The sequence below is a fragment of the Crinia signifera genome, chromosome 6 (assembly GCF_055691185.1).
Source record: "Crinia signifera chromosome 6, ASM5569118v1, whole genome shotgun sequence".
Taxonomy (NCBI): domain Eukaryota; kingdom Metazoa; phylum Chordata; class Amphibia; order Anura; family Myobatrachidae; genus Crinia; species Crinia signifera.
In genome coordinates, this window is record NC_139222.1 from 257,920,930 (window position 1) to 258,051,634 (window position 130,705).

Consider the following 130,705-nt stretch of genomic DNA (forward strand, 5'->3'; position numbering starts at 1 on the left):
AGCGATCTAGTGAGATTGCTTAGAAAATGCCCTGAAATTGCACCGTGTGTAGGCCCCATATGACATTGAAAGCACTGGTGAATCTGAAAATATGGTAATGGTTGGTCCCAGATTCAACTACTCCCGTAGGCGGGACTCTTGTGCGAAGGTGCATGGCAAAAAGTGGGTGTGGCCTGGCATCACAAAAAAGGGGCGTGGTATTACACACAACGTAATTCTCATTAAACATTTTACCAAACTTCGTAATTCCCATTACACATAAAGCTATACGCCATAATGCCAATTACACATAATGCCACACACCGTAATGCCAATTGCACATTGTGTTACACACTGTGATGCCTGTTACAAATTGTGCTACACACCATGATGACCCATACACATTGTGCTACACACCATGATGCCCGTTACACATTATGCCATATACCGTGATGCCCATAACACATTATACCTCACACCGTGATGCCCATCAGACATTATACCACACACCATGATGCCCATTACATATTTTATACATCAGTGCTGCTTACCTACAAGCTCATTGTGAGGGGGTTCTTGCTGGATGCCAGGATCTTCAAACTCGACGCCAAGGGGGCTTCATGCTTGTTGTCAAGGCTGAATACATGCTCATTGCCAAGGGGGAGATAAATACTAATTTCCAAGGGGGAGTTTAATGCTCAATGCCAAGGGGGAGTGAGTTGCTCATTGCCAAGGGGAGGGTCTCATTCCACTTTGTCAAGGTGGACTGAGACCGGCAGCCGCCGGCCACACACAATTTAAAGCAATGACATACAGCTGTATAGTCAAAGCAGGTCCGCCGCTATTTTCAACTCCTCCGCTTGACCACAAACTAATAGGAGCTTGCGGTCCAGCAGCCAATCAGGAGCCACCAATCCTGATTAGCTGCTGGACTGCAAGCTTCTATTGGCTCGCAGTCCAGTGGGAGAGTTAAAAATAGCGGCGGACCCTTTGAGTATACAGCCGGGCAGCGCACAACTCTCTCTGCCCGGCTGTCATTGCTTTAAATTGCTTAAAGGTCGGGACAGCCCTTAGATTCGCGTATGATTGAAAGTAGTAAAAGGATTTTAATTTTAAGTTTGAAATATTTTATGGTTCAGCATAAACTAAAATACTAGCTAACTTTACGGTGCTTTGCCTGAAAACATGGCTCCTCCTGCCTAAAGTCCTCCAAAGTTTAACCTTAACAACAAATACTTTGTTTAGCTATGTGGAAATCCACTGCACATCCAAACACTGAGAGATAACCAAACATTGCTCAAATATTTGTTCTGCTGTGTTCAATGTCCATATTGTGTACTGATACACAATACAGTGAGTGGGTGTGTGGTGATAATATAACATGCAGTAATGATACAACAGCTCACAATCACAATCTGCCCTGTAGTCCTGAGACATGGGGTCCTACACCTTGTTTGTAGGTCTCATCCTACTGCAGATCTCATGGATGCTGGAAGCAAAACTGTGAGTAATATTTATATATATATATATTAGACCACTAGATTGTAAGCTACTCAGAGCAGGGCCCTCTTCCCTTTTTGTTGTCAAAGCTCTTCTCTTCACATTTCGCAGCTCTCCCAAAACTCAGCGACCATCTTTGTCCACCAGCCCCTAGTACTACGTTGATCATGTCCTCAATACTTACAGCTAAGCTGTAGAGCATGGTTCCTCAAACTGCGTCCCTCCAGATGTTGTAAAACTACAATTCACAGGATGCCTTGCCACAGTTTTAACACTCCCTTATAGGAAAACAGTGGCAAGGCATGCTGGGATTTGTAGTTTCACCACATCTGGAGGGCCGCAGTTTGAGGACCCATGCTGTAGAGTGTATTGCATTGTGGCGCTCTACTACATGTACTCTATTTTTGTTATTTATTTACTGTAATGTTAACTTTTATCTCCATGTACTGTTCCATTGTATCCCCATTGTACGGCGCTGCAATACACTTGTGGCGCCTTATAAAAATAATAATAATACATGTACTGTACATCTGGGTGGATGCTCAAATACAGTATGTATATATTTAGCTGAAAAATATCTTTATTATAAAACTATTATATTTTATTGTAGAAACTATTTATAATTATTATAAGTTATATTTGCTGCTTTTACATAACGAATAATAATTATTAGACTGTATTAGTAAAGGTGCTCAATCCAATTAGCTGCAAGTTGTGAGTTGTTTCATGAAACTCACGGAATTCACCAATCCTATTAAAAATGTCTATTTGTAGTAATTGCACCAGGGGCCAAATGTAATAGGGTGTGAGAATCATGAAGTGAGAGATTTTGGAAGAGTGTTCCTATTTTTTTAAAAGCGGCAATCATTTACACCAAAAAAACAGGTTGATTTTGGCAGGTAAATGATTGCTGCTTTAAAACTTTGGTCAAATTCTCCCAAAACCTCTCACTTTTTTGATTTTCACACCCTATACATTTTTGCCCCAGGGGTTGCGAAATGTCTACAATACTGTATGCGATGTGCCTGAAATACATGCTTTCATTAAATGTGGGGTGCATAATCTAGAATAAAAGTACATTTTTGGGGCAATTTGAGGCCATTTATTTATTTTTCCACAAAATGATATTTACTGGCTTGATTAAAACTTCCATATGCCTACGTAGTCATAATTAGATTGAGATTGGGCTGAGATAGGCAGAAAGCTGAGATACTGTAGGCAGAAAGCTGCTTTCCTGTAGGAAGCCACTCCTTGCCTTAATGATGCTGTATAGTTTAAGTTGAAGAAAATAGGAAATGGAAGAATGCAAGAATTGTCATGCTGTAGTATTCAAATACTGTCTACTATTACAAAAAAAAAATGCTATTCTGATAATCAGAGAAATCAGTTTACGGGCCAGATGTAATAGGGTGAGATATCAGAAGGTGAGAGATTTTGAGATTTTACCCAGATTTTAAAATCAGGCAAATTTAATGCAAGTTGACCTTATGTCATTCTAACTAGCACGCGTTAACGTTTTGTTGTCGACCTATTGACTGTCTACCTAGACATTGTCTGTGAGCTAATCCACACACCTCCTCCTTTCCCCCAAATCGACACCTATCACTGTCACACGTTACTTGCTGACATTCTCTATTAAAGGAGTGTCCCTGGCTGAACTATGTAGAATTGTCCCACACTTATCAGAAGGCTACTGTAACCCCAATGCCGATAAACTCACATTCTAAACATCATTGAATATTTATTATACTAGATGACGCTTCCCTTCACTGTTGAGCCCCATTATATTTTATAAAGCTATAATTGTATACTGGAATTTAATAAAACCAAACCAACATTCTAGAAGGAGTCTTCAGTGGCAATATACAGATATGTCGTCACACACCATTACTGTAGTCGTGCCGTACAGCCCCATTTGGCATATCTCCCAACTTTTTGATGAAATGGGGGGTGGCCACATATTTGGTAGAAGTGTGATTTTTTTTTTTATTCATATCATGCTGGGAGGAAGCCAAGACTTTCAGCAGCCACTGAGCTGCCCTCTACCTCTCCCAACGCTGACTGGGAACCACGTACTTTCATTGCTGCTGTGCAGAACATCAGTGCCAGAATGTCCCCCAACCAGTGGGGGATTTTTCCTTTGAGCTGAAGGACTGGCCTCCAAGTAAAATCCATCAATTTGTTCAGCCTTAGTGAAGCCAGAGCGCACTCCATGGGACTGTCCTGGCTTCACAGGGACTGGCAGTGACTTCCTCTTGGAAGCCACTTGCTGTAAAGGCAGTCCCAGTCCAGGCTGAGATAGGCAGAAAGCTGCTTTCCTGTAGGAAGCCACTCCTTGCCTTATTGTGCAGATCTACCTAGCTTCTATGGGCTGCAACCAATACAGTCCATAGAAGCTTGGGGTATGTGCATGAGCAGTACTGTTGCCAATAATCGACATGCGTTTGGCTCAGTACCATACTTACCGACTTTTTAAAACTCCTCTCCAGGAGAAGCCCGGAGAGGAGTGAACTGGAAGTGGGAAGAGGCTACATTTTGGGGGTGGGGCAAGGCCGACATTACCAAGCTCCGCCCCCATGACTGGCCACCGTATCAATTTGCGGGTCCGTGGATGGTGGGATGGGCTAAAATGCTGTAAAATGACACAAATCGCGTAATTTTAGCCACACCCCTTCCCGCGGACCTGCGAAATTCTGAGTTTTATATCGCAGGGAAGGGGGGAGCCGGGGCTATAGCGAAAATGCAGGAGACTTTTCCACCTTCCCGGGGGGGTCGGGAGAGGAACCCGATTTACGGGACCCTCCTGGCCATTCCGGGAGGGTAGGCAATTATGTTTACTGCCCGTCAACTGCATTGTAGAGGTACCAGGGCCCTTGGCGGGGCAGGCCTTTGAGCATTGAAACCCCGCCTCCTAAGGTCATGTAGGAGCCACTGCCCCCAATATCCTGCCCCCTTCATCCCTACCCTCTCCCCCACAAGGTAGTTCACCAGCAGAACCCAGTGTTATTTTCTTTATTTTATTTTTTTTACACAAACTATCAACCCAGCATCTACTGCCCAGGGGTTGCGAGGATAGCCCCGGGCTTCAGCCCTGGACAGGAGAAACCTGGGGGGGATGAAACCCCTTTATTGGGACACCAGCCAGGGCTGACCAGGGTGATAAGGATTTGGCCGGGGGACCTTGTATAAAAAGTGTCTGATTCAGCACCTCTCTCCCAGCACAGCACCCTCACCCAGCAGCACAGACCCCAGCAACAGCCAGCTGGTGACATGTGCTTGCACAGTAGACTTTAGCACAGTCCTTGGGGTCTACGGCATCATAGAGAGAAGGGATCCCATACAGAGTCTCCAAATGGGCCACCTTCTCTGTTAATCCACCCCTGTTTGACATAATAACTTCAAGATCACCACATGATATAAAATATCTTACAGTACTCACCTGAGACATTGGGAGAATAACTAAAAAAAATAGTTATATGTTTTGAGACTTTACAGGCAGTATTTTTTATTTTGATTATTCCAGGCTTTCAGGTTGCTATTGTTCTTGCTAATTTTTTATCATAATAATCATTTAGTTCCTAATCTATTATACCGCCACATACCATTTGTGTAACCTACTGTCTGTATGTATCATCCTCAGGCATTACGCTGTCATCTTCCCCTCGGAGTTTCGCTCCCAACATCCAGAACATGTCTGTTTACACCTGGAGGGAGCTCAGGGAGAGAGCAGGGTGCAGCTGTCCCTAAAGCTGGGTGACCAGAACACAACGCTCATAGACAGGAACTTCCAGCAGGACTCCGTATTCAGTTGTGTTCCACTCAAGGTAAATTCTGAATAAAGAAGTGAATGGACCACTGAGGCTGACTGATTCCTTTTTAACTCTATAAAATATAAAAAAATTATAAGTATTTATCATTTTTGCAACATATGGTGCAGGATATATGGCTGCACCATTTTGCTGGATTGCCCTATTAATTTATGATTACTGCCAAATTGATGAGTAGGGGCTTCAGCACCATGGGTAACAACTTCTGACTCTAGCATCTCTTTCACACTGTATGGCACGTCTTCACACTCCAGCAGTATGCCAACAGGATTGTAGCGATCTGAGGACCTAGCTCATGTTTGTATGCAACCCGCTTTTGGATTCTTGCAAGATCTGTGCGCTATATAAATCCCAGTGAACAACCCCATCTTCATTCCCGCAGTTGATTTCAGACAGCACGGACATAGCCGTGTCCAGGCATACTTGGCGTCTACATTTTTCGTAGGAAAGTGCGTTCAAATGTGAACGAGTTCCTGAGGCCTTAGGTTTGTATCTTCTTACAATCATGGGCGACAGTGCAAATTGTTACATTGCACACAATAGGGTATATTCAATTGATGCCGGATCCATTCAGACATTCTTTTGCCGGAATTGATCCGGCATCCATCACTCAATGCAGCGACCAAATCTGACTTCGGATTTGGCCGCTGATTGATGCTCATCCGGCCGGCGCGGGGACCAGGTGAGCACAGCGGCAGCAGGCGGAGGGAGGCTGGACAGGGCCGGGTAAGCTGCACTCGGCGGCAGGACAAGTGAGTGCGGCAAGCCAGGTATGGGCAGCGGCGGGAGATGGCCAGAGGGTACGGGAGCTGGCGGGAGCGTACGGGCAGCGGCGGACAGGAGGACATATATCGATATATCATATCGGATTGAGATTGCCGGAAACCGGAAGGTTAATTGAATCCACTGAACAGCAATAGATTAATTATATGTCTGTTAAAAACAATTGAGTAAAGCAGGATTTATTCAGGTACTACTTAATAAGCGAAGAAGAAATGAATTGCTGCCTGTTTTTTCAGTTATCTATATTTGACATTACAGAATATTTTATATATGTTATAAAATACAAAAAACAAGGAAACTCCCAAAGTTATTAGATACATTTTATAGTCATGGTACTGTATGTTTCAGACAGTTCAGGTTCTGGCAAATTCATAGCAAACCCACTTGATTCATTGTTATAGGTTCCTCATCCATCTAAAAGTGCGGACCAGGTCGGAACACTGACAGTCTCCATTGAAAATGCAAAAGAGGTCATTTCCAAAAGTACTAAAGTTCTTGTGAAGAAGGAAAGAACCAGTACACTGGTCCAGACAGACAAACCTGTGTACAAACCAGGACAAACAGGTGGGTCTGCAATTGGAGAAGGGAACAACAGTTTACTAATTCAAACTTTTTTAATGTTTTGTTTTTTAAATAAAAATAGAATGAAAGTCAAATGAGAAGTGTAGATCTCTTAATTTAGTAACGGCAACTTACAGTAATGCTGTGTACACACGGTACAAATTGACATTCGATTTTGACTATATAGTGAAAATTAAATTGGGTTTGCATAGACATTGAATGGAGATAGAACATGTTTTTAAGCTTTCTATCCTGATTCAATGCTGATGGGCGCTTCCGTTCAGCTGACATCGAAAAGCCAAATAGACAGTGCAGCAATGACTGTATAGTGAAGATTGAACGTAGATAGTATGAATTGTATGTAAATAGCACATGAGTTAGCAAAGATTGCATAGCAATCAAATCTTCTAGAGCATACACACGGTGAGATAGGCACTATTTTTCTATTCAATTTTGCTTATAGAAGCAAAATCGAAAAGAAAATCGATTGTTTTTTTTTACATTAGATCCAGATTCAATCCCAATGTGCACTCCTGTGTAGTGTAAATTGAATAGAAAAATAGTCTTGGCAGCCATGACTATATAGTGCAAATCTAATGTAGATAATGCAAATCTAATGTGTTCGCTGCAACATTCGATTCGATGTCCATCTCCTGCCTGAAGCCAGTGTTGATCTGAAAGCAAATCGAGTGCACATCGAATGGAAAATCGAATAGAAAATAGTGGAAATCACTCTCCTAAATAAACTATCCCAGTTATGTCCTCATGCTTTTGTTTTCAATGTTTTGTGTGGGAATACATTGGGAAACTATCTTTTTATATACACATTTGATATTATTAAACAGATGCATAACACGAATATGGAAGACCCTATATACAGTAATATGGGAATTGATTTTGCATGAAACGAATGTTGGCTAAACTTTGTAACAAAAGTAATTCTACATTATGGATATTAACAAGTTCATTTAAATCATCTTCATTTTAGCTGATGGAGGGTAATTTAAAATACAACATTAAAGTCCATCTTTACATGCACTGGTTGATTGAATAAATATTGGTACTTACTTTCTAACCTTTACGAACCTTCATAGTTTCAGAATGATACATTTACTCTGTGTGTATATTTTTGCAGTGAAATTCAGAATTCTTTCTCTCAATGAGGATCTGCAGCCAGAGCATAGACAGGTACAGTAAGCGTGGACAAAAAAAAAAAAAAAAGATTCATGTCATTATATTGAAAATCCACATATGAAAAAATACACACACATGTACTGAAAAGATAAAGAAGATGCAAAGCTTAGGAATCAATATAACATACTGTATACATGAATATACATGGTCAAACAGCAGGAATAAAAGGACGCAGATGAACTTTGAGTGCCAAGTGAATTTGTCAAAGTAGGTGTGAAAATTGCCAAATCAACATTTTTATTCATCATAATGACCTGTAATGTTAACCTTATATAGGGAATACAATCTTTTACACGCAACATTTTTTAATTGAATTTATAAAACAAATGTGAGCGATGCTGGCAATTTAGAGCTTACTTTGTACATCGCTCAGATGATGTTGGCACTCAAAGGGTTAAACATAGAAAAGAGGATACACTTAACGCACATTGTGGCCTTGATTCTGACCAGTTCACTATGCTGCGTGTATTCCTAGGCTAGCGAACAATTAAGCGCCACCCTGCCAAATTCCCCACCCCCGCACCACCACCGAATACCCTCACTAGCATGCGAGGGCATGTGTACTCGAATACATCCCCTTGCATGCAGCCAAAGAGGAGAGAAATCATTCGATGGTCGCAGACCAACAAATTATTTTTCTCCCCTTTGGTAATAAAAGTCAGTCTAAACAGCATAACAACGATAAGGAAAGGACGGGTAGGGATATTGTCTGCACACTCTAAGTGGGTCGCTAATGTTATTTGGACCCGTATTGCCCGCTATTTAAATATCACTGGCGGGGGTGCCACTCACGGTAACTGGATGTACAGAAAAACTGTGGTAGCACAAGAAGTTGTGCAAGAAAGGATGTTACACTGTGTGAGTGCACACTATAAGACAATTTCTATTTTCGTTCAATGTATTGAAATGATGTATTTAATAAAATTTACTTTTTAATAAACTTTTCTTTAAAAAAATTCCCCTATGTCTTGATTCCTTTTAATTTTTATGGAAACAAAAGAGGATTGATTCTTTATAGGTGAAATAAAGAGTTTAAAATCATATACATATAGACATGGTGCTCATACAAGGAAATAAGAGAGTGTAAAGGATAAAGTGTTAAAAAGATGTCAGAGCCCGTTGTCTGCTGCGTTGTATTTGATTATTTTTAAGGTGTCTGTTAGGTCTGTTGTGTACATACACTATTGCCTAAATTGGCTTACAGACCAAATTTCCACCTTTAGGTATACTTTATACAGGGATAAGTGCTAGTTAGCAATTTTCAGTTTTTTAATATTCAATTTTCAATAGTTGGCATCCAACTTAGCATTATCCTCTTTTTGAGGAGAGGTGTGTTTTGGATTCTAATTTCAGTTTTTAGCTCTGCCAGAGCTTGAGATTATGTTGCCCCTGTTGGTAATTTTTAGGGGGGGAGATTGCGTGAATTAATAATTTCTGTGTGTGGTTCTTGTTAGCATAGGTCACTCTAAGAATTCCTTTGTGTTTATTTCAAAGGTTTCTTATTAATAGTGACTTGCACTTCCCCGTCCGGGTGGGTGCTGGTGTCAGCCTTTGTTTGGGTACTTAGGTTGCAAGTTTTATATATGACAACCTATATTGTTGGATATTTTCCCTTCTTTATTTTTGGGATTATTTCTCCTTTAAGCATCAATCTGCACTTTCCTGTCTGGATATATGGAGAGTTGTACTTCCTTGTTTAAATAGGCAGGGATTCGTATTTCCCTGTCTAAACAGGTGCGGACACCAATCTTCTATGTGTACACATTGGTTTATACCTTCATCATATTTTGAAAGTATGTTTATTTTCAGTGCTTCAAATAGCTTTTATTGCAAGCTTATTTCTATGTGGTTCGTATATTTGAACTTGTGCAGCTGGGTGTATTTACCCTGTTGATTTTATTTCCCCAGCAAGGGTTAATATTCCAGTGATTTTATTCCCCCAGCAAGGGTTAGGAGAGGCGCTTTCACTATTCCCTTTGTATTCCCCAGCAAGGGTTAGTATTCCCCCTTTGGGTAAGCACTGTCGCTGATTCCCTATATATACACACAGATTCAATTTTTACTCAGTAACATACTGGTTCATATGTGCTTTCACTGGTAGAGTCTTCCAGCTTAAGTCAATATTAACACTGTTTTTCCTTCACACACACTTTAAAGTATTCTCCCAATTTACATTGTATGCATTTATATCATTTTTAGTAGCTGAAGGACAGGTTCTGGTAGCTCTGTGGTTCATATATTTGAACTTGTGCAGCTGGGTATATTTGCCCTGTCAATTTTATTTCCCCAGCAAGGGTTAATATTTCAGTGATTTTTCCAGCAAAAGTTGGGAAAAGCGCTTTCCCTGTTCCCTTTGTATTCCCCAGCAAGGGTTAATGTTCCCCCTTTGGGTAAGCGCTGTCACTGATTCCCTGTATATACACACAGATTCAATTTTTACTCAGTAACACACTAATATGTGCTTTCACTGATAGAGTCTCCCAGCTTAAGTCAATATTAACACTGTTTCCCTTCACACACACTTGAAAGTATTCTCCTGATTTACATTGTATACATTTGTATCATTTTTAGCAGCTAGAGGACGGGCTCTGATAGCTCGACGCGCGTTTCACCTAATGAGGCTTTTTCAAGACCAGGGTCTTGAAAAAGCCTCATTAGGTGAAACGCGCGTCGAGCTATCAGAGCCCGTCCTCTAGCTGCTAAAAATGATACAAATGTATACAATGTAAATCAGGAGAATACTTTCAAGTGTGTGTGAAGGGAAACAGTGTTAATATTGACTTAAGCTGGGAGACTCTATCAGTGAAAGCACATATTAGTGTGTTACTGAGTAAAAATTGAATCTGTGTGTATATACAGGGAATCAGTGACAGCGCTTACCCAAAGGGGGAACATTAACCCTTGCTGGGGAATACAAAGGGAACAGGGAAAGCGCTTTTCCCAACTTTTGCTGGAAAAATCACTGAAATATTAACCCTTGCTGGGGAAATAAAATTGACAGGGCAAATATACCCAGCTGCACAAGTTCAAATATATGAACCACAGAGCTACCAGAACCTGTCCTTCAGCTACTAAAAATGATATAAATGCATACAATGTAAATTGGGAGAATACTTTAAAGTGTGTGTGAAGGAAAAACAGTGTTAATATTGACTTAAGCTGGAAGACTCTACCAGTGAAAGCACATATGAACCAGTATGTTACTGAGTAAAAATTGAATCTGTGTGTATATATAGGGAATCAGCGACAGTGCTTACCCAAAGGGGGAATACTAACCCTTGCTGGGGAATACAAAGGGAATAGTGAAAGCGCCTCTCCTAACCCTTGCTGGGGGAATAAAATCACTGGAATATTAACCCTTGCTGGGGAAATAAAATCAACAGGGTAAATACACCCAGCTGCACAAGTTCAAATATACGAACCACATAGAAATAAGCTTGCAATAAAAGCTATTTGAAGCACTGAAAATAAACATACTTTCAAAATATGATGAAGGTATAAACCAATGTGTACACATAGAAGATTGGTGTCCGCACCTGTTTAGACAGGGAAATACGAATCCCTGCCTATTTAAACAAGGAAGTACAACTCTCCATATATCCAGACAGGAAAGTGCAGATTGATGCTTAAAGGAGAAATAATCCCAAAAATAAAGAAGGGAAAATATCCAACAATATAGGTTGTCATATATAAAACTTGCAACCTAAGTACCCAAACAAAGGCTGACACCAGCACCCACCCGGACGGGGAAGTGCAAGTCACTATTAATAAGAAACCTTTGAAATAAACACAAAGGAATTCTTAGAGTGACCTATGCTAACAAGAACCACACACAGAAATTATTAATTCACGCAATCTCCCCCCCTAAAAATTACCAACAGGGGCAACATAATCTCAAGCTCTGGCAGAGCTAAAAACTGAAATTAGAATCCAAAACACACCTCTCCTCAAAAAGAGGATAATGCTAAGTTGGATGCCAACTATTGAAAATTGAATATTAAAAACTGAAAATTGCTAACTAGCACTTATCCCTGTATAAAGTATACCTAAAGGTGGAAATTTGGTCTGTAAGCCAATTTAGGCAATAGTGTATGTACACAACAGACCTAACAGACACCTTAAAAATAATCAAATACAACGCAGCAGACAACGGGCTCTGACATCTTTTTAACACTTTATCCTTTACACTCTCTTATTTCCTTGTATGAGCACCATGTCTATATGTATATGATTTTAAACTCTTTATTTCACCTATAAAGAATCAATCCTCTTTTGTTTCCATAAAAATTAAAAGGAATCAAGACATAGGGGAATTTTTTTAAAGAAAAGTTTATTAAAAAGTAAATTTTATTAAATACATCATTTCAATACATTGAACGAAAATAGAAATTGTCTTATAGTGTGCACTCACACAGTGTAACATCCTTTCTTGCACAACTTCTTGTGCTACCACAGTTTTTCTAAACAGCATAACAGTAATGTCAGAAGGAATTGTGAGATCTAGTGTGCACAAAACTTTCATTTCCCCCTTAGAGATGAGGAGCAGCTTTTTATTATATAGGATAATGTTCCCATATAATATTCCTTTTTTGTTCTTAAACATCTAACAACTTATGAATGTATTTTACATTATTTATCATCACTTATGCAGAAACACAAAGTTGTTTTGAACAGTGAAACACGTGTTGGCATAATGTCCTTCAGAATGTCTGATCGCTAAATATGAATTACTGCTAACTTAATATTGTGTGCTGCTGATAATAATATCTCTGTACCCAAATATTGGGGAGCGTTAGATACAGAGTTTAGATGGCAGAAGATTTATTCATCCTGCTGCACTAGTGATCTGTGTTGCATTGCAGTACACCGCATTGGATCAAAGCTCCGCGACCCCCTGCATTTTTCAGCCATGACAAGGAAATTTGGAATAAGTGTATATATATATGTGTTGATTGTGTTGATAACATTTGACACATCACAAATAATAATATTTTAGCATTTGAGTAAAAGAAGAATGAAATAGCACCATATGTCCCAACATATTTGGTGCTTAAAATGGGCATGGGCTTATTGAAAGGGGTGGGGCTTCACAGGAATGATGCTCACGTGAGATGTTCTATTTTTGTCACTATGGGGGCATGGTCAGCACTCTGCTGGCATGCCCCCATCCCCTATGTCTCCCATAGTAAACAGAGCATTTATTCACCACTGCTCTGCTTACCATAGGGACTCCCAACTGCCGTCACTCCACCCCCGTGGGACACTGCTGCCTGTGGGAGGGACAGTGTGATGGTCCCAAATACTGACAATGACCATGGAGTAAACGTATATATACTACAGGCTAACATTGCCAGTCACACAAAGCACATTTTCAGTACTGTAATTTAATTATATGGGTTTATTTATAAATGGATTTTTTTTTTCTTTTTCAGTTTCCAGTTGTTGAGCTGCAGGTAAAAACTTTATTACTAATTACTAATTAAAAATAGAAAGAACAAATTTCGGTACTTGTTTCCTAGCACGGCGCCCGTCGGGTCCCATCGCATACCATAACTTAAGGTATGCGATGGGAACCGATCAGACCCAATTGTCCCAATTTTCGGGCTTAAAAGACATTCCTGTACAATTTTAAAATCGGTCGCATCGCATGCCATTACAATGGCATGCGATGCATTGCGACGAGACCTACCCAATTTTTGCATTGGACCCAATGTTAAATGGTCCCTCAGACCCGATTTTACATTGGACCCAATGTTAAATGCCCCCCAGACCCGATTTTAAATTGTATATCCACACTGATCGTTAATTATTATGTTATGTTATATTATTATTAAATGCCCCCCCAATGGTAACGCAATGCCACGATCAACGTAAACCCGAAGCGTGGTGAGCACAGCAAGCCCGGGAGGGGCGGCGGTACGCGTCCTCCGACCTTTTCATACCCCCACTATATTTTATATAGTGTGACGAGCACAGCGAGCCACCAAGCCCGAAGCGTGGCGAGCAGACGTGTAATATGAAGTAATGCGCGTCCCCTTGAGGGGCTCGCTGCGCTCGCCATGCTTCGCTCGGCACACTATAAAACATCAGCTCCATGCCGACATGGATAGTGGGGGTATGAAAAGGTCGGAGGACGCGTACCGCCGACCCTCGCGGGATCACTGCGCTCGCCACGCTTTGGGTTGGCGTTGATCGTGGCGTGACATTAACAATGGGGGGCATTTGACATAGTAATTACCCATCAGGGTGGGTATACAATTAAAAATCGGGTCTGAGGGGGGGCATTTAACATTGTAATCAGCCATCAGGGTGGCTGTACAATACAAATTTAGGTAGAATCGGTCGCACCGACCCGATGCCATACAAATGACATCGGTGGCGCCGTGCTAGGAAACAAGTACCAAAACTTCATGAAATCTGCAATGTAATATGCTGTATATATGAGGAAAGGAACTCAGTGTAGTGACAATTGTCCCAGAGGCTGTTCCTTAAATGCAGTGTCAGACTGTGGGGAAGGCAGGCTCACTAAGGGAATGCAGTGATAGGAAGCCATGTTTAGGGGTGTGTCTGGTCTCCAGAGGGGGTGTGGCCAACCGTTATATGGCTTGTTTTACCATTATAGAGGGCATGATTTGGACCACTTTATAAATACAAATAGTAAGTACTGACAGTACGAGTATTACAATGTACCAGACTAATACCAGCAATGTACTACAGGGAATACACCATAGTCCTGTGCAATATGTTGTGTTATACATGTGATGTATAATTCAAGTGCACAATGTAATACTAGGCCCATATTAGAGGAGGCCCCAGTTATTGAGGACCTCTGGGGATTTCCCATGTGGACCGCCAGTGGGCTGGCCCAGCCCTACATAAAGGAAGCTTTGCTTCCAATGTAATCTCCTAATTATACAGTGTTCAGAGAGCCAGGTTATTACCCAGTGGGACACTTGGAGGGATACTGGTTTTTGGCCCCTTTCTGTTACACTGAAATGAGTGTAGTACAGTACTTTGTGCTCAATACATTGTTAGGTATTATCCATTTGGGCATTCACAAAATGATGTAAGATGCTAACAAACATGACTTCCCCCACAGAACAAGGAATGGGGTACCCAATATTATGAGGAAATGTATACTGTGTCTAAGATGAGATGAATGTATTATGGCTTTCTTATAGGATCCAAGCAAGAACCGGATTGGTCAGTGGCTGAATGTGAGTCTCCGTCAGGGGATTGCAGAGCTCTCCCTTCCTCTCTCCTCCGAGCCCCAGCTGGGGGATTATTCTATTCGGGTGGATAACATAGTCCATACATTCAGTGTGGAGGAATATGGTAAGGAACCTTTCTATGCTGCAATATGTAGAATGGGTTCCTGAGTCACCTTTGACTTCTTTCCAATTTATCACTACAGTGCTTCCAAAATTTGAGGCCACCCTTCAGTTCCCTAAGTATGTTATGTTCAACAGTGACCACGTCTCGGTTCAGTTATGTGGAAGGTGAGTGGGTCATTTAAGTCAATTTATGTAACAACATTGCAGATGGAATGTAAGACAATTATGTCATATTTTCATCATACGTTTAATAGCCCTTATTCTGATCGGTGCGGCCGGAGCCGATTATGCGGCCAGAACCGTGCGTGCGAAACCCCGCCTTCCATACGGATCGCCAACTCCGTCCGTACGCGGTAAGAAGCTGTCCGAACGGACCGCACGTGTATTTTTCACGGAATACGCCTCCTCCATCTAAGGGAACCTCCCCCATCATTCGTTGGTCGCAGACCATCGAATGCAGGACCGAGTGCTCCACCAGCACCCGCAACCTCAGACCACACGGACATTTTTCCGTGCAAAAGCAGAGATCTGGGCGGGCAGCTGACATCCGGCGTTGTCATATGTCCGCCCCCTTCACGTGCGTCACGGCCGCATTACCATACGTACGCCCAGCGTTTTCATGGGAACTCCCATGAAACGCGGGGCGTATGCATATGGTAATGAGCCCAAATAGCCCTTCACGCCCCTCTCCACCCCCTGTTCGGAGTGTTCACATATCATGCGGAATTTGGCCATACGCCCCGCTCGCACATGCACAGAGACGCCTCTGCACATGCGCAGACACAAAACATCGGCGGACCGAACACACGCGGATATATCCGCACCGATCAGAATAAGGGCCAATATGTGTAGTGCGAATAAAGTTTTTTTGTTTTGATTTTTCGGCATTTTTTTTTTTTACATAAACTCTAGTTACGGATTTGACCAGTTGTGTGGTGATTGTTGGCACATTTTTCTAGTGCATAATGTAGTTTGTACTTCCTGAACATCATTTGATTTTCTGGGTTGGGATCATTTGGTCGACATGCATTCGGTCAACCACTTAAGGTCACCATTGCTTTAGGTTGACAGAGTCATTAGGTCGACACAAGCATTAGGTAGACAGTCAAAAGGTTGACATGGGTTTTGCAAGGTTTTTTTGTCCCGAATGTCGACACAGCCGACATGGGCACCGTATCAGGGCACTGCGTTCCCTCGCATTGGCTTGCTGAGCTCACCATGCTTCGGGCAGGGTGCCTCTATTCTATTCTCCCTCCATGCTCTAGTGGATGGTAGGTCATGAAATTCCGCCTGTCGGCACATGTTGGCAACAAGTGAAAACCCCATGGCGACCTTCCTCAAGTCGACCTAATCCTTGTGTCGACCTAATGAGGGAAAATGGCTCTAACTTTTCAGTAGTGAAAGGTGCCATTGGCTGAGAATAAAGTGGTGTACACAGAGACAGAGGGGGTGCAGATGCACTATGCGATCATTACAATATAATCTATCATAAGAGGTTGTTGGTATATCATTGGCCAGTGATATTGCCCAGCCCACCAATCGTCCAGGTCACCTCTTGTCGAGCAGGTCCCTAACACTATGGGGTCACCACCTGGGGCGCAGTTAACCCTGAAACATGATCCAGCCAAGGACCCCCCAGGGCATCACAATAGAGAATAGTGATAGTAAAGTGAAGAAATTATAAGTATGAAGATCCCTACTATGTGTTCAGAGGTAGAGAGTGTGTGAAAAAATGTGCATACGTAAATAATAAACAAACATTATATAAAGAGTGACTGTGTATTTAAGAAGTGATCCCCTGAGACATTCCAGCCAGAACAGCCCGGGGGCCTCATGCCCAGATGCCAACCCCACAGTTTCTGACACCTAGAGGGTTATTCTAGTTCACTCGAAAAGGCACAATCACTCTCTTATGGACAAAACCATGTGCACTGCAGGTGGGACTGATGTAACGTGCAGAGAGAGTTAGATTTGGGTGGGGTTTGTACTTCAAACTGATATCTATATTGCAGTGTAAAAATAAAGCAGCCAGTATTTATCCTGCACAGAAACAATAAAACCATACCTCCCAACATGACCCTCTCCAGGAGAGACAAAATGCTCTGTTCAGGGACTTCCTTCTGAATGTATGACTGCCATCACCTGTTTTGAGCAGCTTAATGTATAAGAAAGGTGTTTTACCACAGGTGATGGCAATCATAAATTAAGAGGAAAGTCCAGGCACAGAGCATTGTGTCCCTCCGGGTTGGGATCATTTGGTCTACGGCATGATGGTCGACACCATTAGGTTGACATGGGAAAAGGTTGACATGGGAAAAGGTCTACATGGTTATAGGTCGAAATGTCATTAGTTCGACAGGTCGTTAGTTCCACAGGTCATTAGTTCGACAATGTCTAGGTCGACATTCAAAATGTCGACACTGGGTTTTTCACAGTTTTTTACCTGAATGTCAACACAGTCGACATGGACACAGTTTAAAGTGCGCCGCATCCCCTCGCATCATCATTTACGGTGCCTTGTTACACTTGGCACACTATTTTATTCTCCCACCATGCCCTAGTGTCTGGTAGGGCATGAAATACTGCCTGTCGGCACATGTTGGCTCAAAAAACTGTGAAAACCCCATGTCGACCTTTTGACTGTCGACATAGACCCATGTCAACCTTTTGCCATGTCAACCTAATAGTATCAACCTAATGACTGTCAACCATCATGCTGAAAACCCCATGTCGACCTTTTGACTGTCGACCTAGACACTGTCGAACTAATGACTTGTCGAACTAACGAACTGTCGAACTAACAACCTTTCAACCTTGAACCATGTCAACCTTGAACCATGTCGACCTAGACCCATGTCGACCTTTTGCCATGTCAACCTAATAGTATCAACCAAATGACTGTCAACCATCATGCTGTAGACCAAAAAGTCGGGCGCCTGAGGAGATGCAGGAAGTGGGGGGTCAAGGGGCAGGAGGGCTGGAGGCGGGAAGCAGCATGAAGAGCGGAGGGGAGAGAAGCGTGGAGTGAGCAGAGCTGAGCCAGAGATGCGTGCCGGGAGTGACAGCCGGGCATCAGAAGCGCAGCTCAGGAGTGACTTGCATGGGCGCTGGGAGGAGTGCGCCACACCTGCTGAGACCGGAGCGGGGGTCACGACTCCCGAGGCGGCAAGTGTGGTGGAAGTGCCAGGATGGGCCAAGAGTGACGCTGATGGACAGGGCAGCTGGGGGCAGGAAGAGACCGCAGTAGTAGTAGTAGTACGTTTATTTATAAGGCGCCGCAAAGTGTCCGCAGCTTTAGTTTAGAGTTTAGAGCGGCAGCACCACCGCTGGAACAGCAGACGGCCGGGACCAGAGAAGGAGGGATGCCGGGACTGGAGCAGTGAGACCCCTCAGTGAGTCCCTGATAACACCCCCAAGTCTGTGGCACTGAGTGGCCCCCACTATAGCCCCTCCTTGGGAGAGCACCCCACTGCCCAGACCCCACACCTCAGTAAGAAGCAAAGGCACGTAAAGGCTATTCATCTGAAGATTAACCCCTAGAAGGAGCGAGAGAGGGTTAGAAAAGGGATTGGGACCAATTAATCCCTCTGCTGCCATCTGCCTGAATAGCAGTAAGGACAGGAGGGAATCCCTTGTTGAATTGATGGACAAGCAGCACCCTTTATAGTTGAGCCATTGAGATCTGGGGCTTCTCATACAGCCAAGGAACTCTCAAGGAGGCACTTAACTGAGTTTAACAGCATATATAACCCGGTGGATTACAAATACCTATTTGGGGCAAGGAACTGACTGTTAAAGGCGCTTTAGTCACTCCTACAATTCTGAGGGATGGTTGAACTCTCATGCCAAAGACTCTGTTTTATACCCAATAGAAGGGACACTTTGGGCAAGGACTACAGTGATATCACTCCATAACAAGTGCACTAGAAAAATATGGTACTCTTTACTTAGAAGGGCGCCCACGATTTTGATCGTGGGCATCGTTAGTAAAAAATCTCGGGCATCTCGGGCATTGAATGCACTAAAAAATCGGGTGCGATCAACCGACGAGATGCCCGAGATTTCCCATAGGAAACAATGTTAAATGTCTCAATTGACCCAATTTTCCTGTTCAATGCCTCAATTGACCCGATTTTTCCATAGGAAACAATGTTAAATGGGCCACAGAGGCCAAATAGGCACCCTGAAGTGTATAATGGCCACCCGAATTGTTAACGCCACCCCACGATCAACGTCAACCCGATGCGTGGCGAGCGCAGCAAGCCCGCGAGGGGCGGCGGTACGCGTCCTACGAGCTTTTCATACCCCCACTATCCACGTCGGCGTGGAGTTGAGAATAGAAAGTGTGGCGAGCGCAGCGAGCCACCGAGCCCGAAGCGTGGCGAGCGCAGCGAGCCCCGCGAGGGTACGCGGACAGCTGTGAAGCCCGCGAGGGGACGCGGATACCTGTGAAGGTATCCGCGTCCCCTCGCGGGGCGCGCTGCGCTCGCCACGCTTCGGGCTCGGTGGCTCGCTGCGCTCGCCACACTTTCTATTCTCAACTCCACGCCGACGTGGATAGTGGGGGTATGAAAAGGTCGTAGGACGCGTACCGCCGCCCCTCGCGGGCTCGCTGCGCTCGCCACGCTTCGGGTTGACGTTGATCGTGGGGTGGCATTAACAATTCGGGTGGCCATTATTCACTTCAGGGTGCCTATTTGGCCTCTGTGGCCCATTTAACATTGTTTCCTATGGAAAAATTGGGTCAATTGAGGCATTGAACAGGAAAATCGGGTCAATTGAGACATTTAACATTGTTCCCTATGGGAAATCTCGGGCATCTCGTCTGTCGCACCTGATTTTTTAGTGCATTCAATGCCCGAGATGGCCGAGATGGGCGCCCTTCTAAGTAAAGAGTACCAAAAATATTAATTATTGCGCAATAATACCTAATATTATCTGTTTATCGTTACCTATGCAATAACCAGTCCTGTTTATCTTTATCTATGCACTAGTAATTATATGTGTTGTTTGATTTATGCAAATGTGATACTCAGGTTATGTTCCATTGAATGTGAAGTTTAGACTGTCTTATAGTATCAACGGACAGAAGCGAGTTATACAGATTAGCATGTAGCGTTTTGGTTAGAACCGTAGAATGTAGCGATTCCCTGGAGTTGTAGTTAGTCAGAGCACGTGGTAAATGATTTACTGTCATTAAGTAATATGTACTGATATTAGAAGCAACAGGTTGTCCAGGTTGGTGCAAATAAAGTGTTAACCCTTTTTGAACCACACTGAATCTCCTGCCTCCAATCCTCTATAACAGTGGTTCCCAACCCTGGTCCTCAAGTACCCCCAGCAGTGCACGTTTTCGAGGTGACCCAGCATGTGCACTCATTATTCAGACACATTTTAAAAGATCCACAGGTGGAGCTAATTATGTTACTTGTGATTCTGTGTGGAGACCTGGAAAACGTGCACTGTTGGGGGTACTTGAGGACCAGGGTTGGGAACCAGTGCTCTATGACATAGAAGAAGCAGCACCATCCAAGCGGCACCACCGGTAAGAGAACACAACCAACCTACACCTGTGGTTATCACAACCGTATTCCTGAATTTCTATACTAATGTACATCTAGTACTGCTAGAAAAGTAGATAATGTGCGGAGAAGAATAATGCAGGACTATTCCCATAGATTCCTGCATTATAATAACACTTGCTCCTAATCATGTAGGAAATCGTTATTTGGATCTTTGTCTATATTTGTTAATATAAATCAATCTGTGATGCTCCTACAGTATAACCTTCTTCTATATATAATCCATAGTTTGTGTAATCAGCATGCTATTAGTAGAATAGGGTTTGAGTATAATATCTTTATTATTCATGTGATGCCAGGATTTTATTTTGTATTTTCCAGTTTTTCGGCCAATGTACTGTGTCTCCGTCTGTAAGGAGCGTATTCAATTAGCTGCTGCGCTGACTACAGCCTCAAGCTACTTATATAGAGCCGTTGTGGTAATTAGCTGCAGGGTATACCCTGAGGCTACTTGCATATGCCCCTGATTCCACTAACAGATAGTTTACAAGTGATATACTGTACTGTTTACTCATCACATCTCTCTTAGGTACACATATGGGAAGCCAGTCCAAGGGAATTACACTGCTACCGTGTGCCGAAAACCTGGTTATTTTCGGTGGAATCTTGATCTTACAAAACAAGAAGAAATTTGTGTTCATTTCAGTGGAAAGGTGAGATCATAAGAAAGTTAATTTACAATATGCTGATTAGGATCAATGAAAGTTTAAGTGAGATCAAAGGCAGTTACCTATGTGAGAATCTGCCTTGTACAGAGTATTGCGGTTTCTTCCAAATACCCATTTTTCTTTATTACATTATTGTCATTTTTAGCCTTTAGCCTCCTCCATTGGCTGTTTAGTTTGTCTGTACAGCTCAGGGCACTGGACCTAGAGTTTTACTCCTCCCACTTTTCTCCACCTTTCTTATCTCATTATTTCCCTGACACCCTCTCGCTCTCTTGAATCTTTTACTCCGTCTTTTTCCAGGAAACCCTGTCTCTCTCCCCCTTATCCACTTCCTCTCTCTCTTTCTATCCCCAATAGCCTCTCCGTTACTCCCCCTCACCCTCCTGCCCGTTTAAGGGGCTTTGTATTGACAATAGCAGGGTGGGATCCCTATCAAGATTTTGCTATAGAGCCCACAAAATTCTATTTATGCTCCTGAGCAGATGAAGTATCATCTGAAACATCTGGAACTCAGGAGAATCCCCAGCAACCACGAGCTGACAGCAACTGATCACAAGAGCAGTTTAAATAGCCCACCAAACAAGAGTTGGTCCTTTATTGGACTCAGCTGACCAGGAGTCCAAAGCAGGGATTGGTCGGCAGCAGAAGGAAGAGAAACATGAGTTACTACACAGGGGGACACCAACCCTAGTGATGCCATTGGTTCCCACCGCTCTCAATCAAGCGCATTTTCCTTTATATCAGAAACATTCTTCTGATGTGTACACTACTCTGTCATTACCACAATTGGTACACACATTGGGCCGATTCAGACCGTCTCGCTATTGTCTACACTACTCTGTCATTACCACAATTGGTACACACATTGGGCCGATTCAGACCATCTCGCTAGGCTGCATATATTTGCTTCCTACCAAGCAAGTAAATGCCTCCCCATCAAATGCACCCCCCCCCCCCCCCCCTCGCCACCCAATTCCCAGCACTACGACAGGAGTGGATGTGTACACTTACACCTCTGCTTGGAAAAATCAATTGATGGTGAGTGATCATCGAATGAAAGTTACAGAAAAAAACATACAAAGAAGCAGCGCTGGAGCTACAATGAATAAAACTCTCTGAGTTTGAATATTTACTTTATATAAAATATATTAATAATAACATTACATAAACATACATATATCAATATAAAAATGGCAGTAGTATAAAGGAATGGAAGGCAATTTCCAATTGCTTTCTGGTCCAATCCTGGAGTGGTAGGCAAACAGATGACGCGTTTCACCACTGGCTGTGTCTTTTTTAGGGGGGAAAAAGGATTGGACCAAGAAGCTATTGGAAATTGCCTTCCATTCCTTTATACTACTTCCATTTTTGGGGACCACTAAATTGGACTTTGATATCTTGGGGAATTGTCTATTGGACTTCCATCACCACCCACCAGGCAGATTTCTCCAGGGGAGCTACAAACCACAGCCACCTGTTTGAGTTCACTGCCTTCCTGGGCAAATCTATACAGGACCCACTTTGGCCCCCCAACAAATCACCCATTTGGATACCTCCAGGTGAATTTCAATATTCAAAAGCCACCTGTGAGAGGACAACTACATCTATACCCTTGACCCTGCCTCCCAATATCCTCCAGCGGTCATTAGAAGCCCAATACCACCAGAGAGGACCTGGGCTCCATTTACAAACTCCTGCATAGCAACTCTACAGACTCCTCCAGCAGCACTGCATTGGCATACCGTGTAAATAGAGGGGACCTGTGAGTCTTGTTCCCCTGTACCATCTAAAAAAGTGACAACAGCAACAATAGCATGTGAACTTACCTGTTGAAATAGGATACATCCATATAGAGCCTTATGATACCCTAGGCTATACCATCCATCCTGCGAGAGAGATATTTATTTTATCATTTTTATATTGATATATGTACAGTATGTATGTTTATGTGATGTTATTATTAATATATTTTATATAAAGTAAATATTTAAACTCAGAGTTTTATTTATTGTAGTTCTAGCGCTGCTTCTTTGGGCATTATTCAATGCCTCAGATTCGTCGTATTTTACAGTGAATTTGGCAATTCGCCGGGGTAACAGCGAATTTTCTGTCAGAAAAAACAATTCGCCCTATTCAATGGAGCCAATTCACTGCAAATAAACAGCGAATATCTGTCGATTCACCGTGTGCAATTCGCCGGTGGTTTTCAATGGGGTTTTTAGTCGAATTCGCCAAAATTCAATGCTCAGATGGAAAATGGCTTTCTCCATTGATTTTCGCCATGATTCTCCGTTTTACATTCGTCATCTTTTTTAGGTGAACTGGAATGTGATCTTTTAAAATAAAGGGTTTTTTATTTTTTTTTAGGGTGTCAAAAAATATGATTTTTTTTTCAGTGAAGGGGCAAGCTATTTTTATTTCTGTGTTTGCTGCACATGCAGGGGGCCGGGAGCCGCTCATTAATATTCATATATTCACTGCACTCTGGTCCCGATCATTACATATGGATCGAGACCAGTGAGTGCAGCGGCTCCTATCCCAGTCCCCTGCCTGCCAGCTCTAGAGGGGTTCTTCCTGTGTCCCTGCCAACCCTCCTTCACCCCCACAGTGTCTGGCGCAGGCAAGGAGGCTTCCATCTCCCTCCCTGCAGCTGTCCCCCAGCTCCCTGCGGTATTCGCCAAGGGGGGGGGGTTAAAATTCGCCACCAGGGGCATAGAGCCCCTCAGGTGTTGAATAGGGTGGCCGGGCGGCTGCCGGGCGAATCTCCCTGAAGGGAGAATTGCTGCGAAAGTGCAGCGAATCCTACACAGGATTCACTGCCAGCCACGATCCCGGCCATTGAATACTGGCCTTTGTTTGTTTTTTTCTGTACCTTTCATAGGGAGTGACTACCCCTATTCCCCAGCAGCAGCTTTGGGAAGACAACTCATATCCAGGCGCCCTTCATATTCTCTATTAGAATACATCCAATCGAATGAAAGTAAGCCTGGATTTACTTTTAATCTGCCCGGTCTTCTGCGAATTGGGGGCAAGCGCTGATGTCATGTGATATCATCCACTCTCCCCCAGCAGGCAGGGGCACACCTGTATTCGCACCGTTTTTGTGTGCACACCCACAAAACACTGTGTGGGCCTGACGGAATGCCCCCTGCCTGTCAATCAGGCAGCGAGCACCCCAGTGTGCGAAAAATTTGCCAAAGGCAAGTGCATGCAGAAATGCACATGCACAAAGTAAAGACTTCAGACCCATGCGAATGCACACGGCACTGCGAATGGACCGGAATAAGGTCCTAATACCCCTGCATTCGTATCATGCTGTGTGACTAAAACTGTAAACATTGGTCCTAATTACGGTTTCCTAGCAAATTATTGAATATCACTATTCAGCGATGTTTGGCAATCTAAGGACTGGCATGGGGTGGTGATGCAGCATTGCAGTGGCACAGTCCGGACAATGCAGGCGTGTCTGGACCATTTGTAGGGAGGGCCGCTGCGGCTTCATGTGACGATAAAAAATGACAGCCCATGGACTGGCTATGTAGCTAACTCTGCAGCCAGGGGGCTACCCGTCTATGTGATTGCACTGCAGAGAATGACCCGGCATGGGGGGCAGCCTTGCCCTGTTCTGACAAAACTATAACCCATACTGAATGAGGCCCGTTGTCACAGATATTTATGGTACAGAATTTTGCAGTGGAATAAAAACACAAAACTTACAGCATATTAAAAGTTGGACATTTGTTGTTTAATAAATTAATCCTGAATTTGTTCATCTCTCCCTCTCAGCTGGATGGGTCGGGATGTCACATCTTAGATGTTAAATCTGAGACTTTAAAATTGAATGACTCCAGGCTTGAAACAACCATAAGGGGAACAGCCTCCATTTTTGAAGAGGGAACAGGTAACATAGTTTGAACTAGATGGATGCAAGTCTTTATTCAGCCTCACCTACTATGTAACTATGTAACTATGTAAGTTCATTATAAGAAATAAAAGAAATCTGTCCTGTGACACTTGCCCATGAATGTAGTACTGTATGCAGGGGAGACAACAGTTCGGCTGGGCCCCAGTAAAAATAAAGGTGGGACGGGCAGTGCCTCAAGGAGGGGGTGCAGCCATGCCCCCATAAAAAAAATATAGCGAGAGATAGAGAGATGACAGGCTGCCACTGCAGCTGTCTCTCTCCCCAGCTCAGCACACAGCAATAAGGAGCATATGCTGATCTGGGGAGAGAGGCTGTGCTGCGGCAGCCGCCTGTAATCTCTCACCCACTGCCCGGCTCCCTGCAATGCAGGAGGGTGGAGATGAGCCCCTCCAGCAGACCCAGGCCCAGGTAAAAAGCGGTGCTATTATAATGCCCCATCCACCGCAGCTTTACCTATGTTCGCTGCAGTGGTCCCGGCTCCCCTGGCTTCATTCTGATGCTATTTCGACGGGCTATCATAAAATGTCCGCCCCCATATAGCAAACTGTTCTATGAAACTGTCTGCTGTATGGGGGCAGCCATTTTGTGATGGTCCATGTTTAGCATCAGAATGTAGCCAGGAGGGGAGCCGGGACCAGCGCAACGAATACAGGTAAATATGCGGGGGATGTGGGGGGGCACGGGCGGCGGGGTGGTGGAGGGGGGGCGTGCTTTATTATCGGCGGGTGGGCACCCAAATTATAGTTACGCCGCTGGTTAAAAACGCTGTTCTAGTGCTCATTATAGAAGAAGTAGAATCTGATTGGTTGCTATGGGCAACATTCCATCGTCAATAGAATTCCCATCTTTACCCTCTCGTCATAGAACTCCTCTGTACTATACCTGGCAGTACGTAGAAGGATATTATTGCATACTGTACATATTTACTTAAGCAAGTTATGGAGGCCTAGCATCACACTTTAAGTACGTTACTGCCTCGCGGAGGTCATGGGTTTGGTTTCCATCATGGCCCTAACTGTGGGGTATGTATATTCTCCCCATGCTTGCATGGGTTTCCTCCAGGTACTCCCGTTCCCTCACACAGTCCAAAAATATACTGGTAGTTTAAATTGGCTCCAAATAAAATCAACCCTAAATTGAATGTGTGCACGTGTGCACGTGTGTGTGTGTCTGTGTGCGCACATGTGGTAGTGAACATAGATTGTAAGCTCCACTGGGGTAGAGTTTGATGTAAATGGCCAAATAGTCTCTGTAAAACATAAATGACTGGTATTAAATAAATAATACACTACAATGCAAGTTCTCATTTATCATAGCATGCCTAGAACTCAGTATTATGATCATTGTTCTACCCTAATACAAATTATGCGCTGACTCTAACATATCATTACTCCTATTGTAGGAATTGAGTTATCAACAACCAGTCAAACAATTATATCAACTGTCATCAACAAGGTGTCGTTTGTTGATGCTGATAGTACCTACAAGAAAGGGATCCCATACAAAGGACAGGTGAGTACTATTCTTGTGCAGTGCAGAGGGGTTTGTGCTGTTCAGACTGCAGAGGGGTTTGTGTGCTGGTTTATATATAGCAATATAGCAATATTATATATATAATTAAATATACTTAATTATATTGTAATTGTGCTGGTCGTGTGTTAGGCAGGCTGTCAGTCAGTGTAGCGGGGTACAGTACTACACAGGCAGGCTGTCAGTCAGCTTCATTTTTTTTTATTGTGGTGTGTGGTCATTGTGGTGTGCTGCACTGCAATCCAATACACCATATACTACTGTCAGAAGCAGAACAGGTTCAGTGTGTGATTGTTCTGCCTGCCACGGTCCATGCAGTGTTATCCAAGGCCCAGCCATTAAAAAAAAATACAGTAAAAAAATAAATTTTGCTGTTCTTTATTTTTTGCTGTATACTGCACCCCAATAGTATACACCACAAGTTCCGTGTGTCATTGTTCTGCGTCCACACAGCATACAACAAGCTAAAAAAAATCAATTTTTCTCTTCTTTAATCATTGTTTGTGTGTACTGTACCCATAGTATACTGTCAGAATGTGCGTTTGTTCGGCCTTCACGCAGCTGTTAGCTGCGCATTAAAAACAAATTAAATTAATTAAAGTAAAAAAATCCGGTACTTGTGAGTTATCCGGGCGTCCGATTTTTAAATCGGGTCGGATCGGGACATCACATCGCATGCGACCATCGGATGCGATGCGATGCGATGCGATGACCCGATTTTTCCATAGGAATCAATGTTAAAATGGACTGAGTCCATTTTAACATGGAATTCAATGGGAAAAAGGGGTCCTTTTCATACCCCTACTATCCAAGTGGGCATGGAGTTGGATATAAACCTGTGGCGAGCGTAGCGAGCCACCGAGCCCGAAGCGTGGCGAGCGTAGCGAGCCCCGCGAGGGGACACGGAATACCGTCCCCTCGCGGGGCTCGCTTCGCTCGCCACGCTTCGGGCTCGGTGGCTCGCTACGCTCGCCACAGGTTTATATCCAACTCCATGCCCACTTGGATAGTAGGGGTATGAAAAGGACCCCTTTTTCCCATTGAATTCCATGTTAAAATGGACTCAGTCCATTTTAACATTGATTCCTATGGAAAAATCGGGTCATCGCATCCGATGGTCGCATGCGATGCGATGCGATGCGATGCAATATCGCATCGCATCGCATCTGATTGTATGCCTTAACTTAAGGCATACAATCAAAAAATCGGACGCCCAGATAACTCACAAGTACCAAAAATCCTAATCAATTTTTCTCTTCTTTATTTATTCTTTATGTGTACTGCACCCATAGTTTACTGTCAGAAGGTGGGTGTGTGATTGTTCGGCCTCCACACAGCGTTATACAAGCTGCGCATTAAAAACAAATTAAATCAATTGAAGTAAAAAAATCCTAATCAATTTTTCTCTTCTTTATTCATTCTTTGTGTGTACTGCACCCAAATACACCATACTGATACTGTCAGAAGTTCTGTGTGTTAATAACCAGCCAATTTGCTGCAGACCTTGGCCTAATTTGAATGAAAACAACATTGTGAGCTGTAAAGTTGTCAAAATTGTCTGCAAAGGGCTGGAAATTAATGTTATCGAGGTCAATACTACTTTAGGGTTAAAAAATGCAAAAATTACACAATTTGGGCGTGTTTGATCATTTTTCAATAAAATCCAAATCCAAAGACTTCCACCGCTGTTTGACAAAGCCAAATCCAAATCCCGGCGAAGAATCCAAATCCAAATCTTCGGCCCCGGTGCTCATCTCTAATATATATCCACATACATCTTGGCTATTTTTCTCAATTGGTCATGACATGCAAAACACGGATTAACTGTTTCTCCAAATGAGTCCAAGGGGTGCCAAATTGTGCCATACATGGCACAATAAAACCAAGAAGTATGTGGACACATCTATATATACATGTATATGCAGCAACAACATAAAACACACACATATATTATACTGTATATACAGATGACCAACAGTGAGCAGGCCAGTGGTCAGAATACCAAGGCTGGCATCCCGAAGGAGGTAATCTGGACAGGGGTCATGTAGGTATATTTACCCTCACACTGCCACCTCCTCCAAACCCTTACCCTTCCTTCCAGCAGCCTAACCCACCTCTCCAACAGCCTCACCCTAAGGCCCCTTTCACACGCTCCAACTCCTGCCGGGCGGCGAAACGCTGCACGACCCATGGGTACACAGAAGTTAATAATGGACATGATTGTGTCCATTCACACGGGCGGCCACGGCCCGGCCGCCCGGTTGCAGCCAGATGTCACCACTGAAAGGGACGGCTGGTGGGCTGTGGCCATCCCCACCATTCTAAACTTCTGTGTGCTTCTTGGGGGGTTTCGCCGCCTGGCAGGAGTCGGAGTATGTGAAAGGGGCCTTTCACCCCCCGCAGCCGAACATTATGCCCCCTTCTAAGTGCCTAACCCTAACCCCCCTCCCCATAGTCCCCCTAAATCCCCCCACTACTGCCTAAACCCCTCCCCCTTTCCCAGGTGCATGCTCAAGCTACCTGCATACTTTCCCCAGCAGGCAGGAGTATGACGCTGGCATCCTAATTTATTTCGGTAGTCGGGATGGTGTCATGGATGTATTGAACACCATATACATGGACACACGCACACACAGACACAACCGCTTACAAATCCTGCGTTTGCCCCTGAGATTGCTGGTATCATGGAGTCTCCTGCAGAATGCAGGTGGGGAGGTAACTATGACTATAATGAATATATACAGTATACAGTATGCATTATCTGTGCTCTCATGTGGTTCTCATCATTTCTCATACTGTGTTATTTCAGATTAAAGTGGTGGATGCCGTTGACAGCCCTAGAGGAGGTGTTACAGTCTATCTACAGAGTCGGGATGGTACAATAAACCAGACCTTGCTGACAGATGAGAATGGTCAGGTCTCCTTTACACTGAACACTGCCAATTGGGAAAGTAGTGTAACTTTGACGGTAGGAACAGAAGATATATATGTGTGCAGGTCGCCAAAGTACCCCCCCCCCCCCCCCAGCACCAAAAAAAAAAAAAAAACCTTATACTTCACAGTACAACACTCAAAATAGATTAGTTTGTCAAGTTGCTTTGTACATTACATTGGGCCTGATTCAGAGTTCATGTGCATAAATCGATATCTGGTGATTTTCTCACATGTGCGCATGTGCGAGCTCTAAAACTGTGATTACAGGCATTTGCATTTTCAGAGCCAGTGCCCCTCCCCACTGGACGGACCATTTGGGGTGCAGAGACCAAGAATTTTGTGGGAGTGGTCCAGACAATGCAGGTGTTGCTGGATTGCTGGTGGGGAGGGTTCGTGGGGACCTCTAGCATCTGTCCCAGCTCATTATATTTTTTTAGGCGCTGGGGGTGCAGCGGAGTATAGTCGGTGGAGAGGAACCGCTCTCTGGCTTGGCGCCACCCCGCCGTACTTACTGGCTCTGTATAGACAAAATGCCTGAAACAGAAATGTTGTGTATACACATTATGCCCACAGAAGTATTGCTCTTGATATACTGTATAACGTCCACAGTAATAGCAGAACTTTGACATAATGCCCCCAGTAGTACCAGCTGGTAAACAGGTGTTTACTTGTTCCCTAGGCTGCAAACATATGCAGCCTAGCAAACAGGTCTGAATCAGGCACATAATGCACATACACATACTCACACTTAATCACTGTCCTTCCACCTGTCTGCCAAAGTAGTCTGGCTGGCCGGATCTCCTCCTCTTCTCTCTTAGGCAGTAACCCTGCACTCCAATAGCCCCACCCCCATTTACCCATAGGTAGCTCCCATAGGCGAATCTAGGGGGTGGTCCGGGGGTGCACAGGACCACCCATTAGCCCATTTTATAGCTGAGGGATGGGGCTTTCCAACGAGCCCAGCCCCGTGTCTCTAGCCCCCTGGGAACCGGAGATACTGCCAGGCAAAGCTGGAACGTTTTCCCTATAGGATAACATGGGACCCACTAATTCTGACCCCCACCCAGTTCAACGGCTGCCATTTCCCCCTTCGGCATCACTGAAGCTTGAGGTTGATCTCAGTCAAACCCACTGGGCCTTCAATCTGATACCAGGCTGGATCCATATGGTTCCAGGGATTATGAGGTTAAACGTTTTTTTTTTTTATTTCTTAAATGTAATTTCATGACTGTTTATGTTCTTTGAGGGCAGATTTCTCTGGAACCAAACAGCCCAGTTTCACGGGACCAAAATCATTCGAAGCCACCTCAAAAGTTCTTCAATATGATACTGGTCTCATGTAAATGGGTCAGTTGGTTCCGAAGATATAGCTGGTTGGTTAAAGGGGGGTAGGGAGAGGGGAGTGGTTGCCTCTCCCCCTCACACCAGAAAATGCAGGTACTAGGCTTGTGTATAAGGTGTCAGCCTGGGAATGTCCCTGCATGATCCTGGGACCATATTCCCGGGTAAATCCCTGCATTTTCTGTTGTGAAAGGGGTATTATTTCAAACAGCCGTGACCTGCAGTGCTCTGAATACAGCTGGGCAGTCCCCTGCTCTCTGCCCAGCTGTCAATGACTGTCACCCCTGCAGCTTCCGCTCCAATTCTTCTCCCCGTTTTCACCTCAGCCCGCCCCCCCTTTAATCATGTGGTGCCGGCGCCCGGCGTGCTCCCCCGACGTCACGCACAGCAACAGCACACACAATATTTCAAATGTCCACTCGGCTAGAGGGGACACCAGGAGGGGAGTGGGAGCGTGCTCTGCACTGCGCTCTTTTCCTCCCCCCCAACAGAAGCAGCTGCACCGCTCTCCATCTCTCCCTGCAGCAGCAGCGAAGGCTCATATAAAAATTTACAGTAAGTGGCACTCTTGGGGGCATTGCTTAAGGGATGCTACAAGTGGTGGTATGTGGGGGCATTATGCATAAAGTGTGGCTTAATGTGTAAGGGGCTGTGTAAGGGACATTATGTGTGCAGCATCCTGTGTAAGGGACATTATGTGTGCAGCATCATGTGTAATGGGTACTATGGTGCGCGGCATCATGTGTAATGGGTACTATGGTGGGCGGCATCATGTGTAAAGGGTACTATGGTGTGCGGTATCATGTGTAATGGGTACTATGGTGTGCGGCATCATGTGTAATGGGTACTATGATGCCATCAAGCAAGAACCCCCTAGCAATGAGCACGTAGGTAAGCAGCACTTATGTGGCAAATATGTAATTGGCATTACAGTTTGTTATATAGTATGTAATGGGCATCATGATGTGTGGCACAATGTGTAATGGGCATTATGGTGTGTGGCCTTATGTGTAATTGGCATTACGGCGTGTGGCTTTATGTGTAATGGGTATTACGGAGTTTGCTAAAATGTGTAATGGGCATTACTGTGTATGGTCTAAAGTGTAACACCACACCCCTTTTTATGATACCACGCCTCTTTCCCATGAGGCCACGCCCCCTTTTTGCAGCGCGGCTACGCCGCGCAAAGGTCCCCCTACTATTATGTCTAGATCTGGGACCACCCATTACCATAATTCTAGATTCGCCTATGGTAGCTCCACCCACACTTATGCACATTAGCCCCGCCTCTTTAGTGTTATGTTTCCTGCTATCACAGGTCCTGCTACTGTCTGTCAGGTAGGTGTGACAGGCACAGCAGCAGCCGGGAACAACAGGACAGCAGCAGAGGATGTAGAGCAGGGACAGCGCCTCTCCTACCCAGCGTCACCCTACACTACATCCTTTGCTGAGCGGGTTGCGCCAGCCCTGCTTACAATCCAAATTATATTTCAATTTGAACACACCCCACCCACATCTAACTCTCTGCACATGTTACATTTGCCCCATTTGCAGTGCAGCATGGTTTTGTCCATCTGCTAAATTTGGCACCCGATGGTGCCAAAGAACACAGTTTGAGAACCATTTTTCCTTGTTTTATAAGAGGTATAGAAAAAATAAGCATTTAGATGACCTGATTTATAGTAGTCTTTAGTTATATGATTGTATTTGATTTTATTACTTACCAACTTATTAATATGTTTAGCTTTTGTTTCAATCTCACTTATTTACAAATGTGTCTTTATTCCAAAGGCAAGTACAAGCCCAGAGCCTCGAAGATATGTATCCAACTTCTATACTGGTGATTACGGTTGGGCGAATTTGTTTCTCGCACCCTTCTACTCTCGCAATAAGAACTTCTTGAAACTGCACTCTCTGGATAGAGTTCTCCCATGTGAGGGGCAGCAAGAGGTCCAGGCGGAATATATCATTAAACACACAGAGCTGCAGGAGGCCAAGCACTTAGATCTACATTACCTGGTAAGTGATTTGTTGCAATCAATCTGTAATAAAATACAAATAAAGAGATAAAGTGGGTGGAGATAATGTACCAACCAATCAGCTCTTCATTGCCAATTTGGAAACACACTGTGGGGCAGATTCGAACTGATTGGCTGGTGATAAAATCCAGACACTTTGTCACATCACCAAGCTTAATAAATCTACCCCTCAGCCTGTAGCATGGCAATTACTATAGGAGCTGATTGGCAGGTACTCTACTTTATCACTCCAAGGCTTAGTGCATCTCCCTTTATGGGCCTGATTCTGTGCTGGAGAGCAGATCCTGATCAGGATACAGAGGCACAGGACAGGTCTGTGAGAGAGAGCAGATCCTGATCAGGATACAGAGGCACAGGACAGGTCTGTGAGAGAGAGAGCAGATCCTGATCAAGATACAGAGGCACAGGACAGGTCTGTGAGAGAGAGAGCAGATCCTGATCAGGATACAGAGACACAGGACAGGTCTGTGAGAGAGAGCAGATCCTGATCAGGTATGTGAGAGAGCAGATCCTGATCAGGATACAGAGGCACAGGACAGGTCTGTGAGAGAGCAGATCCTGATCAGGATACAGAGGCACAGGACAGGTCTGTGAGAGAGCAGATCCTGACTAGGACACATAGGCACAGGACAGGTCTATGAGAGAGCAGATCCTGATCAGGATACAGAGACACAGGACAGGTCTGTGAGAGAGCGGGCCCTGATCAGGATACAGAGGCACAGGACAGGTCTGTGAGAGAGCAGATCCTGATCAGGATACAGAGGCACAGGACAGGTCTGTGAGAGAGCAGATCCTGACTAGGACACATAGGCACAGGACAGGTCTATGAGAGAGCAGATCCTGATCAGGATACAGAGACACAGGACAGGTCTGTGAGAGAGCGGGCCCTGATCAGGATACAGAGGCACAGGACAGGTCTGTGAGAGAGCAGATCCTGACTAGGACACATAGGCACAGGACAGGTCTATGAGAGAGCAGATCCTGATCAGGATACAGAGGCACAGGACAGGTCTGTGAGAGAGCAGATCCTGACTAGGACACATAGGCACAGGACAGGTCTATGGCCCTTATTCTGGTTGGTGCGGTCGAGCCGCATATGCGGCTCCGACCGCACCAGACGTATCCCCGCCCACACTACGGATCGCCACGGCCGTCCGTACACGGACGGCTGGCGATCCGCACGAAAATGGTGGAGGCGTACGCCTCCACCATGGTGGGAGCTGCCCCCTGCATTCGATGGTCGACGACCATCGAAGGCAGGGCCGCACGCCGCGGCAGCTCCCGCAAGCTGAGACCACACGGACAATCGTCCGTGTGGTAGCTTGTATGGGGGCTGAAAGCTGACATCCGGCGACGTCAGCTTTCCGCCCCCATGAGTGGCGTCATGCCCTCATTACCATGCGTACGCCCCGCGTTTGCATGGGAACGCCCATGAAACGCGGGGCGTACACATAGGGAAATGAGGGGATGAAGCCCCTCACGCCCCTATACGCCCCCTTTGCGGCGTCTAAATTTTTAACACGGAGAATTCCCCTGCACATGCGCAGAGTGACCTCTGCGCATGTGCAGAGAGAAAACATCGGCGGTACGGCCGCATGCGGGCCGTACCGCTTCAATCTGAATAAGGGCCTATGAGAGAGCAGATCCTGATCAGGATACAGAGGCACAGGACAGGTCTGTGAGAGAGCGGGTCCTGATTAGGATACAGAGGCACAGGACAGGTCTGTGAGAGAGCAGATCCTGATCAGGATACTGAGGCACAGGACAGGTCTGTGCAAGAGCAGATCCTGATTAGTTTATATAGGCACAGGACAGGTCTGTGAGAGAGCGGATCCTCATAAATATATACATTGGCACAGGACAGGTCTGTGAGAGAATCACCCATACCAACATACAGTATACACTGTCAACCTATCATCCAGATCCATTGCCAAGACGGCAAGAATCCCTCAGCAAGCCCAAACAGAGACGTCAGTATTAACAGGAATAAATAAATGGGAAGACTCCTAAAAGGCAAAGGGCCAAATGTACTAAGCTTGAAAAGAGATAAAATAGAGAGTGGTAAACCACCAGCCAATCAGCTCCTACCTGCCATTTGACAGGCTGTGTTTCAAAAATGACAGGAAGGAGCCGATTGGTTGTTGGTTTATCACTCTCCATTTTATCACTTTTCAGGGCTTACAGTAGTAGATCTCGCCCTATACATTAGTGACAGCAAGTCAGTGGATATTCATTATCATTTATCTCAGACTTTTCAGCTGCTCTGCAATACAGCTAAGTTAAACAAAACCCAAGGTGTAAGACCTAATGAGTGCACCTACATGTTTGGCCAAACAATACAACACCACCTGATATGTACATGTTATATATAAATAATCTATACCCTAGGTCAGGGCTCGACAATACCCGGGGGCCAGGTCGCCATGGCGACCAGATTCTGCTTCCTGGCGACCAGATTTTCCAGGAAGCAGAACCCCCAGGCAGAGTGGTGGCTTGATAGCAGCGGGCAGCGCAGTTCACAACACTCCCGGCTGTCAGGAGATGGACAGGGAGAGGCAGGGAGCTGGCAGCAGCGTCTCTGTAAGCAGCGGGTCCCCGTGGCTAGCTATCAGCACTTACAGCAGCCTTGGGTGCCCGCTTCAGACACGTAAAAAGATGACGCCGCAGTGGGTTATGTTCAATATAACAGCCAGCCCGGCAGAGCGGTGCAGAACTCTCCCGGCTGCCACTGCATCAGATCAGGTCCGCGGCGTGCCTATTACAAGAGCTAATCGAGAGCCGTGCTTGAGCTTTGAAATAGGCGCGCTGCTGAACTGCTCTGATACAGCGGCAGCCGGGAGAGTTCTGCACCGCTCTGCCGGGCTGGCTGTTATATTGAACATAACCCACTGCGGCGCCATCTTTTTAAGTGTATGAAACGGGCACCCAAGGCTGCTGTAAGTGCTGATATAATAGCAAGCCACGTGGACCCACTGCGTACAGAGATGCTGCTGCCAGCTCCCTGTCCATCTGCCGTGTTTTATCGGGCTGCCACTATGCTGGCTGTTGTATTGCACATTATAACCCACCACGGGGACCCGCTGCTTACGCAGAGGCACCAGAGAACAGAGGCACCAGAGAACAGAGGCACCAGAGAACAGAGGCTCCCCCCCCCCGTAATTTTTTTTTCTCAGTCTGCCCCTGCCTGGCATCAAGCCACAAACCCATAGCAATGAGCATGTAGGTAAGTAGCACTGTGGCATAATATGCCATGGGCATTATGGCGTGTGGTAATATGTAATGGGCATTACGGTGTTTGGTTTACCATGTAATGGGCATTACGGTGTGTGCGGTATATGTAATGGGCATTATTGTGTGTGGTACAGTATGCAAAAGGTTTTTCAGTGTGTGGCATAATGTGTAATGGGCATTGTGGCGTGTGGGTATGTGTAATGGATATATGACATGTGTAATAGGCATAATGGTGTTACTTTTTGGCGCACACTGTCACTTTTTTTTCTGGCTCCTACATTTTCATCCTGGCTCCTAGATTTTTTAAAAATTTGTCAAGCCCTGCCCTAGGTACTGTTGTATGTATTATGCACAGTGTGTATTCTAACGTAAGGATGTATAGGGAAGAGCTGTGAATTGATGAGCTGCCTCACAGAAAAGGTACTGGACTTGTAGTGATATTGGCATAGTCACAGAAGCAGTACTGGACTTGTAGCAGTATTGGCATAGTCACAGAAGCAGTACTGGACTTGTAGCTGTATTGGCATTGTTACAGTAGCAGTACTGAATTGGCATAGTCACAGAAGCAGTACTGTACTTGTAGCAGTATTGGTATAGTCACAGGAGCAGTACTGAACTTTTAGTGGTATTAGTATAGTCACAGAAGCAGTACTGGACTTGTAGCGGTATTTCCATAGTTACAGAAGCAGTACTGTATTTGTTGCAGTATTTGCATAGTCACAGAAGTAGTACTGAACTTGTAGCAGTATTTGCCTAGTTACAGAAGCAGTACTGAACTTGTATTGGCATAGTCACAAAGCAGTACTGAACTTTGTAGCAGTATTGGCATAGTCACAGAAGCAGTACTATATTAGCATAGTCACAGAAGCAGTACTGTACTTGTAGCAGTATTGGCATAGTCATAGAAGCAGTACTGAACTTTTAGTGGTATTTCCATAGTTACAGAAGCAGTACTGTATTTGTTGCAGTATTTGCATAGTCACAGAAGTAGTACTGAACTTGTAGCAGTATTTGCCTAGTTACAGAAGCAGTACTGAACTTGTATTGGCATAGTCACAAAGCAGTACTGAACTTTGTAGCAGTATTGGCATAGTCACAGAAGCAGTACTATATTAGCATAGTCACAGAAGCAGTACTGTACTTGTAGCAGTATTGGCATAGTCATAGAAGCAGTACTGAACTTTTAGTGGTATTTCCATAGTTACAGAAGCAGTTCTGAATTGTAGCAGTATTTTCATATTTACAGAAGCAGTACTGAACTTGTAGCAGTATTTTCATATTTACAGAAGCAGTACTGAACTTGTAGCAGTATTTTCATATTTACAGAAGCAGTACTGAACTTGTAGCAGTATTTTCATATTTACAGAAGCAGTACTGAACTTGTAGCAGTATTTTCATATTTACAGAAACAGTACTGAACTTGTAGCAGTATTTTCATATTTACAGAAACAGTACTGAACTTGTAGCAGTATTTGCCTCGTTACAGAATCAGTACTGGACTTGTAGCAGTATTTGTATAGTTACAGAAGCAGTACTGGACTTGTAGCAATATTTGCATAATTACAGAGGCAGTACTGGACTTGTAGCAGTATTTGCTTAGTCAAAGTGAATGGTAACAGAGTCTCACTTTTCCAATAGGTCGCTTCAGAAGGATCCATACAAGACTCTGGTTCTTTACAAATCATCACAGAAAATGGAAGTGAGGGTAAGACTAACTGTTTTTTATCGGACCAGGAGATGTTTTGATATTTTTATAATTAACACAGGGCCGGGGCAAGGCACCGGAGCGCCCCAGGCGAGTGGGGGCACCCCGGTGCCCGGGGGTGGGGGCGGGGGTACCTGTTGCGCCATCTGGGGAGTGGGCAGGGGGGTCCATGCTGGAGTCTGACAAGAGCCTGCAGTGGTGTCCTTGCCGCGCGGGTACCTGCGGCGCTGTTTATAAAGCTGGCGGCAACGGGGGTTCCCTGCAGTGAATAAGAAATAACTAGCGCTATGCAGTGGCGCGGGAAGCGCTTCTGTTTTGAAAACACTGGCCGCACGCTGATTGGCTGAATCTCAGCCAATCAGCGTGCGGACAGTGTTTTCAAACCCGGCAGCGCTTCCTGCGCCACCGCATAGCCCGACGGATAGCGCTAGTTATTTCTTATTCACTGCAGGGACCCCCCACTGCTGCCAGCTTGATACACAGCGCCGCAGGTACCCGCCCGGCAAGAACACCACTGCAGGCTCCTGTCAGAAGCCAGCATGTACCCCCCCGCCCGCTCCCCAGATGGCGCAACAGGTACCCCCTTTGCACGGGGGGCGAGAGGCGAACTGCCGCCCTCCAGTGGCCGGCGCCCTAGGCAAATGCCTAGACCTGCCTAGTGGTGGCGCCGGCCCTGAATTAACACTGAGCATGGCGTCTAATCTGATCTTTATCTGAAATTACACTGCTTTCAGCACTAGTCATGTAACCTTTGGTCAATGGCAAAAGTACATGCAGACCGGTGGCTCACTGGAAAGTTGAAAAGTCCTGAGGTAGCTTTTTACTAATGTTCTCTCTTTTGTTCTATGTATTTCACAGACCTTCATGGTAAGGTCACTTTGACTCTCTCTCTGAGTGCCGGAATATCACCAAAACTTCATGCACTTGTCTACATTTTCCTACCCAATGGAGAGATACTGGCAGACTCAGCAACATTTAACCTGTTACGTTGTTTCAAGAATAAAGTGGGTAAACCAACAACTCTCTCACACTCTCTCTCTCTGCATTGTACATGTGTCCTGCCTTTTTCTGTAGAGAGTCACAGTTGTGATTTCAGGGACCTAATGGAGAAGTGCATAGAACGTGTATTGTGTATGATGGGCAGTTGAAAGCACTGGCCCCGAAAGGGGGGCGGGTACTTTTTACCCAGGCCAGGGTCTGATGGAGGGGTCCAGGACACTCTCCCCCTTCCTTGTTGCAAGCAGCCAGGCAGTGGGAGAGAGAGTACAGGCTTCTGCAGCACAGTCTCTCTCCCCAGCTCAGCACATGCTGCTCAGTGCTGTTTGCTGAGCTGGAGAAAGAGCAGCAGCCTGTTGTCTCTCCCTGCAGTGGTGTGCCCATTCAAACATTTTTTTCTGTCAAAGGAGCAAGGCCCTTTGCCAAGATGGGGATGTGTGAGCGTCTCACATGCTCGCATGTCCCTTACCACGAATGGGGTGCACGAGCGTCTCACGCGCACATGCATCCCATTCTCTGCACATTTTGGCGAACGGCACCCCGACCAGCTAGATAAGCATGACTCATCTGTTAATTGAACTATCAGTAAAAAAAAGTTGTCACAATCTTAGTCACCCAAAAGAAAAATTCTGTATTTTTCCAATATTCTGTATTTCAGATATGGAAGACTCAACCTGTAGTAGAAATATAGACTGCGGATATCATGTTCATGTTGTATTTTCCTAGTGCTGTATTTTTGTATCTAGATTGCTTACAAAATGTAACAATTCCCAAACCCTCATACCATTTGTGTCACTATGATGGGAAATTTAGCATTTTCAGTAATTAGCGATGTGCAACATTAAAACGCTGGGTGTTCCCATGGGTATTGCCAAGTGACGTGGGCGCCGGGGGCGGGAAGCTGACAGAATGCCCACGCACATCTAAGGTTACCTGAGATGTGCGTGTGCCTTCCACATCATTCGATGGTCGCCGACCATCAAATGATGTGGGTGTTCCCCCGCAGCCTACTAATGGATGTTTAGATTAAACATCCATTCACAGCCAGTGCGTCCGAACACTCGCTGCGAGGGAGGGAGGGGGCCGGCATTAGCCGGGCAGGGTCTGGTGGACTCGCAAGACTGCGAATTCACAACCTTGTAAATCAACCAGAATAACCCCCGCTGTACAGTGTGTTGGCTCAGGCTCATCCACATCTTACTCCTCTAAAGCTGGGTACACACATTGCAATATTACAAACAATATCGCTCATTGTGTCCCCTGAGCTACAATATACAATGTGTAATATGGTCCAGTGTGTACGCTCAGTATAGCTAACGATGTACACTCCCATGTGTGGTTAACACTCTCCTACGTCATCTGTACATGAAGCTCAATTTTGGCTACTGCATCAGTTATTTCATGTATAGATTGGGACAAGATGACATCACTGAACAATATTGTTATCGATATTGTTCAGTGAGTATGCACTATATCGTTTGCCCGGGAGTTCTAGGGAAATCGTTAACGATATTATTCATATATGATATCGTCAAGTATGTACCCAGCTTAACTGTGCCAAATATTAGCAAAATACAGAGTGGGAAAGCTGTTTTTGGAGGGTTGCTAAGTAATACCCCCTTTATACTAAAAACGCCGGGTTGCGCCCAGGTTTTTGATCCCCGCTTCAAGCCAGGTGTGACCCAGCATTTGCTCCCATTTACACCACCACCGCCGCATCCCCCCCCCCGGCCGCTTGGAGATGACTTCATCGCCACTGCAGGGACCTGGAGCGCTGCGCTGGGGGCAAGCCCAGCACTAAGGTAATCTGCTGGGCTGCCCCAAACCCCCGTGCACCCCCCAGCCCTTGTTCGGGAGGTGAATTGATGCCGCACACAGGCATCCATTCACCTCCTCCGCTGCCGACGCTGCTGTCTGCAGGGTTTTGCGGCGGTGTAAAAGGGGTATAATTGTACTCCACCATTGCTCTTTTCCAGGTATCAGTCGGGTTCTCTCCAAACGAGGTTCTCCCAGGATCAGATGTTTCCCTCCGTGTTCAGGCAGCCCCAGGATCTCTCTGTGGGCTGAGGGTAGTGGATCAGAGTGTGGTGCTAATGAGACCAGAGAAAGAGCTGACTGCGGATAAAGTGAGTAATGTAATAAGGTAGAAATTGTGCAATCAATAAATTGGAATAAATTGTTACATTTTCATAATCATGGGTTCAGCTCAGTGTATCTTAGGTTTATATTCTAATGCTATATATAAAGCAGCGTTAGTTCCATATTTCTTACAAATATTATTAACAATATTTTCAATATTGTTAGTCTCATTTTTTTTATATAATATAAAACTGTATTTTATCTTTTGATGTTTAATATTCTTTAGTCGTTTTTCATTCATTTTTGGAAAATTTATATCTGATAACCAACTGATTTTGTTGCTTGCCTCCTGTTTGTGAAAGGTGTATGATCTTTTCCCCCTCGGGCATAGTAGAGGGTATGATTATCGAATCCGGGAACCAGGAAATGGATGTTTTCTCCCTCCTATATTTCCACCTATACTTCCACGACCTGGATTTCCTGGTGGTTCCCCAAGAAGACCATACCCCTTTTTTGATAATGAAGATAAGAATGATGTCTACAGCTTATTCCAGGTACATTCTCAATGAAATCTTTAATGTCAAACAAAAGTTGAAGTTGTAATTCACCTCCCAGACAGATATAAGCAAGGCAGCTGAGAGGTATGTTGGGCCCGGTAAAATGTTGGGGCATGGCCTAATTACGGAACGTGTGGCCACCTCCCACAATTAGGCCACACCCCAAAATGGTTGGAGGGTGTGTGAATAAAACACTCTAAAGTTGAGGGGGGAGTGTTATTGTCCCCCCTTCCTCAACAGAAGCAGAGGCAGAAGCAGCACACTCCTACAGCTGCTGCCTGGGAGGGATGGAGGGGGAAGGGGGGGTCGGACCAGGGCCTCCGCCGGAGCCCCTCCAGCAAGTCTGAACCCGGGTAATCCCGCTCCCCCCCCCCCCCCTTGGCTGCCCTGCACATAAGCATCAACTGTATTTGTTAGATACACCTGAACATTTAATAAATCTTGATTTAAGTAGTAAATGATTCATTTGGACACATGACATGCACATTTTCCAGTGTCCTCAAGTGATTTATTAGTCTTAATTTGGGACTAATCATAGTCCCCAGTAATAATCCTTCTGATAGCAAGAAGATTTTGACCAGGCATGTTGACAAAAGCCATCGGAAGATGACTGTATAGTTAATCTTATTCTCACGGCCACCAAGAGCTGATTCGGGGCTGGGTACTGGGGAGGGGGCGTGACCAAATCTGGGAAACATGACCACACCCCCTTCAAAAAGAATTAAAAAAAATACTATGCTGCTTGCTGCAAATGGGAACATTCCCTCACCCTGGGTGTCACCTAAGGTAGGGACGAAACAGAACATTATATATTACAATTATAAGGCTTCTCTAGAAGAGTTTCTAAAAGCTTGCAAAAATGCGCTGCTCTGTGGCTTGGTTAATTCATACCGTCAAATGATTTCTCTCCCCATCGGCTGCATGCGAGGGGATGTATTCTTGTGCACATCCCCTAGCTTGGTACCCAGAGGTTTCGGGGGCTGGGGGGGAGGAGAGTTCGGTCATGCGGCAGCCAGCGTTAAGGGGCTCACTTAGCAGCGGGCGACCGCTGCTTAGCAAACCTTACTGAATCAGGCCCATATTTGACACACCTGCAGTGCACATGGTTTTGCTCAGTTGAGAAAGTTTTTGCCTTTGCGATCAACTTTGAACCAGGCCCTTAGTTGCTGCCACATGAACGGCTCATTAGGACACTAACAGTGATTCTATGGTCAAAGTAACTTTAGTTAATATTTCTTCCCTATTATAGTATTTGGGGGTTATTCAGACCTGATCGCACGGCTGCTAATTTGCAGAGCCCTGCGATCAGGTAATTGCTGCCCTGACAGCAGGGGTGGGGAACCTTTATTGAGCCAAGGGCCAATTGTATGGTGGAAAAATCCTTCGGGGGCCATATGTAAAAATTTCTCTTACAAATTGTCCTGCTGCAGCCGCCCCACGCTCCGGCGGCTGCCGCTGAATAGGACGGACAGTCTCCGGTTGCTGTTGATTAAGAGGAATCTCGCAAGAACTACCGACCTCTTACAAGAAGTCCCCTGTACTTGACTCCCAGCAAAGCTGCCGGGTGGTAGGAGGGCCACTTAGACCGGCTACGGGGGCCGCATATGGCCCCCGGGCCTGAGGTTCCCCACCACTGCCCTACAGAGTGACATCCTGCCCTGTGGAAGCTACAAACATATTGCAGCCCTGCGATTAGCTGCAAATCCATTCACACTCACCATCATACGATTGCTCCTCTGTGTGCAGACTGTGCGGAACCCAGGATCTACTCGGCCAGTGCAAAAGAAACAGGTGTCACACACCCTCCCTGAAAATGTTTGGGCATGCCAGCGTTTTCCCTGACACTCCCAGTAATTGGCCGGTTACCACCCCCAAACCCCGGCTACCTGTCATTCAACTTTGCGTACTGCCAGCGATAAAAAAAAAATGCTGGATATTTATCACAGGATGACCTCACACATGTGTACTGTGAGCTGTATGCATGTGCAGTCATTCTATAATCACCCAGCCTGTGAATCGGAACCATACGCTCAGGTCTGAATAACCCCCGTGGTCTGACCAACAGATGAGCCTCTTGACCATTTGCACTTAGTTGCTGCCACAAGAACGGCTTATACGATATGGCTCATTATATAAGTGACCACTGATACTACAGTACAGTATATGGGATACTGAGGACTGGGGTAATTCATACCACTTTCTCCTTCCTCCACTAGGTGTCACTGGAGCGTAGACAGTGGGGATAGAAGGGCGACCTCAGGGAGCTAGGGCACTCTATTGTAAATTCAGTGTGGCCAACTCCTCCCCTTCTCTCCCTCCCCCCACCAGTCTTAGATCGTGCCCAAGGGAGCTGGGCAGGTTTTCTGATGCTCCTGGGCAATTGTCATTAGTTAGGTATTTATTATGTTTTAAAGCAAGAGGACAGGCTGGTAGTATGCTGTCACTGCCAGCCTGCTACGTGGGCGCTGCCGGGGGGGACCCGGCCGCCGCTACAAAGCACTGCTCCCGGGTCCCTGGCTGAAGGGACCACAGTCTCTGTGAAGACGCGCGCGCCTCATAGTAAGAAATGGCGGCAGCGCGACGCTTCCACAGCCGCTCCGCCGACCGGCCAGCAGAACGGCTGTGAGTATTCTGACCTCTCTCCAGTTAGTGGAGGAGGTCAGCACAATAATGGCGGATAGCAGAGGGGTTTTTCTGTACATAGAAGCCCTGGCACCGGAGAGTGGACGGGAGGCGGGGCTTAGCGCAGACCCCTCCTCAGTAAGGGGGGTAACCAGGCAAGGTTCAGAACCTCCGTTCAGCCCCCTGCAGCGCCATTTTTAGACTTTGGCGCCTCAGGCAGAGCGTGCAGGCTGTGCAGTAATCCTGACTCCGGTGACCGTCCTGCATATACTCTACCCAGTCTGTGAGGTACACAGCGGGGGTTAGAGTAGGGTGAGCCAGATTTGGGCTGTGCTAAAGTTTGTTAGGCTACAGTGCCTTTGTTGTAAGGCAAGTTTGGCCGGGCCAGCTCTTAACCCTTTCTCTGCTGTCTCCCCTGTCAGTTTCACTTCTAACCTTATTCTTACTGTTGGAAGTGTGTGAGTGTCTGGTGTTATATCTCTGTTCAGTATGGCAGGAGGGAACACCAAATGTAAAGGCTGTAAGGGGAAGTTTACTCCTTCTGCTGATAGAGTTGTTTTCTGTGAGAAATGTGCTGTTAACCCCTCCTCATCCACAGATCAGGAAGCACCGGTATGGGCTTCTCAGCTTACTGAGGTAATGACACGCTTGGCTTCTGAACTTTCTGCCTCACAGAAAGACAGAGAGCAGGCAAGAGACCAGCAAATCTCTTTAGCCACAGCTGTACAGGGGTTAACAAAAGCCCTTGTTCCGGCGGCTTCTGCGGAGCAGGGTCAGGCATCTTTACTGCCCCCTATTCTCTCACAAGGAAGGAGGCAGTTTGCCCATGACTCTGGCTCTGATTCAGACGACATGCCTGAGTTAGAGGAAGGAGAATATTATATTCCTAGCGCTGCTGCACCAGAGACTCAGGATCCGCAGATGGTGGTCCTACCGGACCCTGATCCGGTGGTACATGGCTTAGAGGATTTGATTGCCATGGTGAAGTTAGCCACGGATTATGTTGATACATCTGAGACTCCAGCAAGGCCTTCTCTGTTTGGGAAGAGGCCCAAACAGTCGTCTAGCTTCCCTCAGTCTGAGGAATTAGATGATTTTGTTACACAGGCCTGGAATCATCCAGATAAAAAATTTCAGATTCCTAGGAAATTTTATGTTTCTTATCCACTCCCTGCAGATAGTAGGAAGAAAGTGGAAACGCCTCCGGTGGTGGACCCATCGGTGACTCGTCTATCTAAGAAGACGGTATTGCCGGTGCCTGGGGCCACATCTCTCAAGGATGCTTCTGGCCGTAAGTTGGAGCTTACTTTAAAGTTTATTTTCTCTGCGGCAGGAGTTTTACAGAGACCAGCGCAGGTAGGATGCTGGGTAAACAAAGCAATGGGGGTCTGGGCCTCCAAGATTTCTGAAGGTTTAAAAGACAACCCAGACCCAGCCGAGCTTAATAGGTTAGCTGAACACATACGGGAGGCCTCTGACTACCTGATGGAGGCTTCGGCTGACATTTGTAAAATGTCCGCACGTATTTCAGCTTTATCCATTTCTGCGCGCAGGGCTTTATGGCTTAGGCAGTGGTAGGCAGATGCGGAGTCCAAGCGGGCGGTTGAAGCATTGCCCTTCAAGGGAGAAGTCTTGTTTGGAGCAGAACTAGACAAATGGATCTCTCTGGCAACGGGTGGTAAGTCTTCTTTCCTCCCTTCAGCAGCTCCACCTGTCCCTCGTAAGGCCTTTCAGAGTCACACTTTTAGGTCCTTTCGTCCCCAAAACAGATTTCGCGGTAGAACGAGAGGAGCTTCCGTCGCCCAGAGGGGAACTCGGGGCAGACGAAGAGGTATGGCCACAGTACAGCAGGAGGCAAAGTCCACCCCTAAACAGGCATGACGGTCTCCCCTCCCTGAAGGAGACCCTCAAGGTGGGAGCGCGTTTGAGGCACTTCAAGCATGCGTGGCTTCAGTCTTGTCAGGATGCTTGAGTACGGGATCTGGTGTCAGAGGGTTACCAGATAAAATTGGGAAGCAATTGCCAAGCTTCAAAGGATGGAAGTGATTCTCCCAGTCCCGATGGAGGAAAGGAACCAAGGGTTTTATTCTACCCTGTTTCTGGTGCCGAAACCGGACGGATCGGCTCGTCCCATCCTGAACCTGAAACAACTGAATCCGTACCTACAGCCTTTGAAATTCAAGATGGAATCCATTCAATCTGTAATTGCAGGTTTGAGTCAGGGGGAGTTCCTGGTATCCCTGGATATCAGGGACGCCTACCTGCACATTCCAATTTGCCCATCCCACCAGGTTTTTCTGCGATTTGCAGTTCTGGAACACCATTGGCAATTTCAAGCCCTGCCCTTTGGCCTCTCCTCGGCACCTCGGGTGTTCACCAAGGTGATGGCCGTAATGATGGAGATTCTTCGCTCAAAAGGTGTAATGATAATACCATATCTGGACAACCTCCTTCTGAAGGGCTCTTCTCAGGAGGAACTATTGACAAACATCAATCTGACCAAGAGGATACTGGTAGAACACGGCTGGATCCTCAACTACGAAAAGTCCTGGCTGCAGCCATCGCAGAGGATGCAGTTTTTGGGATTGATCCTGGACACGATACAACTGAGGGTTTTCTTACCGGAAGACAAGATCAGATCACTGCAGGAGTCGGTGCATCTAGTACTGCAGCACAGGAAGGTCTCAGTACTCCTCTGCACGTGTCTGCTGGGGAAGATGACCGCTTCTTTCGAAGCAGTCCAGTATGCTCGCTTCAGGTCAAGACCATTTGAACTAAATCTTTTGAGACAATGGTCTACAACCTACACCTACAACTTCTGGTGACCCTGTCCCTGAGAGCGAGGCTCTCCCTTTCATGGTGGCTTCACTCAGCCAATCTCAGGGAGGGGAAATGTTTCGCTCTTTGGAATTGGACGGTCATCACAACGGATGCAAGACTCCGAGGATGGGGAGCACTGACATTGGACCATCAGTTCCAGGGCCGTTGGACTTGTCAGGAATCCCGCCTACACATCAATATCCTGGAACTCAGAGCGGTACTTATGTAATATCTGGGCTCCCGTTTTTCTTATGAGACCGCGTCCCCTCGCGGGGCTCGCTGCGCTCGCCACGCTTCGGGCACGGTGGCTCGCTGCGCTCGCCACACTATATAAAATCAACTCCATGCGTAGTTGGATAGTAGGGGTATGAAAAAATGGGGTGCATTTAACATGGGAGTCCAGATAATACATAAGTACCCTCAGAGCAATATATTACGCTCTCATCCAAGCACAACCCCTGCTTCAGGGTCGACTAGTCCGGGTTCAGTCCAACAACGCCACGGCGGTCGCCTATATAAACAAGCAGGGCGGCACAAGAAGTCGGACGGCCATGAAAGAGGTGACCCGAATCCTGGTGTGGGCTCAGGATCATGCGATGGCCATCTCAGCGATCTTCATTCCAGGAGTGGAAAATTGGGAGGCCGACTACCTAAGTCGGCAGGATGTCCACCAGGGAGAGTGGTGCCTTCATCCTCAGGTTTTTCAACGACTGGTTCGAAAATGGGGGTGTCCTCAAGTAGACCTGATGGCTTCACGTCTCAACCATCAACTTCCGTTGTACTTCGCAAGAACTCGAGACCCTGCAGCGGCGGGAGTGGATGCCCTGACGGCTCCTTGGCCATTCAGCTTTGTATACCTGTTCCCTCTGTTTCCGCTGATACCCAAGATTCTACAGCGCATAAGGAGGGAGAGGGTGTTGGCCCTCCTAATTGCTCCGGACTGGCCTCGGCGAGCTTGGTACACCAGCCTCACAACTCTGCTGGTCGAAGTGCCGTGGCCTCTGCCATTACAAGAAGATCTTCTCAGTCAAGGTCCTTTCGTCTTCCCAGACTTAAAGCGGCTACATTTGGCGGCGTGGCTGCTGAAAAGTCCATCTTAAGACAAGCAGGGATCCCAAGAACAGTAATCCCGGCCATGATAAGTGCAAGGAAAGAGGTAACATCAAGACATTACCACCGTATTTGGAGGTCGTATGTGGCATTGTGCGAAGGCCGCGGGGTCTCCACAATGGCATTCAAAAAGGCCAGACTTCTTTTATTCCTTCAGGCTGGGCTTTCTGCAAGTTTGCGTTTGGGATCCCTGAAGGTTCAGGTGTCCGCTTTATCTGTTTTTTTACCCAAAGACGGTTAGCACTGCTACCTGAGGTACAAACCTTCTTTCAGGGGGTTTTACGATTGCAGCCTCCGGTTCGCCCTCCTACGGCCCCATGGGACTTAGACTTGGTCCTTGATTATCTTTGCTCCTCAGTTTTTGAACCTTTGGAAGAGGTAGATCTCAAATACCTCACTTGGAAGACGGTTCTCTTACTAGCTTTGGCCTCAGCCAGAAGGGTTTCAGAGCTGGGAGCCCTTTCATGTCGCTCGCCTTTTTTGGTGTTTCACTCAGATAGAGCCGAGCTTCGTACATCCTTATCCTTCCTTCCAAAGGTGGTTTCCTCCTTCCACCTTAACCAGCCTATCGTAGTTCCTGCGTTTACCGAAGATCCTCAAGCAGAATCTTTGGACGTGGTGAGGGCCTTAAAAGTTTACGTTGCCAGAACAGCCTCAGTTAGAAGATCGGACTGTCTCTTTGTCACCTATGATCCAATCCGTCGGGGATGGCCTGCATCTAAACAGACTTTGGCCAGATGGATACGGCTGACTATGACAAGCATACGTGAAATCGGCTCAGACTCCTCCGGCTTCCATTTCGGCGCATTCTACACGTTCAGTAGGACCCTCTTGGGCGGCTGCTCGAGGGGTTTCCATTAATCAGCTTTGCCGAGCTGCTACGTGGTCGGGCAGGCGAACCTTTGTTAGGTTCTATAGATTCGATACATTTGCTTCATCGGCCTCTCAGTTTGGCCGAGCAGTTCTTGGGGGTTCTCAGCGCCTTCCCACCCTTGTTGGGAGCTCTGGGACGTCCCCACTGTCTACGCTCCAGTGACACCTAGTGGAGGAAGGAGAAAATAGGATTTCTGTACTTACCGTAAATCCCTTTCTCCGAGTCCACAGGTGTCACTGGACGCCCTCCTCGGCGCTGTTGCCGACTTACCTAGGAAGGACCTTCTAGTCCTGGTTTGGGGTTTCTTCCTGCTAACTAGTTTTTGTGTGGTTAACTATGTTCAGTGTTTGTGTTATTTCATCACTGCTTGACTCAGTTTCCATGTCTGCATGAATGTTGGTTAAAAGTTTTACCTCCTCTTCGGAAGTGTGTTTCTATCTTCCAGCTCCCTCTGGGCACGATCATTGAGACTGCCGGGGGGGGGGGGGGGAGAAGGGGAGGAGTTGGCCACACTGAATTTACAATAGAGTGCCCTAGCTCCCTGAGGTCGCCCTTCTATCCCCACTGTCTACGCTCCAGTGACACCTGTGGACTCGGAGAAAGGGATTTACGGTAAGTACAGAAATCCTATTTTCACATTGCAAAATGCAGGGTCGCACCGAGACTTTGAAACGGTTCAGTCCCAGTACGACCCTACATTTTACTCTGTTCATATCACTTCAGAGGACCGGCAAGATTGACAGTTCGCTGACGTCATGCTGGGGCGGGCCAGAGCAGCGGAGCGTCATCAGGGGTGGGGGAGGAGGCAGCGCTTACAGCTGGCACTGCGCCAAGCACTGCCTCCTCCATTAGGGATAGATGTATTAAGCTTGAAAAATGATAAAATAGAGAGTGATAAACCATCAGCAAATCAGCTCCTACCTGGTATGTCACAGGCTGTGTTTGAAAAATGTCAATTAGGAGCTGATTGGTTGGTGGTTTATCACTCTCCATTTTATCACTTTTCAAGGCTTAGTACATCTCGCCCTTAGTGTGAACGGGAAACCCGTTCACACTGCACAGTAACACGGCAAAGAACCGGTAAGAACTAGAGATGTGCGGCGGCCACTTTTTCGGGTTTTGGTTTTGGATCTGGATCTCCCTTCGTGTTTTGGATCTGGATTGGTTTTGGCAAAACCACCCTTGTGGGTTTTGGTTTTGGATCTGGATTTTTATGAAAAAATGCTAAAAAGGGGCTAAAATAACAGAATTTGGGCCTGTTTTTGCCCCTAATGTATTATAAACCTCAATAACATTAGTTTCCACTCATGTCTAGTAAATTTTGATCACTTCACAGCTTACAAAATTGTTTTCATTTACTGTAGTTGGGCCAAAATGGTATACCGAGGTAGTTGGATGACTAAGCTAAGCGACAGCAGTGGGCATCACATACATGTGGACCTTACACTTCCAACCTGGCACATCTTGGAAGCAGAGCGGCACTGCAGGGGCAGACAGGGTGGCTTTTTAATAAACTATCCCAAAAAAAGAGAAATGCTCCAAAGAGCAAAAAATACAAAGAGGTATCGGCCTTGTCATGACTGGTGGTAGCAACTTCAGCACTTCTATCAGGTTGCTGATCTCCCACTATTTCCTCCTCCATCATCCTCCAAAAATGTGTTTGTATTTTATTTATTACTTTTATTTATTTTTCTTACTTTACACTGGACACAGCCTGTCACACTGGACACAGCCCCTTGGACACTGGACACTGCCCCTGGACACTACCCCTGGACACTGGACACAGCCCGTTACCCTGGACACAGCACCTGGACAATGGACACAGCCCGTCACCCTGGACACAGCCCCTGGATGCAGCCTCTGGACAATGGACACAGCCTTCACACTGGACACTGCCCCTGGACCTTTCCCCTGGACACTGGGCACAGCCCGTCATCCTGGAAACAGCCCCTGGACAATAGACACAGCCCGTTACCCTGGACACAGCCCCTGGACAATGGACACAGCCTCTGGAAACCGCCCCCTGGACACAGCTCCTGTACACTGGACACAGCCGTCACACTGGACACTGCCCCTGGACACAGCCCCTGGACACTGGACACAGCTCCTGTACACTGGACTCAACCCCTGTACACTGGACACAACCCCTGTACACAGCCCCTGTACACTGGACACAACCCCTGTACACAGCCCCTGTACACTGGACACAGCCCCTGTACACTGGACACAGGCCCTGTCATACTGGACACAACCCCTGTACACAGCCCCTGTACACTGGACACTGCCCCTGGACACTGGACACAGCTCCTGTACACTGGACACAACCCCTGTACACTGGACACAACCCCTGTACACTGGACACAGCCCCTGTACACTGGACACAACCCCTATACACTGGACACAAACCCTGTCACACTGTACACAGGCCCTGTCACACTGGACACAAGCCCTGTCACACTGGACACAAGCCCTGTCACACTGGACACAAGCCCTGTCACACTGAACACAGCCCCTGTACAGCCCCTTGTACACTGGCCACTGCAGCCCCTGTACACTGGACTTGTGTACAGCAGCCCCTGCAGACCCTAATAGAGTGAGCAGCAGCAAAATAATATATTATTATTATAGCACAGCACACAGCACAGAGCATAACCACCCTCTTCCCTCTCCTATGCTGGAGTAAAGATGGCGGGGCACGCGTGCGTCTTATATAGAATCCAGATCTCGCGAGAATCCGACAGCGCAATGATGACGTTTTGCTTCGTCTTCGGTCCGGAATTTAGGCGGGAACTCCCGAGCCGGCTCGGATCCAGACTCGGATCGCGATGTTCGGATCTGTCGGATCCCGGAGATCCGGACCCGCTCATCTCTAGTAAGAACCCTTCTTTTTTACTGGTTCGTAATGCTGTGTTGCTGCCAGTTGCCGGACCCAGTAACCTCTTTCAGGTCAAACCGGCAACAAACCGGCATGAACCCGGTAATTAGGTGCGATCTGAAAGGGGTATTAGTTGACACAAATACTGGTTTAAGCAGCACAAACAGCTTTTGTGTTTCTTGACCCCAGTACACTATAGATAAAAGCAACGTTCAGTTATGGCAACCAGCTATTGTGAAATGTTCCTTATAATTTCATTGAATGTTATTTACAAAGTTTTCTCTGTGATATTTCTTATACATTACAGGGCATGAGATTAAAAATAGTAACAAGTGATAACATAAAGAAGCCTAGAGAGTGCTATGAGGATGTCATCATGTACAGTTTTCGTGGTATTCCAGGAGCTGCAGGACCTAACAGAATGGGTAAGTTTATTATATAATTCCCTTAGAAACATACAGTATTCATAGACACATACATAGAATTTGACAGAAGATAAGAACTACTTGGAGAATATACAATCTGCCCCTGTTTAACCTTTTAATAACCTCAAATCTATTTGGTCAGGGCCGGTGCAAGGCACCGCAGCACCCCAGGCGAGTCGGGGTGGGGGCGCCCCGGTGCCGGGGGGGGTGTACCTGTCCTGCGGCTGTGTATATAAAGCTTTCGGCGGCGGCGGCAGCGGGGGGTCCCTGCAGTCAAGAAATAACGAGCGATATCCGCCTGGCTACGCGGAAGTGCTTCTGTTGTGAAAACACTGGCCGCACGGCGCACGCTGATTGGCTGAATCTCAGCCAATCAGCGTGCGGCCAGTGTTTCCACAACAGAAGCGCTTCCGCGTAGCCAGGCAGATATCGCTTGTTATTTCTTGACTGCAGGGACCCCCCGCTGCCGCCGCAAGTTTATATAAACAGCCGCAGGACAGGTACCCCCGCGGCACGGGGGTGGGGGGTGAAATGCCGCCCTCCAGTGGCCGGCGCCCTAGGCAAATGCCTAGATTTGCCTAGTGGTGGCGCCGGCCCTGTATTTGGTCCTTATTTCTATGTAAGGATATCCATATATCTATCCCAAGCATGTTAAAATTGTTTTAATGTCTTAGGGGCACATTTACCATTGATATTTGTGGCTAATTCCCCGAAATCATACGTTTTGGGGGTTAAGCCACAAATATTAAGTAACTCCAGCATGTAAGGTGGCAGCACCGCAGCAAGAATCTCCGATACCTGCTGCAATCCCTCCTGTCCCATCCGCAGCCGCATTCATCCATAGGATTCTATAGGGGATGTGATGCTGCCCGATGTACCAATATTGGGCATCATCATAGCATCAGTCCCGGAGCTACTGCCATTCTGAGATGCCGGTAGCCTATGGGCAGTGCGGGCCAGCCAGGGGCCAGTGCTGGGCACAGATACGTAGACCCCCTGGCACCCAGCTTATCAGTTCACAGGGGCAGTCTACCGGTCCCTTTTTCTACAGAGACGTACATTCTGCCAATAGGATTGCATATTGCAATGCGATCCTGGGTGGTGGACCCCACCCAGATCGCATTTTATATATGATCCAATGTTAAACGGGTCCCTTAGCTTCTAAGACCTCTGATAGGAGGCTATTGCACTTATCCACAACCCTTCTGTAAAGTCATTTTCCCTCAAGGTTTCTTTGAACCCACCTCGTTACAGTTTCAGCACATGCCCCTGTGTTCTAATATGTCTTGCCCTTTGAATAATGTTTCCCTCATGTATCTTGTTAAAACCCCTGGTATAATTAAAATTTTCTGTTATGTCCCCTCTTTTTCTTATCTCTCCAAACTACAGACATTGTGCTGTTTTGATCTTTCCTTGTTTTGTGCTGTAGGCCATGTACTATGTTATTTGACCTTCTTTGTACAGTGTTGTAATTATATCCTTCTGGAGATATGGCCTCCAGAACAGAACACAGTATGGAATAATTCATTCGGAAATGGCTGCCAACCACGACAGTACTAAAAATGTATATATTTTTCTTATTAGATAGGGTATTAGATAGTGCACCAGAGATATCAAGACATGGACCCATTTCAGAGACATTAAAGGATAACGAAAAGGAAGAACAAAAAGTTCGAACATATTTTCCTGAGACGTGGATCTGGGAACTTCTACCTCTTGGGTGAGTTAATGAGTAAAAAGTACAAACCTTCCAAAGTGGTGGAACTACATCATTGGTGCCCAAAGGCACGGTCTTCTCTAAGTGATCTCCCTTCTTTACTTACCAGCCGGAACAACAGTGGAGCTGGCAGTTGAAGTCAGAGGCGTAACTAGCACTCTGTGGGCCCCATAGCAAAATGTTGATCAGGGCCCCCCTACTATAAATGGCATTATAGTGCCGTGAGCACACAGGACTCAGTTTCTGCGATTTCGGCTGAGCCCCGTGTGCACCAAGATGTAGTTAAGCCATAAGAGAGACGGCTAACTACATCCTGCCAGCCACTGCGGCCAAATACACAGTATAGCAAAAATATCCTTGCCTGCACTGTCTATTTGGCAGGGCAATAGCGATGCTGCTGGGCCACGCATCACTATCACCCGCTGTGTACACATGGGGCGATTCAGGAAAACCTTCCAAGCGATTTAGACAATGTAGTCAAAATCGCTTGGAAGAATCACCCCATGTGTACACCCCTTTAGGGTTGGGGGCATTGTAGTGAGGAGCAAAATAAGAGCAAGGGAGGTGTGAGAGAATGGCAAGGAGAGAGGGGAGCAAGAGAGTGAGAGGATGTAAGGGGCAGAATGTAATGTCTCCCAAGTTCAGCGACTGTGCGGTATGCCGGCCAAACTCTTTTTATAGAGGCAATCACAAGTCATGGTTTTTACCTTGTAAGTAATTGCCGGTATCCTGCTCGGCTGCCGAATTCGAGCAGCATTACATTCTGCCCAGGGAGAGAAGGTGTCAGGAAGAGAAAAGGGGTAGTGCCAGGTTGAGGGGGGGGGGGTAGAGAGAGGGAAAGGTGGGGAGAAGAGACATAAGGAAATAGAGACTAGGGGCAGAGAGAAGGAGAAGGATGGGGAGTGAGAAAGAGGGGGCAAGAGAAAAAAGAGTGCATGGGACTGAGAAAAAGAAAAAAGAGAGGGGGGAGGGTAAAGACACAGGGGAGTGTGAGAGAAGGGGAGACGGAAAGAGAGAGAGAAGGGGAGACAGAGAGAGAGAGAGAAGGGGAGACTGAAAGAGAGAGAGAGAAGGGGACACGGAGAGAAGGGGAGATGGAAAGAAGATGAGACGGAGAGAGGGAAAGAGAGAGGGAGATGGAGAGAGGGAGATGGAGAGAGGGAAAGAGAGAGAGAGGGAGATGGAGAGAGGGAAAGAGAGAGGGAGATGGAGAGAAGGAAAGAGAGAGAGAGGGAGATGGAGAGGGAAAGAGAGAGGGAGATGGAAAGAGGAAAAGAGAGAGAGGGAAAGAGAGAGAGAGAGGGGGAAAGAAAGAGAGAGGGAAATGGAGAGAGGGAGACGGAGAGAGGGAAAGAGAGAGAGGGAAAGAGAGAGAGGGAAAGAGAGAGAGGGAGACGGAGAGAGGGAGATGGAGAGAGGGAAAGAGAGAGATGGAGACGAATAGAGGGAAAGAGAGAGAGGGGGAGACGTAGAGAGGAAAAGAGAGAGAGAGAGGGAGATGGTGAGAGGGAAAGAGAGAGAGGGAGATGGAGAGAGGGAAAGAGAGAGAGAGATGGAAAAAGGGAGAGAGAGAGAGACGGAAAGAGAGTAATAGAGAGAGAGAGGGGAGATAAGGGGAAAGAGGGAGGGAGAGAGAGGGAGGGAGAGAGGGGGAGAGAGAGGGAGGGGGAGAGAGAGGGAGGGAGGGGGAGTAAGAGAGGGAGGGAGGGGGAGAGAGAGGGAGGGGGAGAGAGAGGGGGGAGAGGGGGAGAGAGGGAGGGAGGGGGAGAGAGGGAGGGAGGGGGAGAGAGAGGGAGAGAGAGGGAGAGAGAGAGAGGGAGAGAGAGGGAGAAAGAGGGAGAGAGAGAGAGAGGGAGAGAGAGGGAGGGAGAGAGGGAGGGAGGGAGAGAGGGAGGGAGGGAGAGAAAGGGAGAGAGGGGGGGGGGGAGTTTAGTAAAGTTCAGTTACCTCCAGGCTCCAGCAGCGCTGAGTCTCCAGGGCCTCCCCTCCCACCTGGTATGCAGGGCCAGGCCTCCCCTTCTACCGGATCTCCGGGGATGGGTCTCCCATTAGGTGCACAGGTGCCGGGCCTCCTTGCTGCCGTGCCCGTACTCCAGCAGCTTTCTTCATGCGCGTGTCAGCGCGTGTCAAAACACCGTAGCAGCAATACAGACAGCGCTACTTCGCTAGCAGCAGGTTTAGTTCACACGCCGGGGCTGGTCACTAGGTTGTGACGTGGAGCCCCGGCAACAGTACTAGAGAGGGAGAAGGAAAGGGGAGGGGAGAGCCTGAATCAACTGGCCCTCCTCCTCCTTCAATGTAATGTGCAACCCGCCGCCACCGTGTCCACTCCGGGTAGTTAGTACAAATTCAAGAGGGTGCAGGGGGCTTGCTGGGTCCTCGGGCCCCCCCAACCCGCCGGGCCCCGTAGCAGCTGCACCCCCTGCACCCTCTATAGTTACGCCACTGGTTGAAGTGCCACAGGGGGCAGTAGGGTACAATGTAAATGGCTGCATGCTACCTTTCTAATGCTACAGTTCACGGACAAAGACAATTAATGTGAGGTTCCGAAGCACCGTCTCTCTGCTTCAGTCTTCTCTATCTATCTATCTATCTATCTATCTATCTATCTAGGGGGTGGTGCTCCTGTGTGTGCACCTACCACCAGTCTCGGGGTGCAGATGACTTTGAACCTTTTTTGTGACTTTGTAGTTCCCGGCCAAGTCCACAAAGAACTGTCACCCTAGTATGTGGTCCTTTTGTGATTGCTTGCACCTATTTCTCCCTCTCTCAATGGGTGGCACCTATACAATGATTTATTGTACTTGCCTTTAAATCTATTGTCTATGTGTAATGATAAATTAAAGCCATAGATGGGCCTACACTGGTGCACAAGTCATTTCTCCTTCATCCACTAGGTGTCACTGGAGTTACAGTGGGTAATAGAAGGGCGATTACAGGGAGCTTGGGCACTTCAAATTAAAATAAGTGTGACTAACTCCTCCCCTTCTACTTCCCCTCCTAGGAGGTCTTAGATTGTGCCTTTCACACTCACCACTAAGATGCTAATACAAGTGCAATTCAACCTTGACCTTACATAACCCTAATGATCCACATTCGGCGTAATAACATTGTTGTCCTCTTTATGTAGCCATCATACATTCAGCAAGGAGAAGTACACGTCCATTACTATATAGTCTGTGTTTCAAGAGCAGCCTTATTTCAGTCATAGACTCCATATAGGCACTAAACACAAGGATAGAACCTAAACCTTGATTTTATTCCTTGCAACTTTTAAGGGGCTATTTAGAACCCATTTCCCTTTTGCCAGGTAACTAACATTGCTATAGTCACTGTTCACAGTGAAAAAGACAATGGGTCAGATGCACCAAGCTTGAAAAAGTGATAAAGTGGAGAATGACGAACAACCAGCCAATCAGCTCCTAGCTGCCATGTTACAGGATGGTTTTCAAAAAGGTGCTGATTGGCTGGCTGTTGATCACTCTCCACTCTATCACTATCATGTATTGCAACTATTTTAGCACATGGAAGAGTGGTCAACGGAGGTTCCCATAAAGGTCATCAGAGTATTTTTAGCAAGGAAGAGCTTAAGTGGCACTCAGATCAGTGGCAGAACTTGTGGGTGCACAAATATAATTTAGCCCCCCCCCTCTTCCACCCCAACCTAAGTTCACAATACCTAATTGATGGTTCAGGCAGCAGTGGGCCTCTTAGTTGTCAGGGGCCCCAGTGCACTGCCCCTGCTGCACCAATGGTAGTTCTTCCTCTGACTTAGATGATGCCTCATAATTGTATCTTGGGTGCATAGTAAGTTGCTGATGTAGCTAATCAGAATTCAGCAATGTATGCGCTGGACATGACAGTCAAGCGGATCCAAACTTGACCTCACAAAGTCAATCTTGATGAAATTGAAGCATCACATTACAAAACAGAGGAGAAAGGGAAATGCTTTGTAGGATCATGTATTTTATTTTCATAAACATATTTCCTTTGTCTTACACAGAGAGTCTGGCAGTGCCGAACTCCAACACAAGGCCCCAGACACCATCACAGACTGGAATGCAGGGGCCGTATGTATGGGCCCCAGTGGGTTTGGACTCTCTCCTTCTACATCCCTTCGGGTTTTCCAGCCATTCTTTGTAGATCTCACCCTCCCATATTCTGTGGTGCGAGGAGAGACATTCACCCTCAAAGCCTCTGTCTTTAACTACCTGAAGCAATGTATAAAGGTAAAGGAAGTGACTGTGGCTATAATCTCGCATTCATACACATGTTTTCTGAAGCATTTGGTATACAGTACTGTAACTTTATTGTGTGGTCAGTATACCCAGGAACTTTATATAAGATAAACTACTTGAGATAAATGTTTCAATTATGTATTAGAAAATATTTTCCACATTTAAGAGTTTTGGAGTTCTTAAAGAATTTAATAAAAGAGGCAATTGAAGAGTTTCTACTCTTCAATGACCCCCAACAAACTAATGCAATAAACTTCTGGTGTGCTTTGAAAGCTGTTCTAAGGGGTAAAATAATCCAAACCGTTGCGATATTAAAAAAAAAACAAGTCAAAAGGAAATGGAAGACTTAGAAGGTAAAATTAAGAAATTAGAAAAGGAACATAAGTTACATCCCCTTAATGAACAAACTTTAAAAGAACTGAATAAACTAAGAGAGGATCTAGAAACAATAATTATTAAACAAATCAATAGAGAGACAGATGCATTTAAGCAAATATATTATATAGAGGGGAATAAAGCATCTCGATTATTGGTTAAAAGGATCAAAGGCATAAAATATAGGAATGCGGTTTAAAGTTTATACAACGAAAAGGGGACAAAGATAAAAAATCCAGCAGAAATCCCAAATATCTTTGCAGATTATTTGAAACATTTATACAATTTAAAGGAAGACGGTAACACGGCACAACCTACATCAGAAGAAATAGTCGCCTTTTTAAGTAAAATTAACTTTCCTTTTTTACAGGTACCACTCTTAGTCTAATTTTTCATAATCATTTTTTTCTTAATCAATTCTCACATTTCTTCATATTTCATTAATTCATATTAATCAATTTTTTTAGCGCTCTTTTCAATTAATTCAAGTAAAATAAACCTCCCAAAGATCAACCAAGCAAGATTAGATAAGCTTTACGAGCCATGGAGACTACAAGAAGTAATTGAAGCAATAAAAACCTTAAAAATATATAAAGCCCCTGGCCCAGATGGCTATATAAATAACTTTTATATCTCATACCAAAAGGAGATTGCTCCAATATTACTTCAGGTATTTCAAGAAGGAAGTCAGAAAGGAAAATTCGCAGAAGAAATGTTAGAAGCTCGAATAGTTCAGATAGGCAAGGAAGGTAAAGATTTTGCACTCCTAAATAGCAATATAAAAATATATGCTAAAATGATAGTAAATAGATTAACACCAAATCTGACGGAACTAATTAAAGCCGAACAGACAGGATTTATACCAAACAGACAAGGACCGGATAATGTCCGCAAAGCATTAGATATTTTGAGAAATGCGACATTAAGGGGAGTTCCGCTAATGGCCCTATCGCTAGATGGGGAGAAAGCCTTTGACCAGCTACATTGGACTTATATGGAAAAAGTGCTTCAAAAGTCTGGAATTAGAGACAGCTGCCTGAGAGCTATTATGGCACTCTATAAGGGGCCTTCGGCGCATGTATCATGCAACGGATTTGTCTCAGACAAGTTCAATATTACAAATGGAACAAGACAGGGATGTCCCCTGTCCCCATTAATGTATGTACTGGCGATAGAGCCATTGGCGGAATACATCAGACAAAACATAAGAGTAACGGGCCCAATTATTGACAAGACTCAGAATAAAATCTTATTATATGCTGATGACGTCCTACTTCTTTTAACAGACCCAAAAAACTCAGCTATAGAGGTATTAAAAATCCTGGATAAATTCTCAAAAGTTTCTTATTATAAACTAAATAGAAGTAAAACGGAGGCGATAACAATAAATGTTAATAACTCGGATCTGTTGGCACTGAAATCAGAGTTCAAATTTAGCTGGAAAGCCACATATCTTAAATACTTGGGGATCCAATTAGTCACAAATGATAAAGAAGTAATAGACTGCAATTACGGACCTTTATTACACCACATAAACCAAAAGATAAATGACTGGATGAGGACAGAATTATCTTTACTTGGTAGGATTGCAGTAGTTAAAATGTTTTTACTGCCCAAAATCCTTTACCTTTTTAGAGCAATACAAAGATGGCTCCCTAAGTACTGGTTATATAGATTTAATATGATATTTAATAAGTTTATATGGTGTAATAAAAAAGCCAGAATCCCCCAAAAATACCTGATGCTACCTAAAAATAAAGGGGGCTTCACCCTCCCGAGTCTAGAAGACTACCAATTAGCGGCTCTATTAGACCAGATAAGCCATTGGAAAGGATATACAAGCGAAGTAATGGAGGTAGGAGCGCAACACAGAGAGATAGGGAACATCCCGTTGAAAGATATAATTTGGTTTCCCCCTACCTTCTTGGAGCCATATAAGCCCTATTAAGATCAATAGAAGTGGTGTTAAAAGCATGGTATAAATTCCTGGGTCAAATTAATAAACTGGGAGCTCCGATTGGACACTTACCCATTGACTCCATAGCTAAAAGTATACCAAATTTAAACCTAAATAGCTGGAAGAATAAAGGAATCAATACGCTATCTGACTTATTTTATAACAAACAATTAATGTCCTTTACACAACTTAAAGAAACATTTGGGGTTTTCAACACCGATTTCCATAAATATTTACAATTAAGACACTGGATGCAATATAATATCTTCCAGTCTAGAGAGAAGGAGCTACTCCCAAGAGAGATGGTGACCCAAATATTGGGGGCACGAAAGAGAGGGGGAACCTCCCTCTGGTACAAAACTTTAATGAAAGGGAAAGAGGCAGAGAAAACTACCTGGCAAATTAAATGGGAACAGGAGCTAAGTTTCTCCCTAGAGCTGAAACAGTGGGACCAATTATTTTGAATGGTGCACCAAATGTCAAAAGCAGCTATACACAGAGAAAGATATCTTAAACTATTCTATCATGCATATTACACACCAGTCAAGATACATAAAATATTCAGGGAACAAACTGACGTGTGCTGGAGGTGCTCCATGGAAAGAGGAGACCTCATACACATCTTTTGGTCCTGTAAGAAATTAGAAGGATTCTGGAGAGACATCGAAAATTTTATATTTGAGGTAGTGGGGATAAGACTCCAGCTAAATGCTCCAATGGTCCTCTTACATATAGGAATCTTTAATCTTGACCTACCAAGGAGGTACCTGATAAACCAAATCCTTAGCACTATTATCACAGCTATAGCCCAGTTATGGAAACAAGAACAGCCTCCGTCCTCGCAGACGGTTATAAACAAAATAAAGTTTAATTTTAAGATGGAAACCCTAAACAGACCAGGAAACTCCAAGATACGTAAGCTATGGAAGGAATGGGAGAACTTCCAGAAAATAATATAACATCAGATAAACACAGATAAAACAGATAAAGAGTAAGAGAAATTAGACACTAGGAATACTAAGGAGTCCTACTTAACTCCCGCCTCGTTCTCTTTTTCCCCTGCAATATAGAGATAAAGCTAGAGATATGTATAGAACTGATTATACTCATCAATTAAATGTGATTTGACTGTCGTAAAATGTAAGTCTTGTATGTATTGTCTTGTCTAAAATGTATATAAGGGAGAATATATCCCTATTGTATGTAATGATGTTTTGAAAACTGAAATAAAATAAAAAAGAGTTCGGAGTTCTTAAAATACTATTTTTAGAAAATTAAGCATTTTCTACTCAATGAATTGATGATTAATAGCAAACTCCATTGGCCAATCAGACCTAAGCATCTGTTATATTGACAGGTTCAGATCACCCTGCAGCCTACGCTGGAATTAGAGCAGACGCCGTGTGCAGACTGTCAGTACAGCAGCTGCTTGTGTGCTGATCAAAGCAAAACCTTTCACTGGAACCTGAAAGCCTCTAAACTGGGTAAGATGATGCCAGAGACCAAGGTGCCACTGCCCGTATTGTTGGATTCATGTTCAGCTAGTAGAGCATCCTGGGAGTCATGCAGAGCCACATTTAATGTTTGATATAAGTCCACCCGAGATTGCGCAAGGGCAATTGATTCACAGTAAGGGCCTGGATGTTGCCTGTTCTCAGTAAGCCAAGTGTGCATTAGCTGGGACCTGTAATGTCTCATTATACAGTATTTAGAAATAACAAACACACCTACAGTATGTACATTGAAGCTTATGGCTTCTTTTGTTCTACTTTTTTTGTTTTCTAATTTCTTCACTTTCTATTTTTTTCCCAGCAATCTAGTGGTTAAAATAAAAGATCCCTCTCTGGACAACGCTAGAATAGCCCTTGTGATTTATCACTTTAAATATGGATTCATTGTTTTTTAGGTACTTGTGTACTTTCATGGCTCCCACGATTTGCATCGTACAGGGAAAAATCGCATCGCATGCGATCTGATGCGATGCGATGTCATTTTTCACTGAAATTATGGACATGAGTTGACATCATGTAAAATGCACCCCAAACGACCTTTTCATACCCCCACTATCCACGTCGGCGTGGAGTTGAGAATAGAAAGTGTGGCGAGCGCAGCGAGCCACGGAGCCCGAAGCGTGGAGAGCGCAGCGAGCCCCGAGAGGGGACACGGATAACTGTGAAGCCCGCGAGGGGACACGGATACCTGTGAAGGTATCCGCATCACCTCACGTGGCTCGCTGCGCTCGCCTTGCTTCGGGCTCGGTGGCTCGCTGCGCTCGCCACACTTTCTATTCTCAACTCCACCCCGATGTGGATAGTGGGGGTATGAAAAGGTCATAGGACGCTTACCGCCGCCCCTCAAGGGCTCGCTGCGCTCGCCACGCTTCGGGTTGGCGTTGATACAGTGTGAAAAATGACATTTGGGGTGCATTTTACATGATGTCAACTCATGTCCATAATTTCTGTGAAAAATGACATCGCATCGCATGCGATCGCATGCGATCGCATGCGATCTCATGCGATCGTATGCGATTTTATAAAATGCACAAAAACACGGGAAAATCGCATTGCATGCCACTACATATGGCATGCGATGGCATGCGATGGGAGCCGTGAAAGTACACAAGTACCGTTTTTTATTATGTGTAAGAGGGGTTTTCCAAGTCCCAGGGGGAGATGTATCAAAGCTTGGAGAGAGACAAAAGGGGTCTATTTACTTACCTTTGATGGAGATAAAGTGGACTGAGACAATGTACCAGCCAATCACTTCCTAAATGTACCAGCCAATCACTGTCATGTCACTACAGCCGGTGACATGACAGTTAGGAGCTGATTGGCTGGGACTTTATCTCAGCCCACTTTGTCTCTATTACAGGCTTAGTAAACATACCCCAAGTTACAAATCAATCAGCTCCTAACCAGAGGTGTATTTATATCTCATGAGGTTCTAAGCAAGAAACCGTTATGGGGCCCCCCTTTCTCAAACAGTCCATAGCACTTTATGCTGTCATCACCACGCACCTTGGCTCCGCCTATTTTATGTGCGTCTCCTTCCCTCGCATATTCATGAAGAAGCAGCAGCGGTTCAGTATACCTCCCAACATTTTTATTTTGCTGATCAGGACCCTCTGCAGCGCACAGGAAAGGAAGCATGGTATCTGTTAAAAAGGACGTGGCCTCACTGGAATGTCATGGCCACAAACCACTCCCCTTTTCCCATCACTATGGGGGCATGGCCAGTGCACTGTGAGCTGCTGGCCATGATACTAGCCTAGCCCCTTTGTTTTACTGAATAGATGCTGTCCAGAGCAACAACAGGCAGGGGGTCTTCAAATACCCCCCACACACACACACACACACACAAGCAGCGGGACACTGCTGGCCATGGGTGAGACACGGGACAGTCCCAAGAAAATGAGACTGCCCTGTGAAAATCGGGACAGATAGGAGGTATGGTTCAGGTCCTAACAGAGCAAGTTGGAAGTTGGCACATAGAGGGGAGAGCAGCAGAGACAGGAGAGCAGTAGCGCACGCAGGGGGGGTTTCTGAGTATCCAGAAACCCCCCCAGGAGTCTAAGGGCCCTAGGCTGAAAGCTGAGGGTCCCCTCTTTCCATGGGTACAAGAATTTTAAAAATCGGCCCTTGGGAACCGGAGATATCTGACTTCAAAACAGTGGTCCCCATCCAAGCCTGTTAATTGCTATTCCCAGTCAGATATTTCAGGTTCTGTCTGACTTTGAGTTTTTCTGAGGGTATATTCCAAAAGCTGGGACTCTCCCCCTTGAAGGACACTAGTAGCTTGTCTCTACAGAACCAGAGATATCAGCCTTACAGCATCTGGTTACTGCGCCAGCTCCACATACCTGGTATGTAGTTTTATATACTCATTGGCAGATTGCTCTGCCTCCTGAATTCTGATCCCCTAGTCCCCAATACCATTTGGTAGGTGGGATTCTTTAGTTTTTAATTCCATTAAAATCTAAGAAATCTATTTCTGGGAACTGGAGATATCTGCAGTCAAGCAAGCTGTCCTCCCACCAGAAAATTATGAATAATAAGCCCACTCCACTATACACCCCTCCTCTGCGTATTAAACATCCTCTACCACCCTGGAAGTTATGTATCAGGGCCCCTTCATTCAGCCCAATGCCCCCTTCTCCCACCTCATCTCCCACCATCTGTGCAGTAAAAGGGTAATTAGTGGAAATTACTGATCTAGGCCCTACATGCTGAGCGGTTGATATAACACCCCCTACCACCCGCGGGACATCAAAGCTTCCCCCACCCCTACCGCTGGAGGATCGGTAGGGGCCCCAATACATTGCTCTGCCCAGGGGTCTACACTGCTGTATATATATATATATATGTGTGTGTGTGTGTGTGTGTGTGTCTATTATTATTATTATTATTATTAATATACATTTGGTCTGTCTATAATACTTTAACTGACCTGGTTATACTGGGTCACCATCTCTGGGTCATATAAGTGTCCATCTCCGTGCTTTGCTCCACACCTCTGGAAACCCCCTTCTGAAAATCCTGCGTTTGCCACTGGAGAGAGATGCAAAGAAAGAGGAGAGAGAGACGGAAAGACAGGAGAGGGAGGGGGAGGAGAGAGAGAGGCCGAAGCAGGAGAGTGATAGAGATGAAGTCAAAATGTATCATATAGTCCCAGCTTGAGAGCTCTGTCAAATTGTCATGAAGTTATAATGCAGTAGCGGCCCAGACCAACCCACCCCACCTCCGGACAGCACAATAGCGGCCCATTTCTCCGGCAGGCCAGCACATTTGCGAGGCATGACTAATCCCCCCTCCCTTCTTCAACAACATAGCAGGAAATATGTCCCATTCATACTGCCCCTTCCACCCTCCCCCCATCCATCAGCAACATAATGGCCATTTGTGGTGCATGACTAACGCCCCAGTCACTTTTAAACTGTGCTCATTATTTAAATGATGTGTTATGTAGTCTTTACCCCAAATCCAGGAGAGGTAAATATCACTGTGAGGACGGAGGCTGTGGACACAAAAGACCTTTGTGAAAATGAGATCCCTGTTGTCCCTAAGCAAGGCAGCACTGACACAGTAGTAAAGCCCTTACTCGTACAGGTCAGTATGTGGATATACAGCAATGCTCGCTTCCTAATGAACAAAATCCTGTATTCTTATTGGCAGTGGCGGCTTCTACGTTGGTGTAGGAGGGGAACTGCCACTGCCCACAATGCTGTCACCTCTCTGCTGTCACTGCTTCTGGTCCCACTGGGGTCACAGGACCGGCGCAGGCACAATAGCTTCCTTGGTACTGCACATGCGCTGGCTCTCGGCTTCTATGCTCTGCTTCGGCAGCAGCCCAAAGAAGCTATAATATGGTCCTGGCGCCTGTACAATGCAGATGACAGGCACTGGGACTGACTCATGCGCAGACCCCAGATTCTATGGGCTGCAGTTGTAGCAGCCCATAGATGCATCCTGGAAGGAGGGAACACCTCCAAATGGGACTGCATTGGGTGACTGGCAGGTAAGATTTAGAATATGTTTACTTTACTTTAATTATTCAGAGCACAGTGGTGGATTTTACCTGGAGGGGCTGTAGATCTGCAATCCATAGGTAAAAACTGCCACTGCTTACAGGGATCTATTCATCATAGTCCCCTGATAATTAAGCATCCAACTAACTGTGAGCTATGGCAGTGGATACTTAAATACAAGAGCAAGTCAGTATTTCTCTGGTGCGGGGAGTGCAGCGATGGGTGCCGGGTCCCCATCAGGCCCCTCCAACAGGTCCAGGCCAGGGTAAATAGTACCCACTCCCCCCTCTGTACCACGGTCAATCGTGTAAGTGTGAGACCTGAGCTGATCTGTGCGCATGGCCACTGGGCAGTAGAGGAGGAAGGATCTGCCCAGATTCCTCTTTGCAATTCAAGTCCTTTTTCTCATAGGATGGAGCAGATGATACTTGTTTCCTAGCATGGCGCCCACTACTCTATTAGCGTACAGGGCTATTCTGCGTAAAGAAATCGCATCGCATCGCATGGCGTGTAAAATGCTGTACGATGTGTATTAACACTGTGTTACTGTGCAGATGTGAGAGTGGGTTGGGTTATGTGGGTAAATAGAGACCCTAGTGTTACAGATGGGCCAGCCTGCGGGAAACAGAGAGCGGGAACGGCAGAGAGTGAAATCGCATCGCACGCATCGTATGTCATATGCGATGCGATTTCACTACGCTTGCTTACATAGAAAATCTGGGCACCGTGCTAGGAAACAAGTACCGAGCAGGCTATGGGGATTAACACAGGCAAACTCCGAAGTGGAACATTTTCTTGCCTACTAATAGTGAATGGGCCCATTACATAAAACATACATTTCTGCATGTGTAACAGCCCATTAAGGATGAATAGGATTCTGAAGCCATAAAACTACACACCACGCTGACATGTTCGCTTGGATAGTATATGCTAAGTGTATGCCATCCTCAGCAATGCAAATGCAGAAGGAGGCACATTATCACATACAACCTCCTTCCTGCATTGTGATTGCTAGAAACTAGGATCATAATGTCTCACTCCCTCCTTCATTACCCCACATGGTCGTACATGATATGTTCTGATTGACTGTGCAGCACTTCTGGTGGGGAAATGCCAGATGCCACCCACAGGAGCACGCAGATACGGGTACAGATGAGATGGCCAGCACGATTTGTCGTTCCGATATGGCAAATCGTGCCGATATCATCTAAGTGTGTGCCCAGCCTAATGCTCCATGTGAACCTTAGACACAGGCTTCCGTTCCCCATATGTATGACTACTAGACACGCTAATGAGCCTACACATGGGGAGACGTGGCTGAGTGTTCTGAGTGATGCTAGATCGCTCTGAATGCTCAGCAAGATCGCTCAGCACACTCCAGTGCGAACACTGGTCCTAACCGGCATTTAGGAGACTAACCCCTTCCCGACATTTGACGTACATTTACGTCATGGCCGGGATGTACTTCCCGACACATGGCATAAATGTACGTCATGACTTTAAACTGTCACTGCGTCTCGAGACGCAGTGACAGAGGGACGATGTCTGCTGTCCCTGACAGCAGACATGTCCCTGCATGCCCAGGGGGGGCTGCGATGTCGCCCCCCCGTCGGCGATCGCTGTGATTGGCTGTTCAGTGTGAACAGCCATTCACAGCGTTTTCCTGTGTTACCAGCGAATCGGACGCTCGGTAACACAGGTGTCAATCACCGCCGGGCGTCAGGGGGCATGAGGGGGTCATCGGTGACGATGACACCTCACCCCACCCTCACCCCACCTGCCCCCAAGGCTGTGATTGGTCCGTGGGACCCACGGACCAATCACAGCCAAGGCGCGACATTTAAACTACCGGTGACTGCGCTGCAGACGCCATTCCGGTCTGGAATAGCGTGCAGAGCGGTCACCGTGCCTATCTGCCGTGATACTGACCTGATCCTTGCTAATACTTACCTGATCCTTGCAAATACCTTACCTGATCACTTGATCACTGCTTGTAGCGTGCTGGACGCTTCCTGGATCTGACTTCTTGGGACTTCCTGCTGCTGCTGCAGTGTGATAGAGAGATAGAGAGATAGAGAGAGAGATAGAGAGAGATAGAGAGATAGTGACAGAGAGAGCTATATTTTGTGTCTGCTACCCCCCCTTTTTGGGGGTGCAGGGGTTTTTTATATATAAATAACTGTCACTGCTGCTGCTGCAGTGTCATAGTGATAGATAGTGATAGATAGTGAGAGATAGTGATAGATAGTGATAGATAGTGAGAGATAGAGAGATTTGTGTCTGCTACCCCCCCTTTTTGGGGGTGCAGGTTTTTTTTTTATATATATAACTGTCAGTGCTGCTGCTGCAGTGTCATAGTGATAGATAGTGATAGATAGTGAGAGATAGAGAGAGATAGTGACAGAGAGTGATAGAGAGTGTATATTTTGTGTCTGCTACCCCCCTTTTTTGGGGGTGCAGGTTTTTTTTTATACATATAACTGTCAGTGCTGCTGCTGCAGTGTGATAGATAGTGATAGATAGTGATAGATAGTGATAGATAGTGATAGATAGAGAGAGATAGAGAGAGATAGTGACAGAGAGTGATAGAGAGTGTATATTTTGTGTCTGCTACCCCCGCCTTTTGTGCTGATCACTATATCTGAGGTGATCAGCAACTTTTTGGGGGCGCAGAGGTGTTTTTTTTATATATATACCTGTCAGTTGCTGCCAGTTGCACTGTCAGTTGCACCAAAGGTTGTGCACCTGCTGCCCCTCACTGGTAATCAGTGTTCACCTTTTTTTTTTTTTGAGGCTGCTGTGGGTCTTTTTTTAATTTTTTTTTTTCACACACTGTGATTTTGTGGGTGTCCTGTGGCCACTGTGCGCTGATCAGTGACGTACATCACTGATCATCTTTTTCGGCACAGGGTTGATCTATTTTTTTTTTTTTTTTATCAAATTCCTGTTGCCTTTGAGCGCTGTTCAGTGACGGACGTTACTGACCAACATCTGTGCTCAATTTTTGGCGCATGGCCTTTTTTTTTTTTTTTTTAACCCCTTCAATTTTTTTTTTTTTTAATTGGGTTCAAATTCCTGTATAAAGTATTTTTTTTTTTCTACACTACATACACACTACACACTACACACTACATACCCCCCGGGTTGAAATAAAGTTTGTACCCCCCCCTACACTATACACGTGTTGAAACATTTCACTACCAGTAACACAAAAATAAAAATGGCATCCCAAATGTCATCCCAAATGTCATCCCAGTCATCCAGAAGAATGTATTCAGCGGAGGAGGCATATGCCATGCTTGCCTCTGATTCTGACACAGCCAGTGAGGCAAGCGGGGAATTTGAAGGATTCATCTTAACCTCATCTTCCTCCTCTAGTGATGAGGGACCCCCTCAAAGACGCCCCCGTAGAGCAGCTGAGACCCCCCCCCCCAATAATTGATCTCGTATGGACCCCACCACCAGACAATTTTGAGCCCCAGGTTCCTGAGTTTTTGGCCATGCCAGGAATCCAATTTGATTCCACAGGTCTCAGAGAAATTGACTTTTTAAAATTATTTTTCTCTGATGATTTTATAAATTTAATTGTGGACCAAACTAATTTATATGCCCAGCAGTTTATTGCTCAAAACCCCACGTCATCATTTGCTAGGTGGACCCCTGTAGATGCAGTAGAGATGATGACGTTTTGGGGTCTGGTGTTTCATATGGGCATAGTAAAAAAGCCAGAAATTAGGCAATATTGGAGTACAGATGTTCTGTACAGCACCCCATTTTACCGTATGGCCATGCCCCGGGCTCGATTTGAGACGATCCTTAAATTTTTGCATTACAACGATAATGCACAGTGCCCACCCAGAGATGATCCCACCTTTGACCGGCTATTCAAAGTCAGGCCGGTCATTGATCATTTCAGTGCCAAATTTGAAGAGATGTACATCCCAGATAAATTCATTTGCATAGACGAGTCCCTTATACATTTTAAAGGAAGGGTTAAATTCCGCCAGTACCTTCCCAGTAAGAGGGCAAGGTATGGCATAAAAATGTATAAGCTGTGTGAAAGCACCTCAGGGTACACCCACAGGTTTAGGGTATATGAAGGGAAGGATTCAAGAATTGAACCGCCAGAATGCCCCCCCTCCCTCGTAGGTGTTAGTGGAAAAATTGTCTGGGATTTAGTGCACCCCTTCCTGGATAAAGGTTATCACCTCTATGTGGATAACTTTTACACCAGCATCCCCCTGTTTAAGGCCCTTGGTTCAAGAGGTACAGCAGCTTGCGGTACTGTGCGCAAGAACCAAAGAGGCCTCCCAAAAACGCACATTGCCCAAGTAATGAGAAGGGGTGAAAGCAGGGGAATATGCACCGAAAATATGTTGTTGGTCAAATATAAGGACAAGAGGGATGTCCTTATACTGACAACAATTCACGGAGACAGTACCACCTCCGTCCCTGTACGAGGTACCAGTACCCACACCTCCAAACCTAATTGTATCCTGGATTACAATAGGTACATGGGCGGAGTGGATCTTTCAGATCAGGTACTGAAGCCGTACAGTGCCCTGCGGAAAACAAAAATCTGGTACAAGAAGCTGGCCGTGTATATCATCCAGATGGCACTGTATAACGCTTACGTGCTATTCCGTTCTACCGGCCAGAGGGGGACATTTATGCACTTTCAAGAGGAAGTCATAAAGGGCCTAGTATTTGGGAACCAGCAGGCAGAGGGCCCCAGTACTTCTAGTACTGGCCCCCCGTATTGTACCAGGGCAGCATTTTCCTGATGAAATCCCCTCCACTGGAAAAAAGGGCAGGACACAAAAAAGGTGCAAAGTTTGCTATAAAAAGGGAATAAGAAAGCAAACTATTTTCCAGTGTGACACTTGCCCCGACAAACCCGGCCTATGTATAAAGGAGTGTTTTAAAATATACCACACATCTATGGATTTTTAGGTTCATCATTTCACCGTGCTTCGGGGGTCTTGCTAATGCCACATAGCACCCACCATTCATTCCACCAGAATCTGAGCCGCAAAATCCAAAAATCACTCCTTCCCTTCTGAGTCCTGCCATGCACCCAACTGGTATTTTTTGGTCACATGTGAGGCATTGCCGTACTCGGGAGAAATTGGGGCACAGATTTTGGGGTGCTTTTTCTCCTTCATACCTTCTGAAAATGAAAAATTTTGAGCCAGAACTGCATTTTTGTGTAAAAAAATGTAATTTTTCATTTTCACTGCCCAGTTGTATCAAAATTGGTGAAACCCCTGGGGGTTTGAAATGTACACTATACCCCTAGATGAATTCCCTGAGGGGTGTAGTTTGCAAAATGGGGTCACTTGTGGGGGGGTTCCACTGTATTGGTGCTTGGGGGGTCTTGCTAATGCGACATAGCACCCACCAACATTCCACCAGAATTTGTGCTGCAAAATCCAAATATCACTCCTTCCCTTCTGAGTCCTGACACTTTTTGGTCACACATGAGGCATTGCCGTACTCGGGAGAAATTGGGGCACAGATTTTGGGGTGCTTTTTCTCCTTCATACCTTCTGAAAATGAAAAATTTTGAGCCAGAACTGCATTTTTGTGTAAAAAAATTTAATTTTTCATTTTCACTGCCCAGTTGTATCAAAATTGGTGAAACCCCTGGGGGTTTGAAATGTACACTATACCCCTAGATGAATTCCCTGAGGGGTGTAGTTTGCAAAATGGGGTCACTTGTGGGGGGGTTCCACTGTATTGGTGCTTGGGGGGTCTTGCTAATGCAACATAGCACCCACCAACATTCCACCAGAATCTGAGCTGCAAAATCCAAAAATCACTCCTTCCTTTCTGAGTCCTGCCATGCACCCAAATGGTATTTTTTGGTCACATGTGAGGCATTGCCGTACTCGGGAGAAATTGGGGCACAGATTTTGGGGTGCTTTGTCTCCTTCATTCCTTGTGAAAATGAAAAATTTTGAGCCAGAACAGCATTTTTGTGTAAAAAATGTAATTTTTCATTTTCACTCACCAGTTGTATCAAAATTGGTGAAACCCCTGGGGGTTTGAAATGTACACTATACCCCTAGATAAATTCCCTGAGGGGTGTAGTTTGCAAAATGGGGTCACTTGTGGGGGGGTTCCACTGTATTGGTGCTTGGGGGGTCTTGCTAATGCGACATAGCACCCACCAAAATTCCACCAGAATCTGAGCTGCAAAATCCAAAAATCACTCCTTCCTTTCTGAGTCCTGCCATGCACCCAAATGGTATTTTTTGGTCACATGTGAGGCATTGCCGTACTCGGGAGAAATTGGGGCACAGATTTTGGGGTGCTTTTTCTTCTTCATACCTTCTGAAAATGAAAAATTTTGAGCCAGAACTGCATTTTTGTGTAAAAAAATTTAATTTTTCATTTTCACTCACCAGTTGTATCAAAATTGGTGAAACCCCTGGGGGTTTGAAATGTACACTATACCCCTAGATGAATTCCCTGAGGGGTGTAGTTTGCAAAATGGGGTCACTTGTGGGGGGGTTCCACTGTATTGGTGCTTGGGGGGTCTTGCTAATGCAACATAGCACCCACCAACATTCCACCAGAATCTGAGCTGCAAAATCCAAAAATCACTCCTTCCTTTCTGAGTCCTGCCATGCACCCAAATGGTATTTTTTGGTCACATGTGAGGCATTGCCGTACTCGGGAGAAATTGGGGCACAGATTTTGGGGTGCTTTTTCTCCTTCATACCTTCTGAAAATGAAAAATTTTGAGCCAGAACTGCATTTTTGTGTAAAAAAATGTAATTTTTCATTTTCACTCACCAGTTGTATCAAAATTGGTGAAACCCCTGGGGGTTTGAAATGTACACTATACCCCTAGATGAATTCCCTGAGGGGTGTAGTTTGCAAAATGGGGTCACTTGTGGGGGGGTTCCACTGTATTGGTGCTTGGGGGGTCTTGCTAATGCGACATAGCACCCACCAAAATTCCACCAGAATCTGAGCTGCAAAATCCAAAAATCACTCCTTCCCTTCTGAGTCCTGCCATGCGCCCAAATGGTATTTTTTGGTCACATGTGAGGCATTGCCGTACTCGGGAGAAATTGGGGCACAGATTTTGGGGTGCTTTTTCTCCTTCATACCTTCTGAAAATGAAAAATTTTGAGCCAGAACTGCATTTTTGTGTAAAAAAATGTAATTTTTCATTTTCACTGCCCAGTTGTATCAAAATTGGTGAAACCCCTGGGGGTTTGAAATGTACACTATACCCCTAGATGAATTCCCTGAGGGGTGTAGTTTGCAAAATGGGGTCACTTGTGGGGGGGTTCCACTGTATTGGTGCTTGGGGGGTCTTGCTAATGCCACATAGCACCCACCAACATTCCACCACCAAAAATCACTCCTTCCCTTCTGAGTCCTGCCATGCACCCAACTGGTATTTTTTGGTCACATATGAGGCATTGCCATACTCGGGAGAAATTGGGGCACAGATTTTGGGGTGCTTTGTCTCCTTCATTCCTTGTGAAAATGAAAAATTTTGAGCCAGAACTGCATTTTTGTGTAAAACAATTTAATTTTTCATTTTCACTGCCCAGTTGTATCAAAATTGGTGAAACCCCTGGGGGTTTGAAATGTACACTATACCCCTAGATGAATTCCCTGAGGGGTGTAGTTTGCAAAATGGGGTCACTTGTGGGGGGGTTCCACTGTATTGGTGCTTGGGGGGTCTTGCTAATGCGACATAGCACCCACCAACATTCCACCAGAATCTGAGCTGCAAAATCCAAAAATCACTCCTTCCTTTCTGAGTCCTGCCATGCACCCAAATGGTATTTTTTGGTCACGTGAGGCATTGCCGTACTCGGGAGAAATTGGGGCACAGATTTTGGGGTGCTTTTTCTCCTTCATACCTTCTGAAAATGAAAAATTTTGAGCCAGAACTGCATTTTTGTGTAAAAAATTTAATTTTTCATTTTCACTGCCCAGTTGTACCACAATTGGTGAAACCCCTGGGGGTTTGAAATGTACACTATACCCCTAGATGAATTCCCTGAGGGGTGTAGTTTGCAAAATGGGGTCACTTGTGGGGGGGTTCCTAACTTTTAGCATCTTATGGTGCCTAGAAACCTACATGGTGCCTAAAAAATAATCTCATAAAAAGGAGGCTCCAAAATCAAGTAGGTGCTCCTTCTATTATGAAGCCTGTGGTTTGGTCAACGTGCACACTAGGGCCACATATAGGATATTTATGAAAACAAAAGAATTGGGGGAATCAATTTTTAGTCACATTTCTCTAGTAAAATGTACTGTGTTCCTTAGAAAAATGTATTAAAATTGCAAATCTGCAAAAAAAATGAAATTTTGAAATTTCACCTACACTTTGTTTTAATTCCTGTGAAACACCTAAAGGGTTAACAAACTTTCAAAATGCTGTTTTGAATACTGTGAGGGGTGCAGTTTTTGAAATGGTATCATTTATGGGGGTGTCTCACATACAAGTCCCTCAAAGTCACATCAGAACTGAACTGGTCCCTAAAAAAATCAGTGTTTGAAATTTTCTTGAAAATTTGAGAATTTGCTATTCATATTGTAAGCCTCCTAGTGTCCAAAAAAATGAAAAGGAAGTTGAAATAATGATGTCAACATAAAGTAGACATATGGTCTATGTTAGTTATTAACTATTTTGAGTGGTATGATTATTTGTCTCACAAGCAGAAAATTTAACATTTTGCAAATTGCTAAATTTTCCATTTTTTCACGACATTTTGGTATTTTTCACAAAAAAACACAGACTGTATCGACCCAAATTTACCACTAATTTGAAGTACAATGTGTCACGAAAAAACAATCTCAAAATCACTGGGATAAGTAAAAGCAAAAAAAAGTTATCCCCACTTAAGTGAGACATGTCAGATTTGAAAAAAAAGGGCTCTGTCAGGAACGCAAAAACTGGCTCTGTCAGGAAGGGGCTAATATCCGACATGCTGGATATTAATAGCCGGGCAAGAGTGATGCGCTGGGCTACACATCCCTATGCTCCTAAACACAGAGCAATGTAGAGGCATTTTCTAAGCAATCTAGTGCTGGTGTAGAATCAGTGGGTGGCATGTCTTACCAATGGCAGAGGCATGAGCCCCATGCACTAGCCTGATGGTTTCTCATATTATAGTAAAAAAAGAAAGGAACCACCAGTGTAACTAGCTGCTGTATCGGGAGGGTGTAAAGCTCCCAAAAGTACAAGAACAAGAAAAATGGGGATTATGATACAGCGCTCGGGTTTTTACTGAATAAATTTATTACAATACTAAAAGAGATGTAATACAAATCATATACAATACATTGGAATTCCAAGGTCTTTAGATGGAAATGGGTGTGAGATGGATGGCTCTCCAATAAAGTGCTAGGGCAGGATGCAGTGGCTCAACGCGTTTCGGCGTGTTCACACGCTTTCATCAGGAGCTGGTTGAAGGCGTGTGAACACGCCGAAAAGCGTTGAGCCACTGCATCCTGCCCTAGCATTTTATTGGAGAGCCATCCATCTCACACCCATTTCCATCTAAAGACCTTGGAATTCCAGAGGACATCACACCCGGACCAGTTTTGTTGTAATACCATCTTGGATCCCCCGAAACCTGCAGCCATTACATCTGGTATCAGCCGTACCTTAAGGACTGCCTCTTTCATCATTTCACCAATTGTGTGACATTCGGGAATCCTCCACTGGGAAATCTCCGGGACTCTGAAAATCCTTTCCTAATAAGGTCATCCACAATATATGGTAATTATATACCCTGGTGTTGATTTGGACCAAAAATATCCACTTTTGCCCCAACGTCGATTACTAGCTGGAAATTATCCTTTTTTAAATACAGTTTTATCATAATTTTTCATTGTGAGAATTCTCATATGCAATGTATTGTATATGATTTGTATTACATCTCTTTTAGTATTGTAATAAATTTATTCAGTAAAAACCCGAGTGCTGTATCATAATCCCCATTTTTCTGGTTTCTCATATTAGCATAAGGTAGTCAATCAGGCTTCCGCAGCTATCTGTAACCACAGCCGCTCTTCATGTGACTCAGAATCAGCTGTAATCTGTAACGTCTTGCAGAAAGCACTGGTACAGTAACATTACATTCCATCTTCATGTGTTCTCTCTCCTGCATGTGTTGGTGATCATAGCCCGGAGGTGTCCTGGAGGAGAAAGCTCACAGCACTCTGCTCTGCATCAAAGAGGGAGAAGGTGATAACTGGATGATAGGAAACGACTGTGTGATGTGATGTGATGATGATGATGATGACGATGAAAATGATTAATATCATTACTATAATTGTATTTATTATTGATTAATAAATATGTATATTACTCTACTTAACAGTCACTTTCTTTGTCATAATGCACATAAGCAGAGTCAAATTCAGAACTAAATTGCCTCTGAACAATGTGTGATGTTGGCCTATGGATGGATCTTCTGTAGGTGTGCAACAAGGACGTGCAGTCACGGGAGGCAGTGCTTCCCCTGTAATTTTGTTTAAAATAATAAAAGAATATATTTATGACACATATTCTGTGTCATAAGTATTTTATTATTATATATATTATTTTAGTAATTTGTGACATTTAAATTCGTTTGGGAGGCACCGATCATTGTGCCTCCCGAACACGTGTAAGGGGATAAATTCAGTTATATAAATTTGTTTAATTTTATTTTTTATAGAAGATGTAAAAAAAAAAACAGCATCTAAATCAATGTCTTGCTTACACGTCAGTGCTTTTTATTTAATGTAATGTGAACCAATTGTCTTGTCTCTAGAGCATTCTAAGGTAGAGGAGATCTCTCTGATAGTCCCGGAAAACACTCTGGAGGATTCGGAAAGAGCCCATATCACAGTATTAGGTAACATTTGTTTTATTATCTACATCCAGACTCTTCTGCTTAGCAATGACCAGAAAATCCCAGTGATTGCACCCAGACCTCCAGTATCAGGATGTACCTTACATGCTTTTGTTTACACATGCTCATCAGCGTGGTCGGGATGGGCAAAATCAACCGTAGTTTTTCAGTAAATATTAATCCGGGTTCTAGACCCGGATTAGACCCTGGTTTTTTGACTTTATGAAATATATCTTCTACAAGACACACACAGGCCCACCTACAGCACTAGATATAACCAGGTTTTTATGCAAAAATTTAGATCCATTTTATCAATCACAAATGTTCAGCTCTAATATTAGGATGATAATTTGTTTCTGTAATATGATGTATGCATACCGTATAATTTTAGTTCATTAACCCTCTACCCTCTGTTAGACTCCAGATCAAAGAAGATAGTTTATAATATTGGTTGGCTGTTATAAATTGCCTGGACTATTTTCTATTAGTTGTATTCTAGAGCCTAGATCAGGGGTTCCCAAACTTTTTGGAATCACGGCACCCTGGAGTATCAGAATTTTTTTTGTGGCACCCCTAGGCCAAAATTTTCTTATTGAGTACTTTAAAAAATGTATATTAAATTAAATAAATTGTGTTTATATGTGATCCTTAGGTCCATTTATGTTGTGAGGGACAGTATTCACTTCAGTTTGTTCTCATATAGTATGATTGGAAGCCATAAGCACTGATTTTCCCTATTACATTGACCATAAATAAAATTAATTGTTCATGGACCACCATCCCAGGGCACCCCTGCATGTGCTCTGAGGCACCCCAGGGTGCCGCGGCACACAGTTTGGGAACCACTGGCCTAGATACTATACTATACCTTTGTATTAGAGCTTTCAGAGTTAATGCGGAGTATAATGCACCAGTGATTTATAGATGAGAGATTGTTACAGCTTTTGGGTCAATGCAGGAGAAGCCCATCACAGAGTGGGAGCGAGAGAACCATGGGGACCGACAGATCCAGTATTCACTCTTAGGCTTGGTCTCCTGAAAGGCCAAAAAAGCTATTGAAGTATTTCTTATGGAAGGGCAAATACTTGAAGCTGTTACTCAACAGAGAGATTCTGCACCAAAATTGTTGAAATTCTCCAATAATCATAGAACGTCTTTATAGATCATGACGTCCAAAAGTTATTTCTTCCCACAGTATATTTGATGAATAATGGTTTTGTGTGTATGGTCCCGAGTGAAGGCGATAAGTGGTCTACTGCGTACTATCGCCCACAGTAATAGACAGGGCTTGCACGTCTATTCTGATAAATCACAGGATCTTGCCTATAAACAATAGGCAAAAACCTGATCAGCACAGATCGCTCAGCTGCAAACTGTTTCAGCACATCGCTCAGCACAGGCTGCAGTCGCCCCATGCGTACAATGCTTAAGTTGCGAAAATGTTTCAATTTGAACAGCATGCTATATACTAAGAATATTTTAAATGATGAACTTGAGATGAAATGTCAAGCTATCCACATGGATAGATTACCCACAGGTGACAATTGTGGAACAATCTGTCCTTTTTTGTTAAGCAAAGTTTTTGTAACACCTGGAAGAACCTTTCAGTGACTTTCTAACTTTCTGCCAAGCTTTAGAAAAATGGCATAGAATTGCTTCTACAGAAGCAACTATATTAGATGAAATGGACTCCTGATAGTGATTGTTGTGGGCAATTATGTCCAGAGTAGTCTATGAGTAGCTTTGTTTAATATAAAATACAAATAGAGGACAGCACAGACATAGGGGTCACTGCTATAAGGAGGGAGCACATTAGGCTGCAGGGACAGCTGAATGGTCCAGTCAGTAAGAGCTGGGTGTCCTACTTGGCAAACTATGACAAAAGGTGATTGAAAACAAAGGTTCAATTATATATATATATATATATATATATATACTGGTCTGTGACATCACTAATTTATATCCTGATGGTACATTCAAGACGTAGGCATAAGTCTATACGAAAATAAGTTTGTTAGTCCCTTTGTTGGGTTGGGTTTAAGTTGCTACTATTTATAGTATTTGTCTATTTCATTTTCATATTCTAAATGATATATTATAATGTGCATAATCAGGCTATTTAGTGGATAGTAAAACTCTACAATTAAATGATAAAATAAATACATTTAAAAAACACATCTCCCTCCCTACTAAAATATAGCATTAGCAAAACTAGGTTGGATGATTACACGAGGGGGGCTTCCCATAAGTCAGCTATAGTCCTTTCATCACTGGGAATTAGCTGTTGTGCCGCTACTACAAGCAATACGGTAACCCATGCTGACCAGGCCGGATGCTAGCACCGGGAGTTGTAGTTTTGCGATTACTCACATAACTACAGCTCATACTGAATCAGGCCCATAAGCCTCACCAATTTTGCCTGTGTGTCTTTATTCATTGTTTGTAATCTCCATAATGTGCTATGGCAGTGTGAAGTGCATGGTGTCTACATAGTTCTTGTTACAATACATCTGTGTCTCTTTATTCTATTATCCTGCATCATTTTGCTGTACCTCTGTTACCCTGCAGGAGATCTGATGGGCACAGCCATGCAGAACCTGGACCGTCTCTTGGCCATGCCGTATGGATGCGGAGAGCAGAACATGGTTTTATTCGCACCCAATATTTTTATCCTGCAGTACCTGGAAAAATCTCATCAACTGAACAATGAGATCCAGAGCAAAGCCATCAAGTTCCTAGAGAGCGGTAAGATATATTCTGGACCTATTATTGTCTTTTGAGCACTGAATTTGTATTTGTCATTTGCTCTCTCACAGACCACACCAGGGAGTTTATTCTGGTTGATTCGCTCGGATGCGAATTCGCACCCTTGCAAATCAACCAAACCCTGCCTTGCGAATGGTTGGCTGCTGCCACCCTTTTGCAGGGTGACTTGCTCGCAGAGGCCTGCGAATGGATGTTATACAGTAACATCCATTCGCAGGCCAGGAGGAACCTCCCACATCTTTCTATGGTCCCCCAAAAGATGTGGAAGGTGCATGCATATGTAAGGTTGCTCTGAGCATTATGTAATAACAGCTAGCATCAACACATCCTAAAATCTGCCTAACACAGGTTCGTGACACGTGTTTCGCATTTGAGCTTTCTGGCCAGTTTGAGAAAGCTCAAATGCGAAACACGTGTCACGAACCCGTGTTAGGCAGATTTTAGGATGTGTTGATGCTAGCTGTTATTACATAATGTGTCAGATTCGCTGTCTGTACTAGATAGGGTCACTATCTCTATAATTGCCTCACCACCCAATACGTAGAGGTGAGAGCATTGATAAACAGCACAGAACCTCTGGTCCAAGGGAGGTCACATAACATATTGTTTGTGGGTGATCTATCAACCCCACGTCAAACTACTATTTATATCACAAAGCCAAAAGTGTACCACTAACCACCAGCAGAGGTCCTCATAAGCATGCAAAACAGAGGACTCTGCCAGCTTATGTGAATGCTAGATGATCTCATACTAAATACTTATACACTGTTGCAAATCCCACAATCTGGGCTTTGAGCCAGCTAACAGTGTGCTGTTTCACATTGTCACAAGTCTCTGCACTCTCATAAAATGGAAGTGGTACACCGTTATTTTTTGCAATGGAGCCCATCCCCGCCCCCTCCCCCAATCAGCTGCAGACTGTCAATCACCTGACTGCAGCCTCTTTGCGAGGGGAGATGCAGGACCCAACATCAGCACACGGCTCCATTCCCAGCATCTGAACCAGGCCCATTGTAATCAAATGTACAATATATTTATTTAGTGATTTCTTTTTTAAATTTCTATTTTTTCATGATTCTTCTCAGGGTATCAACGACAGCTGACATACAAACGTGGTGATGGTTCCTATAGTGCTTTTGGGAATAATGATGCTCAGGGAAACACCTGGTAAGTGACTTGGGGGGGTGATGTAATAAACACTCAAATTCTGTTATTGTAAAGGCTGGGTTTTAAAAATTACAGAAGCTGATTGGTTGGTACTTTGGGGCAGATATAAGTGAGGAGAAGTGAGCCAGTGGAGAAGCTGTTCCTGGCAACCAATCAGCATTAAAGTAACATCTATAATTTGCATACTTTAAAATTTTACAGATTGGTTGCCATTGGCAACTTCTCTACTGGCTCACTTCTCCCTTATCACTGCTTAATACATCTGCCACACTGTCTGAAGTTTTGTTTTTCATGACATGAAAAAAAATAGTGTTTACCCAACAGTTAATAGATATTGACCACATTGGGACAAATTCTATTAGCTGAGGTCTTCCGGGGATATTCAATTTAAGTCCACTGCTGCCCATGATCACCCCACCGGCTGGAAATAACCCAGATTTCTGTTTCAGCCTGTGAGAAGCCCATACACAAATATGCAGCAGAGCTGTTAGCCCATAAATCCAGGGGTCCTGGATGAATTCTGACAGTCGTTTTCCGACGTCGGAATCCCAACTTAAACAGGCTATTTTCCCTTGTACCCCCATAGAGGGAGAATAGAATAGGTAGTACGCGTAGCTCGCCACCGAACCTGCAGCATGGCACAGCGAGGTTGCAAGGAGCTTGAATGCACTCTGCCAGGCTCCTGACATTCGAGATTCCTATGTTAGAGAGATGACTGTCGGAATCCCGATTGTCAGGGACTAAAGCCATCCCCAGCTCCAGATTATAGCATTAATGCTGCACCTCCCAACACTACCGTCTTACAATGGCATGCCTCCTAACATTACCGCCTCCAGGAGGGACACAATGCCCTGCTTCTGGACTTCCCACTTAAATTATGACTGCCTTTACCTGTGGTGAGACACCTTTCTCATTAGTTTACTAGTTCAAAAAAGATTACGGCAATCAAAAATTAAGAGGGAAGTCCAAGAGCAGAGTAGTTTGTCCCTCCTGGAATGGGTCATGTTGGGAGGTATGCAATGGTCTATTTCGGTATCTATGTATGATTGCCATCACCTGTTTTGTACAGGCTAAATGATAAGAAAGGTGTTTCACCACAGGTGATGGCAATCATACATTGAGAGGGAAGTCCAGGAACAGAGCCATGTGTCCCTCCTTGAGAGGGTCATGTTGGGAGGTTAATGTCCGGTATCGAGTAATTTACCATGCAAGGAAAAGGGGCTGTAACTGAAAAGCCCTGAATGTTAAAACCCAAGGCCACCCCCCTTTTCCCAACTGTTTACGAATTGTGTGTTTTCTAATTATCCAGAAGTGTCCATAAACCTTCATATTATTCCCCACAGGCTGACTGCATTTGTAGTGAAGTCCTTCAACAAAGCACGGCCTTATATCTTTATTGATGAGAACCACCTGAACCACTCCTTTACCTGGCTGAGAAATAACCGCCAAGAAAATGGCTGCTTCCGCAGCGTGGGGAAGCTTTTCAATAACGCTATGAAGGTGCATTGGGTGTATTTTCTGTAGGAGTATACAGTATGTGACGATGGTGGTAGGATTTCTATCACATGCCATTAAAATATATTAATATACTGTGACTCATGGTTGCCTACCTGACCCTCTCCTTCAGGGAGAAAATGCTCTGTTCCTGGACTTCCCTGGTAATGTATGATTGCCATCACCTGTGGTGAAACACCTTTCTTATCAATTACCGAGCTCACCACAGGTGCAGGCAATCATACATTACCAGGGAAGTCCAGGAACAGAGCATTGTGTTCCTGAAGAAGAGGGTCAGGTAGGCAAGTGTGTGGTGGGAATTGAATCCATGATCTCAGGGAAAAGGTTGTTAGTCGATGCTATTAGGGTCAACAGACCTTAGGTTCGACACAGCCAAAAGGTTGACACGCCTAAGGTCGACAGGGTCAAAAGGTCGGCACAAACATTGGGTCAACATTGGGAAGGTCACAGTCAAAAGGTCAACATGGGTTTTTCAAATTTTTTAGAGCTGACATGTGCCGACACGCGGAATTTCTTGCCCTACCATCCACTGGGGCATGGAGGGAGAATATAATAGTGTGCCCAGCGTGATGATGCACTGAGGCTGAAACATGATGAGCGCAGAAAGCAATGTGGTGCAAAGGGGGTGTCCGTGTCTCCTATGTCGACATTCGGGACCCAAAAATACGTGAAAAACCCCATGTCGGCCCTTTGACTGTCGACCTCCCCAATGTCGACCAAATGCTTGTGTCGACATTTTGACTCTGCCAACCTTAGGCATGTCAACCTTGTGACTGTGTTGACCTTTTGTCTGTGTTGACCTAAGGCCTGTCGACCTTAATTTTGTTGACCTAATAATCCATACCCAATCTCAGTGCTGTGATTCAGCAATGTCAATCATTACACCGACCGTGCTGCCCAATGGACCATTGTTTGAATATATTAAGGCAAGGTGCATCTCTGTATATGTCTGATATAAAGGCCTACTGGGTACATCAGGGTCCTTATTATTATTATTATTATTATAATTTTATTTATAAGGCGCCACAAGTGTTTCGCAGCGCCGTACAAAGGAACAATACAGGGAGACAAAAACTTGGCATAACATTGAATAAATAACAAAAATACAGTACAAATAAAGAGCACCACAGTTCAATACACATTACAGCTTAAATGTAAGTAGTGAGGACCCAATCAACATACAACTAGAGGCTTGAGGCCAATGATGGAGATGAGTATGAAGATTGTCACTGAGTGTTGGAGTAAAGGAGAGCTGTGAGTGAAATGTGAAGAGAAGTGGGCTTTGACAACAGGAGGGAAGAGGGCCCTGCTCGGAGGAGCTTACAATCTAGTAGGAAGGGGAGACAGACAGATTACAAGAGGTGCAAGCGAGGGGGTGGTGGTTAGGTAGCAGGATGTAAACAGGAAACAGGCAAGGGGTCGGAGAACCAGCTGGTTTATGCAGTGGAAGGGTACGCTTTGATGAATAGGTGAGTTTTCAGTGCCCGTTTGAAGCTTTGCAAGGTCGGGGAGAGTCTAATGGAGCGAGGGAGTGCGTTCCACTGAAGAGGTGCAGCACGGGCAAAGTCCTGTACTCTAGCATGGGAAGCAGTGATCAGGGTGGAGGAGAGACGACAGTCGTCAGCTGACCGTAGAGGGCGGGAGGGTGTATGAATGGAGATGAGGTTAGAGATATATGGAGCAATGGAATTAGAGATGGCCCTGTATGTGAGTGTGAGGTGTTTGAAGAGGATTCTGTAGGGGAATGGAAGCCAGTGCAGATTTTGTTGAAGGGGAGTAGCAGAGTTAGAGCGGCGGGAGAGGAAGATAAGCCTGGCTGCAGCATTGAGGACAGCATTATGGTCCATTTATATCGGGCCCTTCGTTCGCACGGGGTCGATGTTTTGCATCTGCGCATGTGCAGACACAGGGTGCAGATCAGCTTTAGATCCGCTCTGCACTTTGTAGGCCCTTCCAGACAACTGATTAAACACATATAGCAGATCTCACAAGGGCCTATTCATTATCAGGGGATGGGATAGAGTGCACTTTATAACTTATCACCATTAAGCTTTGTTACTTCTATTTTTAACTAAATCAGGGTTACCTGCCCTCCCGGAATGGCCGGGAGGGTCCCGGAAATCAGGTCGCCCTACCAGCCCCCCGGAAAGGGGGACAACCCTCCCGCATTTCCAGACATCACCCGCGAACCCCACCCAACGCATCATTTTAGCCCCGCCCCCCGCAGTGCAATGCCTGAAATATCGGCATTGCATTGCAGGGGGCGGGGCTAAAATGGTGCATTTGCTCTGGACACCCCCCCCCCCCCCCCCATAGTGCGGCCCGTTCGTGGCTCCACCCCCGAACCGCCCCTTTCACCTCCCTGATTCTGGCAGCCCTATTTTCTATTTTTTCTTTCTTTCTGTATATGGTCAACTTAGTTTAACCGCATCCCATGATCTGTTTTATACAGGGTGGAATAGACGATGATATTTCCCTCTGTGCGTATGTAACAATAGCTCTTCTGGAGGCTGGTGTGTCTGTAGAGGTAAGTGACCAATAGCATGGATCTCCCAACTGTCCTGATTTTCCTATTTTTTTTGCACAGCATCTATTCATGACAGACATAGGGACTGGGGGCATGCCAGCAGCTCATGGAGCACTGGGTATGCCCCCATAGTGACGACAAACATGGCATGGCTCACAATTGAGACATTGACTCAAAGCCACACCCTTTTCACATTATTTTAGTTTCACCTGAATATATTAAAGGGCTTTCATGAAAACCTGCTTCAAACCCTTAATCCGCATTTTTGTAGTAAGCTGATCATATATCCCATACTTATAATGGGAAATGAGACAGCAGGGCATCAGGGGGGTGCCGGACGCGGTCCCAACAGTCGGGATCCCAACAGTCATTTACCCGACGTCGGGATCCTGTCTGTCAAAACGCAGACAGCCGGGTGCCCATCTGCTATTTTCCCTCGTGGGGGTCCACGACCCCCATAGAGGGAGAATAGAATAGGTGGCTCGCATAGCGAGCCACAGTGCCCGCCGCAGCATGGCAAGCCCACAAGGGGCTTTGTTGCGCTCGCCATGCTGTCTGAGTCCGGGCAGTCAGGATCCCGACGTCGGGCTAATGACTGTTGGAATCCCGACTGTCGGAAAACCCCATACCACACCCGCATCAGGGTAGTGCTGAGGAGACCTATGACAGGACCAGAGCTTTATCGCAGCCTCTCTCCCTGCATGCGAGATGTGACATCCTCAGATGCAGACAGTGATAACCCGGCCCCATAAGGTGATAACCTATTACTCACCTGGCATTTTTCCCAATGTTTTACCAATGTAAAATAAAATTTTGCCCCAAAACACACACATGTGTTTTCGTCCAAAGCTTTTTATCTAGGATTTGGCTTCACCTGCCTGAACAAATCCCCAATAAGAGGCATCAGTCCCGGGATTTTTGCTCAGGAGCCTTTCACACCAGCGCTAGTCGCGGGAATTTTGGCTGGAGTGAAAGCAGTATTACCGATTATCAGGGCAGTAGAGAGCCTTGCTGGACCCTGGTACTTTTAATGGGCTGTGGCCTAATCACAGGAGGTGTGGCCATGCACTCCTAGAATAAAATACATGAGATATAACACATTAAGCACCTCCCTGGCCACACTGCAGCCCAGCACACAGTAGCATGTTCTGGGTTTGGAAGAGCTGCTGCCATGTAATGGGGGCCCCACTTGGCCCCTCCATCAGACCTGGGCCTGGGTAATTAGTTCCCCCCTCTCTCAGCACCACTGAAGATTGGCATTAGAACAATGCATAGATCAAAAGAAAGAAGCAGAACTACGCTACTTAAATTACAAAATCAATTAAATCAATTAATTTAGTTAAATACTGAAAATGTAGCATCGTAAATTCCTTCTACTTCATTTGTTTTTCCTCACTTAAATGCACCACATTAGATACCTGCTCATTTGTATGTTATCATTATACCATCATAGTATTGAGACTCCTACTTATCCCATTCCCTGGCAGGATCCCCTGGTGAGGGACGCGGTGTCCTGCCTGCGGAAGGCTGCTGTGGATGTGAGCAATGTATACACCCAGGCTCTGCTGCTCTACACCTTCACTTTGTGCGGAGAGGCCGAGATCAGGAAAACATTGATGGATAAATTGGAGGCAAAAGCAGTGAGAGGCGGTAAGGAATAGGCTGAGCTACAGAGAGATATGGTGCAAATGAATGTTATACTAATGCGCCAGAACAATACATACTGCCTGAGGAGTTCTAGAGGACTTCAGTCTACTATACCCCACCCATTTCCCTGGTGTGTGAGGGCATTGTGATACCTTATATTATGCACCATTATGGTAACTCCCCCAAATGACCAGTGTACTTAATTCACTGCACCACCCGGGCTACCATCAGGGGGCACTGCCGGGCCTCCAGTCCCATGCCTGGGCAGAAGGGGAATCCCGGGACTTGTCAAAAACACAGTTCACATTTCCCTTGAAGTAATGTAGAAAAGGGCTGGATTAAGCCTTCGGGGCCCACTTTAGACAGGGGGGCCCCTTTCACTTGTCATTACTGGCCGCAAACTGCACAGGAGAATATTACAGAACACAGAGTAAAGGCAGTATAAACTTGGTCAATGGGTAACTTCGGGGTGGTTTAATATAAACATAAATATATATGTAAAATACCACATCAAATGCCTGTGTTTGTCCCTCTGTACCATACTCTGTGGGAGGCCTTAGAGGCTAAACGCTGCCTCTGATTAAAAGCCCTCCCATGATGAGGCTGCAGCTGCTGCTGTCCTCCATAGGCCTGAGAAGCATATGATGTGCTTCACCAAGCAGAGCTCAGCACAAGCCTCTCAGCCTCTGACCTCTTCTGCACAAAGTTTAATGGGACTCAGTAAACTCCCAGTAATGCGCTGCACACTTGTGCAGTCAGTGTGCCTTGGCTCCCGATGATCAGCACCATTATTGTCACATTGGCAGATAGGTGAAGGTGCAGCACTACCCCACTCCCATGCACAAAACCTTTAGCTAAAAAATATATATATATATATATATATATATATTTTTTTTTTTTGAAAAATACATGCCAAACACAGTGCCCCTGTCCCCCCCCCCCCCCCCCCACCACCACCTTAATCCAGCCCTGATGTAGAGGTAGAGTAGTGCTGTCACTGCCGCAGACACGCAAGGTCTCACCAGTCACCCCAGGAGTTCGAGACAGGATCCTGCCTTTGTTGTCAGTCCTGGGCCCCACAATTTGTGTTGCAGTCCTGAGTATGGAACATGTTATAAGATTCCTCACATACAGTAAGTAAATGTACAGACATTTAGGGTTTGATGTATCAAGCAGTGACAACAGTGAAGCGTTGACAAGTGGAGACGGGGCAGATGGCAACCAGCTTCTACATATCATTTTATAGAAATTACTTGATAAATGCTTCTTTAAAGCTGATTGGTTGCTATGGGCAACTTCTTATTTTGCCCCCTTCTTTACTATTTTCACTGTTACAATGGGAGTAAAACTGCTATAAGTATGCTATAAGTATAATAATGTAGAAATACTGGAGTGCGAATATTGGCAACCTACTGTATATGGGAAATGCTAAGCATTATTACAGCGCTAAAAGTGTTTATCTCAGGCCTTGCACATCTGGCCGCACAAGTACAATAGATGCTGCTGCATGCTCTTGGACCCATGGAGGTATCCTGTTACCAGCTGTTGGTTACCACATGGCAAAAAATGGATATTTACTATACAGGTCTATCCAATTATAGCACATTTTTACTGTGCTGTAAATGATCCAGTATTGCACAGAAACATATAGGTTGTGAAAGAAGCCACAGACCTGTGAAGCAATCTTTGTGGGTTTTTAAATGAATTATTATGGATTTAGTTTCACCTGCCTGAGTCCAGGGAAACCAAACCCCGGCCTGACTAGTTCCAGCAATTGGGGCTAATAGGATAGCTGTGTGGTGTCCTCCACTATCTCCAGGCTTTGAGATGAGAACTTGATTCTAGCCGGGTCTGTATATGTTATATATACCAAAGGGCACTTAGCTCAGTTCATTTGATGTTAGATCATATGATCTTCTCATCATCATAATGTATAAGTAGAGTATGATGTACAGTATATTTGTGTTTGTCCATGTATCTATATTAGTAGTGTCTCACACCACGCTGTATCTACAGAGGGACAGCTGCACTGGGAGCGGGAGTCGGCTCCGGTCTCTGATGTTCTGTACTGGTACCGCGCTCCGTCTGCAGAGGTGGAGCTAGCGGCCTACGTGCTCCTGTCACTTGTCTCCGGCTCCATAAAAGACATAGGCAAAGCTTTGCAGGTTGTGAACTGGTTGAGCAAACAGCAAAATCCATATGGAGGATACTCATCCACACAGGTGACATAATGGAGTGGGGAATTGTATTCTACAGTCAATAAAGCTTCGTCATATAAGAGAAAAAGAAAGTAAAGCCCCATACACACTGGACTATTTTTGCCTTTGAGCGATATCTTTTTTTAAAGGGCGGGATGTACTAAAGGGAAAATGCGGTAAAACAGGGGTTTTCCCGCCTTTTCCTATTTACCATTATCCGTCCGCCCCGTCTCCGCTGGGCAGGGTATCGCCACCCTCTGGGTGGCGATACCCTATAGAAGCCTATGGGCTTCTATCGCCGCCCGCCGTCCATGCCCCCCCCCCTCCCGTCCTCCGTTGTCTCCTCCTCCCCCAGCAGGTGTCACAGGCGGCAGGACATCCGGCTGCAGGGGGGGAGGAGGAGACGCAGGGGGACGCTGCCAGCCGCTGGGATGTGACGGAGACCCCCGCAGACCACATCACAGGTATCGCGGGGGTCTCCGTCACCGCAACCCGATGCTAGCCACATCGCGGCGAAGGGCGGCGATGTATATTAATACATCCCGCCCTCAGTGTGTATAATATGATAACGCAAAGATTTGATTGATAAGATTAGATATGATTGATAATCCAAACCTGTATATATTTACTTTATTACCTTTAAATATAACGGCAATGCTGAAATGATTGCACACCCACACAACCTTGTTATAAAATGTATGATAATGCTTTACTTGAAAAATAGCTTCATTACAGGTATTTGCAAATGCAGACTAACACAAGAAACATAAAATTGATTAGCTAATACTTAAACAGTAATTCTAAATCAAATCAAAATGGACACCTTTCAAGGACAGTGATCAGCCATGATTAAACCTTCTTCATAATTACCTCCAGCCCCCCCCCCCCCCCCCGTGCTTGCTCGTTCTTCCTCAACTGCCTTCCTCCTCCTTCTCTAACTCTGATATTTAAACCTTAATCACATTAATTAATTAATTAATTAATTACTCATAAGCATTGAGTCTTATTGGAAAGCTCTGCTTTCAATCATGATGTCATAATTAACCCAACACCCAACTTCAGTGGCCTTGGGGGTCTACGCATGTGTGGCCTTGTTCCCATATAGTTGATGTTTGTGGAGACTAGCTTTCTGTCCTTGCTCCATTATACTGTCAACATCACATTCTTAAGCTTCTAAAACCAAAAACAATTCTCTATAAGAAATCACTTTTACAGCACTGTTCTGAATGATCAGCCATTTTATAATGTTATTATGCAAGTCATGATTCAACAAAATGGCTGCTGCTTCTAACAAACACCTGCTGCTTAGCGCAAAGGGTAGGCCTCATACGCCGTGGCTAGTACCTTGTGCAACAAGCTAACGTCACCTGCAGCAATAAATAACAATATTTGAGAAAACAGAGTATAACAAAAGTATAGAATTATTGATGCGTTATTTCTGTTTTAACAGTCCATCCTCTGAACTTTGAAATCTCCAAAGAAAGTTCATATCTCTTGCAAAACGCATCATTTGTTTCTCTCTTAATACATCGGAAAACCTTCTTGAAGCATTTCACTAGTATACAGAAAAATCAATAATATTATCTTGGCAAAAACATTAAACTTCTTAAAGCATATATAACATTGACTTATGCGAACCAGTTATTGGGGTTCAACCAAAAAAAACCAACTGTAGGGAATCACATCACTCACACCTGTTCAATAAACTAAAAAAAATTTTCAACCCAAATAATTTAATTCAACTTTCCTTTTAACGTCACCATCAGTTTAATATTTGTGATGCTTGTACCATATTTTAATTATATTCACAAATTCCAATACAATTTTATAAACTTGGGATAATGTAAATAAGTGTGTTTCTTTAATATACCATGTGTTACTTTCAAATCTTCATGTTGAATCACCACTGTATTAATTAGTAAAAGTAAATTTTATTACAATAAATCTTGTTTGTAACCATTTAGAAACCTTATAATCCTTGCGGTAATGCCCATGGCTTATGAGACAGTATGTTTGAGAAAACATCTTAAGAAACAATTCAATGAGTACCTTTTTTTTTTATCTAGATTTTATACTAGCACACCCAACTCTGTCACATAACTACATGTTTTGTTGTACTCCAAAATATCTCCTGTTATTACACTCTTTACCAATTTTAAACCTAGGGAGAGTCAGTAACCTTATAAGATTCACTTGTGTAAATCCTACATAGAAAATTAAGTGTTGTTTGATTTGACTGCAATTTATAAGTAGCCATTAACCCAACATTACCGGAGTGATACCGTAGATGACAATCTAACCAACAATCAGTTTACCTTATTGTTCTTTCTATCAGCTCATGATGAGCGTCTTAAAGAAGAAATGTCAGTTTGCATATAGATATTATGTTTGCACCATTGTTACCATCCTTACTCAGAATGCCTCTTCTTTATTGATACCTCACTAGATGTATTCTATCAATGGTTCTGGTGTGGGAGTTCTCAGTTACTTTTATGTTATTACTCATATATTTATTTTAAACCTTCTAATTAGTTTAACATATTGGCCATCAGTATTTTTTATTTTATTTTCCCATCCTCTGATGCATACCGAAACCTGGGAGCATCAGTAGTATGATGTATATGTGTGTCTGTTATGATTATACTTGTGGGATTAAAATTAAAAGCAGAAGTAGAATACACCACCATGACTCTAGTAATACCTCTTTGATAACTATACACACTGTCCTTGCCAGCAACCAATCCCTGGTAACCCTCATTCACTATAAAAAGATGAAAACTTAAAAAAACAAAAATTACTTCTTCAGTTAGTTAGTGTATGGGAAACTTGGTCACTCATGGGAATCATTGTTTTACACCTTGTCCACAACCCGCAGGGACACCACTAAGGGTATCCCCCGATTCCGTGGACCTCTTCTTGCCCACAACCCGCAGGGACACCACTAAGGATGCCCCCCGATTCCGTGGACATTGTCTTGGTCTGTGTGGGGGCCCTGGACAGGCCCATCATCAGATAAGTTTATTAAGTTAGAATCAAAGTCACAATATATATCTGCATCAGTATCTTTTTCCTTCAACTGATATCACCACCGGGTCGGAAACCTTCTTGCAGTTAGACGCATTAATTCAATTGGTTTGTTTCACAGGGACGGGTCTTGCCTTTGATCTACGAGACATTTAATTGTAAGAATTTTCTCACCATTGCATAGTCTCCAGGCTGGACCTTATAACAACATCCCTTCATAAGCTTGTTTGCTTTTCTGGTAAAGTCTTTAGATGATGTGAGAATTAGAGTGACAAGTCTGCTGCTGGATGTTGAATAGGGTTTGCTGGTCTCCCAAAAATATTTTTTTTTATATATATAAATTAAAATAATGATCTTATAAGGGGACAGGTTCAGTGGCTGCTGAGGAGTAGTGTGAATGTTATACAAAACCGAAAACAAAACTTCAAGTCAACTCATGGTAATTTCCACACCCACCCTAAATAATGTGTTCTCAATGTGCATTTGTTAACTGTTAATTTTGACTAAAACCTTTTAGTGTGTGGTGAGTGCAACCAAATTTTCATACCCATATATTGACTTATTCCTTAGAATACCTTTCCTGTCAAATATGTACCTCTATGATTTTTTAATACCATATGCCTTATGGGATAACATATCTGAACACAAATTTCTCAATAAATTTATTTGCTGTAAAGGATGCTGTACATGGGACAGCTGGGATGTTCCTTATAATCAAGATAACACATCAGATACCATTTAAATATAATGACAATTTTATATGCATGTAAATGTAATACATTTATTTTTAACCTTAGGAATGGACCAGTGGTAGGAGGGATGTGAGATGGTTCTATAGGAATAATTTTCCTGAGTTCATTCTTCTGCAGATGAGTTTGGGACTCCATTTCTGCATAAGATGAAATCAACATACATGCCCTCTCTCTCTTTACATGGGTCATCCCATGGGCAGCTTCTGTATATGCCAGGAGGAGGGGTTTGGGGAGCTACTGATCTGCCCCCACCATCTTTACATAGGCCATAAGCCTTTTCACTGCATCCATTCATCATCCACTGGCACATTCCTTTTAAATACACAACTCTTGATGTTTTATGAGCTTCTGCTGGTAAATTGTAAAAACATTAAATTGTATAGTGGTGTGATTCACAACAGTGGTCATCCTGTTTTTGTTACTAAGTGAAACAAGATCACTTTATAACATGTGAGCTTGACACTTAACAACTACTGCCTTTGCAGAGAGTTGCACAGCCTCAATGAGCTCCTTTACTTGCTGTGATATTAGCGTATTATATCATAGCAAAATCACGATGGAAAATGAGGATCTCTAAATCCAATACTACCGCATATCCCGTATATGGCCATCCTGAGTCAACTACAATCTTTGTAGATGGCAGTGGCGTGTCAGAGATATCAGGTCTAATTGGAGAAATTTTGCTTTAAATATTCCTCACAATCATGTTCTAAATCCTGCCTCTCATCCATCCTCTGGGACTCCAGGGTCCCACCAGGTAGCAGAGTAGCAGGATTTAGCGTACCACACCTGACAATGGTCAGGTCATGTGGCGCTGGGAGCAGAAGGAAACGTGTCTTGTCCGTGAGGAGTTCATTAGAAAAGATGTAGTATTAGAGACACATAGTGTGTGGTGTCCTGTAATTTCTATACAAGGGCTGCAGCAGCCGCCACAGTCCTTAAACATGTTGGTAAAGCAGATGCCACTCGGTCAAGTGTGCAACTGTTGCACCTGATGGGTCTATGTGAACCCCCATGTATATGTGTTCAAACTCCCAAGGCCGCTGCTTGTTGTTCATTACAGTAAAGACAGGTATATGATAAATCTGATATATCCAGTGCTGTGGTTTCTGTCAGTGCGTGTATCAGAGCCTCAAATGAAGCAATTATGTCAGTATATTGTACTCTGTCAGCTCTGTGTCAGTTAGATTTAGTAGTAGTAATAGAAAAGGTGTCAGTAAGAGAATCCTGTAAAGAATTTAAGCACTTCATTAGATCATAAACATATTGAATCAGCATTGTGGTAGGAATCATGCAACTCATTGTGGGACATAGTGGGGCTGTCCATAAAACTTTGGCTTAATTGAGTGAACGTATATTGGACTGTGCTGTAAATAAATGTAGTAAGTCCTGACTATCTGCTATTTGATAGTAAGAGATATGCAGATCATAAATGATTAGATGACTGTAATACTTTCATAACTGTAAAGTGAATTGATTTACACTAAAAAAATAATAAGAATAATCACATTGGGCAGATAACCTGCAATAACGGAGTGTTGCAAATACTATGGGTATTAGATAATATGCTTTGTTGTAAAATCTGGAAAAAAAACTATTTCTTGTGGTCCATAGAGGTTTTGAAACTTGTGACATGATTAGTAATGAAAAACTCATCAAAATACTAATTGCTTAATGCCCTATGAGCATCACTCGTATCCTCTAACCCCGTGAGGGTCCTCATATCGGTTATTGCCTTCTGACAGCAGTGTCTCATGGATTCCTGTTAATAATACACAATTTCTTCCAAACCACTCTGAGAAAAAAATAATCATTAAATCATTAAAAATATTTGAGAGAATATCATGATTAGTTGTGCAGTAAATGCGATTACTAGTAGCAGTACCCAGTAGTGCTGCGCCTAATTGTGACCTCCATTCCTTATTTGTGGGCTCATATGCATGACCATTGGATCTAGTAAAGTGGCAACATGCAATCAGATACATCAGTGGGCATAAAAATGCAACTCAATATGCATCTTATAATAATCATTATAAAAATCTGTATTTTTCAATAAGGGCTTTAATAAGGATTCTGCAGAGGTACCTGCAGACTCAATATTATTTTCTAAAGAATTTCTAGTGGCTCAGTAGTAATAATAATAATAATAATAATAATAATAATAATAATAATATTTTTTAAAACATTTGCTTTTTCTGTGCAAAATTAAATGCATCAATTTGTAAATTAATATTTTCTCTGGAATGGTCACACCTCTATTGGCTGGGATTTAATTTAAATAAAACAAGCAAAAGCAATAGCATTATTAAGCTCAGACATCATATTAGCATTTGTCATTTGGAAAAAAAAATGGCAGTTTTTAAACAGATGTTGATAAAACAACATTATCACATGAGAGAAGCAAAGGGGAGGGGGCTGGAGGTCATCCTTGGGTATGGCTGATCACTGTCCCATACAGAACATTGCAATAACTTTAATCTATTCATTGTGCCTTTTCAAAAGGGTAAACAATATCTTCAATTCTAAGATCTTTCAACACATAATTGTTTAAATGTCCTTGTTATGGAAAACAGTTCTGTAACACTCCTTGGATATTTCACATCATTTAGGAATAAAACTTTACTCTCTTATCAATCTCATTAACCATTTCCTGCCTTTAATCTCCTACAGAGTTATTTATGATGTTACTCTCACCTCATCACTGAATAAAACTTCTTCCCTTCTGTTTTTTCAAAAATAAACAAAAATTTCAAAATTATTCTTTTTTTCCCCATTTTTCTTTTTCTTCCCTAGGGCTCTAAAACAGATATCACCTCTCCTCACTTCTCACTGAACAGAATTAACCCCTCAGTGGGACAGTACAATCTTTCCAAACATATGTGGGTTAGTGGGATATACTATCTCAATTCTTGAAGCTTTCACCACCTGTCACCAGACCATTGCCCGTTCACTCTCATCAAATAATCATTACCTCGCAGGTGCATCATCATCGCCAATTCCAACTAACTATGACCAGCATAGTATTTTCTATTCCTTCTCACTTGCTCACACCAGTCACATACTCAGAGACCTTTCTGTGATCCCATACAAATGCTTAAAACAGTGTTACCTCTTTCAAAGACAAAAATGTAAATAAAATAAATGAAAAATGTCCCCCAAAAACCTAACCTTGCGTTATGTGTCTGTCACTGTTATCACACCTACGCCTTCCACATACTGTCCTCTGTTATCAGTATAGTGGGCCACCTACTGTCTCTGTTATCAGTATGGTGTTTCATCTACTGTCCTCTGTTATCAGTAGTCACGTGTCCCACCCCCACCCTTTTTTCTCAGTATATTCTACCTTGCATGTAGGTGGCAGATACCCCCTGTGAATCTCGCTACCGGTCAGCACTCTCACAGGACAAAATCAACTTGTTAAAAAAGAATTATATGCAATATGTCAGTCTGTTATCATATCTGCACATTGTCTAAGCGATCATTACACGCTTAGATCACTATCTCCCTTGGTTATCTAGCTAACTGTGGCCAAAGTATTAACCCCTTAAGATACTCTATCAATTTAGTACCCTCCCCCTTTTAAAACAAACAAAATTAAATTAACACAAATCAAAAACAAAACAAAAATTGGCTTAAAGAAAACCCCACAGCCTTGAGTCAGTTATCAATGATTCCCTTCCATTCATGAGAATAAAAATAAAACCCAGGACTTATCTGCGCATTACTCAAGGTATATCTGATTCAATATATGTATCCAGATCAAGCAAATAGGCAACAGAAATTGCCAACAGAAAACATGGTCTAATATATCAATATGAACCTTTAAGAATAGATGTTATATTAGACTTATATCTCATCGATATATATCACTTTTCTTATCCAAAATGTATTACTCATTAAATGAAAAAAACATTGAATTCACATGATCATTTCCTGTTTCTTTACCTAACATGGACAACTCCTTATCTCGCATTACATCAACTGAATCCATCACTTTAGAGTTTCCAACTCGCAGCTGCTTTGTTTAATAAACCCCAAAAATTAAATAAAAAACCCATAGCAGAAAAACATCAATCCTACATTACGGACTTCATCTCCGCAAGACAGGAGACCAAAAAAACTTTACAATGAGATAAACTCGATCTTACTTTCTTTGCTATAAACAATATTCCAATTAACTTTATTTATTCTGGTGGTAAAAATGAACTGTTACTTGGCTTTCAATATTAGCGTCTACTCCTTTAAACTCTGTATTTTAACGGAAGTCTGTCTATGGATATAAAGAAATTAGCTCAAACTGTTATTGTAATCAGACTGCTTGCTAGCTCTAACAATGCAACGTATACTTAATTATTTATTAACATTTTCTTATATAAACCATATACAGTAGACAATCCGGGGGTTTCCAAACAATACAGATTATGGATAAATCATGCATTCGATTTCTTCCACATGTTGCTGGCCAGTCAACCAGAAAGAAATGTAAATGCACAACCTCCTATCTCTAATCACCAAATTATAAGCACGGGAAAACCTACAACAAATATAAGCAACTTCTTTAAAATTTATAGATTGGACAAACAAAGAAACTCTAATTATCAAAACAACCGCAACAGATTAGTTACTTCAGCAATATCCTCAGCAGACAATATACACCAAACAATCCAACCGCGGTCAAAAAATAAAAACAAACCAAAAATACTGTTATTTAAAGATTTTTTTTTTTAAAGTAGAAAATCATTGCCAGCATAACCTTTAAATCAATATGCTTGCTATAGTCTGCACGCTTTGCAAATAAACGAAAGAAACATTCTTCCTAATTCAAACAAGGTTGTTTAAAACTTCTTGCCAAGTTTCTAGCCCTCCTTATCTTTTCTCTGACACAGAGAAGAAATGGGCGATGCGGGGGGGTTTAGTAAGCTGACAGTCTGCAAAATGCAGCATTGTCTTTCCATGCCTTAAATTACGATCTATTTGTTTTATAATTAAAGAGCGAAGTTGTTTCAAGTAATTTTGGATTACCACACTTAACAGAGATTTGAAGAAAGATAAGGGTACAAAAATGCACCGACTTTACAATTTTTTCTGCACACATTTTTTTTTTAAATAGCCAATATTTTAATTTTTTTATTTTTTTTCAAACTTTGATTTTCTCAATTACTGATAAAATGTGGACACCAACATCAGTGAATCTCGCTGGGGCCTCCAACTGATAACGCAAAGATTTGATTGATAAGATTAGATATGATTGATAACCCAAACCTGTATATATTTACTTTATTACCTTTAAATATAACGGCAACGCTGAAATGATTGCACACCCACACAACCTTGTTATAAAATGTATGATAATGCTTTACTTGAAAAATAGCTTCATTACAGGTATTTGCAAATGCAGACTAACACAAGAAACATAAAATTGATTAGCTAATACTTAAACAGTAATTCTAAATCAAATCAAAATGGACACCTTTCAAGGACAGTGATCAGCCATGATTAAACCTCCTTCATAATTACCTCCAGCCCCCCCCCCCCCCCGTGCTTGCTTGTTCTTCCTCAACTGCCTTCCTCCTCCTTCTCTAACTCTGATATTTAAACCTTAATCACATTAATTAATTAATTACTCATAAGCATTCAGTCTTATTGGAAAGCTCTGCTTTCAATCATGATGTCATAATTAACCCAACACCCAACTTCAGTGGCCTTGGGGGTCTACACATGTGTGGCCTTGTTCCCATATAGTTGATGTTTGTGGAGACTAGCTTTCTGTCCTTGCTCCATTATACTGTCAACATCACATTCTTAAGCTTCTAAAACCAAAAACAATTCTCTATAAGAAATCACTTTTACAGCACTGTTCTGAATGATCAGCCATTTTATAATGTTATTATGCAAGTCATGATCTAACAAAATGGCTGCTGCTTCTAACAAACACCTGCTGCTTAGCGCAAAGGGTAGGCCTCATACGCCGTGGCTAGTACCTTGTGCAACAAGCTAATGCCACCTGCAGCAATAAATAACAATATTTGAGAAAACAGAGTATAACAAAAGTATAGAATTATTGATGCGATATTTCTGTTTTAACAAATATCATTAACATAACCCCCCCCCTCATTACCAGCCTGTTGCTAAGTCGCTGCATGTCGGAATATACCATATGAATGTTTTCTTGCAAAGCAGTGGGATTCGTGCTCTGAGCTATTACAAGAGAACCTTACTGAGTTAAACCCCTAAGCTGCGGGAGATGAGTGTGGCTCATCCTCGGAATATGGCACCCTTTAAAAAGATAGGACTCCTTAGTACGTGTTGTTTTGTGGTCCCATCACCAGCAGACAATGTCACCCTGCTCTATGGAAACATATTTTTCATTTATGGATAGGAGGGCGCTACTATGTCCTGTCTGTCATCCATATTTGGATTTGGGACATCCATATTTGGAGGACTCCTCTCTTTCGGAAGATGAATCCTAGTATAATTTGTATGGTGGACAAGGCATGTCAGTAAGATGAGGTCCCAGTTTAGTAGGAGACAGAATCAGGCTGGAACATTAGTCAACCACATTAGCTTCTGCATAGATCTTAGAGGGACATGTATCAAGCCTTCTAAAGGGTGGAGAAGTTGCTCAGAGCAAGTATTTAGCTTATTTTGACATTTTACAATATGTACTTCAAAAATTCTATCTTAAAGCTTTTTTTTTTGCTATGGTCAACTGCATCATTGTCTAGAAGGCTTAGTACATATCTTATTTGTTATGGATATTCCTCTATTTTCATTTCACCACCACCTAATTAAATACTTGGTATAAACCCCATAATCAATATCAGTGCATATGTGAATTAGCCCTATCCCCATTACTAGATATCTGTCAGACAACAGGTGTATCTGCACATACACATAGCCCATAGTTCCAACCTCCCACCATCCAGTAACTTCTCCTGCACAGGAACAGCTGTTGCCACTGAGTTCCGCCCTTCAGTCTCAAGTAGAGGTGCAGCTGAGTTCTGCCTGTACCTGCATACGCTCATCTGTGCTCAATGGGGGAGAGTTATCAAGGCAGAATAGATTTGCATTCATCCCCCACCAGCCACTAATTCTCCATCATCAAAACATGTTTTTTTTCTGCACCTGGTCTAACACATGATCTTATTCCTGAATGTTGTTAATATATTGTGCGCCAATTTCTTTATATTATATCGTCCTATAGAAGATTCTTTGCAAGTACTGGTGATTCTCTCGATCTGAGATGAGCTGAAACCAACTAGGGACACTGGATGACATTATGAATAACATTCAGAATCAGAATCAGTTTATTGCCAGGTGTTTCAATGCAAGGTGCATAATACACAGGAATTTGTTTCCGATATCTACCGCTCGCTGTGACAATACATTATATTACATTAGACCATACAATAAGACAAGGGTGGGACTTGTCCTCAATGATCCTGCCTGCATGTTCCTGCAGCATCTGTCTTGGGGGTCCCGTCTCTCCCGGCTCCTGCTGCTTATAGAAAAAAGTGACATTCAGAAAATGGCTGCCCCCATGCTGCAGACCGTTTTTAAGGTTGCTAAAGGAGGCCGCCGCCTCCTCTACCATCCTCAAAAACTGTCTTTCATATGGGGCAGCCATTTTCCGAATGTCACTTTTTTTTATAAGCAGCAGGAGCCGGGAGAGCCGGGACCGGCAAGACAGAATAGCCGGCGGCAGGCGGCAGCAGCTACCTATAGCCCCGCAATTCCCCCCCCCCCCCCCGCGCCCACACCTTCTCAACGCCTCCCCACAACTGCGGGGGCTGCGTGGCTATAGTTACGCCACTGTAAACATTGAATACAATGTTCTTATAATATGTGTTTTTGACTGTTACAGCCTTTTTTTGTTCACAGGACACTGTTGTGGCCATTCAGGCCTTAGCCACGTATGCAGGATTCACATTCAATGATAAGGGGGATGTGACGGTGACTGTCAGTTCTAAGACTGGCTTTCAGCAGCAGTTCCATGTGGACAACAATAACCGGCTGCTGCTGCAGAGAGCGTCACTGCCAAATATCCCCGGAGAGTACACGGTGACATCCACTGGGGGTGGTTGTGTCTATGTGCAGGTCAGTGGTTATATTCTGTCAGTATTCTTCTAACTATTAGACCCTTAAGCCCTGTACACACTATGCAATAAAGGCAGATGATATGTATGATAATGATATTGTTCAGTGGTGTAATAATAACTCTGCATGCTCGGTGGTGGCTTGGAGGCGCTTGGTAAGTTTGGGTGCCGGTGGTATACAGGGGCTATTGCTGCTCCGCTAATGGGAACACCACCGTTGCTGGGTCTGTTACTGCTCTGCTGCGGGACCCCCAGGACCAGCAGATCTTCCTGTCTGTGGTGATGGTCCCAGCGCTCCTCCTATTGCCATTATAAATGCCCCTTACAAAATGACTGCTCCCTCACAGCAGACAGTTATTGAGGATGGTAGAGGAGGCGGGGGCCATTTTGCAAGGGACATTTTTTCATTGTATCAGGAGGAGAGCGCCAGGACCGCAGACAGGTAGATCTGCTGGTCCCGGCGGGCCGGCAGTGGAGCAGCATTAGCCCTGGCGATGACAGTGGTCCTGTCAGTGGTGAGGGGGGCGTTAAACTTTTTTTTTGGACGGGGGGGCGCACAAATTTAAGTTACGCCACTGATATCGTTAAAGATATTATCATGCATATTCTGTGTGTATGACATACTGTAATGATGCGCGCTCCTGAGGGTTGTTATCAACCCTCTTTCGCATCTGTACATACAGTCAAATTTTACCCACAGTATGTCGTTTATGACTAGGTGCGCATTGTTCAGTGTTTTTGGACGATAAAGATAAGGATACATTTTTCATAAAAGAAGATGGTCAGTGGGAAAGAAAGTCTTTATCATTGACATCCCTCAGTGTGTATGCACTACTGTATATCATTCATTCAAGGAATTTTTTTTTAAATATTGTTGTCTGCCTTTATCGCATACAGTAGGGTGTATGAAGCTTAAGGGGAATATTGATTATTTAAAGGGTCCATAATTATTATTGCCTCTATACATACCTCCCAACTGTCCCGCTAAATGCAGAAATGTACCGGTTTTTGGGTACGTTCCCACGACCCTCCTACGGCCGGCAGTGCCCCGCTGCAGGGGGGGGCAGTTGGGAGTCACCCCCAATCTGACAGAATAGACGCTGTGCGCATGCGCACAGCATCTATTCGCGGATGAAAATGGGGGCATGGCCTAATTTGCATATAGTATGATAGTAGTTTGTTTGTGGTCATGTTTATGCTGTGGACACACATATTTATGAGACACATTTAGAATAGATAACAGCTACTTCAGGTGTTCTATGTACTGTCACATGCAAATTGAGTTACATTTTCAAAGATGGGCGTTCTATTGAAGATGGGATGTTGCCCATAGCAACCAATCAGATTCTATCTATCTTTTAGAAGGTGCTAAATAAATAAGAAGTATAATCTGATCCCATGTTCAATAGCATTCCCATCTCAGTAAATTTACCCCAATACCTGCATTCTTATCTGCATTTTTCTGGGTATTTGTCCTTAACCAACAGACAGTCCTGAGATACAACGTCCCTCCACCCAAACGAGATGCCACCTTCTTATTAACTGTGAAATCATTTACAAGAAGAGATTGTCTGAAGGATCAAGTGACAAAGTTTGAAATTCTTATCAATGCTTCGTGAGTACTTTATACTTCTGTATTTATTATACTATTCTCTGACCCTAACTACTGTCCTATCTCTCAGCTTCCATGCCTCTCCAAGCTACTCGAGAGACTTGTCTAGTCTCGCCTCACACACTTTCTTAACTCTCACACCCTATTAGACCCGCTTCAGTCAAAATTTCGTTCCCAACACTCCACTGAGACAGCACTGACTAAAGTGGTGAAAGATCTGGTAACTGCCAAGTCTAAAGGCCATTACACACTACTTATTCTTCTATATCTTTCTGCTGCGTTTGACACTGTTGATCACACTCTTCTCATACAAACACTACACTCCCTAGGTCTTAATAATACAGTCCTTTCCTGGTTCTTATCTTGCCTATCTGATCGCTCGTTCAGTGTTCGCTTTTCTAATTCTACCTCCTCTTCACTACCTCTGTCAGTTGGAGTTCCGCAAGGCTCAGTTTTAGGTCCTCTGCTTTTCTCAAACTATACCTCCTTTCTTGGCAAACTAATCAGCTCTTTCGGATTTCAGTATCACTTGTATGCGGATGATACACAAATCTATCAATCAACCCCAGACTTGTCACCAGTGGTTTTGGGCCGAGTCTCTGAATGTCTCTCTGCCATATAATCTTGGATGTCTTCTCGCCACCTCAAAGTCAATATTTCCAAAACGGAATTACTTATATTCCCACCAGCCAAAAACAGTTACCATCCTTATATCTCCATAACTGTTGACAATGCGACATCTACCCTACCCCACAAGTTCGTTGCCTAGGGGTCATCCTCGACTCTGAACTGTCCTTTGTTCCTCACATTCAATCTGTCTCCAAATCAAAACCAGTGGACATTTCTCCCTGCTGTTGGAGAAGAGACAGACAGTAGCCACCTGGAGTTTTCTTCTACTGCCGCCACTGCCCGGCACAAATGCAACATTTTCAGCATTTTAATTTTTCTAAATAAGTTAGCGCAAAGCAAGTACTGTAAAATACAACAATCATAATCAATGTTTCAGGTGTGCATTCTGGAAGTAGAGAAAACTGTTAGTTGTGAATAAATAGATTGAATGTAGATTATAATGTCCTTTTATTGCTCCTGCAGATACACAGGGTCCCGGGAAAATTCAAACATGGCTGTCATTGAGGTGAAGATGCTGTCTGGATGGATCCCAGTGAAGAGCACTATTAGGAAGGTCAGTCACTGAGACGTCATATGCAATATTCATTATTATGGGCCGATATGCCCACATAGTATTTAACAAACGTAGAGCTTAAAGCTTTTAGAGCTGGTGGTGATTCCCAGAGCCCTACTCCTTCCTGTACTGCCTGCGTGGTGAGTGACCTGTGGTCTCCCATATGTAAGACCTCAGGGCATGCATGCACACAAAGCTGGACTGACTGCGGGAATATCACTGCTCCAGTAACAATGTTACGGACCGTGGGGACAGTAAACTATCCACCACTGCAAGCAGCAGAAAGCTGGATACTGGATAGGCCCCTTTGAGTCATCTTTATGAAATATCCGCTTATCAAGATAATAAAACATTACATTTTACTACAATGTACCCTATAGTATATCACATCCTCAGACTCGGAAGATCCCATCACTTTGCTAAGTAAAAGTAAAGTAATTGCCAATGTTATCATTATACACCTCGGTTTGGATCCTGGCCACTACTACACGTGCAAGCAGCCATTGCTGTTGGTAAATAATGCAAAGTATAGCCCTCAGGATACAGTGGCAGGTGCCACCTGAAGAGGGCGATAGCTAACAAGGCCAAGTTCTTGGTAAACACTGCATATTAGCAGCCCCCATAGAAACCTTTCAGGGGCTGGATTTGAAAACGGGGGACCTCATACATACACGTGGGTGGGGCATAATATTTATGGGCATTCCTTTTTTTGTGTTTTTGAGGTAATATGCCTTAAATATTGTTTTATAAATATGTCCCTGAATATATCCTGATGAACCACAACAGTGTATTTTAATGATATGTGAGTTGATTGTTTCATGACACTGACTTTGTATTTGGACGCTACACAATCAGCTAATTACAAAGTTATGCCCGATACACACCAGGACGATGGTGCTCGTGAGCGGGTCGTCAAAGGAATGTACGACCCGCTCTTGAGCTGACGGCGCTGCCAACCCGCCGCAAAAATGCCCCTAATGTGATTGCGATCCGATCGCAACCCCCACCCACTACAATGGTCGTTTCTGAGATCCTACCTGCAGCAGGTAGGATCTCAGAAAAGACCAACCGACCCATGGGGCCGTGAATCGGATCGGGATCACATCAAAAGGGCAGCGAAATGCCCCAAAACACGGCTGATTTACATACAATCGGTCGAGATTGTATCTAAATTGGCACGTTTTGGGCCATATCGTTCTGGTGTGTACCCCACATTAATCTTGGTACTTGGGTATTATCACGGCACCCACTAAGCTATTTGCTTAGTGGGCTATTCTGCGTAGGAAAATTGCATCGCATCGCATGGGCCATTGTAAGTGCCGTACGATGCGATCCGATTTTCCTATGTAATGTATGCAGTGCTCTTTTATTTATATTGTATAGGTGTACAATGCCATTAGGTATACAATAATGACATACAATGAGGTTTTAGGCACCCCCCTACTATCCACGACACCCTGAAGCATGGCGAGCTGCGCCGAAACGCATTCTACGACCGTTTCATACCCCTACTATCCACGTTGGCGTGGAATTGATTTTCTATAGTGTGGCGAGCGCAGAGAGCCACTGAGCCCGAAGCGTGGCGAGCGGACGCGGAATACATGTAAAGTAATCCGCCTGCGCTCGCCACGCTTCGGGCTATATAAAATCAACTCCACACCAACGTGGATAGTAGGGGTATGAAAAGGTCGGAGGACGCGTTCTGCTGCGCTCGCCACGCTTCGATGTGGCATGGATAGTGGGGGGGTGCCTAAAACCTCATTGCATGCCATTATTGTATACCTAATGGTATTGTACACCCTATACATTTTAAATAAAAGAGCACTGAATACATTACATAGGAAAATCGTATTGTATTGCATCGCATGGCCGTTACAATGGCCCATGCAATGCGTTGCGATTTTCCTACGGTGCTGTACGTAAGAAACTTGGGCGCCGTGATATTACACAAATACTTTAATCTTGGTTGTATTTTATTGCATCATTAAGTAACCAACAAAAAAGCATAATGATAAGTAGCTTGTGTTATTGGACATCTTATTCTCACATTACACCACTCTATACCTCCTTAGGCCCCAAATAAGGTAAAACAGATATTGAAACCTAATCTTATTTATTAGCCATGTCACTAGAGGTAAAATAAGGCCTGGAGAGTGATACAGTGAAAGAGAGATACATCCCGGCCATAAATGCCCGAAATCCCAGAATCCCACTGACCCCTTGATTAGCACCCCTAGTTGTAATACACAAGGTTGACATTGACAAAAGATTGACATAACTTTTTACCATTTATATGGTGTCAATGTCGACACCAACTAGGGATGCCAATCAAGGGGTCAGCGGGATCCAGGGATTTCGGACATTTTTGGCCAGGATTTCAATCCAGGGATCCCTTTTTGGCAGGGATTTCAATCCCTTACTCCTGGGCAGCACTGAGCATCAGCAGCGCTCAGCTCAGAGGCTGCCTGGAAAAAATGTTAGAGGTCATGCCACGCACCTGCACGCCCACTCCGCATTCATCCACCGGTCCACTCCATCATGCTGCATTTGTGTCAGGCAGAAGCGGCAGCAGCAGAACAGGCCAGGCGGCTACTGTCTGTCTCTTCTCCCAGCTGTGAAACTTGCAGCCTTGAGAAGTTGAGACAGCCCCTGTGCTGTGCTTCTGGCTGTGATGCCTGTAGTGCCGAGCCACGCACATCCTGTTCGCCGGTCCCCGCAAACCCTGTCTGCCCTCTCCCCTTTCAGGAGGCTAATCCCAGGATTCGGGATTGAAAATATGTCCCAGGATTGGCCACCTTAATTCCGACCTTTTGGTGTTGACCTTTTAACATTGTCTGTGAGATATACCGCACCCCTAACCATAACCCTCACAAATATTAGGAAAGTTGATTAAAGTATGTTTGCCTTTTTAATATAGTAGATATCAATAGAATCATCTACAGTACAATGTGCTTCAGTAAATGCCTCTTATACAGTCCTGTGCCGTTATCTATTCCTAGATGGAAAAAGACAAAGTAATCCAGAGAAGCGACATCCAGACGGACATGGTGACTTTGTATCTGAATGAGGTATGATATGTGGTAGTGAGGGGCAACATGGTGGAACTGAGTTCCACCACCTTTAATGGTAGGGGGGAACTGAGTTCCACCTCTATCACAGCCCTGGACAGTAATTCCAACAGAAAAGCATCTCCCAGTGGCTTCTTCTGGCACGGCGTATGTGATGTCATGCCATCACCACCGCATAAGTGAAGAAAAGCCACTAAGAGGAGCAAGCTCTGTGCATGCTGAAGGGTGAGAGGGGGTTGGAGGAACACAGAGAGGGGGGGAATCTGCTGGAGAGCTGCTGAGGAACATGGACATTGAGTTGCTGGAGTGACAGAGACAGATGTGTATAAATAGCAACACTGTAGACATTATTTGTATAAGGAACATTACAGTGTGATTTAATATGAATCAGGGGCACTACAGTACTTGCGGTGTAATGTGTATATGATTGTGCTACTGTGTGTTGTCATTTTAATTGGCTTTACTATTGTGTGACAGCCCCCGTTCCTTGTTGGACCATTATCTCTTTATGGCAGGTAGGGCACAAATTCCCTGGCAGTGGTCTAGGATCTGCCTAATGAGGGAGGGGGGGGTTTAAGGGGAAAGGAGTTCCACCACCTCTCCAGGACCACTTTAAGCCCTGGTAGTAGCCACAAGTTTATTTCTTAGGGTTCCCTTTCATTAGATGCGCTGTTGTCTACTACAGTATGTAGACCAATCCCGCTGGTAGGAGTCGGAGACCTGGTCTATCTGGTTATTTGCTAATTCACACAATGTCATTTTCTCTATTATTATTGAGTGTGCAATCACTGCACACAATAACATCTTATATTTCTTCCCAATTTCCCACAATACTTAACCCCTTGAGCGGGCTGTCCCGAAAATTTTTCAGGCATACGACTAATATAGAATAGGTGTGAGCCAGTGGTGTCCAGGTGTGCACCACTGGCGCAGCACCTCTTCAGTTCCCCTGCCCTGACCTGCCCGCCAGCCGGCCCGTCACTCATTTTACAGTGACATCGGCGGCAGGCTCGGGTATGGTCGGCGCAGCTCGGCAGCGCTCAGGCACCCCAGTCCTCCCGAGCAGCCGCGAACATCCCCCAGCCTGCCGCCGACGTCACTGGAAGCAGTGCTGAATGTGACAGGCGGCTTAGGCAGGGGGAGAGCGGCAGCAGGGAAGATCCAGGGTACTAACGCCGGAGCGGAGGTGAGGGGGCTTCCAGCTTTTTGTGGTGGGTTTTGCTGGGGCAGGACAAACCTGCCCTGGTAGGTTTGTCCTGCACCAGCAAAACCAACCACTCAAGGGGTTAAGCTGTGTTTTAACATCCCTGTCTGTCACAGCTGTCAGTAACTTACTGTCTGCCTTTCATCATTATAATATGCTCTCTCCCTCCTTAGATGGGACATACCCCTGTGGATCTCTCCTTCATGGTGGAGCAGGAAATTGAGGTCAAAGACCTAAAACCAGCCACAGTGAAGGTGTATGATTACTATGAGACAGGTAATATTGAAATATTAGGTTATCTTACAATCTGTAGTTACTGCACTTTCCGTCTCCAGACCAATTATAACAAATGTAAAGAGACCTTCCCCGCTATGATTGTAGTTACTCAGTAATATACAGCACAACATGGGACTGACAGCTGTGTACTATTATCTTCCAGATGAACAAGCAATTGCAGAATACAACCATCCCTGCAGCACAGGTGAGAGCATTATGTTACAGCATCTCTTATCTGATTTACCTGGAGTTGCAGAGTTGGGCGATAGCGACGCTGCGGGGCCGGCATCACTATCGCCCACTGTGTACACATGGGGCGATTCAGGGACACATTCTAAGTGATTTTGACAATGTAGTCAAAATCGCTTAGATGAATCGCTCCATTTGTACATGGCTTAACCTGCCCTTGCAGCAGCCTAATCCTCCCCCCACAGCCTGACCTAACAATCCCCGCTAGTGCTTATCCACCTAACCCCACCCCCTGCCTGCAGCCTGACCCTACCAATCCCCGCTAGTGCTTATCCTAACCCCGTACACTAACCTAACCCCACCTCCCGCCTGCAGCCTGACCGTAGCAATCCCCGCTAGTGCTTATCCTAACCCCTGTACAATCACCTAACCCCACCCCCTGCCTGCAGCCTGACCTAACAATCCCAGCTAGTGCTTATCCTACCCCCCGTACACTAACCTAACCCCACCTCCCGCCTGCAGCCTGACCCTAGCAACCACAGCTAGTGCTTATCCTACCCCCCGTACACTAACCTAACCCCACCTCCCGCCTGCAGCCTGACCCTACCAATCCCCGCTAGTGCTTATCCTAACCCACGTACACTAACCTAAACCCACCTCCCGCCTGCAGCCTGACCTAACAATCCCTGCTAGTGCTTATCCTTCCCCCCGTACAATCACCTAACCCCACCCCCTGCCTGCAGCCTCACCCTACCAATTCCGGCTAGTGCTTATCCTACCCCCCGTACACTAACCTAACCCCACCTCCCGCCTGCAGCCTGACCCTACCAATCCCCGCTAGTGCTTATCCTAACCCACGTACACTAACCTAAACCCACCTCCCGCCTGCAGCCTGACCTAACAATCCATGCTAGTGCTCATCCTAACCCTCGTACACTAACCTAACCACAACCCCTGCCTGCAGCCTGACCTAACAATCCATGCTAGTGCTTATACTAACCCCTATACAATTACCGACGTGTGTGTGTGTGTCTCTGTGTGTGTGTGTCTGTGTGTGTCTGAGTGTGTGTGTGTGTGTGTGTGTGTGTGGTGATTGGGGGGGACTCATCTGAACACAATCTTTTTGACCCTATTCTATTTTTGCTGGTTTGCAGATGAGAACGTCGGCAATTCACGATAACAACTGAAAACTATCTGCCTGACTGTTCTACCTATGAATACCAGCAACACAGCAGAGAAAGCTGCCCATTACATAATACAGTACAGAGTAAATGAATGGAGAAACAATAAATATTTTCTAACAAATTGCTCTGATTGTGTTCATTTGTCTGCTGGCTGCACGTGGTACTATTAACAGATCATGTTCTCCATGTTACTTACACAGTGGTTCGTTCAATGACGTGGGCAGGACTCAGGAACGTCAGGATGTATCTCTCGCAGATTTCTGCTTGTAGCCCATGACGATACACACATAAATGACTGTGGTTGTTGTTTTGTGCGCAGCGCACATCTCACATGTAACGGGAATTACAGGAGACGGCGCAGTGTACTGGACTGATACATCTGGCAGCAATTACACAAACAATATTATACAATGATTTATATGGACTAAAGTAACTTCTATAGTAAAAATATTCATACTATTGATAAGTATGAATCCCAACTGCCAACTGCCAGCCATCTGTATGTATTCCCGTTTAAATTATTAAGTAGAACCCAGGTTTCCATTTTATAAGCTGATAATCCCGTGGACTGTAATAATGTAATAAGGTGCAGTGGTGTAGCTAGGTGCCGCGGTGCCCGGAGCAAGGTCATGTTTCGCGCCTCCCAATTTGTAGTAGGTGGGGCTCTTGCGCGGCAAAATGGGGGCACAGCCTAACATTATACCACACACCGTAATGCCCATTGCACATTTTAGCAAACTTTGTAATACCAATTACACATAAAGCCCCACATGATGCCCATTGCATACTATATAACAAACCGTAATGCCCATTACACATTTGACACATAAGTGCCACTTACCTACATGCTCATTGCTAGGAACTTCATGCTTGATGCCAGGGGCTTCATGCTCGATGCCAAAGGGGCTTCATGCTCGTTGCCAAGGGGGACTGAAATTGCTCGTTGCCAAGGGGGACTGAAATTGCTCGTTGCCAAGGGGACTGACCTTGCACGTTGCTAAGGGGACTGACCTTGCTCATTGCCAGGGCTGGTGCCAGGTTTGTCAGCACCCTAGGCAAACTGAATGCCCCCCCACATTCATACACATAAAGACCGGGCAACAGCATGAAGCCATTCGCTGGGTGGTAGCAGAAGGCAGCCAGCAATGGGCGGGCGACAGCAGGACTCATAAGGCTAGCGGCTGCATTGTAGCAGGAGAAAACTCCTAGCATGTGGGTGGGCGTGCAGGCGGCAGGAGTAAGCTAGCGTGAGGGCAGGGGGTGCCGGCTGGCAGGAGTAAGCTAGCGGGGTTGGTGGTCGGCATCTTGGGCGGCAGGAGGAGAAAGCTAGCTGGTGGGTACAGCGGGCGGGCGCCAGCCGCCAGCAGGAGGAAGCTAGCGGGTGTGCGGGCGGGCGTCAGCAGGAGGCTAGCGGGTCGCACGGTGCATGCTGTCTCTGATGCCGGGCACAGCAGGAAGCAGGCGAGCAGGGCGGGAGAGCCGGCAGCAGAGAGCACAGCTCCGGCGCCAGGTGAGGTTCCGGCGCCTGGAGCTTGTGCTCCACCAGCTCCACCCTAGCTACGCCTCTGATCAGATGGTTATACTGTTCTAAATTGGACACAATCTGATGCTCAGTGAACTAACTAGATATTCGTAGGCCCATAGCAAAAGTTTGTAAGGGCCCCCTATTTAGTAACTGATGGTGATAAATTAATGTAAAACATATTACTTAGACAGTAAAGATGGGCCCTCTTCAGCCCATAGCAGCTGCACGCCTTGCATCTATGGTAGTTACGCCCTTGCTGATGCTTCATTTTGTGCCAACAGCAGTCAGCGGTAACATCTAATATACTCACACAGGGATCATTTATCCAGCTGTATATTTATTTATTTATTAACAGCATACAGATTCCACAGCGCTTTACAGAGTATAGTTAAACATTCACATCAGTCCCTGCCCCAGTGGAGCTTACAATCTATATTCCCTACCACACATATAAACACACACAGACAGTCTAGGTCAGTGGTTCCAAACCCTGGTCCTAACCCCCGTACAATCACCTAACCCCACCTCCCGCCTGCAGCCTGACCTAACAATCCCCTCTAGTGCTTATCCATAAGGCTAGCAGCTGCACGTTTTGCAGGTCTCCACACAGAATCAGTGAAATAATGAGCTCCACCTGTGGATATTTGAAAATGTGCCTGAATAATCTGTGCACCTGCTGGGTGACCTGGAAAATGTGTACTGTTGAGGGGGGGGTGCCCCGGCGCCAGAGGCGTAGCTAGGGTGGCTCCGGCGGAGCTTGTGCTCCGGGCGCAAACTGTTTGCAGGGCGCCCCCTGCTGTGGAAAGCCTAAGTCGAGATTTAGTAACTTCTGCTGCCGCGGAAAGTGTCCTTCTCCGCGATCATTTGCATAACTTACTGCCCCCTCCCCACCCGTGCTGACTGTCTGCAGGTCCTCTATAGTCATGGCAGCGTCTCTGCTACTACCGCCTCCTCTCCGCAGCGTACCAGTCTGCTGCTGCCATGTAGCGTGTGGGCCGCATCCTGAACTCCGTCCAGACATGCGCACTTTGGCCCGGCGCTTGACATGGACTAGACCCCTCTTGTGCGCTAGTCATGTCACATCGCGCACGGCAGCAGCAGACTGGCACGCTGCGGAGAGGAGGCGGTAGCAGAGACACTGCCTTGAATATAGAGGACCTGCAGACGGCCAGCGCGGGCAGTGGGGAGGCGGTAAGGTATGCAAAAATCTGGAGGACACTTTCCACGGCAGCAGTAGTTAGTACATAGGCATGCGCACAGGGGGGGGCCAGTGGTGCACAGGCACCTCCTAATGGCGCCCCCCACACGATTGCACGGGGGGGTGGGGGGAGGAGATGGAGCCATAACATGAGTGGATATTTATTTTACATTTGTATGAGAGTCACCTTTCAAATAGGGGTGGCAGTGTTCATATATGTGTGTTTTAACATGAAGAACTACATGTCCCAGCATATGCAGTGTCCTGGGAATGTTGCACCATATGTAGTTTTATGGGCAAGCTTTATTTCCAAACATGATCTATTAAGAGCTGTTAACAGTGGGTTTTTTTTGAATGTGTGTGGTGTGTGGGGGGGGGGGAGGGGGGTAGGGAGCATAGAGAGAGAGAGCAGGGCACCAAATTACTTGTTTGCCCCAGGTGCCGGAGGGGGGGGAAGGGGGCGCAAAGCATGCCCTTGCTCCGGGCACCGTGGCGCCTAGCTACACCGCTGCCCGGCGCTCACATGCTCCACTGAGGGGCTGGCGGCAATGCGGCCACCACCGCCACTGCGCTCCACGGGGGTGGGGGGTTTGGGGGATGCAGCTACCGCCGCTGCGCTCCACGGGGTGGGGGTGATCTGGCCGTCAGCGGGAGATGCAGCAGGGGGAGGGGGATTGGGGATGTGGCACCAGGCGAGCTCCAGGGGGGGGGGTGGCGGGGGTCACTCACCTGCTCCCAGGTCCTTTCTTCTTCTTTGCCGCTGCCCTCTTCTGCTGCACCGTACCGCCCTTCAGTGGCCGGCGCCCTAGGCAAATGCCTAATGCTCTAATGCTGCCTAGTGGTGGCGCCGGCCCTGTCTGCATCTCTCTTCTGCACGGATCACTAGCTCCCATTCACTATTACAGGACTTTCATCGGGCTGCTCCCACCCTATGGAATGCCCTTCCACGCACAATATGACTCTCCACTAGCCTCCAAACTTTCAAGCGTTCCCTGAAAACTCACCTCTTCAGGCAAGCCTATCATAGTTAAGTCCTACACACATTACCCTCTGAGGCACTTATGTATTATATAGCTTCCCTTCTGGACTTGTAACTTGGTGGGACTGCTATGCTATTACTGGTGCCTGTCCTTGTGTTTCTCTCCAATATCCCTATAGATTGTAAGCTTGCAGCAGGGCCCTCCTACCTCCAAGTCTGTCTGTTGTTACCCAGTTTGTTTTATCACTGTCTACTATTGTAAAGTGCAAAGGAATCTGCTGCGCTTTATAAGAAACTGTAAATAAATAAATGCACACACACACCTGTGAATGAAAGATCATGCAACTCATCCATTCGCAACACTGTGCGGGGGGGTCTTGCATTCAAGGGGGGGGGGGGGAGGGGGCACTGCTCGCACCGGGCAGAGTTTGCTCTCATGTGGGGTTTTCATAGGTTTGAAAACCCCACATGACTCCATGAGTAGGGGTACGCTTTTCTTTCAATCAACAAAAGAAACCTTTACATATGTTTTTCACTTATCATATATGTAAGTGAGGTACGCTGTCAAAATTGTTATACTGTAAATCTCAGACACCACTTATTTTCTTTGCCGAGCACAAATGAAAATATTCTCATCATCTCACAAATACGAAAAAGGAGCATTCACGTTGAGAAGTTGAGTCCCCCAGGATAGTGCAAAAGAAACCTTTATAGGAGGGATACCATTAAAAACCCTTGTGAGTTTCGGTATGCTCAGCGGGACCCAACTTACACTAAAGCACCACTCATTAGAGTGTTTATAATAAAACACACGCACACAGAAATTTAATTTGTATTTCTATATTCATTTTGCATGAAACATCATGATCCGGTGATCCTTACTCGTCTGAGAACAACTTCATCTCACAAAAGGAGGAGTCTGAACATAAAAACTTTAAGTATTCTTTATTGCGCCAATGATTCTATATCCCAATTTTCTTTCAAATTCTATGTTCTGAAGTAAAGGTGTATCTTCAGGAATTGTGATCTAAGGCAGCACTGCGCCACGTACCAACTGTCATTTTGTTCTTTGTATTGAAGTTCTAATAGTCATTCACCCTACACAAACATGTGCTGAGACATCGTGGGACTGCAGGAGGAGTAACCTAGGATTTTTTAAACAAAAACATAGGTACTTGTGTATTTTGGCGGCGCCCATCGCATCGCATACCATAAGGCATACGATGGTATGCGATGCGACATGATATTGTACAATGCCATACAATTTTAAAATTGTATGACATTGTATATGGCATACAATGCGATGCGATGCGGTTAAACATTGTATAAGCACCCTAATGGGTGCTTACAATGTTAAATGCACCCCCCCGCCACCCCCCCCCCCCACTATAAACGTGAACCCAAAGCGTGGCGAGCGCAGCGAGCCCGCAAGGGGCGGCGGTACACGTCCTCCGACCTTTTCATACCCCGACTATCCACGTCGGCGTGGAGTTGAGAATAGAAAGTGTGGCGAGCGCAGCGAACCACCGAGCCCGAAGCGTGGCGAGCGGACGCGGATACCTGTGAAGGCCGCGAGGGGACTCCGATACCTGTGAAGGTATCCGCGTCCGCTCACCACGCTTCGGGCTCGGTGGCTCGCTGCGCTCACCACACTTTCTATTCTCAACTCCACGCCGACGTGGATAGTGGGGGTATGAAAAGGTCGGAGGACGCGTACCGCCGCCGCTCGCCACGCTTCGGGTTCACGTTTATAGTGGGTGGGGTGGCGTGGGGGTGCATTTAACATTGTAAGCACCCATTACGGTGCTTAAAAGCACCCTTTAGGGTGCTTATACAATCTTTCATCGTATAGGGGGCAAAAATCGCGTTGCATCGCATCGCATGCCATCGGGTGCATGGCATGCGATGCGATTAAAACATCGCGCGCTGGGAATCGGGGGCGCCGCTATAATACACAAGTACCAAAACATATTCCCATGAATGGGTGGGTAGGGGCCCCAGCGCATTGCTTTGCCATGGGCCTACAATGCTGTCTCCATGGCACTGAGTAGGAGAGTTTATAATTTTTGTACGGGAACTTATCTCCTTTAATCTACCTACATGTAAATATAAAAATATAAATTGTATTGTTTGTTTTGCATACACTAACTATTCATTTTTTACCTCAGTCATTTTGCTTTTCCTAAAGGCAGATTTGCTGATTGTTTTTTTTTTATACTGTCCATGAGAATCCCAGAGTGGAGATACAAGTGACCACCCTGGGGGGAGGGGCTAGGCTGTCTCACTAGGCCCTGCCCATATTGTGTAAATTGCTAGTTTGTGGTAAGGAGGGTATGGCCCTGTCCACTCCTTACAGACTCCCAAGTCCCAGTATTATTCCCTACAACTTCAGTGTGACATGGGATGCAGTAGTCTCCTGGCCCTTCCTGGAGAGTAGGTAACTTACCTACAGTAGGTAGGTATACATAGAGGAAACAGGAGATTCTGTTTTCCATGGTTTAGTGCATATACTGTAAGTAATCTTCAATCTTTTTTTTGACCGACCTTAATGGGCGTGATAGGCATCATATGTGACATTCCCCTGCACATTGAGTCATAGGTCAAATGGGCAGACCAGAAGATGAGTTGGATTCGGACCCATCAGCGGTACATGATCATCCATATTTAGCAATGCGTAAAGCTGTGGGTAGTTACCAACACCCCTGTCATTTGTACATGCAGCTAAATCTGAAAATATCCTCTGTGACTGCATGTACAGATCAGTGTGGGGGGGGGGGCAAGAGACGTCACTGACCGATATCATAAATGATATTGTCAGTGTGCATGCACTATATTGTTCTCACACTTTACTGCTGTACCCAGCAATACTCTCTCTGCACATTACTAGCTACCATTCCATCCTTCTATCTCCTATTGGTATAGCTATCCACTTTCCCAAGGCTGTAGCTCGGGATGTGCGGCCGGCACTGTCACACAGAGAATAAGGGCTCTGTGGATGACATTGTTGCTGACCATTGGCCCTTACTTCTGGATAACAGGATGCCTAGGATCACAGCTGCAGAACCACCTGTGGATGCTCCTGGCAGGCACCCCACAGTCTGTGCATTACTGTTATGGTTTCGGGTGTGCACCCACAGCCGGGACTGCTGTTTAGGACAGCCACGGCAAAGTCCTACACTGACTCTGTTGACCCCCAAGGTGAGGTGACTGACTCTTGTGGCTGCTAGGCTTCGCCTGTAGTTGCCACGTTTGAAGTAGCGAGTCAGCCCCGCTACAGCTCCGGTGCAACCAGGTGTTATGTGGGGACAAAGAGTCAGCGACCCCCCAAGGGTACAGCCAAAAGGAGAACTGACTAAAGGACCTGACAGGAAAAATTAAAAAAAGAGGGCAACTTGCCCAACCTACCTAACGCGCCTACCCGCGCCAGCGATCTAGTCGCCAACCACCAGCGACCACGTCGCATACACAAGATTAAATACACCACACCAAAGGCACACCACAAACAAATACGCACAGAACACTGAACATAGAATAAGGCACCGGAAGTTAGTACCCAAGCAAAAGCAAATGATACAGCATACTGCTGAAAGGACACCCTTGCACACCAAGCAGAGGGCAGGTAAATAATAATATGCACAGGAGAGCAACCAGAAATAATGAAATAAACCAGGCCCCTAGCAGGGGTACCTACAAGACCCTGGTGCAGACAGGCACTAGTGCAGAGAAGGAATATGGCAGCTTGCCAGGACTTTATAAATAAACAAGGAACAAAACCAGGCTCCACTGGAGCACTTACATGACCTGAAACTGGCACAGCAGGACCATGAATCATCCATCAGCTCAGGATGGTAAAGAGCAGGCTGGGACAGACTGGAACAGACAGACAGGATACTACAACTGAAGGTAAAGCAGGATGGAACTGCCAAAGGCCAGGAAGGCTGCACTGGACTGAGTGCAGGGAGAAATAACTAATGTCCAACAGAAGGCTGGTGAGCTCCTAACTGAGCAGTAACCCGACAGAGGCCAACAGGAAAAATGAACTAGCAGCTACCTGAAACAGGAAGCTAGGACAAAGGAACTGAAGCTGGTTACTGGAGGCTAGAAGCTATCACTGGCAGAACATTGCAGGAGTCAATGCCTTATGAAGGGCTCAAGTGATTAATTACACCTGGGAGAGATCCAGGCAGCTCCCAAGCTGTACTAATGAGCTCCTTACCTCGCAGGCCTGTGAATAAATTAAGCTCACAGAATATAGAGCTGTAATGGCACAGACCCACCACTGGAGGGTCTTTGGGCAAACACAAAACAGAACTGAACCATCAATCCTGGTTCCTAACAATCACAATGATGCCCAGTTCAGAGCTGCACTTCCCATAACTGCTAAGCACAATTAGTGTAAGTGTGCTCACTTGGGGGCTCACTTTGCTCACCGTGCTCCGGGCAGTGTGGCCTGCTGGGCTCGTCACAAGTTGCTATTCCAAATCGTAGTCCCAGTGGATAGTAAATCAAGCACAAGTTGGAAAAAACATACAAAGAACTGAAAACTTGTGTTGTCGACCGCTGTCATGATGACCATGTCGACCATAAGCACTGTCTACCTTTTACCTATTGAGCTTTTCACCCTGTCAACATAATGCATGCCATCCATGCCACCTACCTCACAAGTGTCTCTCCAGGCTTGCTCTGCGCTGCACACCCAGGAGGGTGAATCCAGATACACATGCTGCTTACAATCTGATTTCTGGTCTTTGTGTTGGTGCTCCATAATGTAGCGCTCACCACCCTACTGTAGTGCTCTCTCCTGACTCTGCTGTGGCTGTCTCACCCTGTGATACTCAGCGCTGCCTTCCGCCATTACCACAGGCCACAGCCACGCCGCATTCAAACCGAAGTTCCTTCCATTCCCATGGTATAGGCATGGCCATCTTGGATTCAGTAATATGATCGTTTCCAGCCAATCACAGACGTCCTGTTTCTGACATCGCAGACTCTAACCAATCCCTGTGCAGCTCTCCCTATAAGTACAGTGGGTTGAGACAGGGGAATTTGCCAGTATAATGATGTTTCCAGAGTAAGCTGCATGTTTCCACTGCTCCAGTGAGATCTTGCTATCTCTGTGCGCACTTACCATCCTGCTGTATGGTATGGCTTCTTTCAGCGTTCCTGGAGGCTCCTCTCACTTCCGACTGAGTTCTGCATTTGCTTTCTTCAAAGATGTCTGGACCTGACTGGAAAAATAAAAAAGAGGGCAACTTGCCCAAACTAACTAACACACATACCCGTGCCAGCGATCTAGTCGCCAACCACCAGCGACCACGTCGCATACACAAGAGTAAATACACCACACCAAAGGTACACCACGAACAAAACGCACGGAACACTGAACATAGAATAAGGCACCGGAAGTTAGTACCCAAGCAAAAGCAAATGATACAGCGTTCTGCTGAAAGGACACCCATGCACACCAAGCAGAGGGCAGGTAAATAATAATATGCTCAGGAGAGCAACCAGAAATAATTAAATAAACCAGGCCCCTAGCAGGGGTACCCACAAGACCAGGAACCAACTGAAGAGACAGGGAACCACCACAGGGAAGAATTCCCTGGTGCAGACAGGCACTAGTGCAGAGAAAGAATATGGCAGCTTGCCAGGACTTTATAAATAAACAAGGAACAAAACCAGGCTCCACTGGAGCACTTACATGACCTGTAACTGGCACAGCAGGACCGTGAATCATCCAGCAGCTCAGTATGGTAAAGAGCAGGCTGGGACAGACTGAAGCAGACAGGATACTACAACTGAAGGTAAAGCAGGCGGGAACTGCCAAAGGCCAGGAAGGCTGCACTGGACTGAGTGCGGGGAGAACTAACTAATGTCCAGCAGATGGCTGGTGAGCTCCTAACTGAGCAGTAACCTCCATATACAGAACAGACCCAAACATTGAAGCTATAGAGAACATTAGGGACACAGGACCAGACCTAAACACAACAATCAACCCTCACATAGACAAGAAAGGAGGTATTTTCAACCTAAGTTTCATAGAACTAGAAACATCATCGATATCAGCCCTCCAGAAAGGCCTCAAGTTCACACCCACTCATACCATGAACAAATTTGAGACATACCTGGATATAAAATCATTCACACGAAAAATCACCCTGAAAAAATATTTTGCCAGAGAACAAATACAATACCTCCCAAAACAAACAACGGACAATTTCAAACACACTGGTTTAAAAAACCGTCCACATTTAATCCGACATACAGTAGAGGACATTTCATCAACACATTTGAAGACCTAGTAATCAAAGACATGGAGAGGATAAACAATAAACACAACATCAAGAAACATAACATGACAAAAGCAGAAAAAGACTCACTTACAAAAATCAGAAATAACGACAGTTTCATAATCAAACCAGCGGATAAAGGGGGTGGGTTGGTGGTCCTAGACAAACACAAATACATTACAGAAAGCCTGAGACTACTTGGGGACACTACCACTTATAGGATTCTAAAAGGGGACCCCACCAAGCATTTCAAAGAAACACTACAAAAACACCTTGACAAAGGTTTAGACTTGGGCATCCTCAACAGACAGCAACACAAATATATATCTCCAAAAAACCCTGTAATACCTGTTTTTTACCAGTTACCAAAAGTACACAAAGACACAACAAACCCACCAGGAAGACCGATCATTTCTGGTATAGACTCAATTTCATCAAATTTATCACGTTACATAGATCAGTTCCTGCAAAAATATGTCACCATACAAAAATCCTTTCTCAGAGACACTACCCACACATTACAGACACTACAAGGCATCCAATGGAAAGAGGGGATGCTAATAGGGACCAGTGACGTCATGTCACTATACACAGTCATTAATCACCAACAAGGGCTAGACAGCATCAAACACTACCTAGAGACAGACCCGGACATGCACCCAACACAGGCCACCTTTATTCTAGACTCAATTCAGTATATTTTGGAACACAACTACACCTGGTTTCAAGATCAATTTTACTTACAGACAACAGGTACCGCCATGGGGACAAGGTTCGCCCCAAGCTATGCCAATCTCTTCATGAGCAACTGGGAGAGATAGAACATATGGGATGGGCATGGCTTTGGAGCGAACCTTGTCCTCTGGCGGAGATATATAGACGATGTCCTGTTTATTTGGGAAGGATCCGAATCAACATTGACACAATTTCTAACACACATTAATTCCAATAACTGCAATCTCAAATTTACCACCAACTACAGCACAGAAAAAGTAGAATTTTTAGACTTAGAAATCTACATAGACAATAACCAACTCACCACCCGCACATTTCACAAACCTGTTGATATAAACAGTTATATCCTATCCACCAGTAGTCACCACCCCAACTGGATCAAAAGCATCCCACTAAGCCAATTCACCAGAATTAGGAGGAATTGTACCACAACAAAAGAATACCAAATACAAGCACAAGACCTCAAATAAAAATTTAAAGAGAAAAACTACAACACTAAAATAGTTGACGACGCATATGACCGAATACAACAAACAGAGAGAGAAACTCTACTCACAAACAAGAAAACAGAGAGAAACATCAAAGGAAACACTGACGGACCATACTTTGTGACACAATACAACAACTCAGCAAACCAGATTAAACATATAGTCGAAAAACATTGGCACATCCTCCTGGAGGATGACACCTTGGCAGACATTTTACCACCACAACCAAAAGTAGTTTACAGAAAAGCCCCAGATATAAAAAAACAATTAGTATGCAACCACATCCCCCAGCACAGAAAACACAGAGAAAAATAGATGGCAGCACACATAACCCAGGGTTTCACCATTGCGGTACATGTATTGGTTGTAGAGTCACAAACAGGGGGGGGCAAAACCAAAAACAGCTTCACCTCAAACACCACAGGCCATACTTACAAAGTCAAAGAAGAGATAACTTGCCATACCAAGGGGATTATATATATGATTGTGGCACTCAGTATATAGGTAGAACCATTAGACCACTCAAAAATCGTATCTACGAACACATACGCAATATTAAAATCGGATACGAACAGCACAGTGTATCACAGCACTTTAAAGCTAAACACAACATGGACCCATCACTCATGACCTTCATGGGCATCAAACAAGTGACCCCCAACTGGAAAGGGGGTGACTTCAACAGCAAAATTAACAAGGAAGAGATGAAATGGATATACACCTTACAAACAATGCAGCCGAAAGGACATAACATAGACTTCAACATCAGCAACATTACGTAATCAAATACCACACAACAAACGCCATTCCCTCCCCCAACCCTTTCCCCCTTCTCCTAAAAACCATCCCCCCCCATTCCCCCTCACACTCCTCCCACCACCAAGAGGATGGACAGCAACCCAATTGACAATACAACAACCCCCATCCATCATAATAAAGCACTGATAATACCCTAATCACCATCAATAATACATTACAACATGATTAATCACATTTACAATTGTACAAATGGAACCAACCCCAGCCCCAAATCAAATAAACTGTACCAATCCATACAATCCATTAAACTTTTAAAAGTAACTCAAATACAGTAACTTAAGCATCATATCCAATAACATCCCCCAAATACAATACTCTGTTTCCCATGACAACAGCAACTGACTCAGTACCTAGCAAACCCAATACTCCGTTTCCCATGACAACCGCAACTAACCATAACTCTGTCCACAATACAGCACAAGAGACTGAATAACCATGACAACCGCCAACGTATAGGAGAATGAGCATGAAACACACCAGGAGACAATCCCAATTACTAACAAAGTCAGACACACCCCCATGTCCTATATAAGATTGCCCACACTACAAGTCAGTATCCTTGACAAAGGCTTTTGAAGCCGAAACGCGTTGGGCTACAGCACCCACAAGTCATTGCAGACCTCCAATAAGCCTCCTCCAAGTGAGTCGAGCGCGCTGACGTCACAAGCGGTGTGCCGAGACACGCCAGGTCTGACAAACCGGCAACTCGGGGCACACGCTGTCAGCGGACAAGTACCATCATCCACAACAGACGCCGCACCGATCCCGGCACGAACAGGAGCCTTCTGAACTCCAGGAGAACTGTTTGGACGGCACAACATATCCACTAGGTACGGGGTAAGAAGCGAGCTGCGGGACGCCGCCACTTGCGTATCTTTCTCCCCTCCAGGACTTCCGCACGCATCACCACTGTACAGTAAACTTATTCTGGATACTCCAGGAGACATAGTCCATTTGGATCTATGGTTTAAAGGTACCTGTTGGTGTCCTGATTCCCACGGGGCTCCTGACCAGCACAGACTTACGCCATCAACAATTGTTACCTCCGTAACACACAGAGGCAGCACACCACCCGCACCCATACTGCACCCCTATGAGGAGACATAGGTCCTTTTAGGACATATGGTAGAAGGGAACCTGTTGGCATCCCTATTCCCCCAAAGGGCTCCTAATAGGAACAGTGGGGTTATTCCCAGACACCCATTGAACTCATTAATTGACAGTGTCACCTTATCTCCTTTGGAGCACAAGCCCTACATATCGTATTATTATTTCCACATAATAAATTCATGTATTTTACCATAAACCTCTCTCTGACCATCATTTAAATACCCAGATAACCCTGTCAACCAACCCACTCCCTCCCTAACCCTTTTCCACCCACCCCAATCCCCCATTCCCCCTCCCTCCACATCACCCTACCCCCCCTCCCCTTTCCCCCACCCTACCCCTAAACTGACCAACACTGCAAACAATCACAAAGTGCGCTATCCATCATCCTGTTTAAAATTATTACCAAAGGGGTTCTGGACAACCCCTAGGACTAGCAGCACCAAGCACATACATCAGGTAGAGCGCAATATACCCTGATTTTGAGCAGTAACCTGACAGAGGCCAACAGGAAAAAGGAACTAGCAGCTACCTGAAACAGGAAGCTAGGACAAAGGAACTTAAGCTGGTTACTGGAAGCTAGAAGCTATCACTGGCAGAGCATTGCAGGAGTCAATGCCTTATGAAGGGCTCAAGTGATTAATTACACCTGGGAGAGATCCAGGCAGCTCCCAAGCTGTACTAATGAGCTACTTACCTCGCAGGCCTGTGAATAAATTAAGCTCACAGAATATAGAGCTGTAATGGCACATACCCACCACTAGAGGCCACCAGAGAGCCAAATGCCAAACAAACACAAAACAGAACTGAACCATCAATCCTGGTTCCTAACAATCACTATGATGCCCAGTTCAGAGCTGCACTTCCCATAACTGCTAAGCACAATTAGTGTAAGTGTGCTCACTTGGGGGCTCACTTTGCTCACCGTGCTCTGGGCAGTGTGGCCTGCTGGGCTCGTCACAAGTTGCTATTCCTAATCGTAGTCCCAGTGGATAGCAAATCAAGCACAAGTTGGAAAAAACATATAAAGAACTGAAAACTTGTGTTGTCGACCACTGTCATGATGACCATGTCGACCATAAGCACTGTCTACCTTATACCGGTTGAGCTTTTTACCCTGTCAACATAATGCATGCCATCCATTTGGGGTCAGCCTATTGACTGTCTGCCTTGAACAGGGCTTCTCAAACTATGTCATGAATCGGGGTGTTAGAAAAACTTTCCTACCTCACAAGTGTCTCTCCAGGCTTGCTCTGCGCTGCACACCCAGGAGGGTGAATCCAGATACACATGCAGCTTACAATCTGGTTTCTGGTCTTCCTGTTGTTGCTCCATACTGTAGCGCTCACCACCCTACTGTAGTGCTCTCTCCTGACTCTGCTGTGGCTGTCTCACCCTGTGATACTCAGCGCTGCCTTCCGCCATTACCACAGGCCGCATTCAAACCAAAGTTCCTTCCATTCCCATGGTAAGGGCATGGACATCTTGGAATCAGTAACATGATCGTTTCCAGCCAATCACAGACTTCCTGTTTCTGACATCGCAGACTCTAACCAATCCCTGTGCAGCTCTCCCTATAAGTACAGTGGGTTGAGACATGGGAATTTGCCAGTATAATGATGTTTCCAGAGTAAGTTGCATGTTTCCACAACTCCAGTGAGATCTTGCTATCTCTGTGTGCACTTACCATCCTGCTGTATGGTATGGCTTCCTTCAGTGTTCCTGGAGGCTCCTCTCACTTCCGACTAAGTTCTGCATTTGCTTTCTTCAAAGATGTCTGTCCACTCCTCAACCATCAATTGTTATCATCGATAGTCATCACTGATTGTCATCATCGATAGTAATCATCAATTGACACCACCGACTGTCTTCATCGATAGTCATCATCAATCTCATCATCGACTGTCATCATCAATAGTCATCCCCAATTGTCAACATTAACTACTCAAACATTGATTGCAAACATCAGTCCCTACCATCAACCGCTAGCTTAAAAAGCATCACTCTCTAGTGGCGCACTCTAACATCGTACCCTAGCATTGATTTCATTGATTATCTGCTACTATTTGCATCTGTTGATTTTAAAGTTTATTGCTGTTCTTCTACACTTCTACATCCTCAAATACTATCCCTTCCCAGTCACCTTCAGAGAGTCCAAGCTGATATCAATCACCATCGGTATCCAGCATTGATACCCATTATTATCAGGTCTAACCCATTCTGTTGAAGATGACAGAAAAAGTTAGTATCCCACACAGAGCAAAAGTTACATATTGTTTATTTAATTAATTGAACCAACAATCATAGATATATTAATCCTTATCGTGTAAGGCTATTGTTTTATTTTGGAGGTTCCCCCAAGAAATCGAATAATCAAGTAAAATGGTTGACCGTAAGAGACAAGCAATCCATCAGCAAAGAGATTTCTTGTGTGAGGCACAATTTTATTTCAATGACTGTTGATGAATAAGTTAAAACTTAACTTTTAATTCCAAGTCTTATATAAAATATGGTGGCTAAGTAACTCAAAATGGTACAAAATAATTATGACGAACAAATAGTTACAAATAGAACAAATAGTTATGACAAACAAAACAGTCTACTGAATAGTAGTTAATTGAATAACGTAATGCCTGCATAGGCATGTAGTGGGTTAAACATTCCCCACCTTCGTCACGCTGAATAGCATGTGACTAGGGGAGCCAATGGAGGGGATGGGTTTGTCTGAAGCTGTTTCCTACTATAGGGGCAGGAAGTGGAGGAGGAGTCCTCTTCTTCCTGCTGAATTTGAGCAGTGAGGACGTGCCTGTGGAGCTCCTGCTGACAAGCGTAGCGCGTTAGGGTTAATCTGAAGAAGCAGCGGCATTTTGGCTAAGGTAATACCTGTGCTTAGCGTAGGTGGTATAGCAGAAGAGGCGCCATGTCCCGCTCCCCTGGTGCACGGCCGCGGCGTTCCGCTCGGCAGCCTGCACGCTTCAGGCCGGACGGCGAGGATGATGGCGGCGCTGGTTTCCCTGACCCGGCGTCTGCGCCCGTCCCAGCGCCCGGCCGCCGCTCCCGAGGGCAAGTGCAGGCTGATGCGGGCATCGCGTCCGTGGAGCCTGTGCGGCCTACTCGGCGGGCGACGGGCGGTCGGCGCGGGGCGATGACGCGGCGCCGGGGGGCGGATCCCGGACTGCCGCGATCGTCCAGCCGGGCCCAAAGCGCTGGCGCGGCGCTCGGGAGCCAGAATGATGCAGGGGGCAGGGGGACGCGCGCCAGGGCTAGCACTGCGCCTCCCGCAGGAGCCGCCCGGTCCGGCAGTCACCCCCGTGGACGGGGGGCCGCCAGGAGGGATACGGCTGCCAGCGGTGAGGGTGGGCAGCCCAGCAGACGCGGGGGACGCCAGGCCGGCAGGGGGGCAGTTAACGCCAGAGGGCGGACAGGTGCGCAGCCCAGGCACATAGCTGCCCTGTCACAGGGAGACGATGGGCGGCGCAGCAGCAGGGAAGGGGCTGATTATAGTAGTCAGAGGGTTCTAGGTTCAAGCAGCAGGGCTGGCACAGGTCAGGGCCGCCGGCAAGGCACCGTATACCCAGCTTTTGATCCCTCAGTACTGTCTGCAGCACTGTCATCAGTGGCAGGGGCCCTTGCGCCCCTTGCAGACAGCATGCCCACGGGGGGGGGGCCGCAGAGGGAGGAGGGGGGCCTCCAGTTCTTCCCGGGAACCCATCCCTGGGTGCTCTCAATTTATGCAGGCGTTTAGGGACATGGGCAGCGCAGTTGCTGTCATGGAAGGCAGGGGCTCCTCAGCTGAAGCGGTTTCTACAGCAGCTCAAGGCCGCCGGAGGGCACGGGGCATGGGCAGGCACCCAACCGAGCCGCTGTACCCTTCTTCCTCTGAATTCGAGGATGTCGCTGACGAAGCGGATGATGGTGGTGATGCCGACACCTTGGACGACGACACAGCTGATGATGATACATGGGTTGAGCCAACGGAGTCGGCAGGTGAGGGGTCCTCAGGGACCGGCGGAGATTCTTTTATTGATTCCTCAGCGGGGTCCCATAGCAGCCACTCCTCTTCCTCCTCATCGTCCTCCGCAGGGGGCTCAGACGCGGGTAGTGCGACCAGGGCGCGTAAACGTGCCGCTAAGTACGCCAGGAAGGAGGCGGGGAGACAGGCACGGGGTAGGAAGCGCAAGCATAGGGCCAAGATATCGCGCAGAGAGAGGAAAAGGCGTAACCAGCCTGGGGTCGTTCATTGCGACTACACGGCAGTGCTACGGGGTCTGCGCGAGAGCTGTAGGGTCAAGATTCAGAAAGGGGATTATGTCGATGTGTTCAGTCTGACCGAGGACTCAAAAAAGGCATTTAAGGCAGCCAAGGAGAAAGATGGCGTGGGATCGGAAGCATACCGGTCCTACGATAACTGGCTGGCAGGCTTCTGCGTTTTCGCAGCCTGCTACTTAGAGGATCGGCCGGACGAACACATTAACGTAATCCGATATCTTCATATGATTCATGAGATGCAGCGTACGTATGGGGGGACCGCGTGGCGCACATATGATGAGCAGTTCAGGAAGAAGCAGGATTGCCTATTCATTCTCGACATGGGCTGCAAGGATGTAGAAATCTGGATGGGGCTCACGAGGGTTCGCTCGGACGCGGCGGAGGCCTCCACCGCGCCCGCGGGGCCTGCCACCATACCCACTCCCCCCCCCCCATGCGCCCTGGGTCGGATAACTCACAGCCACGGCGTTTTCCCACAGGAAATAGGCCGGCGGCTGTGGGGGCTTCTAAGGGCAAATGCTACGCCTTCAACAATTCGTCCTGCCAATTGGGGCAGCGGTGCCGTTTTCGGCACATATGCATCAACTGCTCAGGCAATCACCCGGCCGTGCACTGCTTTCGGGGAACCCGCCCCACCAGAGGGGCGGGTCCAGCCCCTGCCCCTAGGCCAGGGGGAAATGGAAACCCTCGCTAGGGCACATACGCCAGTAAGGGTGGAGGCAATGTTACCCGAATAGGGAGATTGCGGATTTCTTGTTTGAAGGTTTTAGTGAAGGTTTTAGCTTACCAATTCGGGGGGAGGTACGGGGGGGTTCCTATAGGAACCTGCAATCTGCCCTCTCCCTCCCCGAGGTGCTGAGGGAGAAGGTGGACAAGGAGATTCAATTGGGCCGCATGGCCGGCCCCTTTTCCCGGCCCCCATTGGCTAACCTGGTGATCTCACCGGTTGGAGTTGTCCCTAAGAAGGCCCCGGGGAAGTACCGCCTCATTCAGCATCTATCTTACCCGGCGGGGTTCTCCGTCAATGACGCTATTCCAGAGGAATGTTGTTCGGTGACTTACCAGTCATTTGACGATGCCCTGGCAATGGTACGGTCGTTTGGACGGGGGGCACTCATGGCTAAGATAGATGTGGAATCGGCTTTCCGGTTACTCCCGTTACACCCCAATGCATTCAGGTTCATGGGCTTCCGCATAGGAGAGGAGTATTTCATCGACAAATGTTTGCCGATGGGGTGCTCAGTATCCTGTGCATTTTTCGAGAAGTTCAGTACCTTCCTGCATTGGTGTGTTGAAAGATCATCGGGTGAGAGCGGGCTCGCTCACTACCTCGATGACTTTCTGTGCGTGGGTCCTTCAGGTTCCGCCCGCTGCGCTAGCCTCCTGTCCAAGATCCAGACACTTTTTCGGCATTTTGGCGTCCCGATTGCGGACGACAAGACTGAGGGCCCGTGCACTTGCCTGTCGTTCTTGGGCATTCAAATAGACACCGTACGGGGCCTTTGTTGCCTACCGCAGGACAAGGTCCTTAAACTGAGCGAGGCAATTCAGCTGTGTAGCGGGAGGAGTAAGATTACTTTGCGCCAAGCCCAGTCAGTTCTAGGACAGCTTAATTTTGCATGTAAGGTTATCCCCATGGGTAGGCTTTTTTGCAGGAAATTGGAGCGGGCCACGGCCGGGGTGAGCAGACCGCACCACTTTGTTCGCTTGTCGTCCGAAATCCGGCGCGACTTGGCGGTATGGTCCTCATTTTTGGAGGATTTCAATGGGGTGCGGTTGTGGCTCTCCCCGGTCGTGGCCAGCACGGAGATGCAGCTGTTCACGGATTCCGCTGGGTCAACAGGCTTCGGCTGTTTCCTGGCGGGACAGTGGTGCACCGGGACGTGGCCCAAGGAATGGGCCACGGCCGGGCTCACCAGAGACTTGTTGTTGCTGGAACTGTTCCCCATTATGGTCGCAATCGAAATATGGGGGGCGAGACTGGCTAACAAGTGCATGCTCTTCTGGTGCGACAACTTTAGCGCTGTGCACGCGATCAACAACCAGAAGGCAAAGTCTCTCTTAGTTCTGCGGGTTCTGGCGCAGCTCTCCTTGCAGTGTTTGAAATGTAACATCTCATTCCGGGCTCAGCATGTACCAGGTGTCGAGAACGAGATAGCGGATGCGCTTTCCCGCCGCCAGTGGCAGCGTTTCAGAGAGTTGGCGCCACATGCTGATGTTGTGGGGGTACCCTGCCCCTCTTATGTTTGGCAGGTGATCGGGCCGGACTGGAGGGGTTAGCGGTATCCTCATTGGCCCCCGCTACCCTGAGGATTTATCGGCAGGCTTGGACAGAGTGGGAGGCTTTCTCTGGAGGGAATGCGCAGCCAGGTAGGCGGGGTCAACAGGGTTTGCTGTCGTTTATTTGGTCCCTATACAGCGCAGGAAAGTCTAGGGCGGTAGCCGCGCGCTATCTGGCGGGCATTTCTTTCTTTACTAGGCTTAAGGGTCAGCCAGATTTCACTAAGGGTTTCCTGATAACCAGGGCCATGAAGGGCTGGTCCCGAGTGGCCCCACCTCCCCCGGACTGCCGTCGGCCTATTGATGCCTCTCTTCTTTCAGCTCTCCTGAAGGAGGTTGAGCATTGCGCTAGTTCAGCGTTCGAGACACTGCTGTTTAGACTGGCGTTCTCCATGGCTTTTCACGGGGCATTTAGGATATCGGAGTTGGTTGCGCCCGGGAAGGCCAGGGATGCTGTCTTGCTAGGTTCCGACATTAGGCTAGAGGGGGGAGCGCTATGGTTTAGGATTAGACGGTCCAAGACCGACCAGTCAGCCAGGGGCAGATGGTCCTCCATGTGCCCGGTCGTCCCGGAGTTGGTGTGCCCAGTAGCATTGGCGTCACTTTACATACAAGTGAGACCGCAGGTAGGGCGCTCTTGGCTCCTACACTATGATGGTACGCCCATGACGGTTTATCAGTTCAGATGGATGCTGGACCGCTGCTTAGTGCGTTTGGGGCTGTCTCCGGGTGACTTTGGCACTCATTCATTCCGCATTGGCGCTGCTACCGCGGCAGCCGCGGCTGGCTGGTCGGTAGCGGACATTAAATCCTTAGGAAGATGGCGCTCAGCGAGCTATAGAAAGTATATTAGGCCCCATCTCCTGCCCTGAGCGCTGCTGCGTCTGTTTGTCTATCTGTCTGGTGTGATGGATGGTCATTTGTTTCCCCTACCCTATGTCCACCCTACTCGGGGCTTATCTACGCTCTGCTGTTGGGCCAGCGTCCGGAGTTTTGTCGCTTTTTTGCCTGACCTGACGGACTGAATCTGTTGCTACCAATTCGGCTATAGTCCAATTAAGAGTCCCTCAGCAGGTTCGCGTTTTTCTCCGGCCGAGTACACCCCTCATTCCCTTCCTTACACCACCTTGCCCTACCCTGTTTGTCGCTTCCCTATTGTGTCTGGATGGCTCCAATCGTGATTGGAGCATGTGTTAGGCACTATTTACTTGTGCCTTAGTTAAAGTTTCAAATTTGTTTTTTCTTTTTGGCAGATCCCCCTTATATGTAAATAGGCCTGTTAACAGCACCAGTCCTAACCCCAAAAATTTTTCTATCTCTTCCTTTTAGGTCTGGGATTCGATAGGCTCCAGGTGTGGGTAGTCGGCCACTCCTTTATCCATTGGGCGGCCAGAGTAGCTGGCTTAGGCAGGGGCCCCTACTGTG

General features: G+C 45.5%; 1 protein-coding gene across 1 annotated transcript; it reads left to right on the plus strand.

Annotated features, from left to right (window-relative positions):
* Window positions 1-1,324: 1,324 nt before the first annotated feature.
* Window positions 1,325-109,708, plus strand: LOC146009248 (alpha-2-macroglobulin-like). Its single transcript, XM_083149415.1, has 36 exons — window positions 1,325-1,482; window positions 5,120-5,303; window positions 6,491-6,653; window positions 7,786-7,838; window positions 13,277-13,297; window positions 15,026-15,179; window positions 15,259-15,343; window positions 21,290-21,413; window positions 25,215-25,329; window positions 26,756-26,865; window positions 29,693-29,851; window positions 32,950-33,177; window positions 38,067-38,133; window positions 38,992-39,137; window positions 41,106-41,255; window positions 41,571-41,762; window positions 52,374-52,491; window positions 54,076-54,211; window positions 58,212-58,437; window positions 62,136-62,262; window positions 65,762-65,883; window positions 76,467-76,527; window positions 77,099-77,182; window positions 79,748-79,924; window positions 81,031-81,112; window positions 82,456-82,612; window positions 85,080-85,154; window positions 86,642-86,804; window positions 88,818-89,023; window positions 100,657-100,872; window positions 102,359-102,486; window positions 103,576-103,666; window positions 106,666-106,734; window positions 108,112-108,214; window positions 108,378-108,419; window positions 109,558-109,708. Exons 1-36 carry the CDS (start codon window positions 1,415-1,417, stop codon window positions 109,581-109,583), a joined length of 4,428 nt encoding a protein of 1,475 aa, XP_083005541.1. The 5' UTR covers window positions 1,325-1,414; the 3' UTR covers window positions 109,584-109,708.
* The last annotated feature ends 20,997 nt before the right edge of the window (window positions 109,709-130,705 follow it).

Excerpts from the sequence above, each read along its gene's own strand:
- LOC146009248 (XM_083149415.1), top strand. The coding sequence starts at position 1,415 with ATGGGGTCCTACACCTTGTTTGTAGGTCTCATCCTACTGCAGATCTCA. Across the intron at positions 81,113-82,455 it reads GATGCTCAGGGAAACACCTG|GCTGACTGCATTTGTAGTGA; the intron begins GTAAGTGACTTG and ends TATTCCCCACAG. Across the intron at positions 108,215-108,377 it reads GTATGATTACTATGAGACAG|ATGAACAAGCAATTGCAGAA; the intron begins GTAATATTGAAA and ends ATTATCTTCCAG.